General features: G+C 38.5%; 8 protein-coding genes across 15 annotated transcripts in view; 3 read left to right on the forward strand and 5 right to left on the reverse strand.

Annotated features, from left to right (window-relative positions):
- Positions 1-411: 411 nt before the first annotated feature.
- On the reverse strand, positions 412-7,076 carry rwdd1 (RWD domain containing 1). The gene is made up of 7 exons (XM_088326258.1): positions 6,888-7,076; positions 5,612-5,677; positions 5,309-5,439; positions 4,681-4,824; positions 3,641-3,773; positions 3,205-3,267; positions 412-892 (listed from the first exon to the last, which is right to left on the reverse strand). Exons 1-7 carry the CDS (start codon positions 6,958-6,960, stop codon positions 783-785), a joined length of 720 nt encoding a protein of 239 aa, XP_088182384.1. The 5' UTR covers positions 6,961-7,076; the 3' UTR covers positions 412-782.
- Positions 7,077-7,326: 250 nt separating this feature from the next.
- On the forward strand, positions 7,327-40,576 carry cnot10 (CCR4-NOT transcription complex, subunit 10). Of its 8 annotated transcripts, none has more exons than XM_088326259.1 (21): positions 7,727-7,765; positions 17,848-17,954; positions 21,994-22,044; positions 24,394-24,485; positions 24,780-24,941; positions 25,020-25,170; positions 27,295-27,434; positions 27,601-27,675; positions 27,741-27,824; positions 29,685-29,802; positions 29,928-30,077; positions 31,665-31,867; positions 31,948-32,069; positions 32,175-32,354; positions 34,508-34,588; positions 34,671-34,784; positions 34,856-34,986; positions 36,451-36,486; positions 36,593-36,720; positions 38,769-38,844; positions 40,212-40,576. In XM_088326259.1, the coding sequence occupies exons 3-21, from the start codon at positions 22,029-22,031 to the stop codon at positions 40,352-40,354; spliced, it is 2,202 nt and encodes a 733-aa protein (XP_088182385.1). In that variant the 5' UTR covers positions 7,727-7,765; positions 17,848-17,954; positions 21,994-22,028; the 3' UTR covers positions 40,355-40,576. The 8 variants fall into 8 exon arrangements, with proteins under 8 accessions (XP_088182386.1, XP_088182385.1, XP_088182392.1 ...); XM_088326266.1 differs by having other exon boundaries at positions 24,442-24,485; XM_088326260.1 differs by lacking the exons at positions 7,727-7,765; positions 17,848-17,954 and adding an exon at positions 7,327-7,344.
- LOC148371709 (calcium homeostasis modulator protein 5-like) lies at positions 10,316-16,700 on the reverse strand. Its single transcript, XM_088326269.1, has 2 exons — positions 14,705-16,700; positions 10,316-11,236 (listed from the first exon to the last, which is right to left on the reverse strand). The coding sequence occupies exons 1-2, from the start codon at positions 15,245-15,247 to the stop codon at positions 10,847-10,849; spliced, it is 933 nt and encodes a 310-aa protein (XP_088182395.1). The 5' UTR covers positions 15,248-16,700; the 3' UTR covers positions 10,316-10,846.
- calhm6 (calcium homeostasis modulator family member 6) lies at positions 16,778-20,287 on the reverse strand. Its single transcript, XM_088326268.1, has 2 exons — positions 19,677-20,287; positions 16,778-18,030 (listed from the first exon to the last, which is right to left on the reverse strand). The coding sequence occupies exons 1-2, from the start codon at positions 20,214-20,216 to the stop codon at positions 17,614-17,616; spliced, it is 957 nt and encodes a 318-aa protein (XP_088182394.1). The 5' UTR covers positions 20,217-20,287; the 3' UTR covers positions 16,778-17,613.
- A 1,663-nt stretch (positions 40,577-42,239) lies between the features above and the next one.
- Positions 42,240-60,049, reverse strand: tcaim (T cell activation inhibitor, mitochondrial). Its single transcript, XM_088327701.1, has 11 exons — positions 60,001-60,049; positions 57,473-57,668; positions 54,739-54,871; positions 53,403-53,553; positions 53,065-53,320; positions 51,983-52,105; positions 51,715-51,812; positions 50,713-50,804; positions 49,204-49,436; positions 48,991-49,122; positions 42,240-42,859 (listed from the first exon to the last, which is right to left on the reverse strand). The coding sequence occupies exons 1-11, from the start codon at positions 60,047-60,049 to the stop codon at positions 42,634-42,636; spliced, it is 1,689 nt and encodes a 562-aa protein (XP_088183827.1). The 3' UTR covers positions 42,240-42,633.
- gpd1l (glycerol-3-phosphate dehydrogenase 1 like) lies at positions 58,699-75,578 on the reverse strand. Its single transcript, XM_088326270.1, has 8 exons — positions 75,063-75,578; positions 74,602-74,779; positions 73,456-73,596; positions 72,564-72,702; positions 69,397-69,509; positions 66,606-66,842; positions 66,413-66,519; positions 58,699-61,057 (listed from the first exon to the last, which is right to left on the reverse strand). The coding sequence occupies exons 1-8, from the start codon at positions 75,104-75,106 to the stop codon at positions 60,961-60,963; spliced, it is 1,056 nt and encodes a 351-aa protein (XP_088182396.1). The 5' UTR covers positions 75,107-75,578; the 3' UTR covers positions 58,699-60,960.
- A 28-nt stretch (positions 75,579-75,606) lies between these two features.
- Positions 75,607-116,341, forward strand: osbpl10b (oxysterol binding protein-like 10b). Its single transcript, XM_088326271.1, has 12 exons — positions 75,607-76,371; positions 79,994-80,172; positions 80,882-80,961; positions 93,735-93,827; positions 93,954-94,269; positions 98,470-98,564; positions 107,049-107,210; positions 108,152-108,662; positions 113,570-113,756; positions 115,211-115,393; positions 115,633-115,786; positions 115,905-116,341. Exons 1-12 carry the CDS (start codon positions 76,214-76,216, stop codon positions 115,947-115,949), a joined length of 2,163 nt encoding a protein of 720 aa, XP_088182397.1. The 5' UTR covers positions 75,607-76,213; the 3' UTR covers positions 115,950-116,341.
- A 19,671-nt stretch (positions 116,342-136,012) lies between these two features.
- LOC148371714 (sodium- and chloride-dependent transporter XTRP3A-like) overlaps positions 136,013-144,179 on the forward strand; it is a 21,983-nt gene continuing 13,816 nt past the window's right edge. Inside the window, exons 1-4 of the mRNA XM_088326272.1 lie at positions 136,013-136,180; positions 142,369-142,509; positions 143,532-143,623; positions 143,715-143,942. Coding sequence (XP_088182398.1) covers positions 136,057-136,180; positions 142,369-142,509; positions 143,532-143,623; positions 143,715-143,942 — 585 coding nt within the window. The 5' untranslated portion in view covers positions 136,013-136,056. The remainder of the gene's footprint in view (positions 136,181-142,368; positions 142,510-143,531; positions 143,624-143,714; positions 143,943-144,179) is intronic.

Below are 144,179 nucleotides of genomic sequence, written 5' to 3' on the forward strand. Positions count from 1 at the left end.
GTCAAGTTCAGTTCAAACCCCAACCCAAACCCAGTGAAAATTAAAAAAAAAAAAAAAGTTTATTCTAGTGTGTCTTAGGAATGCTTGTACATGCACTTGCATCATAAACGAGCGGACTGATGACACAAGCCAGAAGATTGCGGTAGTGAGTTAAAAAGTCCTAAATTCCTTATAGCTCATTTACTGAACCTTGATGTTTTAGTAATACAAAACTTGCAAAAGTGTTTATGCCTTCACGGCCTAAGACTTGAGTTTAAAAAGTCGATTAGATGTTACAGCCAAAACTCCTGTAGGCCAAGAGGATCACAAAGCTTCACAATCAAGACAAATCTTTCCATCCACAAAGATTCCAGCTGAAGGACATAACTTATAAAAATGAAGGCAGAAAAAATGTATTCCTATACAACAACATGGTGTAAATATGTTTATTTAAAATATGCTCCTTGGATTTTTACAGCGATGCCTAAAAAACAAATACATCTGTAATAACATTGGTGACTATAAACTCAAAACCAGTCAATTAGTTTTGCAATAGTGATCTTTAACTTCCATTTGCAGGTAATGTTATAGTACACCCTTGTGGACAGCGCAAAAACTCAAGGTCTCTTCAACACTTATAGAAGACATAATTAACAAAAGATGCATGACCACCTTGAAAAAAAAAGAGATTCCCTTTGACTGCAATTTAGTATCTTGATGCTCCTACTCATGTACAGTATTCTATTCCAGACGATGAATGGTGCTTGTGTCAGTCACATGCAGTCTTTTTATGTACTGCAGTTTCAGTCCTCATCACTGCCCATCTCTAAAGGGTCAAAGTCAGGGTCGTCTTCCAAATCCAAGTCATCGATGTCCTGGAACAGTGATTCGTCCACCTCCACATTGTTTCCAGCTGAAACAAGAAAAATGGGCATGTTTTTATTAGACCTATTGGGTTATATCTTTAAGAGGCGGGGTGCGTACGTTGAGATGTCTTTAAAGAGTTTAAAATGAGATATTTCCTTTAAGTCTGCGCTAACAATTCCCAACTGAGTTCAAAGAGACTTGATGTTTTTTCCCCACCTTTCCTATTTGCTATTTACTTTTATCGTCTGTGTTTCGGCCACAAAGTGCATTACTTTGAGAATGAATCTGGCCCACGAAACAACGCTCAGAGAAGCGCAAGAGAAAAACGAGCTGCAGGTTGACATATGTCCATTCAATGTTGCCAAAGCCAGGTGCCTCTCACAAAGACACTACTTGTATTTCGTTCTCTCTCTTCCTCCCTTTTTCTCTCACCTGTCTCTTACTCTCTGTGTCTCTTTTTTCCTTTGTCTTTTTCTCTGAGTCCTTTTACCTTTTGCTCTCCTCCTTTTTTCCTTTTCCTTTTTCTCACTTGCTTTTCCCTACACTCTTTCTCTTCTACTCTTTTCTCTCCTCCCCCTCTTTGGATTTCTTTCTCTCTCCCCATCTCTCACTATTTCTCTTTATCGCTCTTCTCTCTTTCTGTCTTTCTTTGCCCCACCCTCTCTTTTTCTCTTCTTTCTCTCTCTTCAAGCTACTACTCCGGCCCCCGAGAATATTTGTTCTATCGTATGGCCCCAGAGTTAAAATGAGTTTGACACCCCTGCTCTAAAGGGAAGGAGTTGGGGGGCAGAGTAAAATCACGGGTATTGTTGTGGTTTTCTTTAGTTGTAGGATGGAAATTGTAAAAGTAAGAAAAAGGCCGTTTCAAACACAGTCCAAATACCAACTCAAACCCCCCAAGAAGATGAAAAAGAAGGGTTCATTTGAGGGCGTCTTAAGAATTTTATATACAGTGGAACCTCGGTTTTCGAACGCCTCTCAGTTCGAACAAATCGGTGTCCGACCAAAAATTTCGAGAAATTCTTGCTTCGCTGTTCGGTCAAAAAAAATCAGAGTTTGAACGCCGGTAATGCGTGAGTGCGTACGCTAGGGTGCGAAGCTGAGCGGCGTACGGGTGTTTTAGCCCCTTATTATGCCACCGAAGAAAGTCAGTGCAAGCAGCAAAGTTGCAACAGGTGAAAAAAGAAAAGTAGTGCGTACAACTATTGCATTTAAGAAAGAAATAATAGCCAAATATGAAGGAGGTGTGCGAGCGCCTTCTGCTGACCACCACAAAGGTAAGAAATCCTATTCATAAGATTACGATAAAGCGAACGTACGATTAGCCTGGGTTAGCTTTAAGTTTACGTTAAACATTTAGGGTGTTGGAACGGAGCCCAACATTGAGGGTGTTGGAACGGAGCCCCCTTTCCAATGAACCGCTCACCACTTGTTGTGGAGACCCGGGAGCTAAATGACTTGTAAATGGCCTGATTTTTTTATTTTTACGCGTTCATGTTAGCGTAATCACTCGTACGGAACATTACGATAACGCGAACGTACGATTAGCCTGGGTTAGCTTTATGTTTACGTTAAACATTCAAGGTAAACATTCAGGGTGTTGGAATGGATTAAAACGATTTACATTATTTTTAATGGGAAGAATTATTTCGGTGATCGAACAAATCGGTTTTCGAACAGGTTTCTGGAACGGATTATGGTCGAGAACCGAGGTTCCACTGTACTTGCTCGCACAACAAAAGGAACTGCAATGCTGATTTCAGCCAGAAGATGGCGTCAGCAAGTAGCATATTTTTGAAGTTACATACACCACCTTAAAGGTGTTTTTGCCAATAATACAAAAGAAAATTACTAAAACAGTCTGAAGTTACCATGATATACTAGGCTTAGTTAATTCCTACACTGTTGCACATACTATACATCTGGCATGAAATTATTTTTAACAATGCAATAACAACTAAAACAATAGAATTTCTAAAACAGGGGTCACAAACCTTTTAAGCTAGGAGCTACTTTTTATCGTTACTGATTAACACAAAAGGGTACCGGTTAGAAGTAGGGTTAAAATAGACTCAGTCAACCAATAAATCATCTGCCTTGTATAAGTTATTTACATGAAGTTTTATAAAGAATTGATGTAATCAAAGATGCTGATCATGCCAATGATTTCTCATGCCAGAAAGCCAACTAATTTCTAAGAAAATCTCAATGACCCATCACTGGTGAGCTTTTTTCAGAACCGGTCTGCGAGCTACTCAGGTGTACCTGGTCCTGGTGGACAACACGTTGGGGACCCCTGCTCTAAAACCAACAGTTACTTATTGAACAAATTATGAAAAAAGGTTCTCAACACATTACCATCTTCAAGAAACTGAATGTCCGATGTGTCCAAATTGCGGTCCCTCTCAAACAGCTGTTTCCCTGTGAAAAAATATTTACCAATCAATCAAGATACAACATGTGGCTGCAGAGTTTCTGAATACACAGAACCCCAGAAGTTAGGACAACCCAAGTCTTTGTTTTATCAATGGTTTATAGTTGACCTTGTTTACAGCAATACACAAATAATTCTAGATTCTTGGAACAGACCTTGACATCAAAGCAAAGCCCATGTTTACACATTTTAAGTACTTTTACTATTCTAAACATTCTAGTAAAAGTGAAAACAATTACAATTTTGATGGTTAAGTGGTATATGACGTCATAAAGCTCTAGTGCTCTTACGCATCGGACCTCTTTCAAGTGACATCATCAGATACTAAGGGATCTATGACTAGGATACAGGTAAGATTACCTGTGAGCTTCCCTTTCCCAGACTGCTCCTCTTCTTTCTGTTTCTTCTTCCGTATTTCAGCAACCTCAAGTTCGAAATTGGCTTTCCACACCAGAAAGTTTTCTATTGTTACTACTGTGCCCTGGAACGCCACCTGTCAAGCACACATAAGGGTTCCCTCATCAGTTTAGAATGAAGAGACCTACCATTGAGGTATTATCATGATTCCAAATACAGAGACGCCTCGCTACTTTGCGCTTTGGTTATGGCTGGTACACTCCTTAGCGGATTTTTGAATGAATATCATTGTATTGTGCATTGTATTCAGCGGGCGCAGATTAAAGAGGGCGCTCTCTGTTGGGTGGGTGTGCACGCTGTGATAAGCTGCTGTATACGGTCAACGTCTCTGAATCAAAACAAACTGCTAAGCACAGGAGCTAGTACTTTAGCAGCTTGTAAAAGGAATTCTTCAATTGAATCAGACTCTAATAAAAGCCAGAAGAACGCAAAGAAATGCTGGTCACCAGCATGCCTGGCGCATTATCATAGGGTTCTAGAAGCGACTCGGGCGACGTCTGGGAGAAGTCAAGAGCAGTGTTGCTGGTCCGGCCTACTGCTATCGGCTAGGCTAACTCTCCGAAGCCACCGCTGCAGACCCGTTATTTTGGCAATGCCAGGTCCATTAAACATGAAATGGATGACGTGAAGCCACAACTCGTGGGAAACCACAACATTCTTATTTTAATAATTGCAGAGATATGTCCCCATTCGAGGACATCCGATGCTAGCGCGCAGCTAGCAAGACGCTCTCTAAATTGCTGTCTTACACCGACAGGAGAAACCCTCCAATTTTGTTTTCATTTTGTATAATGACAATAAACCCATTTAAACTGCTTTTTCATGTTTTGTGTTATTTGAAGATCTAAAACTTTTTTTTTTTTTGCAGTTGTACACTCTCAGTTGGCAATGACGTAACCTCGAGGTAAATTTAACTCTTTGGGGAATTTAAAGAAGGTGCGACGCTACTCCACAGATAAGAGATCAGAATGCTCTACTAATACCTTTTCTGCTTCCTCTGTATCTCTTTCTTTTTGCAGTTTCTCTTCTTCTCTCCTGTTTTTCATCATATCCACTATTTCATTGAGTTTCTCCTGCACGGCTGTCACTAGGGTAAAAATCATCACCATTCCCAGATTTTCTTCTGCCTTCAGACAAAACAGGGGACAATTTATTAAAACAAATCTTCCAATAATGCAATACAGGTTAAGAGCACTTAAGTGTAGATCAAGTCATCTTTTAATATAAATACCCTGTAGTAAAACTACAATATCAAACAGAATGTCTTTGGAAAGCACTTTTCAGGAAATTAATTGCAATCCGCAATGCTGTATAATAACCTTAAGTGTACAATCAAAAACAAACCCCCCTGATTTTTCCCAACCCAACCGGAACGTCACGTACACAGACACAATGGTTGAAATAAAAAGAAAATAAATCATAATAATAATAAAATATACTGTAGCTTAAGACTCTCTGTTTGACAAAATCTGCACATACTTTCTTTAAGTTTGTTCTGCTTAAAAAACTGAAAACATCTTAGACAGGCTGCAATGACAGGACGGTATGAGCCAAAGCAGAAGTCAATCTGCATGGCTTAGTCAAACTTATATTGACACATTAGGATCAGACCTGTTGCTGCAATAGTGTAAGGATGTCGTCCACATCTTTGTTTTCCAGGTTTTCTTGTGAGTGCAACTCCCATTGCGGTGGTTCATCTGGGTATTTTTCAACATACGTAAACTTTAAAGTGACTTCCACAGCTACGAAGGAAGAAAAATAAGACATTGTCAGCATTTAAACCTAAATTCCTGAGAGTGACTTGAGGTTTTATCATTGCAAAACTTCCATTTGCATCAATGTAGCATCATCACAAAGAGTTTTAAGTTTGCATTTATTTAGAAAAGAAGGGTTTTATGTAACTCGCATACTTACTTTCACCATTTTCCCCCGCGTCTGATGTCACAGTGATCGTGAAGCTGATGGGATCTTCTGAAAGCACTGCAATGAATTTTTAAGGTCAATAACCCATGAATCTTTTAGCACGGCTGCAGACAGAATAACCATATCATTTAAAGTCATCAACACAGCCTAAGAAATCATTGGCTGTTTCACGTCCAGGACATTCCTGGCCTGTGGTACAGCAGCAGAGCCAACATTATAGATGACTCCTCTATCCCCAGCCACCACCCTATTGATCTGATGCGCTCTGGGAGGCGCTCAGGATTCCCCCAGGATTTTTCAATTCAAATTGAAGACTTTTTATGACCTTTACAAGACCACAACCGATGAAATTTAAAACCAATTTCGCATCTATTCTAGCACACAGACGCAGGAGGCGGACGCCGAGTCGTGACAGACCCTGGCATAAGACGCCACCCAGCTGTGACAGCAGAGACTTTAAATCCCCGCCCGGGGTCGCATCGAAAGAATTGTGTATCGGGCGGCTGAAACTTGGTTTACAACAGTAGCCGTACTGCACTGGCACCCAACCCGGCCAAGCCTGGACTAAGAGTGGGACTGAGGCAGCCGAGAGACATTTGAGGGATACATTTAAGACTTGTGTTTCCGTGAGCGCAGTGGTTAGTTAGCACATTCGCCTAACATGCAAAAAGTCCTCAGTTCGAGACTGGGTGGAAACATATGTTGGCCTAGAGAGGGATGAGTGCCACCAGGCTGTACTTGTCCACGACACACCCCAGGACATAGTCCCCCCACGACCCTAGTGGTGAAGGGATCCAACCAATCAACCAAACTTGATTTGAGACCTTTTCAAAGCCTATATTTGCAGTTATGAAATGTAAGACTTTTTCAAGTTATTAAGCACCTTGGGGAAACCCTGGCGCTACAGGTCCCTTAAACGAGAGGTTTAACAGATTCATAAAGAGTTTCTTCCCCATAGCCATAACCACCCTAAACAAGTGCGTAACACTGAGAAAAAATTGTGTCTGTGTATAGAAAAATTTCCCTTCTATTTCACTTGTTGAACCATTTTTAACACGTCAGATAAGGTATCACATGTCTCTTGACATACTAAGATAATATGAATAAAATTAATATGTGTTTTACTGCATATTAATTTTAATTTACAATCCCTCAAAAGAGGTCATCTGTTTATGATACCTACAGAAGTAGGCTTCTTTTTTTTTACTGCTAGCTAGCGAAGTGTTAGCAGTCTTTCGCTCCTATCTCATCATGAATGAATTCAGACCTGTATAAGAGTCGGGGTATATGGACTCGATTGCTTCTAGTTCATTTCTTTGTTCTTCGGCGTAGTCTGTCATTTTGTTGTCGGTGCAGGTTATCTACAAATTGGCAAAATCATCCCCGCGATGTTGCAGGCAGCTCTCGTCACATGCTGTGTGTTCCGGGAGTTCGATGACGATCGATTGCACCCATCCATTCATTGCCACACATAATACAAGAGTAAAATGACCCAAAGCTTTTTTTAAATCCTTTAGTTTGTGATTATGTATGTATAGTCTTGCCACGTATGTTCGTGATTGGTTCAATAGTATTCCACAGTTTCTGTTGTTTTCGTTTTAGAAACAGAACGGCTTCTCTGTTTTCCATTATTACTGTCTGTGAGGTTTCTTCTATAGCTTTGACGTTGGCAAGACATGGCAATGGCGCATCACTGTCACCTAACGGTACGGTGTATGAACCAGGTACAGTTGTCCTTCGATGTACTGTTTCATTGACGTGTTTCAACATTTAATGAAGTAGCTAGAGTTTGTATTCTACAAATTGTTCAACAAAAGCATAAAAATACGCCCCAATTCCGTATTCTAAAGGGTGCTGGTTCATAAAAGCCGATATCGCTATTGTACAGTGTTTGTTATTTGACCAAAATATGTCGTTGTAATGGGAAGTGCAAGTGATAACGAGTGCTAAACAAACAACGAAGAATATGAACTCCAGAGACTCAAAGTGACCAAAACCACATCATTATTCTTCTTATTTTTTTTCCCAGCCGTTTACAAGTTTTGGGGTTTTTGGGTACCCGTAGCAGCAAGATTGCATACAATTATGTGAGCTCCATCTAGGTGAGGCTCATGTTGGGCAAAACAAAGGCAATTTTCAAACTCTGTGAGTATTCAAAAAACATGTTTATATGATAGTTCGTCTTTTTTTGCTTGTTATTCAAATCACTATTGTTTTATTTAATCCATGCGTTTTTTTTATCCATAGAAGTTACTTAATGATACACACTGTACCTACAACCAATTTTGAATCTTGTCTTGATTCAAAACCTGCACTGGTAAATGGGAAGTTAAAGAAACTATGTTGTTGTGGAGGATATGTAGTTTTTTTTTGCTAGTAGATACAATCAAACATTTTAGATGAACCAAAAGTGAATAACAAAGTAGTCATGACAATTGTATAATATTTATTTTTGAAATGTGAGCGTTAAAGTGTGACATCCCATTGCTTTAACAATTCACTTAAAGTTGCAATGGGATGGCTAGATGAGAGCTTAAAACTGAAAAGCTTGTTTTTTATTTTGCCTGATTAATCTTTTAATTGATAAAAACCTACTTGCTTGCTACCCAGAATCAAATGACCGCACAGCGGAAAAATGCTATTTCTCAACAAGACCTACTTAGTCCTTCGTCGTTGGCACATGGAAAATGAACTCTATATTTGAATTTTCAAGTTCCAAATCAAGTAGCCTAGATGGTAGTGTGCCCGCTTTGAGACTGGGAGGTCGCTGGTTCGCGCCTCGGCCGAGACATACCTAATTGGTATAATGGCGGCGCCCTCTGTTGGCTGCGGCTGCATCGGCTCGCTACAACGGGTCAGGTGTATCGACATTTCGTTCTGTGTACATTGTTACAAAGAATGACAATACAAAGGAAATTATTATTATTATTAATTATAAGTCCTCTTATGTTTTTTAATACTCAGCTTGTGTTAAAGAGCTTCCAAACACTTTAGAACTTTGCTTTGTGTGTGGTATGGGGCACCCCATAAAATACTGTAGCTAAAGACTTTTCATGCCACAGTAAATCTGACTGAGCTTAGGCCCCACAACATGAACTCATGTCCAGAGTATAATTTACTCCGTAGCATAATCAATTTTTGAGCAAAATTGTAAGTGTTGCTTTAAAGTTTTCTTGTGCTGGGATACATTTAACTCCCATGTGGCCTAAAAAAGGATTACATCCGCCTCCATCTTGTCATCAAGATACATATGGCAAAAGCAAGACCCTGTTTGAAACATCTTCTGGCAGCAAATTTGATGTGATCGTTTATTCACCGAAAGGTAAAGCTGTTGTGAATGCTTTTGTGAGCCTGCGAAGGAAATACACATATTCCTGAAAGCCTTTCAGCAGGATGCAAACAATTGATTTCCATTCTTCTCCGGTCATTTAAGTGAAGAGCATAAATACTGTCATATCATGGGTTTCAATGGCGTAAAATTGAAAATTAGTCCAGAATGCAAAACACATATCTCGAGACACTGGAGTAACATCGGACCTGCTCCTGGTGACGTAAATGAATGCAAGAGGGCAGAATTTTTTAAAAAATGGATCTCAATGTTTTTATTTTAACTCATCAAGAAGGTTTATTCTGTTGAACTGTGTTAACGTTGATTTGATTCATTATGAGACCAGACTTGGCGTTGGTCAGGGTGGAGGTCCCATCAAGGGTAAAATTTACAGCATTACGTTGCTCACTGATAAAGAACATCTTACTTAGGTTTTAAGAAATTTATATATTCTTATTTTATTTCTTTAATCCCCGAATTTGCAAAATTTCGCTGCTAATGTAATTTTACTTTTTCATTGCATTATTTTCTCATTTGTTTACTACTTAAGCCAGTATACAACTATTACCTTGAAAATATTGCCTATCCTAATATTATTTTTATTTTTATCTTTTTTTATTACATGATTAAACTGCAGTACCACGTCTAATCTAATTTTATACATTGTTCACTACAACTCTATCAATGATTAAAAAGACCATTCTAATTCTAATACCTGTGGTGGAGTCACCTGGCCCTGTGCCACCTGCTCCTGGGCCAGTATTTGTGGACACCTTCAATGGCGAGCAGATGTAGAACCTTTTATAATTTAATATTATAGGCCTGACCATTTTTTCCGACCAATTTTTTGGGATTCAACTACCTGTATGTACATTATTGAAACTTTCTTTGGAATTAAATGTATAACTTTAAATATGTGTACTGATAAAATTAATATCATTATTATATCATTTGCACTCATAGCCTGTTAAATATATAAATATAGATATATAGCAGAAACAACACAGCATTTTTTCTAATAATTTAAACTCCTGCCTTGGGATGAATGTATTTGTTATTCTTTAATAAAATTGAAAAAATGTATTTTTTATTTGTCGATTCTCAAATTAGGTTATCACGGTTGTGTTTTTTTTATTACTTAACATTGAATGATGTACTGTATTTATTTGATATTAAATCATCTGATAAAAAATGCGTTTAAGGTTTTGGCATCTTACTAAAACAACCATACTGTATTTGGAATGTGGTCACTCACTTGCATTGGATAGGAACTCCAGCTTTCACAAAGTCGTTTAAAAAAAGAAAAAACGTTCTTAAAAAAGAAAATGTCTTTTAATTCAGAAAATCAAACAAAGTAACATACAAATGTTCACATTCTGTAAACAAGGCACACACACTTTATTTCCATGTTATAATTTTGTAACAGCTTTTAGAAATTAGCTTCCCACTGTTTGAAATAACTGTGAAAAGTTTACATTTACACTTCACAACTTTTAAGAATCCTAAGAACAAAAGTTCAGTTTCTTGAACTATTTGGTTCATGCAAATAAAAAGACATCAAAAAGAAAAATCATATACTTTAGGGGCCTTTCAAAGTATGTTTTTACAACAATGAGAATGTTCATAATTAAGTTGCACCATGAGGTCAGGTAATCATGTATCAACCGTATCAAATAATTTTATTCAAATTTGGTAAATAAAAAGCTCCAATCCAGAAAACAGTCAGTCAAATAGTGAGCATTATTTACTCCTTATTAGGTTTTTGAACACACTGTTTGTGTACAGTATGTTTAGATCTTGAAGTAAGTTATGATAAAATACATAAAAAATAGCAAGGCTGTCAAACAGAGTGCTTATGCTCTTCATTGCTGCTATACCTGTTCCCAAAGTTCCGTTCTTTATTTCATCTCAATTCCATGTTCCAAGTCCATGACCGGTCTCTTCTCTGGTGCAAGGTCCCTGTCTATTCTCTCTACATAACGTTGCAGAGTACTGTAATACTGCTCGCTCTTTGAGAAAGTGTAGAGTGCTGAGATCTCCTCCCATGCCTTGTGGTTAGGGAACGGGAATGGATCGGGATCTTTGTTCTCAAAGAAACTTTGTAGATTTCGTTCAGCTAGTTTGGACGCATACTCCAGCGTATAGGCATCGAATTGTTCCCTCTCTTTCTCCACATAACGTTTCCAGAACGTGAGTTGAAGGAAGCTGACTTTGGAACGGCAGTTAGTGTAGCAGGTACCGAGAAGTCCAAACGTGGCTGCGATGATGATGATGCACCAGCCCAGAATCTGCTTACACCAACAAAATAAAATCATAATCACAAAACATTTGCATCCCTTTTCAATACATGAGCCACGACAGGGTTCGGCAAACTTCATGAGACGTGAGTCACATTAGGTTCAAAAATTTGGCACAAGGGCCGGACTAGCAGAAAAAAAAAAAAAAAGATTGTTGTATTCATTATTTTTTGTTTGTTTGTGGGTGGGTGTTGTATGCTACTCTGTGTGCCTTTTAACTGCCCGTTGGGGGCAAATAAAGTGTTTTGATTGATTGATTGATTATACCTTGGCAATACATGGGGAAAAATACCTAACTAATTTTTCGTATGCATTTATGAACGTATTAAATTACAGACATCTACACATGCATTTAATATTTAAGTTTATACTTATTTGTAAATGAATTAATTTTATCTAATTGGTGTAGAAATTGTTTTTGAATATTCTAAAGCAGGGGTTAACCTACCTTTTTGAAGCTAGTATCAACATTTGGTTACTGATTGGCACAAAGGCTACCAGTTTGATCTGCATTTATATAAGGACATCTTATCATGCTATTACTAGGTTGTAAATAATACAAGTTGAATTAAAATAGACTCAGTCAACCACTAAAATATCATGCTAGTTAGAAATAAAATTTCCTGGAAAATCACAATGATGGGGAGCTATTTTTAGAACCTGTTTGCGGGTTATTCAGATATGCTAAGGGGCTAACGGGTGCCTGTAGGCACCGTGTTGGAGACCCCTGTTTGACCGATTTTATTTGTGAACTAGCTGGAATTGTGCCTTCCAAATAATTACGCTGACATATGTATTAATAATTCACCGACCAGTTTGAGGGGGAAGTCGACCCCAAAATGTTTTCTTTACAATGTTTTGTTTGATAAAACTCCACTTGTCTACAATTTGGGGAACATTAGTTGAGCAACTGAAGTATATGATAAAGACTTGATAGGAGCTAGTTCGTTTTAGTCTTTATTATAGACTTCACAGCAAATCCACCTGGTTTAACCAGAGCAAACGATTCCAAGTTGCAAGTTGAGGCTTGTTTCTGGAGAATGCCTCCTGCACCAAGTGCACTGTTTAAATCCAAACTTAAAACACACTTCTACTCTATAGCATATGAATAACCTATACTTTTCGTGGACAATATCTCTGTATTATTTGTGATTGCAACATCCTTTGCTGTCTGGTAATCCTTGGGGTTGTCCATCGATTCGATGATGACCATCTTCTTTTATTCGTGAGTCTGCTGATGTTTGAACAGTCCGATCCTGGATTGTGGTCGGAGCCTCAGGTAAAAGAGGATACCTGCGCAATGATGGTTTTTAAAGTGGCGTGAGGGGTGCGCTTTTCCAAACGCCACTATCTTGATTGTAAAGAAGATGGTTCCAGTGGCAAGGGAGACCCTAGACGACCTGCATCTTCCTACAACTGCGGGCGGCTGCCGGGATCCAGGTTTGTAGGAAACCGCCTCAAAGCGTACCGCCACCAGCTTTTGGGATCACTCTTAGTCTACAGCGCATCTTCAACCTGAGCCTTGAACAGGGGAGGGTCCCTCAGCTGTGGAAAACATCCTGCATCATCCCAGTCCCAAAGAAATCAAGACCTGAGGAACTCAACGACTTCAGGCCGGTCGCCCTGACATCACATGTGATGAAAACCATGGAGCAGTTGCTACTGCACCACCTGAGGCTACAGGTCCGTCACGCCATCGACCCTCTGCAATTTGCTTACCAGGAGAAGGTGGGAGTGGAGGATGCTATAGTATACATGTTACACCGATCCCTCTCTCACCTGGATAGGGCTAAGGGGGCTGTGAGGATTACATTTTTGGACTTCTCCAGTGCCTTCAATACCATACAGCCTCTGCTACTGAGTAGGAAACTGACAGAGATGGGAGTTAGCTCACACCTTGTAGAATGGATTACTGACTACCTGACAGGCAGACCCCAGTATGTGAAACAGGGGGGCTGTACATCGGACACTGTGGTTAGCAGAACAGGATGTCCGCAGGGGACCGTGCTCTCTCCGTTCCTATTCACTCTGTATACATCGGACTTTAAGTACAACTCTGAGTCCTGCCATGTGCAAAAGTTTGCCGACGACACTGTGATCGTGGGATGTATCGGAAATGGGCAGGAGGAGGAGTACAGGAAATTGATTCAGGACGCAAACCACCTGCACCTGAACACCACCAAGACCAGGGAGATGGTGGTGGACTTCAGGAGAACCAGAACTCACCCGATTCCTGTAACCATCAAAGGACAATGTGTAGAATTTGTCCAGACCTACAAATACCTGGGTGTGCAGCTGGACAACAAACTGGACTGGACTGCCAACACAGAAGCTCTATGTAGGAAAGGGCAAAGCCGACTTTACTTCCTCAGAAGGCTGGACTCCTTCAAAATCTGCAAAAAGCTCCTGAAAATATTCTATGAGACAGTTGTGGCAAGCGCCCTCTTCTATGCGACAGCGTGTTGGGGAGGCAGCGTCAAGAAGAAGGATGCCTCTCGTCTCAATAAACTGGCTAGGAAAGCGAGCTCTGTTGTAGGCAAAGAGCTGGACAGCCTAACAACAGTAGCTGAGAGAAGGGCACTGGAAAAGCTGCGGTCAATCATGGACAATCCATCGCATCCACTACACAGCATTATCTCCAGACAGAAGAGCAGTTTCAGCGATAGACTGCTGTCATTGTCTTGTACTACGGACAGACTGAAGAGATCTTTTCTTTCTCATGCCATGAGGCTCTTTAACTCTACCCGGCAGACTAAAAGCCCACATTAAACCACACCACCTACATTGCATATTACCGAATTTTATTGCAATATGTATTCTGTGTAGCACTATTTAGATATTCTATATAACACGCTACAGTGGGCATTTGCACGTCACACTGGGTATTTGTATATTGTATTCTTTTTGCTTTATTATTGTATTGTTCTCAGCTCAGGGATGCTGCTGGAAATGTGAATTTCCCTTCGGGTATGAATAAAGTATCTGTCTATCTATCTAGCTATCTATCTATCTATCTATCTAGTCTGGACTCTACCCTTCGACCTGTTCGGCTTGGGTAACCCTACCAGGAGTACAAGACTCCCGCCGACATAGCTCTAGGGGTCATGGAGACGCACAAAGTGCCCCACCACGATAAGGTGGTGATCCGTCGGGACACAGTCTGTCTGGTAATACTGGAAGGGGGATGCCACATGTGCGGTCCCTTCTCAAAGTTTCTTCATTTTCCTCATGTTGAGGTTTTTGAGTTTTTCCTTGCCCTCATGTTGGTTCCAGATGAGGGGATGATGTAATAATGGTCTGAAAAATAGTCTCTGTAATAACCTGTGCAGCCCTTTGAGACTCTTTGTGATTAAGGCCTATACAAATAAAAATGACTTGACTTGACACTATAATATGCCAACGCTACACATTTCTAACAATGCATGGATATTAGTCTAAAAAGTCATGAGATTTCCTTACCTGAGACTGGGCTCTGAACATCAGCAGAAGATCCATGCGCTCGTCATCAGATAACTTGGACCTGCCACAGGGAACTCTGGCTAGCTCCTCCCGACACTTCATGGTCTTGTTTTTACAGAAGAGGTCCACCACCACGTTCTCATCCAGACCACTGACGGCGCACTCATAAAAAGTGCCATTGAGAAGAGCCACAGAAAGCCACATTATAGGAGCCACGCAAGCCCCTGTAAAGATGCTCATCAACACTCGACAGCATCCCAAGCATCTTCCGCGGGGACAAAGCTTCATGGGATTGAGGCAGCACCCGGTGTAGAGCCTCCATAACCTTACACTGAAGAACAGACCCAAGACCAGGAGCACGGCCGCCGGTCCCAGGAGAAATGTCAGCCCGTAGGCGAAGTTCTGGTCGTGGTTGCAGGGACACTGAAAGGAAACCATGGAGAAGACCCGCTCGCCTCCTATTGTCAGGAGAGCCATAAAACTGTAGCCAATTGTCGCTTTCTGGTTCATGAAGAAGCGCAGGACGGTCTGGAATTTATCCATGGTACCAAAAATACGCTCCACAGATAATCAACCGGGAAACAAAAAAACACCAGAATCGAAACATGAGCTGTCAAGCAATCTGTATTTGCTACGTCTTGCCTTGTTACAGCTGAAGACAAAAAAGTGCCCCTCCCTTTGGTTTGTGGTCTACCCTTTAGACTCCTCCCTCTGTCCCTTGACTATTCCTATTCATTCATCCCGCCTCCTCTTTATCCAAATAGACATCACAAAAAGCTCACAGTAAAAAAGAAGCTCCAACATATTATAAACATGTTACACATTGTTATTGCCAAACAAAGTTATGTTTTTCAACGTCTCGTTCAGTCGCGACTGAGCAATGAAAATCCTGCATTTCCTGTTTTGCTGATTACAAGTCTCTTGGTAGTCATGCTGGCTTGTGAGCGGAGCTTCTCTTTTACTGTCAAATTTAAACAAAAACATCTGCTAAACAGTGTTACCTTCTCTTACTTATTATACTCCTTTTGAAAGCAAAACCGATTTTTTTTTTCAGACAAAGGCACATAGTGAATTGTTGTACGCTGAGATGACCCAGCCCCAGTTAGCGGTGCAATTTTAAAGTATCATGTCATAATGACGTCATATATTTTGGCAAAGCATGCAAGAAATTGAAACGTGCAAACGGCGATGCATGCAGAATGCCACCACTTTTGGCATTGAATGTTTTAATACAAAACATACCATTGTTATGCCAGCACACAAGTCACCCTCAGCAGTTCAGCAGAATGAAGACCAACTCACATCCTCTTAGTGGTTTGGCTGTTCCAGCCTCACATGAGTGGCTCCTCAGACTAAGTGCATTGTCAGAGGCTGCTGATGTAAATTATCATCAACAACTATGAAATTATTTGTGAAAACATTCAGTAGGCCTACGCCAATGGTTCAAAACTTGCTCAGAAAGGACCACAAATCGTACATTTGTTAACACTTTTCCTCTTTTTTATTCCAAATTAATTTGTTATTGTCATTTGCTAAATGTATAATGTGGCTATTGTGGCTTCACTATTCTAGAGTAGTGTCTCTGAAATTGAGTTATGTTTACCCTGGGATACGTAGAGAAACTCTAGGACAGAAGCCACAAACCAAATAAGGTTTTCCTTAAGAAAACTCAGATTCAAAACATTCTATTGTTCTCAAATAAATAAAACAAATCTACACACATCAAGATCTAAATATAAAAAAACATCTCATCTCATCTCTGAGAGATGAGATGAGATGAGATTACACAAATAACAAAATAATTCCCAATTTGCCTGTGCTGTCTTAAATTAAACTTTTAAAAATCAAACTATCATCCAAATTGCGGCCAGCGGGCCCAAGTTTAAGACCTCTACGGTATCAGTGTTTTTCAAATAAACCTAAAATGATGTGCATTGTTCATAACAAAATTATGTCAAAATAATTTTTAAATGATGTTATTATTTTGGTATAATATAAGGATATTGCAAAACGTTTTTTTTTTTTTTTTTTTTTTTTTTAGAAAAAAAAATTGAATTAAAATTGAAACTATTGTTACTTAAAAATAAACTCTTTTTAAAGTTATTTCCATCTGTGTAATTATTTTTACATGCATTTATAAATGATACAACACACTACAGTCCTATATAAATAAATGACTAAAAGAAAATGCCATTCACCATTGGAAGTGGGCATATCAATCCAAATATTTATAAGCAAGTACTTGAGTTGGATGGATACTTATTGTCCTGGGATTGATACTTTGCTCTTCAACCAATTTTGTGAAAGAGCCACTTTACCGCATGGATTGCCCCAAAGGCTGTGAATGAGAGATAATTTATGCTTTATTTGCATTACTGACTTTATTTTCAAAATATTGTACAATAAAATGTACTGTACTGGTAGTTGTCTTGTTGACATTTTTTTGGGTGGCTTTTGTACTGAAACTGTTGTAATAAAAATGTGTATATTCATTTATGGTTTCACTGTTAAAGTTTGGAATCTAGTTATTTGATTAATAAATGATACATTCTGGTGCCTAAAATCATTGAGCTGTTTATGGTATTTATTGACAAACTCAAGGAGGGAAGGGTTCAATTATCTAATGATAACGACATTTCCAAGAAAAATTATTGATTTTAGATTGGTATCAATCGACACTACCCTGTACTTTGAATGGATCGGTACAAAAAGTCCAGTTATCGCCCAACCCCATCCGCCATAAGCATGACCTGCAGATCTCTGAATCTGCTTGCCTGATCTTGGATTAAATCCAAATATGTGTTTGTGTTCTAAGTAACTTTTAAAAGCCTTTACAAGAATATCATGTATTTTGGCTAACGCGCAGCAACTCTAAAATACACAGCCCAGTTGATGGGCATGCTTGCAAACTACAAACCGATCCCTCCTTCATCTACGAAATTAAGAACTGCGGGATTATCTGCAGGCGACTCCACAGATTTACCGGAAACCATTTGAATCATACCCGTCTCCACATATTTGTGCAATGTACTGTAGTAATAATCTTTTGTGCTGAACTTGTACAGCGTAGAGATTTTCTCCCAATCTTTGTTGGATGGGCTAATGACATCCTGGGGTGTTGTCTTTTTGAAAAAACTTTTCAGGTTTCTCTCTGCGAGTTCTTTGGCATGTGTGGCAGTGTAGGAGTCCATGAGGTTGCTTTCCTCCTGAGAATAAACCCTCCAGAATTTGAGCTGCAGGTAGCTCACAGGTGAGGTGCACCGAGCCAAGCAGGTCAACAAAAGGTTGGACAACATGACGGACGCAATCAACAGCCAGCCGAGGATCTGTAACCATTAATAGACATTATATCAAACAAGATGAATTCTAAGTCATTTAAAACTTCGTATACGTTTTTAGTATTTAATTTCAAATATCTTTTCCCATTTCATCCATGGGTCCCAAAATCCAGTTATAGTCCTACATGTTTTAGTTTCCACTTCACAAGCGCATAGTTACGTTTATTCAGCAAGATTCTGTTTAAGGTTTTGCACCGCTTGCTGTTTAAACAGGCATGTATGTGTATCGTGGAGGGAAACCTGTAAAACATGGGTCGGGTACCTATGGCTCGCAAGCCAGATATGGCTCTTTTCATGAGAACATATGGCTTGGAGATAAAAGGTTGCCCGGGATAAGTTAATTTGACACGTCTAGATTCTGATAAACCCAATGCCAAGTTTGGTGCGTGCATACCCAGGGCGACGCTGACATGTCAATGGGTTCGAATCAGTATATAACGGGCACAGTTTCTACTGGTCAAGTCGGGGCAAGTCACGTTTATTTGTATAGCCCTTAATCGACAGTTTACGGTCAAGGTGTCACACCCACTGATCCCGTTTTGTCCGTAAATCTCTAAATAATCCTTTATATAGAAGCTCATTAAATAATGTATGCTCACTGTTGAGACACTTTATGATAAAAACCCACATAACAAACTTTAACATAACACACCCGAAAACGCCAGCCAACCACATAGAGCAATTTAATTGAGTGGGTGGTAGGGGTGGGCAGATCACTGCACACATAGCATGCTCCCCTCTCTCTCCCCGCGGCCACTACGCTGAATGTAAACACCTCTGGGAACTTTTTGTTTGCAGTTTTTTGTGACCATTTAACTTGTTTTAAAACCGTTATTTACGGAAAAAAGTAAGGTTTAAATGAGCCTCAACAACCGGGAGCCAGAGTCAAAGTGCTTGCCTTGCGTATGCGGAGGTTCGCTGACGGATTGACAAGGAGTGACTGGAGTACTGAGTTTAAATAGGAGGGGAATCAATCAGGCAACGAGCAGCAGCTACTGCCAAACAAAAGGGCACAAGTGAGGGCAATGAGTAATCATGACAAGAACATATGGCTTGGAAATAAAAGTTTGTTCATGCAGATTTCATCTGTGTTCTCCCAATTCCGGTTAACGCTTGACAGAGTTGAGCATGTGCAAAGCCAATGTAACGTTGGGAGTGAAATGGGTTCGGTCCAGTATATAAAGTTGTATATTATTGATATAGGACACAGGCTCTAGTATTATTATTATTTCATAGAATGATGAAATCATCAAATGTCACACAGTGAAATAAAATGCGGGTTTGGCGAAAAGGTTCCCGTCCCCTGTTATATGGTTATACAGACCAGCGATTTCTTGCTAACCACTCACTCATTCCAAGACTTGTAAAGTGTGGTCTGATATAGGAAGTAGTTCCCCACTAGATGGCACTGGACTTTATGCACATGACCTTAAATGTTTTATTACATTTGCATTTCAATCAAATAAAATTTTAAATATAGATTTTTAGTCTCAAAGATCAGTCATTGTCGAGCACTTTGGCCATGAACGGTATTCATCCAACACATATTTGAATCCTTAAAATACGCTGCATTCTAATGCAAACGTTCATATTTCAAAGTAACCTTTTGTGCCCAGCCAAGTTTTTGAACTAACCTGTGAGTGAGCCCTGAGGGTGAGTAAAACAGCGTTTCTGTCGCTGACACTGCTACCTTTTCCGCACGGGAACCTGTGGAGCTCTTTTCGGCAGTCAACCAGGGAATCAGCACCTCCACAGAGACGCTCACTGTAATAACCGACATTAACACCTGTCATGGCACACTCGAAGTAGCTCCCGTTCAGCAGAGCCACGGCGATCCAACTGGAAGGGGCCACCACCGCTGTGGTGCTAATCTGAAAGATGATCTTGACGCAGTGAGACGTCTTCTTCCAGCAGGACTGATTGCTCTCGCGTTGACAAAAGCCTGTCATCATCTTCCACATTTTTTTACTCAAAATGTAACCCAGGAGCAGCAGAGCCAGAGCAGGTACCAGCAGGAACACCATCCCGTACAAGAAGTTGACCTCATTGCAAGGACACTTGAAGAGCACCGAGGAGAAGATCTGCTCTCCTCCGGCCGTCAGCAGGGAGACTAAACCAAAACCCAAGTTTGTCTGTTTGTTGGCAATTTTCAGGAACGCGTTGAACTTGTCCATCTCTGAGTGCAGTGGGACTTTTCTTTCTTTGTATAAGAGTCACAACAACACTCAGACTCCTTCCTCCACCCCCATAACCACAAACACTGCAGGTGTCAGCTAGCTTGAAATGGTTTATTCATGGGTATATTGTTACAGCCATGTTATAATTCATGTTCAAATTTGTTTTCACTTCCCATGATTAATTTTGTGACAAAGATTGATGATCCCTTTAAAATAAAAACTTTCTTGAGCATGTTATTAGAGTTTTTCGTTTTTCATTTATGGCACCTAAGTGTGGAATTACATTTATTCACCGATAAAAGACAATTCTACTTATAGGCAGTGTTGGGCGTTTAACTGAAAAAAAAAAGTAATGTGTTACAGTTATTAATGACTTCATTTAAAAGTTCCTCTTTTCCGCTTGCAAACATGCAATATAAGGCACAAATAACAAATAGCAGCAAGAACAATTAGCAGCAAGTTGAACGTTCTTTTGTCTTTTTTCATCCAAAAAAAGAAAAAAAATGCACGGAGAGGGATGGGAGCCACCAGGATGTACTTGCTCCAGACACACCACAGGAAATTGTGCCTTTACAACCCTAGTGATTGAGGGATAACATAACCAAACCAACAGGCATATAAAAATAGAAAAAGTATGCATAGAAAATTAGAAAAAAAGTTTTAAACAATAAATTTGCAAAGTATAGCCGGAATCTCAATACAGTAGAACTGTTGGCGTTCATTTGGAAGAAGGCAGAGAGGTGGGAGAGAGGGTAGTGCAGGAAGAGAGTTCAGAATCCTGATGCAAAAAGATGTCCTTGAGCCTGCTGGTTTTGGCTCTGAGAGACTGCAATCTTTACTCTGACAGCAGCAGGTTGAAGAGGCTGGGAGACAGGCAGATGGGGTCACCTCCAATCCTAGTGGCTTGCATGTGAGGCAGAAGTTGTAGGATAAAGGTCATTATGACTATATACTTTAGGCCAGGGGTCTCCAACGTTGTGCCTGCGGGCACCAGGGTGCCCCTAAGGAAAGTTGAGGTTCTTGCGGACTTGTTCTGAAGATAGATAGCTTAAATAATTGACAGCTACTGGTGGGCCAATGATATCTCACCAGTGCAAGGTTATTTTGATTTTCTAGTAATATGTTTTTTTCTGTGGTTGACTGACTATTTGACGCTTCCAATTATTAACCTGGTGATAACATTGTAACAACATAGTAACATCATGCTGTTTTTTTAAGAAATGGATATCAAACTGGGTACCTTTTGCGTGAATTAGGAACTAAAAGTATCTCTCGTTTTGCACTTCTGTAGTAGACCTAAAATATTATAAAGTTATACACTGCAAAATTTAAATAATATTGATTGATCTAAGATTATTTTGCTCATTTTAGGTATTTTTGTATTATTTTAATATGGTTATTTTTTTCATCTTCTTATTTTTGACTAGACATTTAAAGTTGAATATTAGAACAGCATTTTACATTGTAAGAATTACAGTATAAAATTAACTTGTGCATAAACCGGTCAACTAATGTGCAAAAAATGTCGTAAACTTCGGTTGTATTTCAAAGAAATATTATTTTATACTCCGACCTATAGAAGGCGCTACCTAATTCTGGTGCTTTAGTTTCTAGTTGTCGTCAACCAACAACGAAGCATATGAATCGCGACAGATTTTTTTATGTGTGTAGCTGCAGTCTTCAACATTGAGCTCATAGAACGCTTCCAAGTCAATTATTTAAGCTTTATTTGGCGAATTATTAAAATCAGCACTTTACTTCGCTCTGTGTGCAGATTGAACATCACGATCCGGCGTCAGAAGTTAAAATATGGCAGAAAGCACAGGTAAGAGCGTTGTTAGCAAGTTAGCAAATCGGGGGAGTTTGACTACTGTTATGATTTCGAGGGAATCCTTGATATAAGTGAGCCCGTCTAATGATTAACATCGTGTATGTGTTAATTTGTATGCAAAATAGATAGTTTACAATGCTAACTTTCCTCTTTGCTGTTTAGACATGTTTTAAATGCAAAACATAATGTAATTACCGGAAACTTTAAATGTATTGCAGTTTTCTGCTTCTCTCACAGGGAAATGAAAACGCTGTTTAGTAATACCACTTTTGACATTTTGACACTAGGGAGAACCTCATTGCATTATAGTGTAAATCTGTTATTTCGTCATCTGTCAGTCTAGGGTTAGGGTCTTTCTTTGGCAATACTTTAGCAATTACAACATTATAGCTCCAATATCCACCTGCAGAAGCATGAACATTCTATGTACACTTCTACTGCGTCACGCCATCATGTTTTTTTTTAAATGAAGTCAATTAGTACAGCCCTAAATCACAACATCTAATTTAAAACCTATGCAAGGGCAAAGAAAATCTAAAAAGTAAAACACAGCATGAGGAAAATTAAGAAGCCTTGAATAGTGTTTGCACGTGAGGTATTTGCCCTTTCAAGATGACCAGGCTGCAATTGATGTTGCAAGGGCATCAACGGACATTAAAGAATCAACATTAAATATAATTAATAACTGAAATCATGCAAGTCCAGTTGGCAGCAATGACAGGCTTTTTGTCTCAAAGTACCAACCGACACAGCAGGTTTTAGATCAGGGGTCGGGAACCTTTTTGACTCAAAGAGCCATAAAAGCAAAAAATATTAATTTTATTTTGGGAAAGAGCCACACCATATATTATGAGACAAATTTACTAAATTGCTAAACCGGCGCCCCAGACAAAAGCTTAGTTTTCAGCACATTTATTTTTGATGATTTGATAAAAATTATGAAAAGAGAATAATGCCAGAGCCCCTGTCCCAAAATTAACAAACAGACCACTTTAAACTTGTCTCTTTCTTGCAATTACTCAAGATCGGATAAACTCCTTTTGACCCTTTTTTTCATACATATTGGTTTCAAAACCAGATGCAAGCAGTTATTTTGTAAAAACGTCACAACATTCTGAGAATAGGGAGCCTTATGTGCTTACCTTTGGCGAGAGATGGGAGGGAATGCTTGTACTTTTTGCATAGCTCCACCCATCCCTCCCATTCACCCAATCAAATGACTAAGTTCTCTTCCGGTGTTTTGGCGTATTTACAGTTCTGTGGATTCATCATAAAGTATCTGAACACTGAACACAGATTATATAGTGAACTTTTAAATAAAGGATTCTTTAGCGTTGTACAGCCAAAACGAGTTTTTTTCCCCCCTTTTTTTGTGTGACACCTTGACTGTAAATTGTAGTGAAAACGTGCCCTATATATACTGCGAATTGTTACTTTGAATTTAGCTTTGGTTTGGCTTTACGTGTACCTGAATAGGATAGATAATTCCGGTTTTGAACAAGATGGAGAAATTTTGCATGCAATTAAATTGGTCTCTGAGCCACAGATACTCATAGAAAGAGCCGACCCCTGTTTTAGATGATGGCATGCATCAGGTCCAGGCGCCGGTCCGATGGTTCAGAATGCATGCACTGTGCAACATCCAGGCTGATACTTCTTCCCTGTATCATTTTTAGCAATGACAATAGCTGTCAAAGTATTAATTCCATTATTCTAATTCTAATTCCATTAGTTTTTTTTCCTTCTGATCTCCACCAAGTAGGCATTAAGCTTCTTATTCACACAATATTATAGGCTGCAATTTATGAGGCATGAGTGATTTTTGCCAGTAAGTATTGCATGTGACCATTGCTTATTTCAATTTTAGTAAATTAATCTATTATTCAAATTTGGGAACAACACACTACATAAAAGTAAAACAACTGTCGTCTGCAACGCCAATGCAAGACTTTATATCATATGTGCCACTTCCCAGGCCAATGTTCCAGAAAAAAATGAAGGGTTGTGATACAGTGTAAGAGTAGTATAATTCTTAAACAGGATCCATTTTGCAAAAACTGATAAAGCCATGCCCATCTCTGTTTCGGTGTAAATTCCATTCGTAACTTGAGCTTCTGCCAGATTTTTGGTAAAGTTGTGATGACAAATTAATGAAGCAGTGTAGAAACAAATACTGTTTCTAGTTTATTTGGAAAGTATACGAAAATGAAAGCTAGGGAAACTATCTGCTAGGACGACAGAATTTCTTGTGTATCTTAAGTATTTATGGCTCAAGACGAGATAGTGATTTTTCCCGAATTTTACACTTTCTTTTTTTTTCCTTTTTTTTTTTTTTTAAATCAGACCAAAATGAGTCCAAACATGACAACTCTTCTTCCCCTGGTATGACAGATCAAGAGAAAGAAATGGCAGCCAGCGCATATGAATTGTTTGTGGTAAGTGTTCCTGTGTTTTAAACTACATAATTCCTTGAGAAAATTGTGAAACTTTTTTTTCCCTCCTAATGAGCAAGTTAGTAGTGAAATTACTTTACTTGTTCAACCTGGTTGTCACCACCATGATTATTAGTGATAATATTTCCCCTTCCAAAACCATTATTTCAGTAAACATTTTTTTTTCTCATTTTGTTTCAAATAAGGTTAAAGATTAATTTTTAATTGAAGGAAAATAGCAATAAATGAGTGGGCAAAATCACAATGCATACAATTATTACTGTACTTTATTTACAGGCTGGAAAATATGACGATTCTCTGCGACGCCTTGAATCCCTGCAGGAGCTGAATAAGGAGGACTACAAGATCGCTTTGAATAAAACTATTGTTGAGTTTTATAAAAGTGGTCAGACTACCACAGGGCACTTTAAGCAAAGCCTAATGGCCATGAAGACCCAGGTAAGTGGTTCAACGTGCCTTGTATCCTTTTCAGCTTGTTATCGTAAGATGTCTAAGAATAATGCAACCCTGTTGCAGGTTAACTCAGCCACTGAAGATGTCGATGGATTGGATGATGTTGAGAATAGTTTGTTGTACTACAATCAAGCCATTATCCACTATCATATGCGGCAATACTCGGAAGCAATTTCTATTGGGGAGAAGCTGTATCAATTTCTGGAACCGTTTGGTACGTTGCAGGGAAGTGTATGCAGGAAATCACATTCTTACCCCATTGGTATAAATTTTTTGTTTAAAATTGCTCTTTATTATTTTGTTTATTTTAAATTGTTATTACACTTAATACCTTACAGATGTTAATAATAACTTATTATATTTTGGACTTGTTTTTCAAACGAAATAATAATGATACTAATCAATAATCAAAATAAGAGGCCTTAAAGTTAATTTTAAGTATTGTTTTCTAATTTTGGAAGAACATGAATTTTAACCATCAACAACAGGGGTCACAGACTCATTACTCTGGGGCTGCTCAATCTTTGGTCTGGGTAACAGTGGGCCAAATTGGGTCTTTCACTAGAAAAGCTTTGATAAAAAAAAGTTCTACTGTTCTCAAATATTTAAAAAAATCTACACAGAATAAAATAAAAAAAACACATTACAAATTAATGTGTTATTTTATCTTATTGTATGTTATAGTACACTTTTGGATGGCACTTTTTATTCTGATTATATTACTCAAGTTTCAATGACAAATTTTTATTCTATTCCTATGAAAAGAAATCAATCCGTAATGAATCCATAATTTATGTGTGTTGCACTGCATTGAATTTACACTGCAAAAAACATTTTTAATCCTTAGGAAAAAAATGTTATGGCTTAATCCTCCAATGTTTAAATTTCTATTTATGTATTTATTTTCTCCCCTTTTCTCCATTGTTTTCCTTCTACTAATGTGTTAATATAGCAACAGGAATAAAGTGCTAGTTTTAAGTATATTTAAGTATAGATTTAAAACAATTAAAAACCTCACTGAGCAAACGAATGCACCATCTGCTAGATCGGCCAATTCTGCTTATTTAGAGGGCCCAGTGTGTAATATTTGACCATTAGATGGCACTGTATTGTCTAATGCTGTGTTTTCGGCCTATTTGTGAGCCTAAGTACATTTCTTTTATTGAAAAAAAATACCTCGGAAAACTACCAGCCAGTGCTGTTGCATCTCCTATAAAAGTAATTCTAAATGAAAGATAACTTTCGTTAGACTGCACAGGCACACAAATTGGATAATTACCCACGACACATCATGATGATTAATCATTGCTTGCAGTGGTTGAAAAATATGGTCTAATGCAAACGAAAACCATTGCCAAATGATCGCAGTGTAGCAGCAAGCAAATCAGCAAGCAAATCAGCAAGCAAACCAACAAGCGACAACACGGCAGACAAGCAGGGCGGCGACCTTTGGGTCAGGATTTCACTATGTCAAAAAAATACAAATTTCTTGACCTATGTTTTCATGAAAGTTAACACGAGCATGATGGTTCATGTATATTTGCCCAATATTTAACTGAATGTTTTTGTTATTTTTTTAACTGAAGGTCTTTTTCTAACCACGAGGAGGCACTAAATATTACACAGTGCCCCTTTTAAGTATAAATATTTAGAACAAAAAAACAATTTGAAATATGTTACAATTGAAAATTTACAGGTAAGCCAAGCATCATTTTCTTCAAACTGATAAGAACTTTTACTAGGGTATGTGATCTGTGTGATATGCAAAGGAAAAATGTTCGTACGTCTGGATTTGTAATGTAATTTCTCTAATAGATTTAGAAAATCCTCACTATACAAGCACAATAATCTGAACCAACGCATAGTAGATAACTTTCCAAATTTAAGAAATATTTACTACCAAGATTAGAAATAAAAAAAAAAACCCTTATGCAAGAAAACTGACTCACCGTCTGCTGGATTACACAATTGAGCTTTTTTTAAGTGTAAATGATCCTACTGAAAAACAAGTTGAAATATCTTGAACTAAAAAAATGTAAAATAATCAACATTTTCTGCCGATGGGGTAAGATGTGTTTTGTAGAGCATTTGATCTGTGTGATCTGAAAAATAAAGATGTTAGTACGTCTAGATTTGTAAGGAAATTTCTCTTATAAAAAAATTATTGGATTGAAAATCAAGTTGAAATAACTTAAAATGAAACAATTCCGGTAAAACAAGTAACATTTCTCTCCAGTGGGGTAAGATGTGTTATTCTAGTAGAGTATTTCATCTGCACAGTAATCATGATGGTGCTTCTGGATTTTTGGCCGTGGAGTCATTCTTTTATTTGTCCTAGAAGAGAAGTTTGCTCAGGCTGTGTGTTTCCTGCTGGTGGATTTGTACCTACTCACGTTCCAGCCAGAAAAGGCCCTCCACCTGTTGGCTGTCCTCGATAAGCTGTCAGTGCAGGGCAGCAGCAAGAACGGCAAGGGACAGGTACCCAGTATCAAATTGTATTTCTGTTTTTGCTCTTCACAACATAATTGGAATGTTCGTATCGGTATGTGAATTCTAGAATGCATTAGGCCCTGCTTTTTGATTGAACAATGCATGCAATATTTTTTTTGTAGTATTGGCTTTTAACAGTTTTTTTAAATTCAAGAACAACAAAGATGGTGCACACCAAAAGGCAGAGTTTTCAGCCATGATCGAGGCAGCTAAATCGAAAATGCACCAGGTATGCTTGATAACATGCCTAATTTTTTGCTATTGGATCCATAATGACTTTTTCTTCTATCGCAGTACAAAGTAAGAGCCTACATTCAGATGAAATCTTCCAAATTGTGCAAAAGGGAAATCAAGTCTGTGATGAACACAGCAGGAAATGTGAGCACTCTTCACTTTTTTATGATCACATTGGATAGAACAGTCCTTGCTTTGTGGTGGCTCAGTATGGTTATAATTGTTACATTGCTCCTGTGGATGATTTTGGGCATTTCCCAGGGGGGCTTGATATATCAAAATAATGTCTTGGAGTAGCATCAATGCAGAATTAACCAGAGTGGTTGCAAACAACTAATTGTTCCTGTGCCAAATCGTTGTTCCCAATTGTTACAGTAGCCTAGATGGTAAGGCGCCCGCTTTGAGACTGGGAGGTCGGTGGTTCGCGCCCCGGCCGAGTCATTCCTAAGACTTAAAAAGTGGTCGGCGGCGCCCTCTGTTGGCTGCGGCTGCATCGGCTCGCTACAACGGGTCAGGTGCAATCGACATTTCGTTCTGTGTACATTGTTACACAGAATGACAATACAAGGAAATTATTATTATTATTATTATATTAATATTTTAACTTTTGGTTGTGGAATTAAAAAGGATATGCTAAAAATATTTAAGAAGTATTTCTTTTCTTATTCCACTGTATTTCGAATGGGGTTTTTTTGTAGAAAAGGGAAAATGACGCTTTAAAAGAGTTTTTAAGGTGTTTTTCTTTTATTTCACTGTATTTTTTAACATGTTTCTAATAAGATGACGAATATTGCGTTTTTGCTACTACAATGTATGTAGAACTTTTATTTCATGTCAAATAAGAGAAAATCCTTAATATAAAATATATGATCAAAACAGTGGGAAGATAATATTGTCCCTTATATAAAAATATTATCTGCATTGTGCCATGCTAGATATTTTTATAACCTTCTTAAAACAGTTACTTGGCTGGAATTTTTCTTTTTACTGCGTCTACCTAGATGGAAAAAAAAGATCAAAAACCAATGCAAAAACACTCATTGTTAAGTCAATGTTTAAGTCTAGCCATTAATGCAATCAATGATTGTGGGAAAGAAACAGTTGGGATTTTTTTATAACAAAAAATTGGTGAAGCATGATGAGAATAAACGAAATCCTTTATTCCAGTTGATTACAGACGCTGCCCTACTTACAAACGAGACAATCGTTTGTAAGTTTGATTTGTTCGTAAGTTGCCTCAATGCAATATTTGGTATGTTTACATAAGTATGTTTAAGGCTTGTATAAGTAACCTGTATTGTTTTGTACTGAAAAATAAACCTTTCATAAAATAATATGCTCTATAAAGATAAAGTGAGGTTTTACTTACTTTTTTACTTGCGCTTCAAGCGGTCCTCCTCCGTGGGAAAAAGTGGCCGAAAAAACTCGCTCAGACCATTTTCTCAACCACATAAAGCTTTCTCATTCCACTTTTATTTTAAAAGAAAGGACTCGCCTCTGTTTTACACTTTACACCAACCACATTGAATGGATGCACAAGATATTAGACGATAAAAATGCCAAAGTTCTTAGCGCGCTGGAGATACAGTATAGTATGTTTACACTCTAACTAGGAAGATGAAGCAGATTTCTTCTTTGGTTTGCTGGGTGAGCTCTCGCAGCACCACTCGCTGGTAGTGGCGGAAAGAAGCACTACATAAATCTAACGTTCAGCAATGTCCGGTTATTTTTCGTCATCCCCCCAAAAAATGTTCGTACCTACCGTTTTTCGTAACTCGGATGTCCGTAAGAGCGTCTGTGTTATTAAGAAGGCTTAAAAAATGTATACGATAATCTGAAAAGGGGATTCTCATAATATTTCAAGGTTGAGGTGGCGTATGTTAAATGGTTTGTATGATGCTCGTATGATTTCTTCTTTCCGTTTTACCCCATAAAATAAAATCTTCAACAGTTTGTTTTCAAAGAATTCAATGATTTAAACCTATCTTTCCTTTTGCCTGTCAGTCTTCACCGTCACTATTCCTCAAAAGCAATTTTGAATATCTGAGAGGAAACTACCGGAAAGCAGTGAAGCTGCTCAACAGCTCCAATATAGCAGAACACCCCGGACCCATCAAGACAGGTGACTCTACTTTGTGTCCGTTTTGCTATCTTTGCTAAGCCGGGGGTTGTTTGGCACATGTTGTCGTTTTTATTTATTAGTGCTTTCATGCTAATTCCGTTTTGATTTTGTCTGGTCTCCTTTAGGTGAATGTGTCCGTTGTATGTTCTGGAACAACCTTGGCTGCATTCACTTTGCAATGGGGAAGCATAATCTTGGAATTTTCTACTTCAAGAAGGCATTGCAAGAAAATGATCACACTTGTGCACAGCTTGGAGATGGCGGCAACGGGCATGGTGAGTTCGAAGAGAGTCACTCTGAGGTTTCTCCAATGTGGTGCCTGTGGCGATTACAGGAGAAGCCCGTAGGTTTGTTCTAAGAATTCATATTCATTGATAAGCCAATCCGGCTTCTTAAGAAAAGGCTTTGTTTAAAAACGGTGCGATTCCCAATTTGATAGTTTTGACAGACGTCGGCAACATGCAGCTCTTTAGCGCTGCGGAGTGGCTCCCTGGCCCTTTTCCAAAAATGTTACAAATTTAAAAATATGGAGGTGGGAAATATATTCTTTTAATTTGCTTTCTGTAAGAGGACACATATGACACAACCAACGTTTTTTTCGATGCATAGTTTAAAAAAACGATACCTCAGTAACACATGAAGAAAAACAAAGGTACATAGATGAAGAGATTTGCACAACAACAACAAAAATGGAATTTTTGTTCTTTATTTATGTATTGTCGTTATATTTTCACAATTTTTGTTTGGCTGGCTGGATTAAAGAGCCTGTCTGGTCGCATGTGGCCATTGGGCAGTAGTTGGCTGCTCGGCCTGCTCTATGAGGTTTGATTGATGACTATACGGTACAACTTTTAGTATTGACTTAGAAGTTCATCTGTATGTTTTTTTCTTTTTTAATTCCATACTTATGATTGGCAATCCAAGTTTTTGTAAACTGTGACATAACAAATATGCAGCAGAATAATCTTTGGAATATGTAAGTATGGCATAATTCACCAATGTTTCAATTTATATATATATTTTTTTCTATTTACCAATGTACTATTATGGAAACAGGAATAAAAATTGGATAGACCACATTGAAGGAGTCATAATCATACTGTGTGCCCCTCATTACCCAATAGCCATCGTAAATTTTTTGCAACAGGTTGCAGTATTTTCGCAGTAGTTTTGTTTTCCATGAGAATTCCTTTTAACAACAAAAAAAGTAAGTTAGGGGGCTTGAATGGGTTATTTGCATTTTAATTAGTTTAAAGGTTAAGAATACATTCTAGGTATAAACAAACAGGCTCACCGAACCAAGGTTAGCTTTGTAACTTGTGGTTACACTATATACATCCGGATTGTTCCCAACAAATGGCCAATGGCCATTTGCTGTCCATCGACCATTTTCCTGCCAATAGCAATGTATACTAAAATGAATTTTTCCACCTAAAGGATGTTTTTTTTTGCATTTTTTTTTCAAATCCCAAATTACTGTTTTTATGTTTGAAAGGAACGCCAAAATCTAAAATTCCATACTAACCTTATATAAGGCTATTTAGATTTCTTTTTACAAACAAAAGTCAAAACTTTGGTTTTGTGATTTGTGGTAAAGTACAGTAAAATCAAAAGTCAAACTGGCCTTGCATCCTTTTTTTCTGTGGGTTGCCCTGAGAATAAACCGTTTATACACCTCAGGTTCTTTAGTGATTGTGTACTTAGTACCAAGGTCTAATGCCTATTTGTAGTTGATTCTATTCTAAAAGCGGTATTTGTAATCATTTGCAGGTTTTCCTTGAAAATGAATTTGTTGACCATCCCGTCAGTTAACAGTTTTCCAAAGGTATGCAACTCACCTTATACATTTTTCTACCTTGCAGCTAAGAAATTCACTGGCATCCCCATGTGTGCTTTACGGGCCAACAAACGCTACGAGCTTCTGTATAACTGCGGCATCCAGCTGCTGCATATCGGCAGGCCGCTGGCCGCGTTCGAGTGCCTGATTGAGGCGGTGCAGGTTTACCATTCCAACCCTCGACTGTGGCTGCGGCTCGCCGAGTGTTGCATCTCTGCTAACAAAGGGGTACATCAAGTCAAATCATTTCATTTTGGGGTAACTGATTATAAACCCATGTTTTATTGTCTATTGCTGTTTGCTTGCAGGGCTCAGAACAAGAAAGCAAAGGTTTACCTTGTAAAAAAGGCATTGTCCAGTCTATTGTTGGACAGGGTTACCATCGCAAGATTGTGTTGGCCTCCCAGTCTATGCAGAACACTATTTACAGGTGAGTTCCGGAGCCCTCATCCAAGAATAATAAAAACAGAAGAAATGGACATAACTTGCAATTGAAATATGAACACTATTTTATTGTGGGTTTTTTTTCCACCAGTGAGGGCCAATCGGCGGCAATCCCTGTCGCGAGTATGGAGTTTGCAGCCATTTGCCTAAGGAACTCGCTTTTGCTGCTTCCTGAACACCAACAGCAGGACGCCAAGATGGACAACAGCTCCAAGAGCTCCAGTCAGTCTGGGAGCACCGAAAGTGGCAGCGAGAACAGTGATGCCTGCAGGTCGGATAAATTAAGAGAATGAAAGAAATACTGTACTGTAACCACACTCGCTACATCGTCTTTTGAACCGGACTATAAGTCGTTTTTTTTTCATAGTTTGGCAGTTGGTGTGTCATAAATTATATGAATTATTGACTAACACATTATTACGAGGTATACAATTTCACACTAAACCGCAAGAGGGCGCTGTAGGCCTGTGTTGATCATTTCAACCGGGCCATGTTGTGTCGACAAATGCCCCGCCCCCACTATCGCGCAAACGTCACTAAAATGACTTAGTAACTCATTTTTTTCGGAAATGTAATAGACCAGTAAAGCGTAGAGAATTTGCACCTTTTATGAAAATCACTTTTGAGCAAACGGCAAATTATTACTTGGGCGAAATGACTCCACCTTTTCGGGACATGAACGGTCAGAAGATAAGGCGTCATTTTACCAAAGTTAATTTTTTTAACTTGTTTAAAAGACATTTCTAATTTATAAAAACAACTGAACAAAAATGGCACCGAAAATAAAATCATTCTGCAGATCACAAGCTAAAAATAATGAAAGGCAGAAAGGAGAGTTGGAGATGAGTCTGACGTAAGCGAAAATAGAATTGGAAGACAGAAGTGGTCGGAGTGTTGACACAGAGGATGAAAACTTGTTGGATTTAGTGATTTGGAGGGAAAATGATCGTTTGGTGAACATGTTATTTATGCTAGAGTTTTCTGAATAACGTCATTACTGATATTAACAGGCATGTCAATCATGGAACGTTCATATACGTAAAAACGTATTCAGCCCGTTGTTACCTTTTATTTTAAATTGCCTTTCAAAATGACATGTGGTTTTGGTGTTTGCAAATAAATCTCCCCAAGAAATACTACTTATATTCCGGTGCGACTTACAGTCCAGAAAATACGGTACTTTTCAGTCTCTCGCAGTTATTTTTTTCATTTGACAACATCAAAGCAATACCACATTGTGACGTGTGTTTTCAAAGCTCAGCTATAATTGTGTTTTATTTAATGCGCTATCATTATGTACTTATGTTTCCATTTACATGTTTAAGACTTTTTTTTTTCCCCACTGGTCGAAACATTCGTGCTCATGAACATTTATTTTTTTTAATTTATTTTATGAAAGGGGTGGGATGTATTGTTTGGCCAGCAGAGCTACTTGGCGGATTTCGCATACCGTGAGGGGTGTCCAGTCCCCATTTACAGCGAAATTCGGACGATTACAGTAAATGTGCAAACATGGCATAAAAACACAATTCGTTGAACCTATTATTTTGTAATCTATTGTCTGTGTGCAGTAAATGTGTCGTATACATATATATTACACTAAAGATACATTTCTGAATGACAGATTTAGGCACACATTTGGATTTTTTTGCACATTGGACTCATTAATTAAAAAAAGAAGGCACCAATAAAAATTTAAGTACTAAATGTATTCTTCACTGCTTTGTTATCAGTTTAAAACAGTGCGTAAAAATAATACAAAGGTGTATTTTGCCCATATTTAGACATCGGAGTTCCCTGTTGGACAGTAAAGATTATTTTCTAAGTAGAAAATAATTCTGTTAATTTAGAAAAACAACCTATATGTAAGTAAACTATTGTTTTGTTCTTGAATAGAAAAAAAGAAATCTGTAAACAATTTTTATTAAGTGATATTCAAGACTGCTTATTTTATCGGATTATAATTTTATTATCTTGAATTAAAGGCGACAAGTTTTAAAACCTGATTACAACTGCAGAAAACAAATAATTTAGAACTTGAGCTATCTTGCCACATTTAATGCAGCTTGTAAACACGACATTTTGATTAATTTATTCACTGCCGGCGTTGAATGAGTTAATGCCAATGACGTCTGTGGCCGTCATTGGAAGCGAATTTAACATGGCATTTGTGGAATACAAGAAGCGAAATCCAGACATTTTGACCCTGCTTGGGAGCAGCTTGACCAATCATTACTCAACTTCTCAAATGAATGCTGTGATGGTCACAAGCTTCTAAAATGGCTGTCCTTTAAAATTGATTCAAAATTTGGATTTAGGTTTAATTTGTTTTCTATGAGATGAAAGCAACATAAATGGAATTAAATTTATGGAGTTGCAGGGAAACGCTTCACTCTTTTCTCTGTTCTAATGAATCTCTTGCAGTGGGAAAGGTCAGGACGCTGACAGGTTACTGTCTGCGGCGCCTTCATCTCCACTCAAAAAACAGGAAGTGGAAAACCTGAGGTAATTGGACTTGGGTGACATATTCATACCTTCCAACAGAAGTGCAAGCAATTAAAGTTGCAACATCATGTTGACTGTGTAGATGCTCCATCTTGGCGTGCAGTGCTTATGTGGCCTTAGCACTAGGAGACAACTTGATGGCTTTGAATCATGCCGAGAAGTTGCTCCATCAATCCAAGGTGTCTGGATCACTCAAGTAAGTTCTGACAAGTTTCTTCCGTACCAAAAAACCTGAGCGGTGTTTACTGGGATCCCTTCCGCTTTTAGGTTTCTCGGTCACCTGTACGCTGCTGAGGCCCTCATCTCATTGGACAGGATCTCTGATGCCATCGCGCACCTCAACCCGGATAATGTCAATGATGTTTCAATTAGTGTGATGACCAGTGAACAAGACCAAGGTCTGATAGTTTTAATATTTGCAGGCTGAAACTAAGGATGGATGGATAAACTGATAAACAGATGGATAGATAGATGTATGGATGAATGGTCTTTACTGTCATTATACAAAAATACAACGAATTTGGAGGGCTTCTCTTTCCAGTGTAAGAAAGTGATTTTCAGAGCAGCTAGCTACCTGCACGCTAGCATCAGGTATCCTTGGATTGAGCCAGGTCTTGTTTTTTGTTAAAATACAACCGTCACAAATGTAGCCGTTTCCCATGAGTTGTAAGTCCAGGTTTTGTTCCATGAGTAATGGATCTGGCGCTGGTGAGGTTACAGTCTCGGCATGGTTGACTTGGAAGAGTTCTTACGTCGTCGCTAGAGAAGGCCAGACCCGTGGCCCTGCTTTTGCTTTATGTCCTGTCTCTGTCTCTTCCAAGACCTGATAAAAATCCACGGAGCCAATTTCCACAAGCTCCTGTCGGGTGTAGTGGTGTAACGCCGATGTATGTGTAAATTGGAGCCAAAGACCAACGTATTGTAGGTACAGACGCTGCCCTACTTACGAACAAGATAGGTTCCGGACTATCGTTTGTAAGTTGAATTTGTTCGTAAGTTGCCTCTGTGCTATATTTTGTATGTTCAAGGTTTGTATAAGGATGTTTAGGGCTTGTATAAGTAACCTGCATTATTTTGTACTAAAAAAAATAAACATTTCATAAAATAACATGCTCTCTAAAGATAAAAAAAAAGTTGAGTTTAACTTAATTTTGGCAAATGCGCTTCAAGAGGTCCTCCGTGGTAGAGAGTGGCCGGAAAAAAGCGTTCACACCATTTTCTCAACCCCATCAAACTTTCTTATTCCACTTTCAATCAAAAGAAACGGCTCGCCTCTTTTTTACACCAACCATATTAAATGGATGCACAAGATAGTAAATAATAAAAACGTCAATATTTTTAGCTGGCTAGAGATACAGTCCACATAGTATGTTTACACACGAACTACGAAGTAGAAGCTGGATTTCTTTAGGGTGGATGCTAGGTGACCTCTCACAGCGCCACGTGGCGGAAAGAAGCACTACAGTAATGTCCTGTACTCAGAACAAGGTGCACACAGTACAAAATCTAATTTACAGCTATGTCCGGATATTTTTCGACATCCCGAAAAATATGTTCGTATCTACCGTTTTTCGTGAGTCAAATGTTCGTTAGTAGGGGGCATCTGTACACGAAAAAAAAGCACTGAACAGGGGAGCCAAGAGCTGCTGCATATTTGTGTGCTGTCCTATTGGATTATAATTATGGCTAGATAGATACATTGATGGATGCATTTCAAATGGGATGGTTGGATTATAGATAAATGGACAAAGTGATGAATGGGTGGATTATAACTGGACAAAGTGATGGATGAATGAATGGATACATCGAGCAGCATTTGTAAGAATGTGGCAATTTTGAAGTTGGTCTTTTTTTTTTAACAGCAGGTTCTGAAAAAGGAGAAGAGCCTATTGAAATTTGTAAGTCAATTTTTTTTTTTTTTTTTTTTTTCGAAGTCCTCGAAAAGTAAAGCATAGTCATTATTTTATGGCTAAATTATATCACTTTGGTCCTTGCCATTTTCAGGCGGCAAGCAGACACCGATTTGCTATCCGAGCAGTGTGACTTCTGCCCGGGCCATGATGCTTTTCAACCTGGGCAGCGCTTACTGCTTAAGGAGCGAGTACGACAAAGCCCGCAAGTGCCTTCAACAGGTAAACGCACTTCATACGAGCTTATTCGCTCCAGGAACGTGCTTGTAGCTCAAAGTGCTCGTGTTACAAGTCAATTTTGCCATTATGTAATAATTAAAAAGTAATTGGTCCGTTCTTGTCCTCCCAAAATAATCCCAAGTGAACCCTAAAAAGCTATAAAACCCAACTTCCTTATCACAAAAGCACATTCAAATAGCAATTAAACAAAAACATACAGCAATAAGATTAATAAAATGATACTAACAATTTAAAATGCGAGTTTATTATGAGCACTCACCATGGTGGCAGTTGCCATAACAACGGCGTGCGCATAGGGCGGGAGGGACATTTGCAAGGAGTAACGCATATCTGTCAACTTATACGTTTCCCTGTATTTTATACGTTGTTTGGGGGATTATTTGAAATTGTGTGTGCTCGATAAAAATTATATGGTATTTTTTTTCTGCTCTTATCTGGATTGTATCTGTCACTGGTAGCAGACGCCAACATCATCAAGAAATGCTAATATTGTTGCTGTATTCTACATAGTCTGTCTTATTGCGTAAATAGTTGTCGCGTTGTGTTTGTAAGGGTTATTATATGGCTTCATCGGGGAATTGAAATCATTAATAAGGGGAGCAATTGGTGGAGGCTGATAGGTATGAGATCAAGAGACTCTTAATGATACGCAAGCATTTAATGTACGCTTAAATCAACGGAAACAAAAACAATGAACAGCACGTTTTTTTTTTGGCTTTGTAGTTTGCATTAAGAATCGACCAATGTGGGTTTTCAGGACCGATAGGAACATTAGTATTAAGAGGAGGCCAAAACCAATATTTGGAGCTGATGTTAATTTGCTGCAAAACCCCCCAAAAAGGTGTAAGAATGTTTTTAATGATGCAAAAAGAAACAAAGAATATTTATTATAAATTAAATTAACATTACAATCTCTTTAAAACAGTTTACACTATATAAATTGGATTTTCAACACAACTAATATGACTAACCTTTCACTTAAACCAAAAACTAACAGTGCAGGAAATACAATTCAGTTTAGCAGCAACTCCTATAAAAATGCATAAAAACGAAAATAGGGGACAATAAATAAATAAAAATGTCATCACAAGCAACGTGACATTGATTAAAACAAAACTGCATCAAAATGTCAACGGAGCTTGAAAATTGACTCGTGTGGGCACTACTATTTTAGAGATTGACGAGGTAATGTTATGGTAACAGCTAATCAGTCACCCTTCCACTTTAGCTTGCTTTTTATGCTTTCAATCACAAACGCACACGCTTAATTGATGAACTAATGTTATGATAAGACCTAATATGTCAGTCTCCACCTAAACTTGCCTCTCTAAAACAATTTAACTACACCTTTTACTCTATCTCTTAATCACACACACGATTTTCCTACCACGGATACAGGGATGTCAGGACGAGTTGGCATGGCTGCGTCTCTAAAGTTACTGTTCCTGTGCGGGGTGGGTAGCGGGGGGGAAAGAAAGAAAGAAAGAAAAAGAGAGATTAACCACGGAACATTTGAGGAAAAACCCAGCCTGACGTTATTTTACTTAAACTATAATTCACAAACAAGCTTTTTAAGGCAATTTGATTGGGTTCATGTGTAATTCGTGCAACACTTGCTACTAAACTTCGCTTTTTGGCCCGTCGAATGAATAAAAATGCTGATACCGATATCCGTCAAATTCCCAAATATCAGTGCTCATAATCGGCCTGCGCAAATGGGGACGAGCTGATGCTGGCAGTGAGCAGTCACAGGCGATGAGCTGTCTGTCGTGGTAGCCTCTGGGACTGCTCGTGAACTGGATTTTGCTTCATATGACGAGCAAGATTTTTGTTCCGAAAAACACTTGTTTATCGAAAATTCTCATGTTTAGAGGTGCTCTCATAAAGAGGTACCACTGTATTTCAAAAATACAAATATGAAGTTGCTTTCGTGATTTCTGATATATTTGATGCTTCAGTATCCGTTTTCTGTGGCTTACTTTGCTCCGAGAAAGCTTATTATGCCTCATGCGGTTTGTTGTTCCTCTCAGGCGGCATCCATGGTCAACACCAAGGAGATTCCGCCCGAAGCCATCTTGTTGGGGGTCTACTTGGAGCTGCAGAACGGTTAGTCCCCATTTCCAATGTTTCAACACGTTCTTCATTTACCACCCTTTTTGGAACTGGGAGCTAAATCCTGTTTAATTCTTAAAGTTAGTGGTCCGCAAACACCAGGCCACAGAACGGTACCAGACCGTTGGTGCTTTTGTACCGGGCTCAATATAGTCAAATTAATTGTTTTATGTTTTTGCTTATACCACATTGGTTCGTGTATACACGCCCCTTTTTCACCTCAAATTAAAAAAAAACAAACCTTAAAGTTTGGTTGTGGGTTGATCCGATAACAACGTGATTAAGCAACGAATGCTCATTCTACAAATATCGCTTGTCTAATTTGCTCACCATTGGATGCAAAGGGAATCGAACCCTGATCGCAGCGGTGCGCGCTCCTCATCCTGACCACCTGGTCTCTGGGATTGGAGATGATATCTTCAAGTCATCTCATCATTTCACTCATTTTTCTTCATGGTGCCGTGTTGTACATCATGGAGCATTATGGGAAAGAGTTGGGCCAAAACAATATTGTACAGCAGGGTACCGTGAGTAAAAAAAATAGTGTGATGTTGAGATAAAATCTAGTACCTTTACCAATGTCACCTGGATCCCTAGTGGTCTAGTGATTATACAGTGGATTTGGGCTTGCTATCATTGTTATTACTATATCACTAATGTTATTATCTGGGTGGGCCGCGAGAATATAGTCAGACATTTAGCCAGTCCATGGTTCAGAGGGAACACCAGCCATTCATACGGAAGATATTAATCATGTTACTGGTACCCATGTGAAAAAAATAACATTGGTATGGAGCGGTAGTAGCTCAGGAGGTAATAATGCGCTCATTTTGGGATTGAGAGGTCGCAGGTTCGATTCCCGGCTCCTCTGTGTTTATGTCAAAGTGTCCTTGGGCAAGACACTGAATCCCTAATGACCCCGATAAGCAGGTAGTTGCCTTGCATGGCTGACGCAGCTATTGGCGTGTGAGTGTGTGTATGTGAATGGGTAAGTATGAAGCACATTATAAAGCGCTTTGGGAGGTCTTCAGTGACTTGAAAAGCGCTATATAAATGCAACCCATGAACATTTACATGATAGTTCATGTATTTTTGCCTAATGTTCACAAGTTATTTTTTTACCACTAGGGGGCACTAAACATTACACAATGAAATGAAAGGAGCTGGTATTATATAGTAGTCTTTATTTTCTATCTTAGCAGAAGAGAAAACCTTCCAGAATGTGGACTTTGACATATGTGGTGGAGACACATTAATTAATTTTTAAATTAAACTAACCATGAAATTAACCTTAAAAGAAGAATAGGACCCACAACCCTTTATGATGCCTCATTTCTGATCTCCTTTGTCCCCATCTTCAGGTAACACTCAGCTAGCCCTGCAAATCATCAAGCGCAACCAGTTGCTTCCCACTACGGTCCAGAGGGTGTCGCCGGATTCCCGCAAGAAACCCGTACAACCCATCCAACCCCCGTCATCGTTCACTCAAGTCCAGCGTAAATGAGCCTCGGCGTTTTCCACGGACTCTGCCGGACCACACGAGCACTCCGAGGAGCTCTGCTATTTATTATGCTTTTTTCTCAGCACGAGGAGCTGTATGAAATGCATTTCTGACTGCTGACTGACTCAACAAGTGATCATGGAATGAGGCCTGCGGAGATCATGCTCCTTTTAAACTCATTTTCAATCTTGGCCCCAATCATAAAATACATTTTTATTTACGGAACCGTGTGGAAATGTTTTTTGTTTTTTTATTGTCGTGAGAGAGAGGGAGAGAGAGAGAGAGAGAGAGAGAGACACAACAGATTAGTTAAAGATGTGGGTGCTTCGTTTGAGATGTCCTTAAGAAGTTGAAAGTACAATACAGTATTTTCTATATTTTCTTAGTGTGTTAATGCCCAACTGAGTTTAAACATAATAATTTTATAATACAGTAATCCCTCGGTTATCGCGGTTAATGGGGACCAAAACCACCCGCGAAAAGTGAAAATCCGCGAAGTAGCGACGCCCCTTCAAAAATGCCTAAAATATTTATTCATTTTATTTATTTATTTTTTATTGTATTATTGTTATTTTTTAGACCTGCAAAGCTCTGAACCCGCGAACGTGGAACCACAAAGTAGCGACACCCCTTCAAAAATGCTTTAAAAAATATATATATATTTTATTATTATTTTTTAGACCTGCGAAGCTCTAAACCTGCAAACGTGGAACCACAAAGTAGCGACACCCCTTCAAAAATGCTTAAAAAAAATATATATTATTATTATTTTTTAGACCTGCGAAGCTCTGAACCCGCGAACGTGGAACCACGAAGTTGCGAGGTCCCACTGTATGTCATTCTTTTCCCACCGCACCGATCTACTTTTATCTTTTAGCAAAGCGTTTCAGAGCAGAACACATTCTGTGGGAGGAATGGGGGAGGTGCATGTGCGTGACAATATGCTTGTCAAAATGTTTTTCTTTTTTTCTTGAGGTAGCATGAAAATAGTGAAAGTAAGAAACGGCCTGTTTCAAGTAGTCCTAACGCCAACCCAAAATCAAAAATCCTCTCTCTAATTATTGATTGTAATTCTCCTGAATACAAACAACACTGCACCCATTTACTCACAGCGAGACTATGTAGAAAACAGAATATTAACAATGTACAATGACGTTTTTGTCTGCAACCAGGGACTGAGATGATCTAGGTTAAGAGCTGAAAAGGGCGAGAACTGGCTGACAAAAAGTTTCTAAAAAAATCTCATACAAGTTATGTTTATTTGTATAACACAAACAGAACCTTAAAATCACATCTTAAGTTAAGAGAACCAATGCAAGTTAGCTCAAATCAAGGTAATGGGATCAAACTTTGTCTTTGCTAAAAGCTTTGTTACTGCACTTTGTACCAGCTGCAGGCTCTTCATGCTAGACTTTGGGATACCGGACATTACAGTAATTGAGAAGGAAGGTAACAAACGCATGAATTAGAATCTCAGCATCAGACTGGATGGAATAGCGTAGGGTGAAGATGGAAAAAGATGTTCTAGTAATATTCTTAATGTTTAACTGAAAGGAAAGATTAGGGTCAAATGTGACACCTAAATTTCTAACTGAGTCACTCTGGGTGATCTTACATTTGTCAATGTTCAGAACAGTTATTGAGAACAAGTCACGGCATATAGATGGACCAATAACTTAACATTTCAGTCTCTTCGGGAAGTTAAGTGACATCCAACATTTCATCTCCTCTCCAAATTTCCACAATTTACTGGGTCAGATTTTAAATGACACAAAAAAAAAAAAAAATTCGGGGTAAATGTATGAGTTAACAAACATGGTTTATTCCAGCGTATCTAAAAAAGTGCATGTCGATGAGAGAAGCTGTAATGATGACACAAGCCAGAAGATGGCAGCAGCAACGTTTATTTTAATAACAGAATTTCACGTAAAGTGCAAAGTACAACCGCGGCTTTCCAAATAGCTCAATTGAAGGACTAAAACGTGAATAAAGACGAGTTAGGTTCAATCTAATATGACTGACAAACATTGATGGATTAGCGGCCAAGTCATATATTGAGATCAAACTTGATTTACAGCTAAAAAGGTTGTCGGTTGTTTTTGGCAAACAAAATGCTTCCCATTAAAATAAACTATTTCGAATTAACAGACCAATAAAACATTACTGCGACATTGTTGAATACCAACAGATGAAAATCAAACCAGAATATATGTATATTTTAAAACAATTTCTACCCTGCTACAAAGTGAACTGAAATAAGGTCCATTTAGAGTGTCCGAGGTTCAATCTTTCCAGTCCCAGGGGATGCAAAGATCGCCGTCCTGCATAACCGAGTAGAAGTGTGAAACGCGAATATGGAGGCCCAGCATGAGGGGCGAACGTTGCTCCAGCAACCTTTGACAGCAAAGAATCATTTGGCTGGAGGTGACACTGGGCTCCTTGGAAAGACCCCGAAGAGAAAGACTTTGGACGCACGTCTTCATCACAGCCTTCTCTTCTGTGAGCTGCCTGTCGACAAAGAGGGTAGCAATAAGGTCACTTACGTGCCAAGTTATGTTTATTTGTAAAGCCTTTAATCACAAGGAGTCTCAAAGGCCTGCACAGACTATTGCAGACAACAGGCTAATTATCACACCAACTGATCCAATACTCAGAGGGCAGAGCATTCAACAGCACCAGAGTCCAAATGGGGAACTCTCTCGAGCCTGAGGATCTTTTCTTGGCTCTTGGGATCAGTAATAGACTAGCATTTTCAGAGCGAAGGCTCCGGACAGGGACATACGAGGAAATTAAATCTGGAACTGAGCAAGACTTTCAAAACCAATATCCCAAATTCTCTAGTACCAATAAAGGTGAAAACAAATCCAGTTTGAATCACTATAGCTGCGATTTACATCAAAGATTTCTAATCTTGCGTGTGCACGGGGATCCTACAGATTAAGTCAAGTTACATTCAAGACTTTCAAAGACTTTTTGAAATAAAATTTAAGTCGACAAAAAAACAAACATTCCTTGCACATTACCTGGCACAGCTTTTAGCTATGGCAAAAACATTCATCAGACAGCCCTTTCTCATTAAATTTTGTTTTCCCATGGTCCAAACTAAACAAGTCAAGTCGTGTTTATTTGTATAGCTCCTAAGTTGCTAATTGTATTGTGGATAGACAAGCGTCCAACTGAAACCACATCACCGTTTTGATGGTCCTATATTGTGGCCATGTTGCCACAAAAGAAAATCTGTAAATTATTAAGAAAGACAATTGAGAAATGTAACTAAATCTTTTTAGTTCAAACAAATATACATTTAATCAATGTGTTTAAATTTGGAAGACTTTTGAAAACTGGATTCAAGACTTTTTTTTATAACTTTTTATTTCTCACACACACTTTGACAGAGGTTTGATTCATCCATCATACAGCAACACAAACAAAAAATATATACAATGGACATACCCATAAATTCAAAAGAAACCACAAAAAATGTTAATACAATAAATAAAATAAAAAGTGAGGTGTTTAGACATCAAGTAAAAATTGTGTGATAAGCATCCATCTTTTCTTGAATTGATCTAGTTTCAGTTGAAGTTTTGCAGTGATTTTTTTCCCATAACGTACATTTTCTTTCATTTGTCTCTCCATTGTTTATGTCAGGAAGTTGTGGTTTCAGCCAGGACACTGTGATCATTTTCTTTGCTACCAGAAGCATAACCTTTAGTACATATTTATGTTGACCAGTCAATGATTCTTCTGGCAAAATTCCCAATACGTAGGTCACTGGGTCCAATCGCAACTCCCAACCAATAATTAATTTTATTTCTGTCTGAATACATCTCCAGAAATTCAATATTACAGGGCAATTCCAGAAAATATGCGTAAAAGCTCCGACCCTCCCACAGTTACGCCAACATAGATTTGAGGTATTTTTATATTTTGAAGTGATAGAGGGTGCTCTTTACATATTTTTCCTCCATATTTCTGGAGGTAATGCCTTAGTTGCAAATATTTGTAAAAATCATTTCTTGTTGATTCAAGATTTTTTAATGCCAATTAATGCCTTATTCTTACATAATAAATGTAATGCTTTTTAAGACTTTTCAAGGATCTGCAGGAACCACGGTGGACGCTCAGCACGGTAATAGGTTACATATTATTTGCATTAAAATATCTAATGTAATGTGAAAATTCAGCGATTTTGGAAAAAAATCCTAATGTTTTGAAGGTAAATGAGAGATAACTTCAACACTGAATAAATAATCTTGTTTTACCTTTATATTTCTGTGATGACGAGAGAGGCACAGTATCCCCTGCCTGCAAAACACAGCCCCTCTTACTCAATTGCAGTATTGAAACACGTTTTTACAAAATAATTTGTTTTGAGTATTCATGGTTAATACTCATGTCCCTTTCTCTACTGCAAAGATGCTCAAACATTTTCCTCCTAAAGCTGTTTACAGATAAAATTGAAGGAACATTTTTAATTTATTGTTTTAATATATGGAACACAGAAAATGTGTCATCTTTTTGTTGATAATCTGTTTTTGCTTTTAAATGGGTGAGTGGGTGGTTAGTTAGGTAGGGGGCGATGACGCTTTATAAGACAATACTAACTAATGCCACTTTTCCTTAGTTACGAGGAAAGAAGAAATGCAATGGCAAAGCGAAGCTACCAGAGAGCAGAGTCAGTGTCATTTTTAAACCGATTTGTTAAAAAACATGGCTACAATCTAAAGCGTTTAAAAGCACCTCACCCAAAATGTTAGCACTTTTCAATCCTTGAAAACAAAACACTGAAATTCAAGTATTTTCATTGATTTCAAGCACCCGTCCAAACCCTGAGAATAGCAAACCGAGAAAAGGAAAAGAGGACAAATCGTGCTGAAAGTCTTCTCGTTGTTTTCATCTCTGGTGCAGGGGTTGGCAACAGGCCTCTTAGCCAATGAAATACACCAAAATATAAACGCAAGTGTGACGCACGGCTTCTAGCATGTCTAGGATATTTCAGAGCGTTTAGTGACTCAGATTCAAACATGTGAATTTCCCTACGGGGATGAATAAAGTATCTATCTATCTAGCTGTCTATGTTAACTAAGCTGAAGGTAAATACACCTGTTCCTTCTAGTCGTGTATGATGACGCACAATCGGTTTTAAAACAGTTCATAAATGAACAAAATCTTAGCCATCAATTGATTGGCAGAGCAACAAATCAATATACAAACATAGAAGTCAAGTCATGTTCATTTGTAATGCCCTTAATCACAAAGAGTCTCAAAGGGCTGCACAGACTATTGCAAACTACAGACTATACACCATCCCCTAATTTAAAACCTAAATGAGAAAAAAAGAAAGAAAAACCTAAATATGAGGAGAATGAAGAAACCCTGAGAAGGGACCGCACATGAGGTAATCCCCCTTTCCAGGATGACCAGGCTGCAATGGATGTTGCATTAACAAACAATACACATATATTGTCAACATGAAGTATAGGTCATTCATAAGCTATAGAATAGAAATGTGTTTTAACCCTAGATTTCAATGGTTCGATTGAGATTGCAGATGGAATCTCAGAGGGCAGGGCATTCCACAGCACCGGAGCCCCGAATGGAGAATGCTCTTCAACCTGCCGCTCCCTTCTTGGAACACAGAATCATCAACTGTCCCTGCTGTCATTATTATTCACAGACCTTGTTGGATTGCTCAGATTCATGGAACCACACAGAAAGCATTGCTTGGGAGTAAGGGTACTCGGTTTTCGAGCACTGGAACGCGTTACTTCGTATGACATGGATTCATATTGGAAAAGTTCTTTCGACATACAACATCCTAGGATTTCCAGGGACTTCTGTTGCACATAGCCTGGAAAAACGGCTGTCAATCAAAGAGATTGTGTGTTGGAATGAAGCTGTGCACTCTAAACGTTTAATTGTTTTCGCTTGACTTAAAAATGAAGTCTATGCCTCTGTCAAGCTGCTTGTATGGCGGGTGCATGTACGCGTCTATTTTCAATGTGCTCGAATTTTTTGGGAGGTTTGGACTGTATTTGAAACCATTTTCAGCCTCGTATAAATGAAAATAACAAGCACGTGCGTGAAATTACTCTACAGAGCCGCCCACCCCTCCACCTCCTTTCCTCCTGTCTAATGTGCTCCGTGGCCAGAACAGCTTTGTTTTAAGTGAGATAAAAGCACGTGGGCGCTGAAAAACAACAACAATATAAAGGCTCTTTGAACTCCATTGGGCATTGTTAACACATAATAGAGAAAATATTCAATTCTAAACTTTTTAAGGACACCCTAAACTACGCACGACACTTTTAATAAGTATGTATGTATATATATATATATATATATATATATATATATATATATATATATTATTTTTTTACAATCGCAGTTTCTTCTTGGTACGCATCCTCCGCGAAAAACGAGGGATTCCTTAAGTTGGTATTCTTCCTTGTGGTTATTAGCGGACGTCTCTGTTTGGTCCACACAGTGAACCCTAATGGTCGAATCAACAATGTCTCTTTAGGAGCAGCAGCAGCTCAGTAGGTAGAGTGCTCATCCTGGGACCAAGGTCACAGGTTACATACCCGGCTTCTTCAAGGGAGATGTCAAAGTGTCCTTGGGCAAGACACTGAACCCCTAATGCCCCCGACGAGCAGGCAGAGGGCGCCTTGCATGTTTGCGAGTAAAGTGTGAAGTACACTGTAAAGGTCTTAAGTGAGTGGTTTAGGCGCTCTATAAATGCAGTCCATTTACTGTTTAAGGCGGAAGTATGTTTCTGAGTGTATTGATGCTTTCCACTTGACGTCACGTTGCCTTCTCAGGCAGAATGAGAGCCATGACAGACAGCAAGGAGCACTTGAACGCACGGCAGTTGAGTTTCAAGAACCACGACACAAGAATATAACCTCCCCTTTTCACCATGGTAATTTATTCCTGTGTGTATAGTGTAAAAATCTGTGAAGCCCTTTGAGACTCTTCGTGATTTAGGGCTATATAAATAAAAATGACTTGACTTGCATTGATGAAGACAGAAAAGGGCAAGGGAGGCACAACACTGGCAGGGTGGCAGCCCTCAAGTATTCCAGAATTTGCAACAAACATTTTTGACAAAGTACGTTTGATGTATTTCCGAGCAATTTCATGTAAAGTAGGTACGCGTCACGTCAAAGACACTCAATATAATAAGTTAGCTAGTGCTCACTAGTGTAAGGTTTTAACATTTATTAGACTGAAATCTGACTCCGAAGACACTTCACGTGTCATGTCTAAACCCTTACAGTTGGAGCATATTCAGAAGTCGTAGAAATATAATCAGCTGAGCCACGAGGATAGTCCACATATTAATTTATTTCACCTAATCGAAGAGTTGAACAGATCGGATCTTTCTGCCGTGCCAAATTACAATCGTGTGTAGAAGACCCGGGGGTTCCAGGGTTTTCCCAGGTTATAACAGATGGCGTTGATATGTTCACGCCCCATGACCAAGCTGCTGCCGATTGGTCTACTCTACGCTGTTGCCAATGCAGAATTCCCAATTCTCCTCTGAAGAACGGGAGGAGGGGTGATAGGTCATCGCCCTCCGGACAGAATGGGGCAAAACACACACTCCTACCCCCCAGGTGTGCTGATAACTCATTGTTATCTGCACAGAATGGAACAAAAGGCGCATTCCAACACAAAGCGCGGTTTATGACACCCTTCTGCCAGAGTTCGCACTTGAAGGCTGAGACCAGTATATTTGACTTTAAGTAAGATAAAACAGTGTATGAAATAGTATATAACATCACAAGCTAAGTTGGACGCTTACCGTTGCCATTTCTCACTATGTAAATGAGAGGCTTTTATTGGGACCAGCCAGGGATTCAAAACAGTAATCTTCTGAATATCTCATGCATTGAAAAGTGTTTTGTGCTCTACCACAAAGCTTATTACGCCGAAATGAAGTGCCAAATTACCAAGGGATAAAATGAGAGACGAATATTCAGAAGAGAAAACGTCATTTTGCCAAAATAAACAACATGCTCAAAAGTGATCTCTATAAAAGGTGCAGATGCCTCGTGCTTAACTCTGTTACACTCCCCAAAAGATATGAAGTCGTTTTAGCAAGGTTTGGGCGAGGGGAACATTTCACGCCGTGCATTTGTCGGTAAAACAAAGCACAGTAACACATACCAGCTACAAACAACTGGTAAGCATCCAGAAGTTTTGAGTTGAGCATCGGTGTATGGGGATACTCCATTTGCAATACAGTGGTACAAATCGTGTGGACTGAGTGAGACTGGAACATTTGGTCAGATGTATAGATATGTCAGGAGGAAGACTGTATGGCGGGTTAGCTAGCATTGCTAATGCTATCCTCAGTTTCTCTAAATAGCGCCCTTTATGCTTTCCGACAAGGTGAGCCACCTCATCCGACAGCTGCACAATATTCGTTTGACTAGTCATTGCCTGTTGAATAGTATAGCTGTTTTTGTTGTTGTCTACTGTTTACTGGCCTTGTCCACTGTTTACTACTGGTGACTACCGTCTGTCAGGGTGTCGTCACGTGTGTGCAACGGGGCAACACTGCAGGCTGCTGAAATATAACTTGTGTGCTGCAAAGAGCCCAGTGTAGTGGTTTGGTCACGCCAACTTACTGTTTTTTCCGTTGAGTTTCTTGCCTGGCATCTGGCGCGTGGCTCTGAAGGAAAGCCCGAAGCTTGGGTGGGTCACATTCACTCGGTATGATGAAGTGTCCCTTTTCGTGAAGGCTGGGACTGGATCGGCCCCTGAAAGCGATACAAAAATACAATTAAAAAACACGCCTCTTTTATGGAGAATTTCCAAGTAAAGCCCACAAGATTGCATACCTGTCCAATATCATGTTGAGCCCTTCGAAGCTTCTCGGGTGCAGGCAGATTCTTTGCGACATAAGAAGGTTATGGAACGCGTTGAGAGTGCCGTAGACCTCCATCAGGGACTGCACCGGACCCAGTCTTTCCGCGTCCACCACCTGAATCCCACCCAAGAGGAGACTGATCCTATCCTTGAGCCATTCAGTCTTCTGCTGCAGAACGCGAAAGGCGGGAAGCTGGACCAATAGCTGGGGGGCAAGCAGACAAGCGGGTGAGAAGAAGGAGGACGATAGATGAAAGAGAGGGGGTTTCAAACTCCTTCGTTCAGGGGCCACATGCTCGTGCTGGTTGTTTTGATTTAATTGAGGATGAAAATGGTGAAAGTAAGAAAAGTACTAGGGCAGCATGATTAACCAAAATCTCATTGATGTGATTGTAAAATCGCACGCACAGAAACCCTAACAAAGCATCCCCAGAAGCAGGTGCTATTTTCTTAAGAGCATGTCAATATGATTAACTCTAGTGTTGTCTTCATTTTAAGGAACCTTTTTGTACTTTTTTATGCAGCTTACATGGAAATGTGAATAAAAACTAAATTTCATTTTTCTACTGTTGGGACCAATTTAGAAAATGAATGATTTTACTGGGTTATTAACAACACAGTGGCATGTAATTTTGATCCGCGGACAACAGGAGGGTTAAGTACTCCTCCCAAAAAATTGAGCACAGATTATTATAAAATCGGAAAGCGCATGGAAATACCAATACTGGTCCGAAAAATCGCAACTAGGTTTTGTTTTTAAAAATTGTGCAGGCCTAAAAAACACTGTTTCAAACACAGTCCAAATGCAAACCCAAACCCCACAAAAGATGAAAAAAAGAAGAGTTTTTACGAGCAAGTCCAAGATACACGTACGTTCACTTGGCATACAGGTAGCTTAATAGAGGCTGCAGTGATGATTTTAGTCAGAAGATGGCGTCAGCAAGTAGAGTATTTTTGAAGTTAAGGACCAAACTTTAACTCAGGAAAACTCACGCAAACTGAAGGAACAATAGCACAACTATTGACAGCAAATGTTTTGAATGATTAATTTACATCATTATTAAAAAAACTTTTCTTTTTTTCCTTAAAATTAAATTGTTTACCTGAATTTGGGAACTTTAATGTTCATATCTATTGTAGAAAGGAGCTAAAGCTTCTTTACACTAAAGACATCACAGGGACTATTTTTTAATTTGTCATATTCATATTTAGATAGATATTTATTTGTAATAATTTCTCTCTCTCTCTCTCTCTCTCTCTCTCCCTCTCCAGTAGGTAGTTTGCTTTGTGAATGGCACCTGACTTTAGCAACATCCTGTGGATACAGTTAAAACTGCATATCATTGTTTGATGTGATGCGGCTCGTTTTTCTCGTGCCTTCCTTAGCATTGTCTCAAGAAACGGAATAAATTTGTTGCCAGACGGGATCCAGCCCGGAGGCTATATGTTTGACACTCCTGAGATAGATGGAAGCGCGTTACTTTGGTCCACTGATGGTGAACGTCCGTCGTTCCCAACATGACTTGACCGGAGGCGTTCATTCCTGACTGGTCAGCAAACACAACAGCAAGACCTTGGAGGGCACAAGGACGTGATCTCGCATGAGTATGATCGTTACCATGTGGAATTTGTTTTAAGGAAATAGAAAAATGAAGAGCACACAGACCAATGATGTGCATCTCTCACGGTGGACATCAGTCTCTCGATTACTTTTATCTCAGTGCGTATCTCTCTTTAACTACATCTCTATTTCTCACAGACCAGTGACGTGAATCTCTCCATTACTTTACATCTCTCTTTAACATTCTCTTACAGAGCAGTGACATGAATCTCCACCTCTCCATTTAACGCTCTCTAATCCTTTAACTCTCTCTTTATCTCCATCTCTCAGAGACATCGAAGTAATTCTATCACTCTATCTCTGTTTATCTCACTCTTTTTAACTCTCTCTTTATCTCTATCTCTCAGTCAGAGACCAGTGGCATGAATCTCTCTTTCACTTTTTATCTGTCTCTTTAATGTGCTCTATCTCTCACATGTTGGTGATGTGGATCTCTATCACTTCATCTGTCTGTTTATTCCTCTCGTTTACTACCCCTCTCCCTTTCTCATAGACCAGGCTTGAATATATATCTCTCCGTCACTCTTAATTTATCTGGTTATCTCTCTCTGTAACCCTCTTTTAATATCTACTTCTCCCTCACTCACAGACCAGTGATGTGAATCCCTCAGTTTATCTCTCTTTACCTTGTTTTAAACCATCTATCTCTATACCTTCCTCTCTCCCTCCCTATGTCCCCCAAATAGGTTTTTCATGCAAACAAGACCCTGTAAGTCATTGTTGACGTTAGTAATTGTTCAATAATAATAATAAAGGACATTTTAAAAAAGAGGGCAGACCTAGTTATATCTGTGCAAGTCCCCCCTGTTTAGAAGCTATGCATAACTCATTTAATGATCCAAGCGCAAAAATATGATTTCACCTTGTAGATTGAGCATGGCGTCTGGATTCTGCACCGCCAGTCGATTCAGACTCTGAAGCTGAGAGCACCTGTGGGCCACTCCCCAACTGCGCTGCCACCTGCACATTAGAGCACATGTTACTTGGCACTGCATATAAAAAAAACTTGCAATCTTTTTCATAAGGACAAAAAAATTAAAAGGTGTTTCCTTTTTTTCATCGAGACAGTTGTAATTTCCAAAACAATCAGAAATATTGACTCATCAGACCACATTTTACCACTTATGTACCTAATGTCAGCCAGGTCAAATTTGTGGCACAGGTCCTTCTTCAACCGTTTGAGTTCGTTTCTCCGAGGAAGGCTCTCACTGTGCTTCTTTGAAGCCTTTGGCTCATTGTTCTCAAGCCACACGCTGCAAAAGGAAAACGTATTCCTTTACATTCTGTGTCGTTTGAGGTGTCCATAAAAAAGTTGAAATATAAATATTTTCTCAAGTGTGTGTTAACAATGGCTAACTGTGATCAAATAGCCTTTACGGTTTATTTTTTATTGCACCTATCTTCTTTCATCTTACTTTTATCAGAGCTGTTCAGGACGGAACATATTAGGTAGGAGGAATTGGGGTTGGGGGTGGTGCTGGAGAGACGTCATGCTCGTCCTTGAAGTTTATTTATTTTATTTTTTTAATTTGTCAGTGAAGCATAAAAATTGAGAAAGTAAGAAAAGGCCTGCTTCTAGTAAAGTTCAAATGCCAACCCAAACCTCAAAAAGATGAAAAAAGAAGAGAAGTTTATTTAAACGAACACATGTACATGCGCATCAGGAACAGGCTGCCTAAGGCTGCAATCATGACTTCCAGCCAGGAGATGGCGGCAGAGAGTAATGCAGTTTTCAAATCCTGCACCCCACCTTTAAGTAATGTGACCCATTAATGGTCATCCCTTTTACAGGAAAATTTTACTTTGATATATTGTATACAGCTGACATTACAGTGAAATTACGCTTTTGGTGTTACATTTACACTAGTTATTTTACTGTGTAAAAGGAGCTTGGGAAAAAAAATCACGTTTCTCAAACTTTTTGGGATGTTGCACTGAGCTCAGCTTACAACCAATCACAGTTCACCAATTTTCTGTAGAGTCACAATTGGTTAGCTGTACCTTGAGTAACTGTGATGTCATCATCTCTCAACATAGACTCAAAAAGGATTAAAAACAAGTGCATATTGCTAACTCCTAAAATAAAAACACAATATTCTCTGTTTGGACTAGTTGGGACCTACACAACATATTTTTAGAAAAATCCTTTCAGTTTAAGTAATCCTAAATTTGTTCCCCTCATCTGCATACAATTGAGTTGTAAGTCACTAACTTGAGAGTAGGCTCAACTCTAGTGGCCTGCTCTAGCTCCTCTTCTGGGTCTCTGAAGCCGGTGAAGGTATAGTAGCTCTTGTCCCACTTGATGGGTCTGTAGAAAGGAATGCCAGCTTCAGATGGACTTTTGGAAGATTTGCCGACTGCTTTAAGTTCCTCCATGTGCTCCACGGGCAGACTGCAGGACTTTAACACATTGGTCACGGTGCTCAGGATATCGCTGGTATGCAAGACAAAGCTCACTGAACGGAACCCTTAAACCAAATAAAAATGTTGAAAACTACCAGGGTGAAAGCTTCTGCAGTTGTGGTCGAGTTTATTGCATAAAATGCGTACCTGAGGTTAGGAGAGCTTGCTGTACATCATTGCTGTCTTTCGTGTCTCTCACATAAAAGGTGAGCTTGGTTGGCTGAACTGAACGTAAGCCAGGTTTTAGGAGGTTTTCCAAATAGCCATTTAATCTCTTTAGGGAATTTTCATTTACTTCCTGTGAATGACATCAACGACCCAAAACTTTGTACAAGTATGCATTTTGTAAAATAAAATGTAAAATATTCTGGAATTGATAATCATTTAAATACTTTCAAAAATGTACTTTATTTGCACACATATAAAACTGTAAATATTTTCTAACCTGTTGTTTTCATCGCTTTTTAGCCCACTTCAGGCCACATTTGGGTTAAAGTAGTCTCTTAAAATAATATAGGTCTGACAACCAGTTTACTGTAGGTGGCATGCTTATCATTACTAATGCTGCAAATGTGTGGATATTGTTTTGTTTTTTTAATGTATGAATGATAACCATAGAAAAGTTCTAAACACATTTCCGTAGGAATTTTATGTTATATACATTTCAATTGTGAAATAGGAATTGAAAGAGTGACCATAACATTGTTGTATGTATTGTATTTAAGTACTCACAGCCAATCGCAAGGCACCTACATTTAAAAAGTCTACATTAAAATTAAAATAATTCCCAGATTTTTGAACTTTAATCATTAAAAATCGCAAAAATTGAAGTTGGAGTTCACAGAAATAACATTTTCTACTTTATTATTGTACAAAAAAAGTATTTAAAAGTAATCATATACACAGTATATTATAAATGGTCTGCATTTATATCGCGCTTTTCAAGTCACTTTACAAAGTGCTTCACACTTAACCATTCACACACACTCACACACCGACAGCAGTGTCAGCCAAGCAAAGGAACTACCTGCTTACCGGGGGCATTAGGGATTCAGTGTCTTGCCCAGGGACACTTGGATAAATAACATAGAGGAGCTGGAAATCGAACCTGTGACCTCTTGATCACAAGATGAGCGCTTTAACTCTTGAGCTTCTGCCGTCCCGAACTACTGCCGCCTCATTTATCAGCCGAAATGTCCTCAATTCACGGAGATAGGTTTATTATATTAGAAATCAGCCAATCAGCAATCTATTGTAACCACACACTGTAATCTCATTGGTCTGAAAAGGTCACCCACTGTCTCCGTTTACTGCGATGATTAAAGGGGTTTTTCTTTTTGTGACAACTAGTTCATGTGCCAGATGAAACTATTATTTTACTGCAAAGCATGTAAAAATTACGTTTTACAATAAAAAAAAGATTGAATGAATACAGATTTGTTGCACAGAGCATTTGTTACGAGTACATACATGAATAACTTACCCGTTCCCTGGGATACTGACCAAAGAAGTCAGGATGGACGGCAAAATAAAATGGTCTCAGAGCATTGACGGCGTCTGCGCCGGACAGAGCTCTTTGCAGGAATAAGTGTGTAGCTACGTGTCTTCTTTCTAGCCTACAAAAAACATGCACAGAGTAGCTTTAGATAGCATCGCTTCATTATAGAGACTTACTTGTACAGCTTAGATAATGGAACTTGATAAGAATGAGTGATATGTTTTACTTAACCTAGGGATGTGTGCCATACATACAGTATTGGAGCGCTTGTATAATGTTTAGAAGTGACATATTTTTACATAATGAACACGCCCATAATCATATTTTTATGCATTTTCTGCAATATGTTTGTCAGTATTATCGGCCTCAAAACAATATCTTGTAAGTATAGTAATAATAGTTATTACTTTTAAACAGAGTAGGTATTGACTGATTGATTGCTAAGGTCAAGCTCTAGTCTCTCCAACACTAATTTTTGGAGACATGACTACTAGAATTGTACAATGTTATTGTAATAAAAACAAAGAAACAAATAAAAACAATTGGATTCGGCATGTGTGTTTTTTTCTAACTCACATGAAGTTAAAAAACGTTATCAGTTGTTTGTATCAGTTTCTAGAAGAAATATTTTATCGGTCAGCGGTATTGGTATTAATCATGAACATATACAAGGGGAAGGGTTTACCCATAGCAAATAAGTTTGGTTTTTTGGTTGCACGGCTGAGGAATCTATCACACTCGACAATCACCTGAAGGTACATCGCAGGAGGCAGTGGACAGACATAGTCAATACTCTGGGTTGGCAAGATTATTTGAATCTCATGATCATGCCATCCAAACATCAAAAGTCCTGCAATCAGAAATGACAAGTTGCTAGAAAAGGTCTGCACTGCCCAGTTCAAAATCTTGAGGAAATATATAAATAAAAGCAAAAAAAAAAAAACATGTGGCAGATAACATGGCCCCAAAATTACATCTTTCAAAATTGAATTCTGAAAAAAACCTAGAAAGATGTGCTCGCACATGTGCACAAGGTCTCAAATTTAACAAGACAGTCACCAAATTGGGTAGACTGCTCTGCTCAGACTAACCTAATCGTATTCTAAATCATGTTCAAGTCATCAAATGCCTGACCGTCTCCAATGTAAGTGTCTTTGATTATTTTACAAAGCAAATACTGGCCTACTTGTGATTCCAGGAGCCAAGAGGAAATCTGCATGCTTGAGATCCTACTCCATTTGTACAACTGTTCTGTGGATTGCTTCGCCCTCAAAGATTTGCAACCTCAGTGGAAGTGTTTAAATATAGACTAAAAACACACTTATATTCTATAGCTTCTAATTGATGTTGAACACATACTATTGACTTCTTGTTCTTTTCTGTTGCCTGACTGGTGGCTCAGTGAGGGAGAACGAAGCCTGGATGAGGCATCGGACCAGCACCTGGACCTGATGCATGCCATGCATCGATTGGCTGATTAAGATGGGAAGAATTGTCAATGCTGTCTTGGACCTTTTGCACAATTTCAGTCATTCCCTATGTTTATTGTTGATATTGACTATATTGTATCTATTCCTAAAACATCAATAACAGCCTGGTAATCCTGAAGCGGGGATTTCTTAACGTGCGACCCCTTTATTACGGTTTCTTATCATCTTCTATCTTTTTCTTTGCCCTACTGTAGGTTCCAGATAAGGGGAGGTTTGCCTCAGTGGAACTTATTAAATCGAGGCTTACACACTATAGCAACTAATGACCTATATTTCATGTTGAAAATATATGTGTATTATTTGTTATTGCAAGATCCATTGCAGCCTGGTCATCCTGGAAAGGGGGTTACCTCATGTGCTTGGCCTTCTCAAGGTTTCTTCATCTACGTCAAATTGAGGTTTTTGAGTTTTTCCTTGCCCTTGTGTAGGCTTTAGATCAGGGGATGGTGAAATAAAGGTCTGTGTTTTGCAATAATATGTGCAGCCCTTTGAGACTCCTTGCGATTAAGGGCTATACAAATAAACATGACTTGACTTGTTGGAATTAAGCCCAGTGCAGCCCTTTGAGACTGTTATTAAGGGCTATACAAATAAACGTGACTTAACTTGACTCAAGTTCATCTGCACTAGTCGTATTTTGCTGCCATTTCTAGTCTCAAAAACAGGGAAACTGAGAACAATCAAATAATGTGTAAAGAAGACAGTAAACGTCATGCCAGTCATAATCAAATGGATAAACGATGCCACTGCAAATCAAAATGAAAAAAACAATGTTACAAGACAAGAAAGTGGGATTCTTATAGTAAATATAAGTGACGACAAGCTCGTATTTTTGTTATAAAAGGATAGCGAGAACATTTTCGAAAAAAAAAGCTTATTATCAAATATTTAACAATGATTGTCAATTGTTTTCCTATTCAGGACAGAGGTACCAGCAGAACGTTTATCTTTCCCTGGTATGAAACACTCACAAAACATGCGCCATTTGTGTGCTGTTGCCTTTTGGACTTACCACAACCAAGTTCAAGAGATTTAATAGAGAAAAGAAAATACTTTTGTTAACGATGTTGTTTTCGTCCAGTCAAAACAAATAGATTACGTAACACGCTGTCATAATGTCTGCTGTATATAGTAAGTTCAATAACGTGACTAAAATTTCATTCCTGTTGTCTTGGTAAAACATGATAAATGCATTGAATTTAAAGTCTTTAATTGTGTAGCGATCTTACTCCAGCTGAGTTTCCTTTGCTTGGTGAACTTCAATGTTATCTGCCTGCTGGTCAGCTTCGTCAATAGTACCATTCTTCTTCGACGTAGAAATTGCTTTCGAGCGCCGCCAGCTGGAAAGGAGGAGCTCCGACTTGGTGCTGGTGGACAGGCGTCTCCGTCCCTTAAGGTTTGCAGTTAAAACAGAGGCGTTGCGCTCTGCCCACCCAAAGAAAACTGTTGTAGTGGTAAGGGTAGTCTAAAAAAATGGAAAGAGAAAAAAGAAGAATAAAATAATAAAAGAGGAAAAAGCTTGGGGGAAAAAACGATTTATCAAAATAGAAAAAAGGAAAAAGAAGAAAACAAATAGGAAAAAAATAAGAAAAGGAGTAAAAATCCTGAAAAAAAGAAAAAAGCAGGAAAAAGTAAAACATTAAAATAAAAAATGGAGACGAAGGAAAAATAGTAAGGCCAAAAAAAGATGAAAAAAAATGGGGAAAATGAAACAAAAGAATGAAAGAAAAAAAGTAGAGAAAAAGAAAACAGCAGGAAAAAAATCAAAAAGACGAATAAACAATCACCAAAGCTGTGAAAAAAAGAAACAAAAGAAAAAAAATAAAACAAAGGAAAAAATTGAGAGAAAGGAAGAAAAATAGTAAAGCAGGAAAAAAAGATGTCAAAAGCTGTGAAAAAAAGAAACGAAAGAACAAAAAGAAGGGGAAAAAAATAAGAAAAAGATGAAAAACAAGAACAAAAGCTAGGAACAATAAAACAAAAGAATAAAATGTAAACATAAAAGAAAAAAAGCAGCAAGAGAAAAGACAAAATAATCAAGCAAGAAAAAGGAGGTAAAAAGCTCGGAAAAACATAAACAAAAGAATTGTTATATTAAAAGGCGCGATCAAGTCATTGAAATGAAAATAAGTGTAGTCCTGGTAAGAATATTTGACACAATGGAACCAAAACAAGGATTATCGCACTTGCTCAGGCGCACTGAAAAGGTGTTTTCAACACCCTTAGTGCTGTTTTACAGTAAGTATTTTTACTTTTAATATTTAAACAAATCCCCAAATAAATAAATAATACAATTTTAAAGAAAATATGATTTCTTACCTTTACCTCTCTGAGTTTTTGTCACTCAGCTATAAAAAAGTAGGAATTGTTCTGATAAGAATTAACTGGATATGATTCAAATATAAATGAACTACATTAAAAACATAACACATGACCCAAAAACTACAAAAGAGCCTTCAATAAACAAAGTACACATTTTAATATTTTATTTCTTCAGCAGATACTTCCGTAATAAAGGCAAACGCATGAAATGGTTTCAATACTCTCTTTAAGATAAAAAAAAATAATAATAAAAAAAACTTTGGAAAACCAGCTCCTGATAACTCATTGGATGCAATCAGGACCACGTTGATACGTTTTAGACCCTTTTGTATCCACCATGAGCTACAGTGGCTTGCAAAACTATTTGGGCCCCCTTTAATTTGGTGACCTTCTGCCACATTTCAGATTTCAAACATAAAGATATAAAACTAATTTCTTGTGAAGCATCAACAAAGTGGGACACAATCATGAAGTGGAACACACTTGATTGGATATTTTAAACTTTTTTAACAAATAAAAAACGAAAAAGTGGGTGTGCAAAAAGATTCAGCCCCTTTACTTTGAGTGCAGCAACCTCTGTCCAGAAGTTCAGTGAGGATCTCTGAATGATTCAATGTTGATCTAAATGACTAACGATGATAAATGGAATCCACATGTGTGTAATTAAGTCTCTGTATAAATGCACCTGCACTGTGATAGTCTCAGATGTCTGTTTAAAGCGCAGAGAGCATCATGAAGAACGAGGAACACACCAGGCAGGTCTGAGATACTGGTGTGGAGAAGTTAAAAGCTGGATTTGGATACAAAAAGATTCACAAAGCTTTAAACATCCCAAGGAACACCGTGCAAGCATTATTATTTAAATGGAAGGAGTACCACACCACTGCAAATCTACCAAGTTCGGGCCGTCCCCATAAACATTCAGCTCATACAAGGAGAAAACTGATCAGAGATGCAACCAAGAGGCCCATGATCACTCTGGATGAACTGCAGAGGTCTACAGCTGAGGTGAGAGAATCTGTCCAAAGGACAACAATCAGTTGTATACTGCAAAAATCTGGCCTTTATGGAAGAGTTGCAAGAAGGAAGCCTTTTTTTGTTTTTGATTTGTTAAAAAAGTTTAAAATATCCAATAAGTCATGACAGTGTCCCCCTTATTGTTGATGCCTCACAATAAATTACGGTTTTATATCTTGATGCTTGAAGTCTGAAATGTGGCAAAAGGTCACCAAGTTCAAGGGGGCAAATAGTTTCGCAAGCCACTGTATATTGAAATGCTGACTTCCTGAGTAGCAAAAAAAAAAAGGCATTGAAAATAAAAATCCAAACAGTACAAATCATACATAAGAACACCATACAAATCAAGATGCCTTTTTTTATGTCTTTCAGTCAGGGATGAATATTACCAAAATAAATCTCAGAGACAACTATGCACCATCAGTTCGGCAGTGGAATAACAGCTGGTGTGTAGCGGTCTTGAGCATGGTGCTTTAGCAGCACTCACAAACATACTTTTGTTTAAAAAAACCTTAGGAGTGTATTTCATTGTGTAAGAACAGGGGTGGCGAACACGTGGCTCTAGAGCCGCATGCGGCTCTTGGCCAATAAGAATGCGGCTCTTTGCCTCATCATATTTTCTATATACTGTGGCTCTTTGCCTTGTTTCATGTTTAGTTTTCCTTGAAATCAACACAAGAACAATACTTGTTGTATTGTAAGGAGAGGAGTGTGTGATGGGAAATAATGTTTTTAATTGTGTGTGTCTGTCTGTCATGGCAGGTCAGTGCGTGGTGTGGCTCTTTGACTCTCACAGTAAAAATTTCGGCTCCATGTGTCAAACTTGTTCGCCACCCCTGTGTAAGAAGGCTTTCACACCTAAAGCTAACACAACATTCTTTTAACTGCTTCCCTTTTATTCGACAAATCAGTTTCACAAATTAGGAGCTGAGTATATGTGATAACTGAGAATATGTGTGAAAAGAAATCCTTAAGGTGTGCTGGTATTGTGCAAGTGATGCTCACCTATACCTTACTGCAGAAGACTATTGTCAGAGGTGTTTTGGTATTCCTGATAACCCTTGTTTATTAAAAAAAAAAAACGCAGATTTTTTTTTTGAAAAAAGTAGGTAGAAATTACTGTTCTAAACAAAGTCAAATATAGTTAATAATTAATAACCTGCCACTGCAGTTTAAATATTTTTACTCAATTCCTTCATGTGTAAGTATTGGATCCCTTGGAAGCACCTGGGAATATTTATTATTGGATTTAAATACAATATCCAACAAAATGCTAATTTGGACCATTCTGTTTTATGTCAGCCCCATTGCAAAAGTGTTCTTTTTCATGAAATGATGAGTATGAAAAAAAGCTGACTTCTCCCTTCTTATTCTTGAATTACATGTGCTCTGGGTGGCTCTGCAGACAAGAGATCATCTCCTGGACTGGTCGCCCCTCAAAACAAATCTGATAGACTGCTGAAAAAAGAGGAAACCTGGAGGGAGGACAAAAGAGGTATCAAAATGAAATGCAAAACAGCAAAAAAACGGGTGCGTCGTCTGGCCAAAAACTGAACAATCTGCCCAAAAATAGAGCTTATCTATTTATACACAGGCATAATGGCTCGCCGGTGCCGGGCTGTCTACTTCAGCGAAGTTGTTGGGGCAGTGGTTTGTTGCAAAAGCGCCAGGGAGCCACTAGGGAGCGCTAAAGAGCAGTATGACCGCATGCAGCTCCAGAGCCGCTTGTACACAAAAGCAAATGTTTATCGATTTTCTTAGTATTTATTGGAGGTTCCTTGATGTAAAACCTAGCTAAAGCCACTCCCACAGGCCGAAAGTACTGCTGTGTAATTTTACATGAATATCGGTTTTGCCGTTTTGTAGCCTATAAGGCACATACGAACACACACGCAAATCGGGATTTGCATTATAGTCTAGATTGGTGTTTTTTTATGTGATAAATAATCACAATGCTATTATTTGCTGAAAAACGCTAGTTCCGGTTTTGAAATGTTTGCTTTTATTTTGACTGTGCAATCCCGATTTAGCGTAGTTGACATGTAATGTAGCTTGATGTGGCAGGATGGTAAAAAGTTTTTTGCAAAGCTCTGCCAAAAAAACTTAACCTAAGAGGCAAAATGCATATTTTAAAGGGACAGTGTGTATTATTTAGCACCCCCTAGTGGTAAAAAATTAATATCTTAAAAAATACCATTGATTTACAAAACAAAGCGAAAACGCATTAATTATCGTATAAACTTGCACTTTGTGAACTACTAGTAGGTTGAGAAATTTGCATCTATTTTACATTACATGAGCCCCACCTAGAGGGAGCAAATATAATTGTCCGCCATCTTGAGTTTATGGATACGCAATGAAAGCAAAAACCTCATGAGAGGCTAAGCAGAAAAATGAGAAGAAAAATGGTAGGTTGGTCACTTTGAGTCTCCGTAGTTTGTATTCGTTCTTGTGATTTTTAGCATTCGTTCTTGGTTCCAAGACACAATACAGGGACAACTATTAATCAAGGAGTACACACTGCCCTTTATATGTAGAATATAACGGTAGTATGCTCAAATGCAGCTTTAAATGATTCCCTTGATTTTCGCGGTGAATCTTTTTCATGACCACCCAAATTGTATGAATGGCCTTTATTGTCATTATACAATAGTAGAACAAAATTGGAGGGCTTCTCCTTTCAGTGGAAGCAAAACAAATTGAAAAGATAAAAAAAGGATAAAAACATTAAAAAAGAATGCATAATGATAGATAACTAAATTATAAAAAATATAAATAAACAATGTGACTTTGTTTGAAGTAGCAATAATATACCCTATATACAAAGGTAACAATTTCATTGAATTTCTTTTTTTAATGTATTTTTAATGGAAAAAATGTATTGAATTATTTACATATACAGGACTGTCTCAGAAAATTAGAATATTGTGATAAAGTTCTTTATTTTCTGTAATGCAATTAAAAAAACAAAAATGTCATACATTCTGGATTCATTACACATCAACTGAACTATTTCAAGCCTTTTATTATTTGAATATTGCTGATTTTGGCTTACAGCTGAAAAAAACTCAAAAATCCTATCTCAAAATATTAGAATACTTCCTCAGACCAAGTAAAAAAAATAATTTTATAACAGCAAAACTAAATCAAACATTTGAAAATGTCCATTGATGCACTCAGTACTTGGTTGGGAATCCTTTTGCACGGATTACTGCATCAATCCAGCGTGGCATGGAGGCAATCAGCCTGTGGCATTGCTGAGGTGTTATTGATGTCCAGGATGCTTCGATAGCGGCCTTCAGCTCATTTGCATTTGTAGGTCTGGTGTCTTTCATCTTCTTCTTAACTATACCCCACAAATTCTCGATGGGGTTCAGGTCAGGGGAATTAGCAGGCCAATCAAGGACAGTGATGCCATGGTCAGTGCACCAGTTACTGGTGGTTTTGGCACTGTGGGCAGGTGCCAGATCATGCTGGAAAATGAAATCCTCATCTCCATAGAGCTTTTCAGCAGATGGAAGCATGTAGTGCTCTAAAATCTCTTGGTACACGGTTGCATTTACTCTGGACTTGATGAAACACAGTGGACCAACACCAGCAGCTGACATGGCTCCCCAAACCATTGCTGACTGTGGGAACTTCACACTGGATTTCAAGCAACTTGGATTTTGCTCCTCTCCAGCCTTTCTCCAGACTCTGGCGCCTTGACTTCCAAATGAAATGCAAAACTTGCTTTCGTCTGAAAAGAGGACTTTGGACCACTCTGCAACTGTCCAGTGCTTCTTCTCCATAGCCCAAGTCAGACGCTTCTTCTGTTGTCTTGAGTTCAGAAGTGGCTTGACCATGGGAATACGGCTATTGTAGCCCATTTCCCGGACACGTCTGTGAACTGTGGCTTTTGATACCTGGACTCCAGCTTCAGCCCACTGTCTTTGAAGCTCCCCCAAATTCTGGAAGCGGCTCTTCTTCACAATTTTGTTAAGGCTGCGGTCATCTCTCTTGGTTGTGCAGCGTTTCCGGCCACATTTTTCCCTTCCAACAGACTTTTTGTGGATATGCTTTGAAACTGCACTCTGTGAACAGCCTGCTCTTTGAGAAATTTCTTTTTGTGTCTTACCCTCCTGATGGAGGGTATCAATGATGGTCCTCTGGACAGCAGTCAGATCAGCAGTCTTCCCCATACTTGTGATTTAGTTTACTGAACCAAGCTGAGTGTTTTTAAGGCTCAGGAAACCCTCGCAAGGTGTTTCGAGTTAATTAGATGATTCAGGTGATTAGTTGAATAGCCTACTTGTATACTTTTTCATGATATTCTAATATTTTGAGATAGGATTTTTGAGTTTTCTTAAGCTGTAAGCCAAATTCAGCAGTATTAAAATAATAAAAGGCTTGAAATAGTTCAGTTGATGTGTAATGAATCCAGAATGTATGACATTTTTGTTTTTTTAATTGCGTTACAGAAAATAAAGAACTTTATCACAATATTCTAATTTTCTGAGACAGTCCTGTACATGCACCTCTCAAGGTTTCTTAATTTTCCTCATATTGAGGTTTTTGAGTTTTTCCTTGCCCACATGTAGGTTTTAAATCAGGGGATGGTGTAATAATAGTACGTAGTTTGCACGCCGATCTCGGCCAACGAGATCTCGTTGTGTAGTGAAAGGAAGTCAGTCTTTTTTTAGAGAACCGGCTTTTTTGGCTCAACTCATTAAAAAGAGCCGGCTCTCAAACGGCTCACTTGCTTTGATGATTGATATTACGAATTATGTTGTATAAAGAAGTTAAGAAAAAAAGGAAGTATAAAAGGAGGAAATTTAAAAAAAAAAGACAGGTTTGTGGTTATCCCTTTAATCGGTATATTACCAACAATAATTTGATGCAGAAAATTAATTAATAATTTGATGATTAAAACTGAATGAATATATAGATTCATATTATATATTTGTCGCCGATTTACGATTTCAACCTCGATAACACTAAATTTTGGGGACCCATAGATCTCTGTTGGGACCCATAGATTTTTGAGCATGCGAGTCCCCGGGACCCATCGCTTTTCTGAGGTAAAATGAACACTGGTATTAGTATTTTCACACTGCGTTGCCCGTCAATGCCAAGGTCCGGCTCATCTCCAAAGAGCAAGTGACGCTTTACAACAAATAAAACAACTGCGATCAGATGATGTTGTATCTCAGTCAGATTAGGATGCTTCTCCTTCTACTGGTAACCATGGAAATCATTGCTATCCCTTTCATGTGAGGGAGCAAACCACTACCCTAAAAAACGCCCTGGAGAGGGATGAGCCAGAATAAACAACATAACAACCTGTATGAGCTTTTGTTTTGGGGGTATGCTACGCACAAATTTGCAAATACAATCAACGACTTCAGGCCGGTCGCCCTGACATCACATGTGATGAAGACCATGGAGAGGCTGCTGCTGCACCACCTGAGGCTACAGGTCCGTCACGCCATCGACCCACTGCAATTTGCTTACCAGGAGAAGGTGGGAGTGGAGGATGCTATAGTATACATGTTACACCGATCCCTCTCTCACCTGGATAGGGCGAAGGGGGCTGTGAGGATTACATTTTTGGACTTCTCCAGTGCCTTCAATACCATACAGCCTCTGCTACTGAGTAGGAAACTGACAGAGATGGGAGTTAGCTCACACCTTGTAGAATGGATTACTGACTACCTGACAGGCAGACCCCAGTATGTGAAACAGGGGGGCTGTACATCGGACACTGTGGTTAGCAGCACAGGATCTCCGCAGGGGACCGTTCTCTCTCCGTTCCTATTCACTCTATATACATCGGACTTTAAATACAACTCTGAGGCCTGCCATGTGCAAAAGTTTGCCGACGACACTGCGATCGTGGGATGTATCAGAGACGGGCAGGAGGAGGAGTACAGGAAATTGATTCAGGACTTTGTCCGATGGAGCGACGCAAACCACCTGCACCTAAACACCACCAAGACCAGAGAGATGGTGGTGGACTTCAGGAGAACCAGAACTCACCCGGTTCCTGTAACCATCAAGGGAGAATGTGTAGAATTTGTCCAGACCTACAAATACCTGGGTGTGCAGCTGGACAACAAACTGGACTGGTCTGCCAACACAGAAGCTCTATGTAGGAAAGGGCAAAGCCGACTTTACTTCCTCAGAAGGCTGGCCTCCTTCAACATCTGCAAAAAGCTCCTGAAAATATTCTATGAGACAGTAGTGGCAAGCGCCCTCTTCTATGCGGCAGCGTGTTGGGGAGGCAGCGTCAAGAAGAAGGATGCCTCTCGTCTCAATAAACTGGCTAGGAAAGCGAGCTCTGTTGTGGGCAAAGAGCTGGACAGCCTAACAACAGTAGCTGAGAGACGAGCACTGAAAAAGCTGAGGTCAATCATGGACAATCCATCGCATCCACTACACAGCATTATCTCCAGACAGAAGAGCAGTTTCAGCGACAGACTGCTGTCACTGTCTTGTACTACGGACAGACTGAAGAGATCTTTTCTTCCTCATGCCATGAGGCTCTTTAACTCCACCCGGCAGAGTAAAGGCCCACATTAAACCACACCACCTACATTGGATATTACCGAATCTTTCTGCAATATGTATTCTGTGTAGCACTATTTAGTTACTCTATATAACACGCTACAGTGGGCATTTGCACGTCACACTGGGTATTTGTATATTGCATTCTTTTGGCTTTATTATTGTACTGTTCTCAGCTCAGGGATGCTGCTGGAAATGTGAATTTCCCTTCGGGGATGAATAAAGTATCTATCTATCTATCTATCTATCTAATATGATGGAGAAGTAAAAAGCAGGACACTAACTTGTTCACCAGGCCCTTCTGCTTGAGTATGTGGTAAACTTCAGCTGAGGTCGCAGGACCCTGCAGCTTCTGACCGTTAAGCATCTCCTTCTCCAGTTCTTCAATGGTCTTGGGAGGTATGGTCAGTTCAGGAGACAGAAATGATTTGGTGTTTATATTTCAAACATGCCCCTGGTCTCATCTTCTCCTTATACCTTCCCGGTGGTGGCGAAGGCCTCGGCCACCCGTCGATTTCGTCCTCCGTAGCAGGTAGTGATGAGGTCAGCCACGCCGCAGCTTTCAAGGAAGGTCGCCGTGGAAATGTTGTCGTTCTTGGAGAAGAGTTTGGCGAAAGCGATCATTTCCATTAGGCCCAGGCGGATCACGGCCGCTTTGGTGTTGTCACCGCTGCGCAGCCCATCGCAGAAACCTGCGCCCACTGCCACAATGTTCTGAAAGAGGCGAGAAGACAAAACCAATTTGTGCTCATTTTAGGGAGCGGCCATGTATGAATGAATGGACAAAAAATATTTGAATCCGTCTTTCTATCATTCCAAACGGATTGTTTCTGCTCTGTCTAACGCAGGTGTCAGGAGCCGCATGCGGCTCTTTAGCGCTGCCGGGTGGCTTCCTGTTTACAAATTGAAATGATCAGAGAGAATATACATTTTTCTTTTAATATGGTTTTAGGAGGACAAACATGACACAAACACTAAATATTTTCCGATGCTGTTAAAGAGTGTGGAATAAATACACATCGCTACTTCGCGCTTCGATTATCGCTGGTTCATTCCTTCAAGTGTTTTGAATTGAATCGTCTTTATTGTCATTGATATCAACGTAGCGCTCATTGTGGTCAGAGAGAGCACACAGCAAGTTTCTGCACAGGCCAGATTGTGTGTGCATGAATTAGGTGGGCGTAACGGTTTGTGTACGCAACTGATAGCCAGGGTGGGCATGTGCAGTCTGAAAAAAAAAAAAAAAACGGGAAGGATAGTGGCGGCTAGCTTTTAGCAGATCATTACATTGCAAAGAAATTCATTAACTAAATTGGACTCTAAAGAAAATCAGAAGAACGCAAAGAAATGCTGATCACCACCGGGTGCCCCATAGATTGTGCGTCATCGGGAGAGAAAGTAATAGCGAGGCTGAAGGTACGGCCTACTGCTACAGCTAAGCTAACAATCGTCACAAACTACCCCTGCAGAGCCTGTATTCCAGCAATGCCAGCTCCTTTAAACATGAAAAAACACTACATTTAGGACTCTTATTTTAATGATTGTGGAGACTTGGCTCAAATCGAGGACATCCGATGCTAGCGCGCAGCTAGACAGCCACTCTCTAAATTGCTTTCTTACTCTGAAAGGAGAAGCTCTCCAATTTCCTTTTACTTTTGTATAATGACAATAAAATCATCCATTCAAATGCAATTATGTATTGTGTGTTACTATTTGTAGATCTATATTTGTTATTTTGTTACAGTCATATACTCTGTCGGTAATAGCGTCATCTTGAAGTAAGTTGTTCCTGTTCTATTTTTGTACTACCTTAAGTCGTATGTTTAAACTTGCTCACGCTAAAAAATGTTAATACTTTGTCATCAATACTTAAAGGAGCTGTACGGAATTTTGAACTTTTTAGCTAGCAGCAGCTGTCTCCTGGCCTGTGTCATCATTGCAGCCTATTTCAGCTCGTTCATGATCCGTGTGCAAGTACGTGCAGTTCTTAGACACGCTCAAATAAACTCTTCCATTTTCATCTTTCTTGGGGTTTGGAGTTTAGATTGTAATTGAAGCCCTCTTCTTAGTTTCGGTATACAACACTAACAAAACATTAAAAAAAACAAAGTAAAACATTACGTTACTCTCCAGCAAACATCCCCTCATTCCTCCTACCTAATGTGATTTGCTAGGAATAACTTTGTAAAAAAAAAGAAAAGTGGTGGGAAAAAAGATGAGGGCTCTTAAACTCAGTTGGGCATTATGAACCAAAACTTAATAGAGAAAACAATGAGAAAATTCCACTTTCAACTTCTTAAAGTGAAACCTCTAACGAGATAGATATAGATAGATAGATACTTTATTCCTCCCCGTAGGGAAATTCACACTTCCAGCAGTATCCTTATGTTGAAAATAAACGCATCCCAACTTGACATAAAGCACAACCAAACTCAGTTTTGCTTCGGCTCTATTTCTAAATATGCACACTTTTACGGTTTTGTGTGTGTGTTTGTGCATGTGTGCTTATTGCACCCACTCTATTTTTGTAAATGCAGACTGTGTGTGTGTTGTTGTTGTAAGGCGGACATAGTAGAGGATACCATGAGAATGTTAAAGGGTGAAGTGTGTGTGTGCGAATTGTTGCAACTCGTCATTTCTGCTGCCGTTTTATCAGGTGTGCGTTAAAGACCGCAATGGCACACTTAACAGACTTCGCCTTTTAATACAGTCCGCCCTATGGTCATCAAAATAGTCATTTAATAAATAGATTATTGTGATTGAAAGTGATTGAAAAACTGTAAATACATTTGATGAACATTAATGAGCATTAAGATGTATTTTCTTTATCATTTTGTGACTTCAGTTTTTGAATCCTCTTGTGTTTGCTGTCTATGAATAGCATTTTTAGATAAGTAAAGAGTTTTATCCCACATGTTTGGTATCGGTCTGTTTGATTCTGGATAAGCTTGTATTTCAACCCTTTGACAAGTGTGACTGAATTACTTTTTTTTAAAGAAGGGGGTGATGCAATGTGTGCCTGGTGTCAGATTGGATTGGATCCAGTTTTAAGATTGTAGATGGACAGAGGGTTTAAAGTGCTATGCTACAGCTGCTGTCACATTTCTCAGCTTCCAAACAAACTAATATCCATTAGTCAGCAAGCGTGAATGCTGCAAAAGGAACACTTACTGACCTTTCAGAAATGAGCCTCCGCAGTCATGCTGCAGTTGGGCTAAGTCATTACTTTGAGTGAGAACATTTAAAAAATATATATTATTGTGTTTACCTTCAATGCTCCGCACAACTCCACAGTATCGGCATCATCCACCACTGTAATCCGGAAGTTGGGAGTTTGCAGGAGCTCTTTGAATAGGAGGCCGTTCTCCAGAATTTTACTGCCTATACACAAAAGCAAAAAGTATAATCAACTGGCTAGAAAGGCAAGGAGAACATACGGTTAAGCCCATTCTTCATGATTTCCACAACATTACGTTTAATTTACGGTAAGTGAAATAACTACGACAGAATAGAAGTACAGACTTTGAGGTACAATTATGAGGGGTTGAGATGGAATAACTGATTAAGCATGCAGAATTACTTTAGCTATTCTTATTTCAACTGCAGGTTATTTCAGTGCCACAAAACTAATTGGAAAATATGATTATTTTAAAAATATGTTCTATCCTTTGTGACTGACAGGTTGAACCCTGCAACCAGTCCACATCATCAAATGTTGCATTCCTTTTTTGGGGGGTTTAGAAGCCTTCGATAATGCTATCAACTTGTTGCTGGTTTGAGGATCTTTCGAAACAAAACTTGGTCTTGAGCAAGTGCAAATGTACAACTAGGGTATGGCGACTGTCTCTTACCCGTCACAGAATATTCTACTTTTTGTTAAATTTAGCTGCATTTTGGTCATAGCTCCTCATCTCATCGGTCAGGTTCATCTTACTCAGATGTGGGAAAAAAACTAATGTGTTATAAAAAAATAAAAATAAAAAAAAGCAGCAGCATTATTTTTTTCGTATTTTCTCAGTTTTCTTTACTTTATATGATGTTTACAATGTAAAGAGAATGTCGAAAGTCTGATTTTGTCCCCAAACCTTGATTTGGACATCCGTTTTGAACTTTCAACAAACTGCAATTAATGCAATGTAAATTTGTTGTAGCAACACACATAACAAGAGCGATTCTGATTCCGATGTAGGGTTTACAGAGTAGAAATTCAATGAAGGCAAAAAGTAAAACAAAAAAAACAAAAAAAAAAGACCAAAACAGAAATGCATTTTTTTTCGTTCACATGACAGTGACTGAAGGCAAAGCACAAACGAAGAGCCAACTCCTGACTTTTTACACAACATAACTGATGAAACGTTAAAAGGAAACCCCCCCAGCAGCTTTGGTATTTTTGGAGCCTTTTAAGTAAATTGTCCATATACAATTAATGTCTTTAAAAAATGTCATTTGTTAAAGGCTATAAGTTTAACCTCTTGCTTCAAATTTGATTGTAATGACTCTAAAAAGGTAGCAGATAGTGTGCACTAATACAGTTTTCATTCATGACTGCATTCTGAAATTGTATTTATCACAGTCATGTAAAAACACTTGGGTCACTCTCCTAATATTTTGGGTATGTACGTGATCTGAGATAAGAATTAAAAGGGAAAGTATGTATTATCTGACCCCTAGATGTCGCTCTACAAACGACTGCAACAAGAAACGACTGCTAAAAAAGTACAAGAATGAATACAAATGACGGAGACTCAAAATGGCAAAACCACACGATTGGTCTTCTCATTGTTTTTATCCCAAGCTTTCACAAGATTTTCTTAATACAGACGCTGCCCGACTTATGAACGACAAAAAATTCTGGACAAGCGTTCGTAAGTTGCTTTAGTACTATATTTTGTATGTTTAGGGTTTATATAAGTATGTTTAAGGCTTGTATAAGTAACCTGTATTGTTTTGTACTAAAAAAATAAACATTTCATGAAATAGTATGCTCTATAAAAGATGAATAAAGTGATGTTTAACTTACTTTTGGAAGATGGGCTTCAAGAGGTCCATCTCCGTGATAAAAAGTGGCCGAAAAAAAGCCTTCCGACCATTTTCTCAACCGTATCAAGCTTTCTTTATTCCACTTCAATTTCAAAAGAAACAGCTCACCTCTTCTTTACACTTTACACCAACCATATTTAATGGATGCACAAGATATTAAACAATAAAAATGTCTAAATTTGTAGCGCACTGGAGTATAGACCACAGGTGTCAAACTCACGGCCCACGGGCCACATCCGGCCCGGCGTACAATTATATCCGGCCCGCGAAATCTATAATGGCCCGGGTCCATGAAACCCTAATAACTTTCAAATTATACTCTGATACTAAAAACCACAATGGCCAAGGAAATTATGTTAACTGACATTGCCGGTAAACCCGTGTGTCTCATTTGTGGAGATTTTGTGGCCATAATTAAGGAATTTAATGTAAAACCGCACTACAAGACAAAACTTCAGAGAAAGCTGAAAAACCTTGAATCCATAGAAAAGATACAGAAAGTTGAAGAGTTAAAGAAGAATATGAAGATGTTTTTCACTAAAGCAAATTCCCAAAGTGAAAAGCACAAATTTTATTTTTATTTTCCGATTTTCATTTTTATAGTTTTGAGATATTTTTATGGAGAGCAACAATTTTTAATTCATTTAATGTTAAAAATGTGCTTATTCTGGAATAATATTCCCGACTGTTTTAAATTCATATTTATTTATTTATTTTTAAAAAGGAAAGTGTATTCGTAATATTTATCCTGTTTGGCCCGCAGCCAAAGGTATGGTTTGAGTTCTGGCCCTCTGTATAATTGAGTTTGACACCCCTGGTATAGACACAGTATAGACAGTATAGAATGTTTACACACTAACTAAGAAGAGAAAGCGAGGTGGATGCTGGGTGACCTCTCACAGCCCCACACACCGCTAGCGGCGGAAAGAAGCACTACCTGTCCTGGGAAAAAGGTGTACACAATACAAAATCTAACTTACACCAATGTCCGGATTTTTTCGACATCCTGTCCGTATCTACCGTTTTTCGTAAGTCGAATGGTCGTAAGTAGGGGAGCGTCTGTAGTTTTTTTCTGGAGTATCCGTAACAGCAAGATGGCAGAAAATTATGTGAGCTCCCTCTAAGTGAGGCTCAAGTTATGTAAAATGAATGAAAATTAATTGTCCAACAAGTATTTTTTAAACGCACGTTCACATGATAATCAATATCTTAATTTATGATTTAAATCAAAGTAGTTGTTGACATATTATTTACCACTTCACAGCTCACGGTGCACAGATCCCTTAAATAGGGAGATGTTAAACAACACACTGTCCCTTTAAGTAAGCTTAGGAAAAATGACTACATTGAGTTATCCTTAAAATGTAACGCTTGTTGATTGTTTGTTCCACTCACCAATGGTGGTTTCGCAGAACTTCTCAGCTGCCACCTCATTGGCAATGTTTGCACCCATTAGAACGCTGACATCAATGCCCATCTTCTCTCTGATTATGTCAGAAATCAGCTTCAGGCCCTCGGGTCCTTCGTCTATCCCCTGAGGAAAAAGATTAATGAGAATAAGAGTTCATGGTTGTTTTGGTTCTTGAAAATATTTGGTAGAAATTACTGTATAGCAATAGCTATGCGAGCCAAACTAACCTATAGCCATGCCCCAATTTGCTATTGCTGGTGTTGAGCAGTCGTGGAGCACCTTCTGTGAATACTCACACTATAAATCTGCCTTTACGAATAATGACTCTGTCCGTATTTTATAATCAGCCTTTTAACCTAAATAGCTTGAGGAATTTTCTCCCCAGCGCAAACGCACACACAAACCTCGTTTGGCTAAGTGTTGTTTTGGCTTTCATCTCAGTCATCAGTGCAACAGGGAAAATGGAGATACAAGTCTGATCAAAATGAAAGCAGCCTGTCACATCAGAGATTTTTTTGTGAAGCTCAAAGATTTATGAGCACATTGAATGCATTTCAGAATCCTGAATAGGTAAAAAAGAAGTCACTTCAGTGTGGCTTTTTCTTATTCTGTTCTGAATATTTGAGGGGCTTTTGATGTTGCCGTGTCCACATCTTGCATAACAGAATCCCTATTTGCATTGTCTGAAATGAACATTCACTGACTCACTTACTCACTGGAAAGTGCTGATCTCACACCTCTCGCAACACTCCAGGTGTGTGTCTGTGTTTGTTTTGGGTGTTGCAGATGAGGTGATGTTTGAGCAAAATAGCCAGAATCATTGTGTGGAGCTTAGCTCTTTGCAGTTTAGTATTCAGGAGGAATTATTGCTCTTACCTTAATGAGTGTGATTCCTCGAGCTTTGGTTGAAACACAGCCCACCATTTCATCACACAGTTTCCTGATGAACTGGTGGGGCACCACAAACACCAGAAGGTCTGCTCCCTCAGCTGCATCACGGAGTTCTGGAACAGCCATCTGTCAACGTAGAAAAGATAATATTAGGAAATGAAGAGATTTAGTTTGCCGGTTTGTAGCAGAAAAAAATCTTTAGACAAACTATCTGTTGCTGATATGGCCATGACGTTTTAATTGTTAGGTTGATCCAAGGCACACTGAGGACATAACACCAATGACCTTTTTGACGAAAAGAGCCATAAAAGAAAAATATTTGTCTTTTTTTTTGCGAGCCACACCACATATTTGTAGACAAAATTCAACAAAACCACCAAACCCGCACTACAGACAAAAGCGAACTCTTCAGCACATTTTATTTCAATGTGTGACGTTTGATGATTTGAAAAAAAATCTATGAAGTAATAATCGCGCCGATCAAAAAAAATATACCAATTAAAATTTGTCTCCCCTCTGCCAGTTACTTAGGATCGGTGAGGCTCATTTTGACCAACATTTTTGTCGTAAATAACGGGTTCAAATCAAGGTGCGCTCAGAGGTTTTTTTTCCACAAAAAACTGCAAACGAGAAGAAGGATATGAATGTATTTAGGGGAGGGCGCTATGTGTGCAGAGATCCACCCACCTTACCGCTCACCCAATCTAATTGCTCTGGTTGCTGGCGTTTTTTGGGTGTTCACAGATTGTTATGTGGGTTTTCATGATAAGGTGTTTCTCCAGTGAACATTGATTGTTCAATCAGCTTCTATAGGATTCCTTGGAAATTTAAAGCCAAAAAGGGGTCTGTTGGTGTAACACTGTGGGTGAAAACAGTAGTTCAAACTTTGCCCAGTATGTATTTGGACCTAAAAATAAATAAAAATGCGGTCACAGTGTTCCATCGACTTTGGTTATGTTAAAACTGGAAAGCCGCAGAGAAGATTATTTTGGCTCATATCTGGCTGGCAAGCCATACACTCCCAACTCCTGCATTACATTGTCAACATCAATTAAAGACATAGAAACCTAACACTAGCTGCTTGTGTAATACACATTGACTTAAAAGGAAACGTTATGGATGGATGCTTACCACATTATCAGGCAATTTGTAACCCGGCAAGTACTTGACATTCTCATGCTCGGTGTTGATTATGTCAGTGAGCTTGCGACCGTTGATATTTTCTTCAAACACCCACATCTTCACCGTGGTCGCAAAACACTGTAGTGACCTGGCATTATTTCCAATGATCCTAGCAATGGCTGACCCCCTAAGAAAGAATCAGACGGCGATTTTGACACTTGTTTAGTCCTGAATCATTTCGACAACGTAGAAATACAGATGTTTTCTTTATATAAATTGCAGTATAAGCCATCAGCTGAAACATACGGTAATGCAACTCATTCTACCGTAAAGTGACCGTTCACCAAGTACTCGTGAGAAATTGACCACGTATGGAATTATAACAATTGTCCACACTGATTGAAATCCTAACAGGCAGCAATAGTTTTGTCATTTTCGCTATCGGCAATTCTCGGATCATCAGAACTCACCAGTTTCCAGATCCGACTATGCAAACTTTGAGCGGAGACGCCATGGGTGGTATGTGTTGTATAAAATCAGCTTTTTGGCGTGTTTTTAAGAGTAACGTTCTTATTTTAGAAAACCCAGAGCAAGCTTCAAATAGGCGAGGACAGTTATCCAGCAGCGCCAGTTGGTTGGAGTTCAGTAGCAAGGGAGTGGTCACGTGACCACCAACCACATTTCAGTCGGGATTGCACGCTAGTAGATTGAACGCTAACTCCTACGTGAATCTTCGAGACGTCCACATTTAACTCTTTAACACGTAAAACTATTTTTTGGAGGAATTTTATAAAGTAAATTGATTCTCTGTGTTTATCTTTAGATGAGTGGGAAAACATGCAAATGTTATGTCTAGCTAATAAAGGGGATTTTCTTTTACCAAATGAAACCACTTAGTCGAGGGTTTTGCCGAACTATTTCAAGTACAAATGAGCAGACGTTATTTGTAAAAAAATCCTCGTGGTTTTATTATGTACAACGTTTGTAGAATCAGTTTGCACAATCGGCGACTAGAACTACTGTATATGTACAGTATATATGGCGTCCTGCGGCGACATTGGTGTCGCTTAATTATGACGTCAAATGCAGGCTACTCAGTGTTACATAACAATGCCAGGGAGAATAATTGACAATGTACTTTACAAAAATATTTTACATTTCAATGTGCTTATACACCCCAATCAAAATGATAATTTCCGCATTTATAGTTTCCTTGTGGAAGTTTTTTCCCCCCACCCTCCCTGGACATGAAGAAAAAGTGAGGCTGCGATGCCGTTATGTTGTGATGAATAATTCATCCATTGACTGTAGGGGGAGTACTCCGGGCTGGGGGGAGTGACCAACCCGGGATTTCCAAATTGAAAAAACACAACACGTCACCACAGAAGGAGGGACGAGGAGAACGTCTCCGCAGTAAATAAGTCAGCATCTCTTCAGTGTCAACACTGTAAGGAAGCAGAAAAGCTCCACTTGTAGGATTAGTCTCGTTATCTCATGATCACTGCATCAAGTGCAAAAAAATGCAGTGAATCGATGAAGAGCGATCTTGATTATTGAAGCTTCTTTGCAAAAACTTAAACACAATAACCAGTTGGAATTAAGCATCAAGAGAAACTGCAGCATGAATCGGTCCGTGCGATATTCTGAAAAGAAACCACCTGCTTCCGAGTCCGAGCATAGTGGTGCAGGGTCATCGTCGCATAAAACGACCCGCAACAAGCAGCATCTGGAGGGAGTCCTGAAGAAATACACGAATCTGCTGCAGGGCTGGCAGAATAGGTAAGTCAAGTAAAGTCATGTTTATTCATATAGCCCGTAATCACATGAAGTCTCTCATAGACTATTGTTACACAGATAATGTTCATTCCACAAACAACTTTTGTTGGATGGTGTTCCTTTAAACTGTATTGGGAGCGAGTTTAGGTTAAGAGCTTTAGGGGTGCTGAGCACCCAGAGTGTCCGACTTGTTATTTATTTTTTTCCATTTTACTTAAAGTGATTTAGGAAAATTCAAGATTGTTCAGGAGTGTCACTTCCCCTTTGGGAACATCACATTAGACTTTGTGCTTAGCAGAAACACTATTACTATACCATGCCCAGTTTTGAACGAAGACACCCCCTACACACACACACACACACACACACACACACACACACTCCCATACAGAATAAGCATGGGATTTATTGGACAATGATGCAATCTATTCACACTTTATAATTCCAACCTACTCTTTACAGATTAAGCTGTGTGACCTGACCTTGAGAGTTGCAAACCTGTTGATAAGTTTGAAACAGAGGAAAAGAGAGTTTAAAAAATGCTATAATTTTTGGGGCTGCTTTGGTTGAATTTGCGGGTGCTTGAGCACCGCCTGGTTACGTCCATGAACTTTGTGCATGTAACTTCTGCACTTCACAGCCCAGAAAATTGTGGACTCTTCTATCCCTTCACTCCAATTCTCCGTGTTAAGAGATCTCAAAAACGGGCATTACATGTTAGAACTTTGCCTTCAGGTAGATGATTCAAGACCATCAGTTCATTAACTATTCGATTGAAAAATAGCTCTTATCCTAAGGCCATAATCACCCTCAATGCTGTAAAAGAAAACACTGGTTATATAAATATTCCACATTTATATAGCGCTTTTCAAGTCACTGAAGACCTCCCTCAGCGCTTTTTAATGTGCTTCACACTTACCCATTCAAACACACACTCACACAACGCAAGCGGTGACATCCTTGCAAGGCACCTACATTGTATTGCCCTTTGTCATTTAACTTTAAGGAGCCAGGAATTGCAACCACCCCTCGGTCTCAAGACGAGCGCTCTCTATCCTGAGCTACTGCCGCCCCTTAAGGGACATAACATCAAATGTGCGCTTTCCAGTAGACATTGTGGCAATAGTGGCACATAATCATAGCTGTTAATTATAGGTGGGGTGCGTAGTTTGAGGTGTCCTTAAAAAGTTTACAATTAAGTGATTTCTTGATTACGTGTGTGTTAACAATGCACAAGCGAGTTCAAGGATCCTTTTTTTTTTTTCACAATTCTTATCTGCTTTTATTTTACTTTTATCAGCCGTGTTCGGGCTATAGAGCGCATTACGCTAAAAGGAAGGAGGCAGGGAGTTGGGGGAACAGTGATGTCACGTGCATGGTAGTGGTTTTCTTTATTTGTCGGATGAAATTGGTGAAAGTAAGAAAAGGCCTGCTTCTAGTAGAGTCTAAATGCCAATCCAAACGCCCAAAAATGTCAAAAAAGAAGTTTATTGGAATTTTGCAATGATGACAAGGGATGATTCCACTTTTTTTTTTTTTGACATTATTTATTTTCATACTACAGTATTACCCTAAACTTGTTTTACATCCTGGTATTTTTACTTGCACATCTTCTTGCACCACCAGGGAGGCAGTTTTTTGTGTATTTCACATTAGGGTGACAATAATTTCTCCTCTATTCTAACTAACAGTACTTAATCATAGGTAGAATCTCATTTACCAAGAGCTTTAACACTGCTTGGGAAATGTACATTGATTTGTCGATTAAAATTATTTTCTATTTAGTTTCTGTAAAAAAAAAGACTTTTAAAAGTTCTATTTTGACTCATTCAAATACAATAACACTCTTAACTACAACTAAGATAAACAATATAGAAACGATATGATGAAAATAATTTTATGCAATTACAGTCATAGTGGCTGTGTTAAGAATAAGACAGTATTTATTATTTTTCCATCACTTAACAGGGAGAGCAGGAGCTAACACCTGCTGATTTTGGACAATACATTTATTCTTCATTTTCAGGGATGTATGATACCTCGTTTTTTAGACCAATAACAATACTCATAGTAAAATGTTGAATAGTCATTGCTGATATCACATACCCATGCCATTATTACATAAAATTTCCCTGTCTCTGAAAATGGGATATCGACATTTTTAAATAAATAACTTAAAATACAGAAAATATATTTTCCTTACTATTGCTTTTATTTCATGGTAATTTAAAATTCCCTTTATTTCAGGTTCTCTAATGCTAAATAGCAACTAGTGGACAACCAACACTGGTATTATCTACCATCCCGAGTCCCAAGATCCTAAGAACTGCTGATACCAGCTCAGTAGCCTAGATGGTAGTGTGCCCGCTTTGAGACTGGGAGGTCGCTGGTTCGCGCCTCGGCCGAGTCATACCTAATTGGTAAAATGGCGGCGCCCTCTGTTGGCTGCGGCTGCATCGGCTCGCTACAACGGGTCAGGTGTATCGACATTTCGTTCTGTGTACATTGTTACAAAGAATGACAATACAAAGGAAATTATTATTATTATTATATCGGCACAGATACGGCACTTGTTATCGGTACTTGCCCACCTCTAGTCCTTTTTTTCTTTTTATAAACAGCTTATTATGACAGTAAGTGGTTTAAACCTCAAACTGTTTTCCAGCTTGAATGGACAATAGGAATCTTTAATTCATTTCATGATTGATTTTTTTGAATGTGGGAGGAAATAAGTTCCCAAGTAATATATTTCTCTGAAGTACAATGCGGTGTAATGATCAAAATCTGTTTTAGGAGAATTTAAAACAGGAAGAAAAAAAATCATCCTTAATCAAAAATTCAATCATCACATCACATTTGTAAAGGGCTGTTCAAAGATAATGTTGGACTGTACATACAGTTTGTTCCAAGCTACTTAATAAAAACATGATGAATGCACAACATTTATAAAAGTAAACCCCTATTTTCTACATGAAATTAACAAAATGTTTTGGATTTTCCTTGTAACAAACCATCTATTTAATTTGCCGGAGTTCATTTATTTGAGGCATCTCTGGTACCCCAGGTGTCCCAATACAACACAAAGCGTTTTATGGGAGACCTCCCCAACCAGATCCTATTTGAATGCATTTTAAATCACAATGTTGTTTGGGTCAGGTGTTTCTATTGGTGCGAATAACTGACATTGACTGTGTCCCATAAATCTCATCACAGCTAACTGTCCATCACCCCCACCACCTGATCATGCGTGTTTCTGTGCATTGACTTCTAACTCAGAACTGAAAGGAGTTGTGGAGGTGCGTGCCCCAAAAATAGTGAATGAGTCATGCAGGAAAGTTCTGCACCGGTTTCCACTTTTGCATATTCCATTCTTTGCATAGAATTTTCTGATGTTGTTCCAGGTATTGTCTGGTGCCATCCTTCAAGTTTGGCGGTCGCTGGCCCTCCTTTTTTTCTTCCTTCTTTGTCATTATGAGAATATTTAAGGAAGATCATTTGATGTACTGTCATGAGCAAAACAAAAAACAAAAACACTTCCCAAACACAAAAACACTAATAACAATTTTCAGACTTTTTGCTGTTTCTGAATTTTCTGTCCTTCTTTTTACTTGTTTACCTCTCACAGGTATTTTGTTCTGGATCCCAAGTTGAGCCGTCTTGACTACTATCGAAATGAGCACAGCAAAAGCCAGCGGCTGCCAAGAGGTTCACTCTCACTACTTGGAGCACTGGTGGCCTCCTGCAGTGACTTTCCTTACATGTTTTCAGTTCAATCCCTGACCGGCGAGTTCTATAAACTTAGAGGTAAGTTGACATGTCTGACTGGAGTTAGAATCTTTTAAACACATACAAGAAAATATTTTATTAGAGTAAGATTTCTTGTGATTAAGGGCTATACAAAAAAACATGACTTGACTTGAAGAATAATACATCACACTCGGGCGACAGCTAATGACCATTCATGGCTCTGGAGGATTTGTACTTCAGGGAAATTCACTCTATACGTGTCAAAGAACGGATTAACTGCAAAAAAGGAATATTGTAGTCAGCTCTGAAGTGTTAGCATATAAACATTGGCTAAAGTTCTGCTAGCGCCAAACAAAGACCAGACCTTTTGAGAAAATTTTGGTAAAAGCCTGGTAGAGCTCTCGTTTTGAAAGTATCCTCCATATTTTTTTCTTCGAGTGTACGAAAGGAACATACGCAGCCGTGTTGTGCAAAAACTCCCCCTTGAGTGAAAGACAGTTTTTACAGCTTTCCCCACCTTAGACGTGACGCCATCACAACATTAATATTTCAGAAGCCTTTTTTTCAGTTTTATTTTTTCCAAAACCGAAAATTAACTTTTTGTCTTTTTAGGAAGAAAATAGTTTTGAATAGATTAGGTCTTAAACCATTTAAAACTATTGCCTATTCTAGGTTTGAATTCCTCTCCTAACCCCCCCCCCAAAAATATTCAAGATTGTAATTTTTGAAATAGAAAAGCACTCACAGGGGTCTTGTTTTCTTTCAGCATCAAACGCAGGGGAACAAGAGTTATGGATGACTCAACTCCAGCTATGCTCTCGATGCTATTCTGACAGTGGAGCTAAGGTGGACACTCATACATGTACACACACATGCAGTCATTCAAACCATTGCTTGAATTCAATATTGATCGCAAAGCAACAGCGTGCAATTAATTCTTCTCCCTTCCCTGCCTTTAAATTGGATTAGCACAACTCAAAACACGCTCGGCCAGAGAGTTTAAATTTCGAGACAACATTGGAGCCCGATTGAATTTCTCCTTTGCACTTGTAAGATGCAGTTTACCGGATACAGCTTCTTAGAGCTTCACCTTCTCCTCCACTCAGGCATGTGAAGCAGATGTGTCTGCCGCCTAATGGTTCCAGCCCGACCCCCCTCGACCGAAAAAAAAAAAATGCCACTATCTCAGGTGTGATAAAAGCAATGCAGTCTCAGGACTGTAATGTAGAATGTGAACTGCAGTCAGTTAACAACCAAAATAATTCAAAAGCTTTGATGCACTTGCTTTGTTTACCACCTTCGCCAAATGACTTAATGTCCTTTTTGGTTTTGATCTTTTAAAAGCCTCACATTCGCTTTGTCCCCTTTACACACAGATGTAACAGCCGTTGATGTATTTAAGCACATCTTAGTGTGCTTCATTTGCTAATGTGCTGTGTGAGTGCCAGAGCACGCGTGTATGCTGTCTTTAACTTGCTAACCGTGTGACTGCTATTATCTCCTTATATTAGTGTTCACTGTGTCTTGTGACCAGGTAGAATTATTCACAAAGCAAACCAAAATAAACAGGTGCTTTCATTTGGTGGGTTTCACTGAGTAGAGCCTAAAATATATGTCACACTGAAGAAAGTTGTTTGCTAATACTGATTCAGTGGTTGGAATTGACTGACATGACTTTTTGGACCGGAGCCTAATTTGTGGCCTTTTGTGTTACTTACGACACCAGCCCATAAAGAAGTCATAAATATCACTCCCAGAGCATTTTCATAATTGGTTTACCTAAATTATTGCAATTGGGTGCTGGTTGGAGGGGTTCTGTTGACTAAACCCAGAATAGCCACAGCTTGCCAGTCCTTTTTTGAGCATGAGGTATTCCATTCTTGCCTCAAATGGGATGTCAACCTTTGAGTATTTCTTATCTATACAATAAAATATTGGATTCGTCTGCTCAGAGTGGTCGGTGGTCGGGTGCTGTAATACCCAACCTTAGAGACCACCGGAAAGCAGACTACACAAAAGCAGATGTTTATTTATTTTGTTGATGTTTATTGGGGGTGTCTTGACACGAAACCTAACTAAAGATACTTGTAAAGGCCTAAAGTACAACTGTAAAAGTTCACAAAAATCAATTTAGCCGCTTCACACACTCCCACGCACACACACACACACACACACACACATATATATATATATATATATATATATATATATATATATATATATATATATATATATATATATACATAAATATATACATAAATTGGGATTATCAAAGTACTGTGGATATGGATGGATGGATGGATGGAAATATAGATAAAAAACACCATTTTATTTAATATTTTATTCGCTGAATGTGATTTAGAAAGCAGTGGTATATACCGTATGTCACAGAAAAGATGGTACTTGTAGGAAGAAAAAAAACACACCCAAAAAACTTTAGAGACATAGTGTTTATTATTTGAACATTAGATGTTGCTGTGTGGTGTAATTCAGTGCTAAAAAATACAAGGAAAAATACAAATTATGTAGACTCAAAGTGAACAAAATGCACAGTTTTACTTCATTTTTTTTTGCCCAGCCTTTTTGAGGTTTTTGGGTACCCGAAGCAGCAAGATAGCGGACAATGATGTCAGCTCCCTTTTGTTAAGGCTCATTTTGTGTTAAATAAATGCTAATATCTCAACCTACAAGTATTTTAAACATGCAAGTGTCTCTGATAGTTCATGTATATTTGTTTATCATTTCAATGAATGCTTTTTTTTTAATGAATTCTGGGTTTTTTTTACCAATAGGAGGCGCTAAATAATATACACTGTTTAAAAATCAATACCTTGAGTTACAATATTCGTCAAAGCAAACGTCAGTCATGTCAAGATTTAGTTGCTTTAGTCATTGATAATGAAAAAATATTCTACTTTAAAATACTTGGACTGGCCAACAATCAATATAATTTGGTCTGTGCACTACACATCCCTCACAGGTAGTTTGTTTAATAGTGTAGCTGAATTTCAAACAGGAATGTTTTGACCACTGTGATGTTTATTACTTCATCAAAACTGTTATACAAACAAATATAATTCAGCATTTTCTTCCCAAAAATATTTAATATTTTTTACCTGCATCAAACTGACTCTGTGTTTTGAAGACCTGATTTTTTTGTGTCAAAAATTGTTAAAAGCATGATAAAGGAAAACACAGCAATGGCAGACATTTCACCTGTAAAGATGGTTACTGTCCAAGATTTCACAGAGATATACAGTTTAAGTGGTGCTTCCATAAGAGTGTTATTGATTTTACTTTTTTCCCCTTCTAATTTTATCTATCTATCTATTTCTTAATTGGCTTGTTATTTCCATTCAATTTTCCTAAAGTTCCATGCATTTCAGTCTCTGGAGGACAGCAGACTTGCGAAAGGCCCTGTGGCAAAAAGGAATTAGGTTACCAACTGCCTGTCATCCTAATTTTCCTGCACGTCAATGACCTCTTTTGGTTGCTTCCCCATCATCGAAAATGTCTTGGTCATTAGACAAGAAACTGTGGTGTGAAAAATAAAGTGAGAATCAAGTGAAAGGTGAAAATGGGAAAAGGATGTGTGAAAGCAGTTGAGAAAAATGAAAAAGGTGTTGAAAGGCAAAAAGCTGGAACACAATTTTTCCACATCTTTAAATAAAAACAATAGACTTACCTAATTCTATAATCAACAAACGCACTTCAACATTATATGTGTATTTTTACATTTTACCTTTGTTGATTACCCCATCATTTTATATCTTCAATAAACACGCATCAATAATGTATATTCTTTTAGCAAATACTACTGTTAATCCTTTTACTACAATTTAACTTATTTTTTAAGCAATGTAATAATACATAAAACAAACACAATGTGAAAAGAAAAAGTATTTATTATATTTTCTTAATAAATACGTTTTCTTAATAAATACTTTTTCTTAATAAATACTTAGATTGCGCAACCCACTGTAACATAGTCATATATTGTAATGAGTCCTTTTTAAGTTTATTTTTGTTTTTTTTATAGTAAAAAAGATATGATATTGTATATATTTTTGCCTAATTATGTATTATTTTTCACGTTTTTACCTTTTTTTGAATAGGTCCAGTCGCACAAATATATATTTTTCCTATTTAAAAAAATACTTCCTTATGCAAAATATTTTTTCTCTTTGTTTTAATATATATATATATATATATATATATATATATATATATATATATAATGTATGTATGTATGTATGTATGTACACATATATTTTTCTCTCAATATAAATGTTTTATTCTTTATATTAAGTTTTTATTATATTGAAATGAGAAAAATTACAAAATTAAAGGATATGAAAAAATTATTTTAATTTATTTTACTACATTTTTCCAACTGGACTCTTTTTTTCAGTATGATATTTTGGGGGTGTGAATCGCCCCAATAAAGGATATTTTCAATTGTGGGGTAGATATAAATCTCTGGTATTTCATTTTAACACAAAATTATCTGATTCAATTCGATAAGTTAAGTTTCAGTTAATTTCTTTTTGATGGTAGATACTTAGAAATGCATTATTTGAAAGTACCACGACACCCCCTCTCAAAGACACACACACAGACACACAAGGCATTTGAGTCACACGATGGGGTTTCTTTCGTTTTAACGTTCTGCCTACATTTTACAGACCTTATCATTTTTTAATGTAATGAATTAGACCTTATAGTGCTGTTTGAGTGAGACAAATCCAAATATAAATGCAGAAGCATCCTGACGTTAACTCAGAAAGTATCCGAACATTCCCCCCCCTTAGCTGTCAGAGGAGTGATGACTCACCCCCCTTGAGAATTAAACGTGTTGAGTGCAAGACTGTGTGTTCGTCTTTGAATTTGCCTCTTCGTCTCTAACCAGTTTCCTATGTGGGAAGAAATGAGTCCGTTCAATGTATCTATGGCTGAAATTTCTATGCTGGACTCTGGTCACAGTCTCACATGCAGTATCTCGTTTTTCCTGAAGATGATTGTGTTTGATATCCAGTGTTGGGCACGCTACTGAGAAACGGTAAACACCTCAGACAAAACCAGTACACAAGTGTATGTCAGGTTTAACCCAACAGATGTAAACAAAACCTATATACAAAAAAGACACAGAGAACGTGAGTTTAAACTTACTTGCAAGGAGTAATGGCCATAGTCTACATAATGCAGACTTCTGGACACAATTCTTATGCTCCTTGCCTTTTTATTGTGTTCGGAAGGCCCTAATTTACATAAGGTCTCTTCTGCTAAAGGAAGGGGGAGTGACAAAACAAACAGTTGAGACCTGTTTATACGATAACATGTTATCTATAGTAAACGAAACTAGGCGAGCCTGCGGTCAGAGAGGTCCCTTATCTCGCCGCAGATAAGGTGTCATCCTGTTTCCTCCTTCTTCAAACACAAGCAAGAAAGGCACACAGTATGCAAAGAAGATAATGCAACAGTAGAATAACATATTTACAGTTTAAATCCATCATTGTATTACTCATTAATTGCAATGTAATTGGAAGGCAATCATACGTTGAGAAGTTTATAGTTGAGTAGACACAACAAAATAAGGTGCTAAGACATTGATTGATATTGAGTTTCGAAGGCAAACAGCAGAGGACTTTCAAGATGTAAAAAATTCTACCTGTTCTAAAGGTCCTCCCCGGAGCCCTTTGTTTTTATTAAATCTTTTAGGTAACAAAAAGCAGATCAGCATTAAAGGGTATGGTAAAGAACAGTAACAGTAATGATTGATCAATAGTGACAATAATGTAAAGAGTGCAGAGTAGAGTAGAGTAGAGACGGCACGGCACGGCAGCTGAGTCGTTAGCGCTTCCGCCTTTCTGTGCAGAGTTTGCATGTTCTCCCTGTGCTTGCTTCCTCCCACATTCCAAAAACATGCATGTCAGGTTAATTGGCTGGTTCAAATTTTCCCTGGGTGTCAATGAGCGAGTGACTTGTCTGTCTCTGTGTGCCCTGGGACTGGATGGCAAGCAGTTGAGGGTTGTCCCCTGCCCACTGCCCAAAGATCACTGAGATGGGCTCCAGCACTCCGCGACCCTACTGAGGATAATAGATGGATGGATGGAGAATAGAAAAGGACAGGACAGAATAGTCCCTACTGTCATTGATAACAACACAATGAAAATTGTTTGAAACAAGATTAAACATGGCACTCCATAATAAACAAGATAAACACACAGTACAGACTTAAAATAAGAGACAGCAGTGCGCAATAATAGTTGAAATAACAAACAGCCCTGGCATCTTAAATCTTTTTTTTTTGCAGGTGTCCAAATGTAGGGACAGAAGCACACTCTTCATTGTAGGCAATCAGAATAAAAACAAATCCGTGATAACATTAAATGATTCCTCTCATCTTTAGAGTTGGGGGTGTTACTGAAAAACGGTAGTTAGGTACAGTTAGTAGTTATTTCATTTAAAGTGTAACTTAGTCAACCTCTAGGTTACTGACACACAAAAATAGAGCGTTACTCTGAAAGTAACTATCTAGTTTCAAATTCCATTATTTACTTGTATTGAAGCTGACCTCCTAAACCTTTATTACTTGCTTTAAAATTGCCACATAATAAAATAAATAGAAGAAAACATATAAAGTACACAACTTTGCCAAGGCACTCCATATCCATTTTGCCTCTGGCCTTTAACTCACTTGAATGATCTCATTCTCCATTTCTGGTTACTGTCCAAGATGTTTTCCTTTTCTCTCCAGTCATGGTGTATTTAAAAAATAATTTTACAAAGACCAAAATTCACCAAGGGTTTGCAGTCAATTCTGTGGCAAGGTTTTCCACATTGATTTTGTTGTTCCTGTATAAGCCATGACTCCTCTTTACATGTTGCCTACCAATCCCTACCAATTATGCGCAAATAAACTGACATCCTGATTTACTTTATTCTGTAGTTGTAACTCTGGCTTGGATGCAAATACATACGGTAAAAATTCAGCATTCTTGTACTCCGTGGTTAAGACGGCGCCACAATTACTGTCCTGAATTGTACTTTGTAAACGCGCTCAACCTTCAACAAATGTTGCTGACTTATTGAGGGTTGTATGTCACAACACAAGCGAAGGAGGAACAGTTAGCAATCAGAAGACGTTATTAATTCAGGATCAGCTTTAAAAAAAAAAATAGCGGAGTAATGCCCCATGCTGTGGCAACATTTGAGTTACAATTTTTTTTTTAATACGTTTTACAATACACATGAAAGTAATTGCATTTCAGGAACATTTTGTTTTATAGTGCGTTAGCCCCAACACTGGTGATATTTCAAAATTTAGCAGGAACGTTATCAAGATCTGTCAAGTTTGATTATGGTAAAAAAATTGAAAAATGAATATAAAAGCAATAACTAGGGCTGCACAATTAACCAAACTCTAATCGATATTTGATGTCAGGTAGTGCAACTGTGCAATTGCAAGACACTGTAGTTTGACACAGCAGCGGGTCCTTTTGAGGTTAGGTACTCACCAAAAAAAAAACTACCACAGAAAATGCATATTTCTTTGAAAATCGAAAATCGCATGGAAATTCCAATACTAGTCTGAAAAATCGCAATTAGGTTTTGTTCCCAAATCGTGCTGCCCTAGCAACAACCCTCAAAATGTGGATGGGGAAAAGAAGTGCTGCCACTGAAATGCTGTTTTAAAAATACAACCACAGACTGTGAGAGGAGTGTTTTAGTGAGTTGAAAGTGACGTCATGCTCAAGAGATCTCTAGACAGATGCATGAGCAAGTACAGAACTATAAATAAGTGCTGAATGGCAATCTGAGTTTGCAGAGAAGCAGACAGAAGAATGAGTATTCAATGCCTTTAAATGCCTTAAAGAGATGTGGAAATCGCATATATGTATTTTCACAACCATAAGGCACACATAAGTCTCAGATTTTCCTCAAATCCTGCTGTGGGCCCTATCTCTCATGACCAGCGGGGAATGGAGACCGGCTTGGTGGCCTCAGGGTTGGGCGCCTACCCCCAAGACTGGGAGGTCACAGGTTCCAGCCTTGACCAACTCAAGACTTAGAACATTTTTGGGTGAAATCCGATGTTTTTGTGATATTGTTCACATTTTCAACGAAATGCAACATCAAAGCGTCTCCTGTGACTTTAAGCATCTCTTGTTTGATTGCCATCATATCCTGCTTACACAAAAGAGGATGCTTGACATCAAGGGCCGTGGCATAAGCAGGTAGCGTTCGCAAGTGAAGGAAGCTGAAAAAAAAACTCCGACAAGTTTTTATCGGTGTGTCTTACTTTGTAATCAATACCTAAATAAACCTCAACCAAACTCAGTTTTGCTACCGTTGTAATTTTAAACACACACACTTGTATGCTTGTCTGTTGTGACCCAAAAAATTTAATAGCATAGTTTTTCTTTGACATTGCAGTGAGGAACATTTCAAAAGTAGAGTGACTGTTTTGAATGTATGCGCGATTAATATTCTGTATGTGTAATTAATATTCATCACATCTCATTTCACATATTCATTAAAGCCTCTGTCCCAGGAGTACTGCTTGGTAGGCAATGTCGCTCCTGATTACAGTCAAGGGTCAAAGGAAGCACTCATTATCTCTCATCTCACAATTACATTTGTCTGCCTGGGTTCATCAATGGGGAAAATCTACTCTTGCATTGCTTGCAAAATACTATGATAGCATTTGTGTGCTTTTGTTTAGAAAGATTTCTGGTTAGAAAGATTTTTACGGGGGTGTTTTTAAAGTTCAAATTATTATATTGGCTAAATTCTAACCTTGTTACATTATGTGGGCAAAGCCCAGCTAATAGAAATAGTGGGACCAAGTCACACATGTGCAAGTCTCAAGTAAGTCTCAAGTCTTCACCTTCAAGTCCCAAGTAAGTCCCAAGTATTTTTTTCTTGGGCAAGTCAAGTCACAAGTCAAGTCCCGAGTCTTAGATTGCCAAGTCCAAGTCAAGTCACAAGTCATAAAAACAGCGACTCGAGTCGACTCGAGTCCAAGTCACTAAGTCTCAAGTCCCCATGTCTGAGAAATACTGAACTAGAAATTCTCAACCATAGTTTGGCTTCTTCGTGCCAAAGAACAACGTTACAGTGGAGTTTGTCACCACCTTGTGGTGTTGATCAACAATTAGAGACATTTTTAGAAGTTTTCAGCATTTATTGTAAGACTAGTTAGTACTACCTCGGCCAAGTAGCAAAAAAAACAAAACGGATATTTAAGTTATTTTTTTTAAGTCAAGTCATGTTTATTTGTATAGAGTCTCAAAGTGCTGCACAGACCACAGATTATTGCAAACCACAGACTATTATGACACCATCCCCTGATCTAAAACCTACATAAGTGCAAATAAGGCACAGATATTGTCACTACTTATTCCAATTTATAATTACAGCATCTTTTATATGTAGAAACTAGGCCTTGGGATTTTAATCAACTTTCCACCAATTCAATAGTTTGACGCAACCTACACAGAAAAAATTAATCATTTTGAGAGGGAAAATGTGACCCAGATCGGGTTTTTTTCTGTCGAAGTAACCATGCTTGCTGTATTTCTTTACCGTGCCTATATCTACAGTTCAATAAATACGATAACTATTTTTGTATTCAATAATCTTCGCAAATGTTTGGTCATATGCAACCATAACATTCATACATTATATTGATTATAGAATATCAAATAATATGAATACATTAGCACTACTTCTACAAAGGTCGGTCTCAAAACAAACTCAAAATTGTGTTTTATTTGGTCACTCAAACAGGGATCCTAAATACAAACTGAGTACAAATACGAGTATTCATTCCGTCAAGAAGTAGGATTTCTATTTTAGAGTAAAGAGCATCAGCTTCTTCCCAAGAGCCGTCACCATTCTCAACTCCAGTTTGCACTAAAAAACTGAACCGGAAATAATCAGCATTTTGCATTGCCATATGACAGCATATTTGCACCTCTTCAGACACTTTATATCTAGCGGACAGTAGCTTAATACTGGTTTTATTGCATACATTTTCTTTCCTTATTTTACTCTATTTTTTTATTGTACATATTTTCTTTTCCTATTTATACATGCACTTGTGGTGGAGCTCAAATTGTGTTGTACTTGTATAATAACAATAAAGGCATTCAATTCAATCAGTGCAAAAAAAGAACTGGCATTGGGATTTTTTAACAATCTACAGATAAGACAATTAGCTCGATTTTTCAGGAAACTATACCACTTTGAACTTTACTCTTGGCATTTTACAGAAAACCACTACTATTGTATCAAGACCCACAAGTTGACACTTTTGGTGTGTTTCATTGTGTTGTCCTCATTTGACACAGTAGTTGAAACAAACAAATAAAAAAAGCATGAGAGCGAGGAGAAATGAGTATGTGTCAATCAAATGTAATTTAAAAAAAGCATGCTGTAAAAAGGCATGTGGTCCACCTATTATACCAAGCCCGTTTTGGCCAAGGTGCCTGAAGTAGTAGTAGGCCACAAAGGTGGGCTGGAAAGAATTAAGACTTTTAGAGGATAAACCCCATGAAATCAGATCAGAATGTTTCAAATAAAAGACTGTCAGCCTCCTTGTAAATCTTCATTTCTGTGCTTTGTTGCAGGACAAATGACTGTGTCATTGCTATGCAATATGGAAGAGATCAATCTGGCCCGAAGGTCGTGATTCTTTGATGTAACCAGCGCCTCATAAGCCATTAAATTAGCGAAATGAGTAAAGTTCCAATTAAATCTGCTGGCGGACTTTGATGCCAATTGTCAATGCAGGCTAAACTGTGTTATTGAGCTTCACAGACTTAGTGAGGGAGTAAAGATGGCAGCTGTCTGAGTTCCAAAGCTTTATCTGCAGGAAGCCAAAGGTTATGTGAAGTCGATCAGGATGTTTTTGCCCATATTTTCCCCTCATCCTGACAAAGAACCGCAAACGCAGACTATTTTGTGTTTTGAAAGATTATATTATTATATATTATTATATTACCCTCTTTAACTCACATGTGTTGGAGTGGATTCGGTCTCAAATAATGATGACCAAGGAGGTCAACCCCATCAGTTTTATTTATTAAAACTAAGAGTTAAAACTTGAATTTATTTTTCTTTAATGTTATTGATAACAACATAGTAAACATCATTTACAAATTGATTTTACATGGCACTCCAGGATAAGCACATGATAAAGAATTCAAATTAGAATTGTCTTTATTCTCATTTATTTCAAACTTGTGAAACATTGATTGCAATGAGACATGACACTCCAGGGTAAAACGGGTAATACAGAGACTTTGAAGAGAAAAAAGATAAAGACTATCAGGATGAATCGTCAGAAAATTACAACATAGTGCTTTTAAAAATTGGCCCAAGTCATAATAATAACAATGCAATGAGAATAGTGCATCCTAACAATAGTGCAATGAAAATAAGTGCAATAACACAATTTCACCAGATGTAATTATTAGTCAGTTGTAGTCATTGGAGTGGTGGTAAGATTTAGGCTTTGACTACTGAAAGACTATCGAAATGAGCCTCAATTGCTAATGTTAATTCTATCTTGGTTGACTGTTCCAACAGCACTCAACAATACTATTGCTCACCTTGAGCTGGTCACCAGTGTTTGGCAGGTTACTTCAAAAAAGTAATTAGTTATAATTACTACTTCTTCCATAAGGTAACTGAGTTAGTAACTGAATTACTGTACAGTATTGGTAACCAGTTACCAAGGACAGTAACCATTTCTGTTACTTTAAGAAGAAGTTGTATGTCAAAGAATGACATTTTCTGAGCAAATATGAAACACCGTGGTGACGTCTTTACTTGAAGAGTCTGGAATTCTGACTATTTCTAGAGAACCGCTTTTGTGTTCGGCTCAGCTTACTTAAAAAAGACGGCTCTTTCGGGACCCACGCGGCTCCCTAGGTATTTCTGCTTTAATTTCTACATTACCAAATTTTGTGTAACATTATGCACAGAATGACTTGAAAAGGGGGGAAATATATAGAAAAACAGTCAAAAATGAAGAAAAAAAGAAACAAAGGAAAAAAAAAGATAGAAGATTAAAAAATAATAAACTTTACATTTTTATATAAACACATTAGCACTGAGAAACACAGAAAATATAAATAAAATGTGTATTAATCTATTAAAAAAAGATAAAATACAAAACTATTTTAACCTTACTTATCATCAACAAATTGACGGTCAACAACACAGAATCTGGACGGATGGGATGAGGTCATGGGATCAAATCTTCCTGTGTGGAGTTTGCATGTTCTCCCCGTCCTTGCTTGGGTTTCCTCCGGGCACTACGGTTTCCTCACACTTTCCCAAAAACATGCATGTCAGGTTAAATGGCCAGTCCAAATTGTCCCTAGGTGTGAATGGGCGAGTGAATTTTCTGTCTCTTTTTGCCCTGCGATTGGTTGGCAACCAGTTCCGGGTGTCCCCTGCCCACTGCCCGAGGACAGCTGAGATGGACTCAAGCACCCAGTGACCTTACTGAGGATAAGCGGTGCAGATAATGGATGGAATGGAACACCTAAAAAGTGCATATTGACTAATCATAAGAGAAAAAAGGCGTTTCGGAGCGAACCAATTGTTGATTGGTGGGAAGGAAGCCGTCTCCCTTTGTACACTTCCACAAGCCAGCTCATAGAGACGTTTTGTTTGCGAAATGAGTTGGGGTGCTCACATTTTTCGTGAATCAGTCCTTATTCTCCTTTTCTTTCGGCTTATTAGTAAATACCATATTTGTAATCGGTATCTAACTTTATGATTATCATTTTTTTGAATGGTGACATGATCCAAAAACGCAACTCTGAAAACCGCGCCACTGAAAACTGTGTCAGGTGTTTGGGGACACGCCACTGTTGGCCTTCTGCAGCTTAAGTAAGGCACCACTTTTGACTGGCAGTCACAGTAACGACCTTGTAACAGGAAAAATAAAATAGTTAGATTTCCCCGTTACTGACAAAATCACGCCGTTACAGCGTTATGTATTACGGCGTTATTTCCAACACGGCTGGTCACACATGGTAAAGTTGAAAATGTATTACAAGAAAGCTACGGTCGCTTTTGTTAGACTGACAACTTGTGACTGCAAAAGCAAGAGGTAATTAGACTGCTGTTTGAAATAATAGCACTGCAATGCAACTAACCAGAATATCACTGGTTTATAGTTAATTTTTTATTGTTACACGCCAAACAAGTTACCAGTAGGTGCAGTCAATTGTCATGTGTTTATGGAAATTGGTGGTGTTGCCACAGTAGCAGACCATTTTTACCATACAAATTAAACCTGGCATTGACCTTTTCTGTACCTGAAAAGAAATCCGCAGCATGTTAGGCTTCCTTGTCTCTGTCATTTTTAGCTTCTGGTTAATGTGGGCGAAAAATTTGGCCCTCTTTTATGTCTGGCAGGATAGATGCAGCAGTATTAGTATTGATCCAATCCAAGTACTTGCTTATTATTATTATATCAATATTTGAATCGATCTGCCCACCTGTCTGAAGAGATGAATCTTTTTCCCGTTTGAGAAACGAAATACGAATCTATGAGTGGCCTTGCAAACCTTGCTGATCTTTGGTTCTGTGTGTAGGAGATGACTGATACAAAAGGGGAACAGAAGAGCCCGGTCAACTCTAATGAATCGCTGCCCCCAAGAACTGGACCATTATCATCTCTGAATGAGGTATAAAAAATATCAAACAACGATAGCAAAGTGCGAGGAATGTTGATTATGGTATTACCGTTAGATGTCCTCTGAAAGAAAGAAATATTAACAATTGCGTTGTATTAATATGATCCTTTTCTCTAGGACTTACTCCTTTTAAAAGCCACCTCTGCAGCTACTTTGAGCTGCTTGGGCGAGTGCTTCACTTTGCTACACCACAACGTTCGGGCCCACAACCAAAACCAGAACCATTCATTAAGTTCAAGTGAGACAGCCTCGGGAGAAAGAGTCAAGTCCTGGAATTGGCGCTGCAGCTCAAGCGTGCATCAGGAGGAACCCGGTAGCCTCAAGTCAAGCGGACCAAGCCCGATTAGCTCTTTTAGAGAGAACCAAAGTCCCAAACATTGCAGCTACAACAGAAGAGAAGAGAAGGACCATCATTATGTCCAAAGTCATGCAGGTGAGCTGAAATCCTTAATTGGACTTCAAATTCAAGTTTAGTAGACACTAAAATAAGGAGAGAAGGCATCAATAAAGAAAAACCGAAGAGGACTGTACAAAAAACCCTTTAGTTCTAAAGTTCCCCAGGCACTTTCTTTTTATTAAATCTCCAAGGTTACAACATGCAGATCAACCCTAAAGGTTGTGGAGATCAAAGAACAGCAACATGATTGGCCAAGAGTGACAACGATTTAAACAGTGCATAATAGTCAAAACAAAAAACAACCATGGTATCTTAAAGCCCCAATGTGTAATGTTTGACCACTAGATGGCACTGTGTCATCTGGTGCGAGCGAGGGCCAGTGCCACAGACCACAGCGTAGCAGCAGGATACCGGACAAACATGGCGGCGACATAAGTGGGGATTCCACTGTGGAAATGAAATACAATTTCTTGACCTATGAATTTTTTATGAAAAATAAAATTGGTATAATAGTTCATGTATTTTTTCCCAGTATCTAAATATACGTTGTTGTTTTTTTACTGGATTGATGCATTTTTGTACCACTAGGAAGCACTAAAAATTACACACTGTGCCTTTAAGCATTTTTCTCATAACCAAAACCTATTACAAGCAATGTTCCCTCTAAACTGTGCGCGTGCGCAATCGCGCACTGCCTGCTCATTCTCAGCGCACAAGAAAATCTAGCCAGCGCACAAAAATCAGGGCTCAAAATTGCTAATTAGGAAGCGAATTAAGTCAAAGTTACAGTGAATGAAGGTAAAAATACACGGGTTCCCTGACACTGTTTTCTAAATGCGGTATTTTGAAATCAATGTCGAACGAAGTTGAAAAGTAAAGTCAGTAAAGTTTTTCGAGAACCGGCTTCTTCGGCTCGGCTTACCAAAGAGAACCGACTCTTTCGGGTCCCAAACGGCTCTTCAGGTTGTTTTTGCTTCTTTAATCCCTACACGAGCAAATATTATGTAAAATTGTGCACAAAATGACTTAAAGGAAGGGGGGTAAATAGAACAAAAAAGAAAAAAAATACCAAAATGAAAAAGTAGTGAAAAGCTGAGAACAAAGAAACAAAAGGAAGAGAAAAAAAAGAAGGAAAAATTAAGAAAAAAAGCCAGAGGAAAAGAAAAGAAAGAAACAAAGGAAAAAAGTAAATAGAGAACAAAAATAAAAAAATAACAGCTAGGAAAAAAATAAACACAATAAGATTTTTTTTAAGGAATTTAAAAAAATAGGAAAAAAAAACTGGGAAAAAGAAGAAAAAGTTTGTGTTGCATTCAAATAATTTCCAATTATACCAAGTCAATCTTGTTGCCAACATTGTACTTCCACAAAATTTTTTTGATTAAATACAGTTCTGTATCTTGCAACCGACTAAATAAACCCCTAAAAATGTTAGTATTATGTGTCAAAAGAAAAAAAAAATTGAAAATCTTGTGAATGAATTGTTGTAAAAACAAATGATGTTTGTAGGCCGTAAAACCTTTGCAATAATATATTAGTCAATTCATTCAAAAGTGAATTTTTTTTTTTGCATTGCTGGAAACTCAGCAAAATGTAACTTGATGTCAAGTTTTGGACATGTTTGATAATGATTTAGTTGCCACACTTGGGATTGCCGTTGCTCACTGTTGTTTCAAGCGTTGCTCACCGACTTTGTGTGAACGCTCAGACCCGTGGAAAATTAGAGGGAACATTGATTACAAGCATTTTGTTCTTATTTGATATCCAAATACATACATAATATAGAAACATTAATAAAGCAATCTTCATTGCAAGTGTAAAACTAAATATAACTTAAAAATTTTAAAATATTATATGCTGAGACGTCGCTGAAACTGCTGCTCTTAAATGCTGGGGTCCAGATCAACTTTTAAGAGCCAGATGATGAAGGTGCTGTATCTGAGTCAAATCAGGAGATTTTCCCTGCCATGGAAACCTTTACTATCTGTTTCCTGTGGGGGAGAAAACCCAAATCCAAAAACCAGCCTGGAGAGGGATGGTGCCGTCGGCCTGTATTGCCCAAGACACACCATAGGAAGTGGTTAGTTACCCTACCATCCAGGCGATTACAGGAGCTGTATGTGCACATAGTCTGGGATGCTGGATCCACATTTCCTTTAAAATCAATCAAAAGACTAACTTTTAGAAAAGGTTTGAAAATTCTACTGACCCACAGAGGATTAATATAATGTTTGTTGTATTTGGATGTTTGTTGTTGTTCCTATAGTTTTGCTACAAGATGCTGACCCTTGAGTTGTCAATTTTCATTCCTTGGAGACTGTGAACTGCTAATAAGCCCAACACCCAAGATTCTATAAATAATAAACTGTAACACGGTATGTGTTAAAACTGCTATCGATTCATGTCACATCATGTCACGTGATGTCTAAAATTACTGATACATGCGGCTCCATCACCATCTTTACTTTGCTCTAATAGAATAAATAAACAATTTGTGTTTATTTTAAAAATGCAAAATGTTTAAAAATAAAATTAAAAATCAAAATGCATAAAATGATACAACTGTAAATAAAAATAGATAACAATACTAGGTGCAGATACAGCACCACTGAGGAATGTGTCATAACAATATTTACAGCAAATTTAAAAATATATATATTTTTTAAAGGAAGCCCTGGGAAAATGCATTAAAGGACTTGTAACTTTCTGTTCTTCTTCATTTTAATTCATTGATCATAAAATGGCCTCAACTGGTATAGACCAACTAGAACAAACTCGTGGCCAGGGTGCCAATCGTGGCCCGCTGGTTGATAGTTTGAGGCCCCAGCCTTATGTTGAAAGTCTAAAGGGGCAGTGTGTATTATTGGGAGCAATATAATTCGTTAAAAAACAAAAAACAAATGCTGATTTCATAGAATAAGCAAAAATGCATAAGCTATGAAAAAACGTCCATGTTTTAAAATACTCAGGTAGAGAAATTTGCATTTATTTTACAGAACTTTGTCACTTTGATTTAGCTGACAATATTGGCCATCTTGCTGCTCCAGGTACCGCCAAAAACAAACAAAAACACTTTTTTTTTCCTTTTTTGCCTTGGTTTTTCTTCTTTTTTTCCTCACTCTTTTACTTTTTTCTTTTATCCTTTCTTTGTCATTTATCTTATTTATTCCATCTTTTTCCTTTCTTTTTTTCTCCTTTTTCTTCCTTTTCCTTTTAGTCCATATTTTTTCTTTTTTGTCTTTTTTATTTCCTTTTTCCCTTTTCTTTTTTCCTTTTTTCTGTCTTTGTAAAAGGCTGGGCAAAAAAAGAAATATATTGTGGTTTGGCTCACTTTAAATATCTGTAATTGGTCTTTTTTTAGCACTCGTTTTCGGTTGCACGGCACAATAAATCGACATATAGTGGTCAAATAATACTCACTGTCCCTTTGATGAAAGTGTAGCCAATGCAAGTTATGCATTCATTTATTATGATTCATTTATTTTTAGATTCATTTGAGATATTTTTTCATTTTTTTATTTTATTGTGTGTAGCATTGTTTTAAAAGCCCATTAAGAACGGGATTTTTTTTTAAAATCAAAAGTTTTCTTGTGGAAAACCCAATTCGTTCCAACTTCGGCCAGACCCAAGATCCGGCAGCCCTCAAATGGATTGAGTTCGACACCCCTAACCCTAGAAAGCACAAAGACCTTGCAATACTAGAGACCAATGCACAATCCCTTTTTTATATTCTTTATTGTAATCATAATTATGATTGCTGTACAAGTACTGTAACTTGTATATTCCTCTCATTTTAAAGCATTTCAGATTAAATACGATACTCCAGTTTCTTAAGGGTGTGTAGTTGTGCACAAGTTTGATATATCTGCAGTTCTTTTTTTTTTAGGTCAGGGGTGGCAGAACAGAATGACGAGTCATACACGTCACCTTTACTTTACTAAAAATGAGGTAAAGCGTTTGTCTTGGGATCAAGAGGTCACGGGTTTGATTCCCGGCTCCTCCATGTTATTTGTCGAAGTGTCCTTGGGCAAGACACTGAATCCCTAATCCCCCCGATAGCAGGTAGTTGCCTTGCATGGCTGATGCTGCTATTGGTTAGTTAGTGTGTAAAAGGGAAAAGTGTGAAGTACATTGTAAAGTGCTTTGGGAGGTCTTCATTGACTTGAAAAGCGCTATATAAATGCAGACCATTTCCATTTACATTTAAAAGTTCATTCAAATCGTTATATTTTTCAGACAGTTTGACTGAACGGATGGTATCCCCTCAAAAGCAGACGACGAATGATGCATCGAAATCGGTCCCATTCAACAACCATTCCCACTGTTTTGAGGTATTGCACCTTTTCTTCAATTTTACATGGTCACAGCAAAAACCAACACTATTTGGGGAGATGATAATATTTAAGAATCAATGAATCAATTAACATTTATTTGTATAGCACTTTTCAGGCAAGAACTCAAAATTGTATAAAAACATTACAAGAAGAAGATAAAACCCTCTCCCCTTCTCCCCACCCAATAACCCAAAACACAAAATAAAACCCAAAATAAATAGAAAATAGATAAGATGTATGACAAAGCACAGACTACTAACCATGAGAATAAAACGAATCAAATTCGATTGTGGACTGCATGCCAAGATGGCTGCAAAGTAACCAACATACAAATAGGACTTTGACATCCACTTGTTTATGTTTTTGTTGTTGTTGTTGATTTACATTAAAAATGCCCTTGTGCACATTTATATGTTTTATTTTCAAACACAGTACAAGACATAAGTTTGACATTTCTTATCAATTCATGAATGTACCTCTTAGTGGAAGACATGAGAGTTCTAACCAGGACCCCTAAGACGATCTCATAACAGTGATTCTTTGTTTGCAGCATTTAGATTTCATGTTTTTTATTATGTCATTACAACATTAATATGTTTAACACTAAGCAATACTTCGTGGTCAAGTTTAGAGTGAGATACAATTATAACTAATGCTTGTTTTCTTAAACAGTGTCTCTGAATGTTTTCCACCCTGCCTTTTCCTAACAAACACTTCACCTACAAAAGTTAAACACATACATCTATACCGTATGAAGTTAGCAGTATTATTATCTCATCTCATCTCATTAGCTGTACCGCTTATCCTTATTAGGGTCGCGGGGGGGCTGGAGCCCATCCCAGCCATCTCCGGGCAGTGGGCAGGGGACACCCTGAACTGGTTGCCAGCCAATCGCAGGGCACACAGGGACAGACAACTCACTCGCTCAGTCACACTTAGGGACAATTTGGACCGGCCAATTCACCTAAAATGCATGTCTTTCGAATGTGGGAGGAAACCGGAGTGCCCGGAGGAAACCCACGCAAGCACGGGGAGAACATACAAACTCCGCAGAGTATGGCCAGTAGCTGGATTTGAACCCACGCAGGAGGTTCCCACGACCTCAGAACTGTGCCGCACACGCGCTAACTACTGCGCCGCCGTGCTGCCCAGTATTATTATTATTATATTAATAATATTGATTATTATTATTATTGTTATCATTATTATCTCACCAAGACCTCCCCCCATTTAGGTCCCACGTCCACCCTGTTAGGTTCCACCCTGTTAGGTCTATGAACCTAACAGGGTGGAATATTTTCAGCTTATCTAGCTGTAGCTCTTTAGCAGATCAACTTTTAGCTAGCTTACGTCTACGTTTTAAAAAATTGTACTCAATTAACACTTTCCATTTTATGCCATATGAGGGCAGAACTTTAAGAGTGTCTTATAGATAGATAGATAGATAGATAGATAGATAGATAGATACCGTATTTTCCGCACTATATGGCGCACCATGTTATAAGGCGCACCTTCAATGAATGATATATTTTAAAACTTATGCCATACATAAGACGCACCCCATTATAAGGCGCTATAAGGGCATGCTGGTTTAAGATCAGGTAATTGTGCAATTTTGTAATTGTAATCCTGTGCAGTCCTTCGAGACATTTTTGGGATTAAGGGCTATTTACGGTAAATAAATGTGACGACTTGACTACAGTAGAGAATGTAGTTACGTTATGCAACCTCTAGATGTTGCCACGCTCAAGGGAATGTCAACAAAACATTCAAAAAGGTCAAACTTTATTAACAAACAAGCTTTCCACAACTCCATTCACTCCCAAAATAAATAAACAGCCGTTTTATTATTTTCTCTGAGGTAAAGCATTTTCGTGACACATCTTTAACATCTTTGAACAACATCGACATATCATTTTATTTTTTGTCCATTTAGTCAACACGCAAAGAAAAAAACGTCTGATACTGTTATTTTAAATGAAACGTTAGTGCAATCGCAATAAAGTGACACTCGTAATGTGCAAAAACAACGAGTGCAAAACGATAACAATAAAGCAATAACATAATAACTGTAAAATGTAAAACGTAAACACACAAAAGAAAAACAAAGATCACTCTATAAGCTCCTCATCGACGAATCCCTCGAATTCTTCTTCTGCTGTGTTCGAATTGACCATATCTCAGTGAATGGGCCATCCAACACGTCCGGTGTTTTTGTGCCAGCGCTGTTGCCTTCATACGTATAGTTATCGTACTGACACTTCTGCTTGCCGCTCTTTGTTGAACAACCCACTGTTCAAGTGTCTCCTCTAACTCTGGCCATCTTGCTTTATTGCCACGGAAACTTTGTTGAGTTTTCCTTACTTGGCGGAGCTTATCTTCATCCTTTCTCCACTTCCGTACCATCGATTCATTTAAGTTTAACTCTCTCGCTGCCGCTCTATTGCCGTGTTGTGCTGCGTGACTGATCGCTTTGAGTTTAAACTCGGCGTTGTACGCGTGACGTGTCTCTTAACAGGAGCCATTTTCTTATACAAATGCACGTATGAAAGAGAATCTCTCTCTCTCTCTCTCTCTCTCTCTCTCGCTCTCTCTCTCTCTCAAACGTGACATTCTGAATAATTCTGCGTTTGTTTAAGGTAAATTGTGCTTTACATCTTCACCAGTCATAACCCTGGATTCAGACAAATACTGTATTTGTTGAATATGAATTAAGCAGTTTAATGGGGTAGCCATTTTGCCACTTAGTAAACAAATACAACACGAGCCCCGGCAACTACCAATCGTTTAATATTTCCCAGTATGCACAGCGCGAAAAATGGAGTCGGCGGCTGTTTCTCGTAGTTGCGAGACCTTGCGAATTTAATATTGAGCCATATATAAGGCGCACTGTGTTATAAGGCGCATGGTCAGCTTTTGAAAAAAAATAAGACTTTTAGGTGCGCCTTATAGTGCGGAAAATACGGTAGATAACTTTATTCATCCCCGCAGGGAAATTCACACTTCCAGCAGTAACCCTGCACTGAAGAACAAAACAATAATAAAGCAAAAAGAATACAATACATAAATACCCAATGTGACGTGTTAACCATAACACATTAAAAATAAAACAAAAATGAAGGCGAATAAAAGTTGAAGCTTAGCTCTTTTGATACAGTTAAACTCACCCTAAAATCAAATGATGTCACTTCCTATAAATGGCTTTTATGGAATTGTCTTCTTGGAGGGAAAATTGAGAACATTCTAACAGGGTGGAAAATTAGCAATCAGTATTATTGACCTGTATGCTGGTATTACAAGCAAATATTTAATCAAACGAAAAGATCCACTGGCCACCGATAGAACACATCTCTCCTGCTGGTGAAAATGTCAACAACTTCATGTGGAAGTGTTGCTTTGAACAATATGTCACCGGGTGAAGCGCTTTGTCCGTTCTGTAGCACAAAATGATGGACAGATCATTTCACACTCTCCAAACCTTCAGGACGGATTAACTGGATGTTCCTCGTGCGGGGAAGTAAAGAGCAAATTCTATGTGGGCAAAAGAAACAACAAGCCGTTTTAGTTGCAGCAACTTCGGAGATATCAGTTAGCTGTGTTTTTTTTTTTTTAAACTTTAAATTCTGACGAAATGCTCGCATACTAATATTAAGTGCGATTATAGGGTTTGAAGTGCAGATCGTTTGACACGGCTACAATAAAGGTAATGTTCTAAGTCAAAGAAAGAAAGGTCAAGGTTAAAACTTGAGATTGTATTAGAATGAAGAAAAGAACAAACTATGAATCGGAGATCTAGGTTTTTGGTAGCTCTTCCATTGGAGGCGCGTGCTTTCAAAATCGGATCAGGAAGGAATCACGCTCATCCTATGGCTAGAGACAAATTTATTGGAAAGCACAGGCATGGAACAATACATCTGATTGGCTTAAGCGAGGTCACATGAATACAAGGAAATAACCTGATTGGTTTAGACAGAAAACACTTCTTTAAATGAAGTGAATGATGCTGGTCGCTAGATGGTGTGTGAGCATAATAAATGAGCAGTAAGGAAAAGAAAAGAAAGGAATGTAGGGAGAAAAACTCTTGAGCAAGCTTCCCGGCACTTCCCAGCACCAAAGCAAAGGCCATCTTGATTAATAGTTGGTGGGCTCCAAGAGGATACAATTATATGCGCTTCCCTGGACTTCCCAGCACCAAAACAAAGGCCATCTTGATTTATAGTTAACAGGCCCCAAGAAGATACAATTGTTGCGAGAATACAAAAAGCATCTGGATATAATCTTCGGCTTTGTTAAGCCACTTTTGAGGATAAAATCATACAAACGCACATTCAAACTATATTTTCCCTTACAAGAACCATATCAATCTTTTATACTCAGGTGATCATAATCCACAAACACACAAACTTGCAAAGTGCTGCTTTACAAATGCTACAATGCAATTTTTTTAATCACCCACAACAACGAACACATCAAAAGCTTCAAAATACACCTGCTTTTATCGAACTTAAGGGGCATTTTGCCACTCACTGTCAACTGAAAATATTACAGCAGTTGTGAAGGGCTCAGGTATTGAACAATCAGAGTTTACAGTTGGTCACTACCTGATGCATGTACAGCTTTTTTAGTCTTTTTACCCGACATTGGGTCATATGCTACAATTGGGGCCAGGACCTCCCAAAAGACTGCTTAGAACTCTCTTCTGATAGAACATTCTGATATACCGGTAGATAGGTTTCATCTGATGCCCCAACAGCCCGGGGATTGGTTTGCCATCTTGTCAAGCAAAATCAAACAAAGCCTATTTGAACAAAGACGACTCTTGACGTCTTCTATTAAGGTTTATGCGTAGTTTGCTAATTTTGGGCACATAAAATTCAAACTAGGCAAGTGAAACTAAGCAGCTAATGAAGGAAACATGAAAGCTGCGGTTTGTCGAGAATACACTGAAATTAATATACCCCTGATCAAACAAAGCGATGCTACAAAGTTGGCCTTGATCGTTTTGTGACAGGTAGTATGATTTTGGTTTTGAACACACCACAGAAAATGGTGCCCCTACAACACTAGTGGTGAAGGGATCCAACCAAACAGCCAACCAACCAACCAACCAACCAACCAACCACCCATACTTGGCTACGTCATACATTGTTTCTGGGAGATGCATGAGCTATGTTTACATGCTAATACTTGCATTTCGTGTTACGTCCAGTTTGTTCGTCTATGCCACATATTTCCAAGTCAAAGAATTTCTACGGCCCTTTAGATGATCTTGATTCATTATTGTATCATACACCAAGAATGTGTGTATATTTTTCACCCTCTTTGAAGAAAGTGTTTTGTTTTTTTTGTAAATAGATGTTTGCACTTTTAAAAAAATATATTTTAGTTGATTGAATGTTAGAAAGATGCTATTATTATTATTTTCTTTGAAGAAACCTTGAGACGGAGCCACACAAGTGGCAATCCCTCTTTCAAGATGACCAGGCTGCAAAAGATGTTGCATTGGGTAACAATACACAAAACATAGTCAACATCAATAAAACACATAGGTAATATGTAAAATTCTCCAAAAAGTCCAAGACAGCATCGATGCAGCTTCCCATCTCAGCCAACTGGACGATGCAGATGATGACATGCTACAGGTCCAGGTGCTGGTCTGCTGACTCATCCTGATTCATTCCTTTCCCTCATTTAACCACAAACCAGTCAGCGGGAAAGGACAGGGAAAGAAAAGTGGGAGGTCGGAATCAATCAGAAGCTATAGAATAGAAGTCCTAAGTGTAAATTTAAAAACTTCCACTGAGGATGCAGAACTTATCTCAGGAAGCAGAGAATTTCGAAGCACCGGAGCCTGGATAGAGAACGCTCGTGAGCCTGCAAATTTCTTTTTGGCTCTTGGGGTCACAAGTAGACCAGCATTTTCCAAGCAGAGGCTCTGTGCAGGAACATTGGGGGAAATAAAACCAGAGTGATAAGAGGGGGCAAGTCCACGCAAATGTTTTTATGTTAGTAAGAGAACCTTAAAGTCACATTAGAAGCGGACTGGGAGCAGTGCAAGTTAGCTAATATTGGAGTTATATGGTCAACTTTCTTGTCTTAGTCCAAAGTCTCTATGCCACATTTTAGAACGTTTTTACAAAAGACGTCTTTTGATTCCAGACATCGGGAGACCAGAGTGCAAAACATTACAGTCATACAGCTGAGAAGTAATAAACAAATAAATTGAAATCTCAGCATCTCATTTCGACAGCATCAGGGAAATCTTCTAAGGTAGGAGAAAGCTATTCGAGTTATATTGAAAAGACGGATTACAATCAAGATAGCAACTAGATTCTCGACTGAGTCACTTTGGGTGATAATCTATTTGTCAAGGTTCAGAGCATTGTTTGAGAATAAGTCACGACAATAAGCTGGGCCAACAATCAACATCTACTTTTTTTCTTGATTAAGGCGCTAAAAAAGAACTGGCATCCATCTTTCTATCTTAGTAAGTCAAGCCTCCATATTTCCACAATTTGGGGTTTTTAAGGGTTATTTATCTATCTTCGTTATTCATTATTCATTATCCGTTATCGGTCAGTTCATAATACGCTACAAAGCCTAGGAGCCGGGACACTTACTCTCAGCCAAAAGGCCAATTTAGCGGAGCAATTGTGTATTAAATTGCTAAAATTGCAGCGGCACACTAGCATAATCCAATAATTTATTGTTTGCACGTATTGTTTACACAAATGGTTTTTATTCTACATAACCTGTCTTACTGTGAGTAAATACGTGTTGCGTTGTGTTTTTAAGGTTTATTTTTGCTCAAAAGGGGGATTTGCAATCATTAATAAGGGAAACAATTGGCTGAGGTTGACAGGTACCACCAACCATCATAATTAGTTCTCTTTGTCACCCATTTTACTCTTGTGTCCAAAAAGAGAACATAAATATCTTGGCATGTAAAGTTATCAGAAGGTGTTGGACTGATGGTCCTGCTCTGCTTCTGAAGACACAGTACGATGATATTTCCTTTCAAAGTGTTGAAAGCAAATGAGTGAAAGCAGTCCAGAATAGGCCAAACGCCCAAGGGAATTGAAAGAGTGAGAGTGTGTGGGGCTATTAAAGTAGGGCGAGTTGTGATGTACATGGGGAGTGCATACGTGGGCGGGGCTTATGTGTAAAGCTGGATTGGGTGGCAAAATAGAAGCAAACATTAACATCAATCTTCTTAATCTGCCTCTTAAATATACTCGAAGGAGGCAGACGTTCTCTCTTTCTTTCTCCATCTCTGTCTTTCTCTTTGTTTTTTTTATCAACTGGATTCACCCCTACCCCTCTTGTGGTCTCTGTCATTCTCACCTCTTACTCTGCCTCACTTTTTCCTGTGAGCTGGACATGAAATCTAACAGGACTCCTATGCCTGCCGTGGTTGAATGCAAGCTTAGAAAAGTGAGTGGCTCTGTGTGTGTCAGCATGTGTGATATATTTGTAGTGATGCATCACATATTGTTACGATAGTGCAGCAGTTAATGTTTAATTATTTACTTAATGTGGGTGGTTGTAAAACAGAGCTTGTGTTTAGTATTTTTGCCCAACCGTGTACTGTATTTTCTACACTATATGGTGCACCCAAAAAACAAAAAAAAAGCCAGAAATTTGCTTATGCGCCTTGTAATCCGTTGTGCCTTATATTCAGAAACATTTGGAAATGTGTTACCATAATTGTGCAATTATTGATCAGTCGATATATTCTATTGCGTATCATGGTTGCATAGCAATGGTGACAATGACGATCGAATCGGCTTGCAACGGTAAAGGCACCGAATCCTAACCACCGGGACGACAATGGTGGGTTGTTTACAATTGCATCACATTGTATTCAACGGGAATCGATCCTGGATCGGGACGGTAGAGCGCTGTATCCTATCCACTAGGCCACCAGGGATACAGACAATACCTGAAAAGGCTTTAAGTCTAATCTCATGTTCACACTATTCTTAGTCACTGTATCAGATATGTTAGAGTAGAGAGAATGTTGTTTCACTTTTTCTCAGCTCTAAACTAAGCATTGTAAGTGACAAACATTTTTAATACATGCGGTCGTGCGTTTATTTATATCTTTCAGGACAACTGAATTACTTCCCACGATGTGGTTCTCTTCATTCAGTTTCAAACGGTTGAATTACTTCCCACAATGCCTTTCTTTTTCTTCAGTTCAGAATCTTACGCATTTTGTACAGACCTGACGAGTTGGCTGTACCATGAACCTGTTTAATGTATGACAATATTCTTATAGGGCAGAAAATACAGTTAATACAATTCTTAATTCCTTGAAGGACTATAAATGGTGTTCAGAGAACACAAGCAAGAGTTCAAACAGTGTTATTGACCCTCCCCCCTGAATATATTTAATAGATTTCACGTGCCAAACCAGTCTGTATTGGTGCTTTCTTCCATACAATATAAATAAAAGCATTTCCTTGTCTTGTCCATCAGCGGGGAGAGCCAAGGAGCAGAAGCCTAGAGGACGTGGATCTTAGCGACGAGCTCACAGACACTGAAGATAACGATGAGGAGGACCTGGGGGTTCTTGATGAGCAGCGAAGTATTATCCACCATTTACTGTCACAGCTCAAACTTGGAATGGACCTCACTAAGGTTAGCTCGTTGTGGCCTCTCGTTTAAGATGCTAACTTCCCTATTGAGGACCCTGGGAATAGAGATAAAGCTTATTTTGTTTGGGAGGCATGCAGTCTAAATGTAAACCTTAATACTAACTAATAGTGTACACCCGGGGGACTTTTTTGACTCAAAGAGCCATAAAAACAAAATGATTTTTTTGGGGGGCGGGGAGAAAGAGCCACACCTGTTCTTCAGACAAAAGCTAATTTTTCAGCACAATTAATTTAACTGCGTGACAATTGATGATTTGATAAAATCTATGAAATGATAATAGTGCTAGAGCCTAGGTCCCATATAAATACACCCCTTAAAATGTGTCTCCCTCCTGTTACTGTTAGTGTTAAGACTCATTTTGACCGCCATTTTTGTCATAAATAATCATTTTAAGGTTCTTTTGTAAAAACGTTCTGAAATTCTGCAAAAAGAGGATCCCGACATATTTCCCTTCAGATGTAAAATCTTGACCAGAAACTGTGGTTAGAAATGTACCCTTTTGTACCATCATTGATCTCAAAGCCGTTCCGCTTTGCTTGCGCTACAATAGGCTTTGCACATGCAAATTTGGAATGACATGGAGAAAATTGGCATGGAATCAATTTTGTCTCTGTGCCATACGTACTCATGAAAAGAGCCATAGGTACACTATCAATCAATCAATAGTTGCAAGTATCTGGTACTACGGTAGTGCCTGGCTGTTTGTCTGTCTGTCTGTCCAACTGTCCTTTTGTCCATCCATCTTTATATTTACCATCCCCAAATTAAATTATTTGATCAGCTGGTTTACACAAACAAAGTGAATAATCATTTTGGATCACTGAACTGTCAAATCTACCCACATACGAACAGTATATGAACTATAAGATGGATGGAAAATCAGTCAAAATCAGTTTACTTTCTCGCAATTTCCTTTCACACAGGTAGTCCTCCCGACATTCATCCTAGAAAAGCGATCACTACTAGAGATGTATGCCAACTTCATGGCTCACCCTGACATGTTTCTCGCCATTACCACTGGCTTGACAGCAGAGGATCGCATCATCCGCTTTGTTGAGTATTATCTCACAGCCTTCCACGAGGGCCGAAAGGGCGCTGTGGCCAAAAAGCCCTACAACCCCATCCTGGGTGAAAACTTCCACTGTACCTGGCACGTACCTCGGGACTGCGTTCAATCCCTCCGCTCTACCAGTTGTCCGGCTCCCAAACCGGCAACCACCTTCACATCGGTGACTTCAAACTCCTCCGAGAGTTGCAGCGGTTTACAACATGACTATCACCAAGTTCGCTTTGTGGCGGAGCAGGTGTCTCATCACCCGCCTGTATCAGGCTTTTACTATGAGTGCAAGGAGAAGAGGATGTGCGTTAATACTCATGTGTGGACAAAGAGCAAGTTTTTGGGAATGTCAGTTGGAGTTTCAATGGTTGGAGAAGGTAAGATTACCAGACGATTGGGCTGTCCTTGCGATGCGTGATGTGACTATATGGTCCTACACAACCAGCGAGCATAATGGAAAACTACAAAGATATTATTGGCTTTCACACCTGAATATAATTTTTATAAATGTAGTCGTGAGATACAAAGGAAGGCCAAATACAGCACATAAGCAATTGGCGTGTACATTGAAGCTGTAGGTAGTATGTTCACATACACGCAGAATGCTCAAGCCACAGCGCACATCTGGCGCCAGCCGCGCATGATGCTATTGGCGATTGGCCTTTTGCTATTGGCGTCAGGTGTGCGGGGGGCACTTTTTACAGGCAAACGCTGCAACGCCAATGGCGTGAAGTATCAATTTTTTTTTTTATCATTTTGCCCCTCGGTAACTAAAGTCCTCAAGTGTGTGGGGCACTGAGAAAAACAGCAAACCACACTTTTTCACAACGCATGCAATCTGAATACAAAACACATTTATGAAACCCTTCTAGAGGAAACATTAGTCAATGTTTTTGCTAACATTATTTATATAATACATAACAGGAGCAAAGCTAGATGTTTAATAGTTCTTTATTCAATATTGACTATATGCTCAGGGTATTTCAACTTTTACACTCACAAATCTAGCCCTCTGAATTAAACAGCAGTTGAAGTTATCTATCAGAAAAGCAGCAGTTCTTTCTCTGTATCATGGAAGTCATTATCAATTCGTTGGAGTTTCTTTAAAGTTGTGTGACGAAAACCAGCAAATGCATTTTGGTTCTTTAGTGCGGCAACCACCAATGATAACAAAACAGAAATACGATATTTCCCATCTGTGTCGCAATCTGACACTATTCTCCACTGTATGGTTTCCTGGACGCAGTTGTCTAGAAATATAGGGCTTACATTTTACGCAACGCAGCCTACTTTGCGTTGCCTTTCGCCTCAGTATTAAATATGTGCTCATCTTCGTAAACCCTAGCTAACTGTGTGGTAGTCTTTAGTTTGATCCAAAAACGCACGATGTATGCAACTATGAGTTGAGCTGACAACAGCGCAGGTGAAAACTGCTTCAGCTGTTAGCGTTATGCAGCCAAATTCCTCACACTGCGCCAGGTTTGTGTCGGGCTTTAGCATTAGCTGTGCACCTTTTTGCTAATTAAAACAAAAAATAACAAAACCGCAACATAATGATTTAAATACCCACATCTCCTAAAGGACAACTATCCGAAACTAATTAAGCATACTAATAGGAGAAAAATTCAACCGTGTGAAGATGGTGTCCTCAGGTCAATAAGGTTGCATCAAAGCTGCACTATTAATGTTGACAGTGCTTGTTCACACTGAATAACATACCTGTCAAGCTCCAGGGCTCCATGCTCTTACAAACTGTCGTATTTTCCCTCACAAAATACAAAATAATTTTACACCATATTTTTTTTGAAACGTGTTTATTTATGCCGTTTAACATGTTACATTGTACATTTGTTTCGTTATATCATATATATTGTTAATTAACATTTTGTTGTGAGATCCTGAGTTGCTCGACATGAATGACGTTTATTATGAAAAAAGTTAAAAAATTAAGAAGTTTGGACGTTCACTGTAGAAGAAAGAAATACATGCAAATATAATTAAGTTGAATAATACATTTTCTTATTCAAATTATTAATTCATTTTCTGCATTAAATTATTGTTGGTAATATACTGATTAAAGGGATAACCACAAACCTGTCTTTTTTTCATTTCCTCCTTTTATACTTCCGATTTTTCTTAACTTCTTTATACAACATAATAATTCGTAATATAATGCATCAAAGCAAGTGAGCCGGCTCTCTTTAATGAGTTGAGCTGAAAAAGCTGGTTCTCTAAAAAGAGACGGACTTCCTTTCATTACATCAAACCGCTCGCTTTGTTTGCAACGAAAAAAACAATACCGAGATAGAGGCTACCGGGGCGAACTCGTTTGACTTGATTGATTTGCCGTTTCGTGATAGGCGGTGTATACCGAATTATACCTATCATTGACAAATTTGCGTTTTTCCGTACAGATTTTCTCGTACGTCGTTACACGCCTTAAAATGCATAATAAACTTACTTTGTACGGCAAAAACGTACAGGTTGACAGGTATGGAATAACAAAAACAATCCTGCAATAAACAGGATGACTCACTCTTGTACAAAGGGTTCTATTGCTAATGTAAACTAGTGAACTAAGTTACATGACACAAAATATTGTCCAATTATTGACTCAAAGAAATGTTTATAAACTTCCATCCATCCATTATCTGCACCACTTATCCTCAGTAGGGTAGCGGGGCTGCTGGAGCCCATACCAGCTATCTTCGGGCAGTGGGCAGGGGACACCCTGAACCGGTTGCCAGCCAGTCGCAGGGCACACAGAGACGGACAACTCGGTCGCTCATTCACACCTACGGACAATTTAGACCAGCCAATTAACTTGACATGCATGTTTTTGGAATGTGGGAGTAAACTGGAGTGCCGGGAGGAATCCCACGCAACATGCAAACTCCGCACAGGAAGGCTGATAGCGGGATTTAAACCCATGACCTTAGAACTGTGCCGCGGACGCGCTTACCTCTCGGTCGCCGTGCCGCCGTATAAAAACTTATTATCATGACATAAAGGTTAAGTTCCTTATTTAGGGGCGTTACCCATTTTGTCCATACATACATATGCCTGTCCATCCATCCATCTATCCATGCATAAAAAACAGGCATTGTGAAGAAAGTATCTCTGTTACTTGACTGTAGGTCTTTGTCTCTTAGTTGCACAACCGTGCTTGCCTGAATGCATCCAATCAAGCGATTGCACATGTGCACATAAGTGAATGCACATGTATGAAATAAATTATGCAAACAGAAGGACGTGTAAAATATTCTTACTAATTAATTGCTCAAAGTGTCTAACAATACATGCATGGACTCTGCTTTATGTGCTGAGTGTGTATGTATGTGTGTGTATGTGTTTATGTGTCTTGGGGAAACAGATGTGAACACAGTTGACCTGGACATAAGACAGCTGGCTGTTATATAACCGTCAGGGAAGAAAGAGGGAGCAAAGCATGATGGGAGCTGAGGAGGGACATGAAACAGACAAATAGACAATACAAAACAGACATCGACCCTTTTATATACTTGTCGTATTGACTTTTACAAATCGAGGCATGGCACACAAGCATTGCAGAACTGCATTAAACAGGTCAGACGGTCCCTATACAAACTCAAAATCTAAACTAGTCTTCTAATTGAAATCCACTGTTCTTATAGGATGCCTTAAATACAGACTACAACATATATTATGTCGAAAAGTGTTCCTTATTTTTATTGAAGGATTTGACTCCAATACCATATACAGCAATCCCCTGTTCTACGCAGGGTTTATGTGACAACAATAACCCTTGATAGGCAATATCTGTAAAGTACAAACCTGTTTTTTTTTTCTACAATTATTTTAAAATGATCTCAATCATTTGGTTAACAACGAAAAGTATAGTTCAAAAAATTTTTGTTGTTATATATTTTTTCTTTTATAAATAACTGTACTGTCAAATAATAATAAGTTGAGCGACTGTTTAGCCAATACGAATGCAGTACACAATGCATAATGCAAATCCATTAAGTAGCGATAACTGTGAAAAGTAAATTGTGTTATAGCGGGGTGGGCCGTGCATTTCACACTCAGGCCTTCAGTAGTGCTATGTCTGAATTTATTTAACTGTCAATAACTATTGTATGGTTATAAAAATAATTCTGCAGCTACATACAAAAAAGCATCGATATTAACCTCATGAAATTGTAATATTGCTTAGCAATATAGCCACATTTTACTCCCCCAGAATACATTATAGTTGTGGAAAATATACAGCCTTTCTTTCCTTGAGAAGATTTTATTTACCCTATTGTGGAGATTATCCACCTTTTCCTCTTTTTTATTTTCTTTGTTTTTTTATGTGTTTGTTTTGCTGTCAGTCACCTCTCTCCAGGGATATGACCAGGGTAGATAGATAGAGATTATATATATATATATATATAGAGAGAGAGAGAGAGAGAGAGAGAGAGAGAGAGAGAGAGAGAGAGAGAGAGAGAGAGAGAGAGAGAGAGAGAGAGAGAGAGAGAGAGAGAGAGAGAGAGAGAGAGAGAGAGAGAGAGAGAGAGAGAGAGAGAGAGAGAGAGAGAGAGAGAGAGAGAGAGAGAGAGAGAGCAAAAACCACAGGAGAGACAGAGAGAGAAGGGGGAAAGAAAGAGCAAGAGTGAGAAGCATGGGAGGTATAGGGTGAGAGAGAGAGAAAAGCAAGAGGGAAAGAGCTAGAAAAGCGAGAGAGAGAGATAGAGAGAGACAGAGAGAGACAGAGAGAGTGAGGGGGGAAATTATCCGTGCCTTTCAGTTCCATCAAGAAGTTATTTTCTGTCGCCATCAAAGCTAATGCTGAAAGTCGGGCCTGTGTTGTCATATTTCCTGCATATGTTTTTATTCGCTTTAGGGCTGTAAATGTCTGTTCAACAGAAGCAGTGGATACGGGGAAACAGTATTTTTCTTCCCCTTTTTTCTGCGATACTTCTGTTACCGCCCCCTAGCCAATCATAGTTCGTGAAACCGGTGACGTTTCCCTAGGCCCGCTAGAAGGCGCTTGCTCTTCAACTAGGAATCCGATTGGCTATCAGCTTTATCGTCACTAATTTTATGCCTCGTGGCCTGCAGAGCTAATTTTGAAATCCTCAGGGTAGATTTCTGATCCTGGCAACAAATTATGTCTGAGAACAGCCCACCACTGTGTTATAGTGAGTATTACTGTATGGTACTGTAGGTGTTCGAAATAAATATGAAGGACATTGTGCTTATTAATGTTGATAATTGTTCAAATGTCGTGACTTCTTTTTTTTCAATCCACATGTGGCAGGGGTCCTGCATCTATTAGAGCACGATGAAGAGTACATCTTCACACTTCCCTGTGCCTATGCCCGCTCCATTTTGGCAGTGCCTTGGGTGGAGCTGGGGGGGAAGGTCACAATTAATTGTGCCAAAACAGGCTACTCAGCGACAGTAACGTTCCATACCAAACCTTTCTATGGAGGGAAAGTTCACAGGTAAGTGGACACACAGTTGTTGTAACATTCATGTGTGTCACCACATTATATAGTCATAATTATATGACTTTCCAGTTATATTGTTTCCTTCTTTAATAGATCACATCTATACGATATTTTGATCATGTTAATCCGTTGGTGGTAATGAATACCCTTCATGATTATCCATATACATATTTGAATGTGGTTATTTGCCTATTTACTTCTTATTCGATTAATCTGATGTCTCAATGTATCCATTTATATAGACGTTATCTAGTCTCTACATTGTTCTAAGTAGTGTTCTGATTCACTGTTTGGTGGGTCAGCCTTGATTCTTTCCTTGAGTCTTATCAAAATACCTACAGCATTCAGTTTGGACAAAGGACTGGTGTGAACCTTGGGATTTGGGGAATTTTCCACTAACTATGTAATGTTTGTTTTTGTCGTAGCCCTGTCGAGATCCACCACTCTTGTATACAAATGATAGTCATCCATTTTGAAAAGGCACTTGTGAAACCATTACAGCCTCATTCTGTACTCACAAGCCTAGTTTAATTTTTATTTTTATTTTGATAATAACCTTAATGAAATTGCAACCCAGCGTTTGTTATACCCTTAGCAACCTGAATGTGAAAGAACCTGAAAGAACACGCAAAGACAGAAAATTTTGCCCGCCTACATATGATACTATTGTTGCCGTTCAATTACTAATAATACACTTTAAATAAGGTATCCATTCCATATTTTACTTATTTTGCATAACACTTTTTTTTTACTGTAACATATACTCAAGAGTGACTTTTGTTCTTTAGTTTCAATGTATTGTAGCAAATTTCATTATTTAGTCATCTTAAAAATAAAGGTTATTACTTTATGGATTATACCTTATCATGGGTTCCTTTTGGAGTCTAACCCCTGAAAAAATATTACGGGATAGATTCATATACAACCCCAAAAGGGTAATCACAGACTGATACTTCAAACGTCTTAACGATCCAAAATTCAAACAGTCCTGTATTTTTAAACTCTATACCGAATTGTACACCAGCTGGATGGCCTTGGGACGAGGGCGCCTGCCCCGAGACTGGGAGGTTGCTGGTCTATACCTAAGACTTATAACATTGGTACCCATTGCCTCTCTGAATTGGGGGGTTTGGGTCACTTAATGACTCCCAACGAGATGTGGCAACACATCAGTTGAGTTGAGCGAGGGGGCAGGGAACCCCCTCCTCTGTATCAATCTCCCAGAAAGAGTCAAAAAAGTGAGTGTGAAAGTGAAAAAATACATCTTATATTTTGTAATGTCGGAAACTAACATTTTCTTATTTGCATAAAACTAAAGGTTTTTTAAAAAAAAAAACATTGTACGTTTTTGGCCAAGAGGGAAAGAAGCAATTTAGGTCCAGGAAATATGGTATTTATAACAAGTAAATATAAGTGTCTCTTTACCTAACTCATTTGTTTTTTTACAGAGTCACAGCTGAAGTTAAGCACAGCCAGACAGGAAATATAGTTTGCAAAGTCCAAGGCGAGTGGAACGGTGTGCTGGAGTTTACTTACAAGAATGGAGAAAGCAAGGTCATCGATACCTCCAAACTGCCTGTCATCAAAAAGAAAATCAGGCCAATAGAGAAGCAGGAAGAGAATGAGTCCCGGTAAGACACTAATATGTGTTTGAATGGTCTGTTCCAATCTCCTAGACAGATGCTGATCTGGTTTGTGACTCTTGAGTTATTTTGTTATCATTTATTATTTGTTTTTTGACCAATCAGGGAACTAATTTGCAGCATATTGCGGGTTCCTCAAAACCGATCATGAAAAAATGTTCTATTGGAGTGTGAACTTGTCTGACTGAAGCCCACCCATCACACTTGTTTTTTTGTACCGTGGCCAGGCGCCTTTGGCAGCATGTCACTGCATCTCTGAGGGCAGGAAGAATGGATGACGCTGCAGAACACAAGCACCGCCTTGAGGAGAAGCAACGCCTTGAGGAGAAACACAGAGCTGTCACTAAAACTCTTTGGAAGCCCAAATATTTCATCAAAGAGGTGAGGAATCAGAAGTACAGGCGTTTTAGGGCAAAAACAGGTAGTGTTAAAAGACTCAAAATTAGTGTTGTTTATAAAAATTGAAAAAGATATTCCTGTTTTTTTTTTTTATCTGTAGGGAGACGGTTGGGTATACCACAACCCACTCTGGAAAATTAATTAAGCATTAGGTGAAGATATCCCAAGAAGCCAGAGTGACACCTGAAGTGGAGAGCACACCGTCAATCACAAAGAAAAAAGACAGTACCGGTTTTCAGAAGGCTTTGAATCATAAAACGGGTTGTTCATGCAGTTGGGATGACTGCATGTGTAAAATGAGACCTTTAGTTCTCATTGTCAAAACAACAGAGCTACATATATGGTCACAACATAATATAACAAAGGGCACTGCATATAGTATGTGAGCACTTTTAGTGGTTTTGTGTCTAAGTGATTCTAAATTCCAGGACCCCTTCTTTCAGTTCCACTCCACTCATCCTCTGACGGACTTAATTCAAACTTTCTTCTGTGGAAACAGTTTTGCACATTTTTATAAAGGTCGGTTTAACTAATAAAGAAAAAAAACACATTTTGTCAAAATGTAATGTTGTTTGTTTAGCCACTGTGTTTATTTGTATAGCCCTTAAACACAAAGAGTCTCAAAGGGCTGCACAGAACACAGACTATTATGACACCATCCCCTGATCTAAAACCTACATGAGGACAAGGAAAAACTCAAAAACCTCAACAGGAGGAAAATGAAAAAACCTTGAGAAGGGACCACACATGAGGTAATCCCCCTTTGTGGATGACCAGGCTGCAACGGATGTTGCAATAACCAATAATAGACAGATATTGTCAACGTGAAATATAGGTGTGTTTTAAGCCTAGATTTAATCAGTTCCACTGAGATTGCAGATCGAATGGAGAATGCTCTCAAATCTGCGGATCTCTTCTTGGCCCTTGGGATCACTAGTAGACCAGCATTTTCAGAGCGGAAGCTCCGGACCGGAACATAGGGGAAATTATATCTGAAAGATATCAGGAAGCAAGTCCTTGCACGATTTTGTATAATACTAACAGAACCTTAAAATCACATCTTAAGCTAACAGAGAGCAATGCAGGTTAGCTAAAATCGAGGTAATGTGATCAATTTTTTTTGTCTTAGTTTCTGGTAACTGGATTCGGCATGGAACACAGCCACACATTCTTGTACTTTGCATATGGGAACAACCTAGTGAAGGAGCGATTGTAGCTTATCAACCCATCTGCAGCATTGCATGATGTAACCAGACTGAAGGTAGGTTCTTCAAAACATGTCACACACTATCTTCCGATATGTACGTTCATTTGTCTTCCAGAACTATAAATTGGTGTTCGGTAACTACAAATGCCCTGCCAGAGAGCACTCGCATGGAGGTGTGGCAGTAGGTGAAGTAAGGGGTGTAGTATGAAAGGTGACCTATAATTTGCTTTCAGCATATTCATTTTTCCCAAGGAGCTGACTTTGCGTGTTCAAACGTGCATAAGAACTCATATATCCTGCAGAAAAGTTAAGTTAAGACAAAAGCCAAAATCTAAATCGTGACACCTACTAAAAGGAGTATGTAACTTCGAAAATAATTTACTTGCTGAAGCCATCTTCTGGCTGAAATCATCATTGCAGCTCCTTTTGTTGCACGTGCAAGGATGAGACAAGGCTTTTGGGTTGGCGTTTGGACTGTACTAGAAACAGGCCTTTTATTACTTTTACTATTTTCATCCTACAATTAAAGAAAAGCAGGACCATGCATGTAATATCACATACATTATACATATATATATATATATATATATATATATATATATATATATATATATATATATATATATATATATATATATATATATATTTATACAGTGATGAAAATAAAAACACCCTGCTATTTTGCTATTTCTCCCACTTAGAAATCATGCATGGCACAAAAGGTTCCCATGCTTAAACCAGCACATGTCAAGGCCCGTCTTAAGTTTGCATATGACCTTTAGGATGATACGGAGGAATCATTAGAGAAGGTTGTGTGGTCAGATGAGACCAAAATAGAACTTTACAGGGAGTGCAGAATTATTAGGCAAGTTGTATTTTTGAGGATTAATTTTATTATTGAACAACAACCATGTTCTTAATGAACCCAAAAGTCTCATTAATATCAAAGCTGAATATTTTGGAAGTTGGAGTGGGGCTTTTTTAGTTTTAGCTATTTTAGGAGGATATCTGTGTGTGCAGGTGACTATTACTGTGCATAATTATTAGGCAACTTAACAAAAAACAAATGTATACCCATTTCAATTATTTGTTTTCATCAGGGAAACCAATATAACAGCTCAACATTCACAAATATACATTTCTGACATTCAAAAACAAAACAAAAACAAATCAGTGACCAATATAGCCACCTTTCTTTGCAAAGACACTCAAAAGCCTGCCATCCATGGATTCTGTCAGTGCTTTGATCTGTTCACGATCAACATTGCGTGCAGCAGCAACCACAGCCTACCAGACACTGTTCAGAGAGGTGTACTGTTTTCCCTCCTTGTAAATCTCACATTTGATGAGGGACCACAGGTTCTCTATGGGGTTCAGATCAGGTGAACAAGGAGGCCATGTCATTAGTTTTTCTTCTTTTAGACCCTTTCTTGCCAGCCACGCTGTGGAGTACTTGGATGCGTGTGATGGAGCGTTGTCCTGCATGAAAATCATGTTTTTCTTGAAGGATGCGGACTTCTTCCTGTACCACTGCTTGAAGAAGGTCTCTTCCAGAAACTGGCAGTAGGACTGGGAGTTGAGATTGAGTCCATCCTCAACCCGAAAAGGCCCCACAAGCTCATCTTTGATGATACCAGCCCATACCAGTACCCCACCTCCACCTTGCTGGCGTCTGAGGCGGACTGGAGCTCTCTGCCCTTTACCGATCCAGCCACGGGCCCATCCATCTGGCCCATCAAGACTCACTCTCATTTCATCAGTCCATAAAACCTTAGAAAAATCCGTCTTGAGATTTTTCTTGGCCCAGTCTTGACGTTTCAGCTTGTGTGTCTTGTTCAGTGGTGGTCGTTTTTCAGCCTTTCTTACCTTGGCCATGTCTCTGAGTATTGCACACCTTGTGCTTTTGGGCACTCCAGTGATGTTGCAGCTCTGAAATATGGCAAAACTGGTGGCAAGTGGCATCTTGGCAGCTGTACGCTTGACTTTTCTCAGTTCACGGGCAGTTATTTTGCGCCTTGGTTTTTCTACACGCTTCTTGCGACCCTGTTGACTATTTTGAATGTAACGCTTGATTGTTCGATGATCACGCTACAGAAGCTTGGGAATTTTAAGAGTGCTGCATCCCTCTGCAAGATATCTCACTATTTTTGACTTTCCAGAGCCTGTCAAGTCCCTCTTCTGACCCATTTTGCCAAAGGAAAGGAAGTTGCCTAATAATTATGCACACCTGATATAGGGTGTTGATGTCATTAGACCACACCCCTTCTCATTACAGAGATGCACATCACCTGATATGCTTAATTGGTAGTAGGCTTTCGAGCCTATACAGCTTGGAGTAAGACAACATGCATAAAGAGGATGATGTGGTCAAAATACTCATTTGCCTAATAATTCTGCACTCCCTGTATGGTCATAATTCCACTAGGCGTGTTTGGAGGAAGAAGAATGAAGAGTACAATCCGAAGAACACCATTTCTACTGTGAAGCATGGGGGTGCTCTGGGGATGTTTTTCTGTACATGGGACAGGACAAGTGCACTGTATTAAAGAGAGGATGACTGGGGCTGTGTATTGTGAGATTTTGGGGAACAGCCTCCTTCCCTCAGAGCTTTGACGCTGGGTCTTGGCTGGGTCTTCCAACAGGACAACGACCCAAAGCACACAGCCAAGAAAACCAAAGAGTGGCGCCGCAAGAAGCATATCAAGGGTCTAGCATGGCCCAGCCAGTCTCCAGACCTGAAACCCATTCAAAAATCTTTGGGGGGAGCTCAAACTCCGTGTTTCTCAGCGACAGCCCAGAAACATGACTGATCTAGAGAAGATCTATGTGGAGGAGTGGGATAAGATCCATCCTGCAGTGTGTGCAAACCTGGCGAAAGATTACAGCAAACGTTTGACCTCTGTAATCGCAAACAAAGGCCCCTGTACCAAATATTACCTTTCATTTTCTCAGGTGTTCAAATACTTATTTGCAGCTATATCACACAAACATATCGTTAAAAAGATAATGAATTGTGATTTCTAGATTTTCAGTGGACATGCAACTATGAGGAAAATTTCAGACCCCTTCATGATTTCTAAGTAGGAGAAATAGCAAAATAGCAGGGTGTTCAAATACTTCTTCACTATATATATATATATATATATATATATATATATATATATATATATATATATATATGATTGATCACACAGTGAAATAAAATGTGCTGAAGCATTAGCTTTTGACTAGAGAGTGGGTTCAGCGGTTTTAGAGGATTTTGTCTTAAAACATATGGGGTGCCTCATTCAAGAAAATAATCAAAATATTTTTTTGCTTTTATGGCTCTTTGGGTCAAAAAGGTTCCTGACCCCTGAGTTGGACCCTTTGTCCACTAAACTTTAGTCTACAGTTAGCTACCAAATTGTCAGGGCGGCAATCGCCGTGCAAAAGAAGAAGCCCTCGGTCCACCGTAGCCTAACACGTCTTTTTTAGTTTCTGCTGACACTGATCGAAGTGTCATCAACTGACGCGGAGCCAAAGAGTCTTACAACTTGCCATGGAGAATGACAAAATGACAAAATAGCGACACTAGTCACCCTTGGATCTAGTAGCATTGGAGAGCACACTTGAGTCTATGTACCCAGCCAAAAAGGAATGAATGAAATCCTAGAAGACGAGCGGAACTGCTTTTTGTACTTTGTTTCTGATATGTAAAACAAAATAATAATAATAATAATAATGAAAATCATTTTTTAAGTAATTAAAGTTTCTTTTAACACGCTGTGTAATATTTGAGCACTATCTGTTGCTGCATTGTGTTGTGCAACTGGAAACGAGTGCTACAAAGCACAAGGAAGAAATACAAACTACGGACACTCAAAGTCATTAAAACACACCATTTTAATTTGGATTTTATACCCAGCCTTTTACAAGGCTTTTAATATTTGGAGTACCCATAGCAGCAAGATGGCAGATAAATGTAAATGTAAATGGTCTGCATTTATATAGCGCTTTTCAAGTCATTGAAGACCTCCCAAAGCACTTTACTATGTGCTTCACACTTTTCTCTTTTACACACTAACTAACCAATAGCAGCATCAGCCATGCAAGGACATATATTATTTTGTTTTAGGAATGTAGTTAATTATTATTTTTTTATTTTGTTTGAATTTTTTTTCAAAAATCATTCAGGGGATGGGTACATGAATAAATATAAGTTGAAAACTGCCATTGTGTAATTTCAACCACTAAATGTATTGTTTAGTGAACCGAAAACAAGTGCCACAAAGCACAAAGAAGAATACAAACTACCGAAACTGAAAACAACCATACCATTTTGAGTCTCATATTTCTGCCTTTCACTAAGTTTTGGGTTTTGGGGGGTACCTGTCGCATTGAGATGGTAGACAATCATGTGAACTTTCTTTGGGTGATCCTCATGTTTTGTAAGATACATAGAAAGATCTCAACCTACAAGTATTTTTTTTAAAATGCACATTTATATGTTAGGCCATTTATTTCTCCTTTTATTTTAAATCAATACTGCTTTTTAATTGAATTACAATTTTCTTAACACTAATAGGCGCAAAAAAGGTCAGACAACGGCATAGACACAGACTGCAGTGGGCAGGGCACACCCTGAACTGGTTACCAGCAAGTCGCAGGGCACACAGGGACGGACAATTTGCTCGCTCGTTCACATCTAGGGACAATTTGGACCGGCCAATTAACCTGACATGCATGTTTTTGGAATGTCGGAGGAAACCCGAGTGCCTGGATGAAACCCACGCAAGCACTGGGAGAACATGCAAACTCCACACAGAAGGGTTCGGATTTGAACCCCCGACCTCATAACTGTGCTGTGGATTTTTATTCAATTAATACAGTATGATCCTGTACAATATTCTACAAGACCAGAAATAAATATAGTACTGCAGGGGGTAGATCATGAACATTTGTTTTAAACACCTCTGAAGTACCAAAAGACACGTTTGCATGTGAGATGTATAAAAAGCCATCTTCTGGACACTTTCCAGATGCACTCAAAGTCATTTACACGATATGTACATATTTACATCCCAATAAAGTTAAAGAAAAAAAAAGCTGCATAGTGGGCACTCACTTTCCCATCACGCTCAAAAGGCTTGCAAAATAAAAGGTTAGATATGCTCTAAAGAGATGTTTATAATTGTTTTCTAATTGTTTTCAAACTGGCACGTGCTAAAAGAATCAAAGAAAGAAAAATTGAAAAGCGATTTCAGAAAAATTGGTCAGAAAAATGTGTTTTTTTCCACAGTAGAATGGATTAGAGAACTTTTGAAGACCTCCCCCTTGAGAGTTGAACCCTGTAAAATTCTTTATCCATTGACAAAACATGTCCAGGTGGCTCTTCCAATTGCTTTTATCCCTGCTGACTTTCATTTTCTGTCTTGTATACACAAACAGAACCAAGTCCAAATGCAAAACAAATGCAGCTGCACTCAGTCAACACATCATCCCAACAGTGCACAGATGGACATGCTAAAAAAAAAACCCTCTAAATTTTCCAAATTGGTGAAAGTTGTTGTGGCATATATAGGTCCTCGACAAATGATAACACATATATATATATGTTTTATGCTTCCCCGCCAGTCAAGATACTTCAATTTGATACTACTGCTTTTTGTGGACGTTAATGAAGCTGTTGCGGTGGGCTAAATACATTGAGTAGTAACCCAGCGCTAACAGATCCCATCACACGCAAAAATGTACTTTCCAAATATGCCCATGGGCATGAATGTATCTAACTTCATACAACTGTACTGGAAATACATTAAAATTTAAGTTAATTGGCTATATGGACAAAACAAGTTCCACAATTGGCTTTTTTTAAATTGAAGCCCTAATGTGAAATATTTGAAGACTAGATGGCACTGTTGTCTCGTGCGAACGAAAACCTGTCGGATGATAAAACATTTTGCCTATATTACCTGTGATTTACTACATGGGTGCGTTAATGAGATCTTCAAATACAAATAAACAATACTATATTTTATTATTTAAGACGATAAAGTCACTTACGTAGTAGCTTTGTATGTACCGTATTTTCCGCACTATAAGGCGCACCGTGTTATAAGGCGCACCTTCAATGAATGATTTATTTTAAAGTTTTTTCCATACATAAGGTGCACCGCATTATAAGGTGCTATAAGTGCATGCTGGTTTAAGATCAGGTTATTGTGCAATTTTGTAATTGTAATCCTGTGCAGTCCTTCGAGACATTTTTGTGATTAAGGGCTATATAAATAAATGTGACTTGACTTGGCTACAGTAGAGGATGTAGTTACGTTATGCAACCATTAGATGGTGCCGCGCTAAAGGGAATGTCAACAAAACAGTCAGATAGGTCAGTCAAACTTTATTATTAGATAACAAACAAGCTTTCCACAACTCCATTCACTCCCAAAATGAATAAACAGCTGTTTTATTATTTTCTCTGAGGTAAAGCATTTTCGTGACACATCTTTAACATCTTTGAACAACAGCAAGGCATAACATTTTACTTTTCCTCCATTTAGTCAACACGCAAAAAAACGTCTGATACTGTTATGGTAAATTAAACGTTAGTGCAATCGCAATATAGTGACACTCGTAATGTGCAAAAACAATAACAAGTGCAAAACAATAAAGCAATAACATAATAACTGTAAAATGAAAAACGTAAACACACACCAAGTAGGACCACCTCTGAATTCTTTAATGTTAAGTTCCCGTGCCAGCGCTGTTGCCTTCATTCGAATAGTTATTGTATTGACACTTCTACTTGCTGCTCTTTGTTCAGCAACCCACTGTTCAAGTGTGTCCTCTAAATGTGGCCATCTCACTTTATTGCCACAGAAACTTTGTTTAGTCTTCCTTACTTGGTGCAGCTTATCCTCATGCTTCCTCCACTTTCGCACCATCGTTCATTAATGTTGAACTCTCTCGCTGCTGCTCTATTTCCATGTTCTACTGCGTGACTGATCGCCTTGAGTTTAAACTCTGCGTTGTAAGCGTGTCTCTTAATAGGAGCCATTTCAGGGTCTTTATACAAACGCACAAATAAAAGAGAATCGTTGTTTAATATTTCCCAGTATGCACAGCGCACTTCTTCTACGCGAAAAATTGAGTCGGTGGCTGCTTCTCTTAGTTGCGAGACCTTGCGATTCATTATTGATCCATATATAAGGCGCACCGAATTATAAGGCGCATAGTCAGCTTTTAAAAAAAAAAAAAAAAAGATTTTATGTGCGCTTTGTAGTGCGGAAAATACGGTAATACATAATCGTGACATAAATTGTCAATCATTCTATTATTTGTAGATGGAGGTCTGTGTGGCAGGGGAGGCAGGTGAGGCTGTGCCTCACTTGTGATCATGGAAATATAACTTTAAAAATACATCAAATTGCTATATTGATTCAGAGTTAAAGTTATTTCTTGTTTGTGTGAGGTCCCAGCACCCAGCCAGGTGACGAATCTCCGATTAGGAACACCTGGTGGTCATTAAACTCCTGCATTTAAGGACAGCACGGATGGATCCCCGGTGTCGGATCGTGACGTCCAAACCTAACAATTTGGCTTCCCCATTTTTCTTTCAAAATGGCTGCTTTTTCACATCCTATTATAAATATTATTCAAAGGCATGATTCATTTGAAAAGTGTTTGTATTGTGAAAGGGACAGGACCAAGATAAGATCGGTTTTTTTTCCTGTCAGCCCTTCTTTTCCTTCTGTTTTGTCAAATATTTTACAAAGCTCTTGAGCAAATGTGCCTAACACGCAATAGATCCTTGGTTCAAGAAACATTTGTTGGCCTGGAGATTGATGGGCGCCAATAGACTGTACTTGCCCAACACACACCACAGGAAATGGTGCCCCTACAACCCTAATAATCAAGGGATCCAACCAACCAAGCAACCAACCAAGCAACCAACCAATTAGCATGTTAACAGCAAGTCAAGCCACCCAGTAAATTTTTTTCGTGTTTCGTGGATTTTTATGTAATAATGGACTAGTCAAGCACCAATCTATTGATTTTTTGTTTTTGTTTTAAAGAAGCTGTGCATTGACTTTATTTATAAGTTAAGATGAGACAATGAAACCTTTTTTTTTCCGATGCTACCATTTTAATATTATACTTTCTTGCTCGTCCAGTCAAATGATGAATAAGATGTAGTTTTAAATATTCGTAAATCTGACTGTTCTCACCAGACATGAACCTCATGACACACTGCTTGTACCCCTAATGAGGACAAGGGAGATAGAAAAAGGATGGACGGATTCCTCAGGAGATGTTACATTTATGGTTATGTTATCAGCCCTTGACTTCATACAGTGCACTTCAGGTGCTTTCCTGACCCACTTTGGATCTAGAGCGCCAAAATACATGGTGGAAAGTGTGTTTCTTCAATACAGTAACAATTGTATTATTTGCATACGTAATTCAGTGTGATACTGTTTTAAACCATAACAAATCAATACAATTTCTCTCATTGTGTGTATTTTTTCTTCAAAGAAGTCTTCTTGTAGTCAACTTAAAATAAGATAGTGGAATGGACTATGATTGAGTGTCAGGCAATAATGTGTAAAACAGTGATAACCGAGAAAAAAAAAATAGGTCGAAGGTTTCAACAATTGTAGCGCCAAGATGTTCCACCAATGTGAACTTTTCACCACAGCGGTATCTCCGGGTCGTTGTCATCCGACAAGTCAAATGTGTGCTCATTTGACTGTTGACCTATGGTCTTTGGGCCTAATACTCATTCATATGCATGAAAAAGTTTTGCATAGGGGAAAAATGTGTACTATTAGCAAATAATATATCTTCTTTTATTTTTAAAACTTTTTTTTCTTGATTTACTGCTTTTTTTTCATTTTTAAGCATGCATTTTTGAATGGAGTAATACATTTACAAAGAGTTTGTCGAAACAAAAGATAACATAGACCAAAAAGACATTTTTGCCTCACTCTTTTTTGCAGAATCAATCTTTCTATAGGCAAATTTCTCAAACTTTACACATAAGTGAAAGGATATTCCCATAACTAAACCCAAACATCAATTTTCATTGACATCCTTTTTAATAACTATGGTTTTAAACAAGTGTTTAAACTTAAACACTGTTATTTTCCATCACTTTACACCACTTATAGAAATGCTTTGACCTCTAATTTATGTTCGGGATAAATTTTTAATATATTTATGCATCGCTTACGTTCATTTTTCCATTATTTTTTATGTGATTTTTTTTTTTTATCTATAGAACCTGTACAAATTTCCTGTTAGACTAAGTACTTGTTTACAATAGATAGATGGATAGTATAGGAAAAAAATGTTTTTAATTGTTTTGTGTGTCCTGCCCCCAAAAAAAATCATTGCCCCCAGTAGTTTTTACATGCTAAAACTTTCAATCCCATTGTACGCTTTGTTGTCATGATTACTGATTTGGATCACCTGTGCCCGCTCGTTTGGCGCGAGCCGCTGCTGGCTCCCGGATTGGTTCCCTGTCTCTTTTTAAGTCCAGTCCTTTCACTCTATGGTGGTCAGTCCGTCAACAAACCTCTGTCCTGCAAGACGTGGGTTTTTTCTCTGGCTGGTTCCCTGCCTATGTTTCCTGTCAGGTATCGTTCCCGTCTATTTTTTCCCTGTTTATTATTCTCTCCAGTTTTCGTTCCCGTCTAGTTTGTCCTGTTGAATTTTGACATCCTGTTTCGATATCAATTCTGTCTGTCCCGTCCTGTCCAGTATCGACCCCATCTGTCTGATATCTGCTCGGGCAATTGGTATCGATCTCGTCGGTCTCTGGCTTCCTGTCATTCCACTCCAGACTGCTGCCTAACGTGTATGACTCCCCATTTCCCGTAAAATAAAAGGCTTGTGTGAGAAACTTCACGCATTTGGGTTCTCCTCCTGCTCCGGCTCATGACATTTGTTTGTCGGAGTGAATTTAATTAAAAGGAACTAAACCTGACAGAAAAGGGCGTATAAAATCCAGAAAAAGAAAACAATTGCCACAATCCGGGAAAAACGGAGAACTGAATCCGCTATGTGTAGACACAAAATTAGATCTTACAAAATTATTATTTTTTTACACTTGCATGAAAGAAATCACTCTTGAATAATAAATGGTCCCCGGTTTGTGACCGTGTGGAAACATTTGTTGGCCTGGAGAGGGATGGGCGCCACCAGGCTGTACTTGCCCATGACACAGGAATGGTGCCCCTACAACCCAAAGTGGTTAAGATTTAGAACCGCCCACGCACCACATAAACAGAACCACAAAGATCTTCTGAATTCAATGACATCAAAGCTACTCTACCAAAGGCTTTACTACATGTTGAAACACTAACTAATTCTAACTGAACAAAACATGAAAGAGTAGCAAACTGGGACATCCTGTGACATTAACTAGACCTAAAAAAAACACGAAAGTTAGAGGATGCAACCAACCACAGTTAGAATGTCTTCATAATGTTCCCAAACCAACCTAGCAGAACACAACAATTTAACAACTTATTTCTATTGCTGTGTCCTTTTTGTAGCAACTGTATTTTTCCAACGGAGGTAAACTAGATTTTCTCACAGTCTTGTGTGCTTGAAGGGATGGTAAATAGAATAATTCCATAACTTTCTAAAATCAACCAGCTGTAGTAGAACGCAAGAAAGAAGATGACACAAGAAACATTCCTGCGCATGACTGAGATGCAAAGATGACCAGACTGTGAAATATATAAAGTCAAGACAAGTTTTTTTGGATAGCCCTTAATCAGAAGGAGTCTCAAAGGGCTAAATAGACCACAGACTATTATTACACCACCCCCTGATCTAAAACCTACATGAGGGCAAGGAAAAACTCAAAAACCTCAACACAAGGAAAATGAAGAAACCTTGAGAAGCACATGAGGTAATCCCCCTTCCAGGATGACCGGGTTGCAATGGATGTTGCTATAATAAATAATACACAGATATCATCAACAGGAAACTTAAGTAATCAATAATCTATAGAATAGAAGTGTGTTTTAAGCCTAGATTTGAAGAGTTCCACTGAGGTTGCAGATTGAATCTCAGGGGGAAGAGCATTCCACAGTCTAAATGGAGAATGCTCTCGAACCTGCGGTTCTCTTCTTGGCTCTTGGGATCACTAGTAGACCAGCAATTTCAGAGCGAAGACTAACACTTGGTCTTTCAAATATTAGATCGCTTGCTTCTACAGCTTTACTTGTTAATGATCTTATTCATGGTCACAAACTTAACCTGATTGGTCTTTGGGAAACCTGGTTGAAATCGGATGAGTTCTCCCGGATTCTGTAAGCTCTGATGTAGCACCCTCTTTGAAGAAGGTTGGCGGTGTTGCGCTTGGTTCTGAAAATATACTCAAAATTACTCCTCGTGCCTTCTTTGTCTAAAGCACTTTGTTATTGAAAGTGATAACTGGAGGTCAGCTCTGAATACAATTTTCAAACTTCTGTTTTTCTACCAAATGCAAAATTAAAATGTATTTTTTAGTGGGGAATGATAACTAGCTCTAACTGAACAAAAACCTGAAAGAAACACAACTCTGATAATGGACAACGGGAGCACCGTGAGGGAGAGACCATGTCATACTAAATTTACTAAAAGAAAGCCTTGATTGCGATCAGGAGAGACATACTGACAGGGAAGATCAAGGTTCAAAGAAAAATAATAATCCACAAAGCTGTGTGGGCCCTTTAACAGTCTGAGAAGTCATTATGACATCATACCTTTGGTAAAAAAACTTTTGTCATCAAATTCTCAAGACGTCAAAGATCAAAATCCCAACGAAATCACCAAAACAAGGAACATGACAGTACAGAAAGTACAAAGCATAACAAACAGTATGTAAGATTTCACTTCACGCGTCTCTTTCTCGCTTTTGCACAACTCTTCTAAAGCTCAGTCAAGTGTTCATTCCGGCTACCTCATCATTTAGTATCAGTGCTGAATTATTTAATTACTTTTCATTAATTGTTTCTTCATTTTTCTCATGTTGAGGTTTTTGAGGTTTTTTTGCCCTCGGTAGGTTTTAGATCAGGGTATGGTGTAATAACAGTCTGTAGTTTGCAATAGTCTGTGCAGCCCTTTGAGACTTCTTGTGATTAAGGGATATACAAATAAACATGACTTGACTTGACTAGTAGCTCAGGAAAATAACTGTTACTTAAAAAAGAAGTTCAAAGAATCTGAATTTTTTTGAGCACATACGAAACATTGCGGTGACGCTTTGACTTGACTCATTAATACACAATTGGCAGCATGGCAGCTGAGCGAATAGCAAGTCAGCCTCACAGTGCAGAGGTCCAGGGTTCAAGACCAGCTACCGGCGTCCCCGTGCGGTGATTGCATGTTCTCCCTGTGCCTGCATGGGTTTCCTCCAGGCACTTACCTGACGTTTCCAAATTGTCCTTAGGTATGAATGAGTTTGTGAATTGTTGTATGTCTCTGTGTGCCCTGTGACTGGCCTGCAACTAGTTCAGGGTGCCCCCTGCCCACTGCCCAAAAATGCCTGGGTGTCAGGACAAGAACAGAGACAGGACCCACTTGCGTACGTTTAACTCAGTTTTATTCGGAAGAAGGGAAAGGATTGCACACACGATCCGGTGATTGCTGGTCGCGGGGAGCAGGTTGCTCTGAACGAGGAAGTTGCCGATGGCGGTGTAGGGAGCGGAAAAAACAGGTCAGTAGTTGGGACAGGAGAGGAAAAACGTGGTAGAGATCAGAAAATGGGTAGAAGCCGGGACAAACAGGAGTGAGTCAGGGTTGAAAAGCTTGCATAGCGTAAACCGAGGTTAGCAGACGGACTGACAACAGGTGACAGAAAGACAAGGGTTTAAATAGTGACAGGGAGCCAATCAGAGTCCGAGGCAGTTGGCGCCAAAGGAGCGGGCACAGGTGCCTCGCATCAGTAATCATGACACTTGGATGAGCTCCAGCACCCTCGCAACCCAACTTAGGATAAGCGGTTCAGAAAATGCATGGATGGATAATATACAATACTATCAATTTACATTCAAAAGCTGCGTGATGTAACCAACCATATTTGTAGTATTCCCTGCAAAGGTTCAGTTCCTCTGTTTTACATAACCCCTTAACCTCGATGTACAATAAAAACACGCAACAGCTCAGGTTGTAAATGTCTGTTACTGTATAGCCACAATCCAAATGTCACCGTTGAAGCCGATGTAGGTTACAAGAGGAAATGTAAAACCTGGTCTGCATGAGTTTACAATATTATTCTCTCTAGTTTATGAACTTTTACGTTTTTTATGAGTGTGTTGGTTAACCTACTGTCCTCCAGTGACTTCTTTTGAAAACAAAGCGAGTTGAAATCAATTCTTTACAGTTGCCGCACTGCTGAAGGAAAACTTATTCAGCAGCTCCTAGTGGTAAAAAAAAAAATCAACCTGAAATATATAGATTTTAATAATTTGCTAAAACAATATCAACTATCATACAAACGTGCATTTATTTGGATAGTCAAAGGTTGAGAATGTTGTATTGGGCGGCAGTAGCACAGGAGGTAGAGCGCTCGTCTTGGGATCAAGGGATTCCAGTTCGAATCCCGGCTCGTCCGTGTTACATGTCGAAGTGTCCTTGGGTAAGACACTGAACCCCTAATACCCCCAATAAGCAGGTTAGCGCCTTACATGGCTGCAAGGCCGCTATTGGGAAATGTGGAGCACATTGTAAAGCGCTTTGAGAAGTCATTGACTTGAAAAGCGCTATATAAAATGCAGATCAGATCATTTCATGTATTTATTTTACATAATGTGAACCTCACCTAGTGGCAGTCCTTTTGCCGCTACAAGTTACTAAAGAGCAAAAACCTTGCGAAAGTCACAATGTGGTTTGAATGTTGAAAAAAATTGCAGCACAACTTTTGATTTTTCCAGTGATAAATGAATACTGAAATACGGTATGCATTTTTCCAAATAAAAAAATGGAGCAATTGTCTGAGGCACGCAAGAAAAGGTCTTACGACACATTTGTGAGGCCCTGGCACACTAGATAAAAAAAACACTGATTTAGACATTAGTAACAGGGCAAAAAAACTAGATTTTTAGTAAACATACTTTAACTTGTTCAATTTCTGGACCATAGTGGTAGAATATTAAGTTATGAAAAAGTTAAATTTAAATAGCACTTCAGTCCATCCAAATCTGATTTAAACCAATTGTGGAATGTGATTCCAAAGCAATTTGTATCTATAATGGCGGCAAATAACAAATAAACCCCCACATACCTCCACCTCTTATTCAGGGGATACCAACACTTGATAGTAGTTTGAGGTATCTTTAAAAAGTTTAAAGTGAAATGATTTAACTTTCAAGGGCGAATTAACAATGCCCAACTGAGTTCAAAGAGCCTTCATATACTTGTTTTCAACGTGTTTATCTGCTTTAATCTTACCTTTATCATTGGTTTTTCGGCCACAAAGCGCATTACACTGAAGGAAAGGAGGCTGGGGTTTGGGGGAAGTAATATCATGAGCGCTGTTGTGTTTTTCTTCAATTTTAGGATGAAAATGGTGAAAGTAAGAAAAGGGATGTTTTAAATACAGTCCAAATGGCAACCAAAGCCCCCAAAAAGATTAAAGAGGAAGAGTTTATTTGGGTTTGGGTGCATTTAAGTATTTCACACACTGCGCATGCAACATAAGGAGCTGCAATATTGATTAAAGCCAGTAGATGATGTCAGCTAGTAGAATATTCATGCAATCAAATACACCACCTTAAACAAAAATCCAATATCTTGAGGTGTGAAACAAAAATGGAACTCATTATGAATTTGACGACACTGTGATAATTGCATTAAAAAAAAGTCTGTAAAACTACCAAGAGCACCCAAGATTAAAGAAACACTTTAAAATTATGGATGATTATAAAATAATTATCAAAATCAGGGGTTTTCTGCATCGATGCTATTGAAACCTCTGACCATATGTTCTACTCAAGTTCAATCATTTAAAAGTTCTGGCAAGATATATAGCTCTAGACAACTCCTGTCATCTCCACTTTTTCTATGACCTTTATCACGGACCAGGGCAGGAAACAGGAAAAAACCCAATAGCGTAACGTAGTCACAATTTATTGGGGAGAGGAGGAGGGCGCGTCGACTCGATCCGCGGATTGATGGTCGCAGAAGTGGATTGAAATCCAAACAAAAACGTGGTAAAAATCAAACAAATCAGGCCAAAAAACAAAACAGGATCAAACGCAGGCAAATTCACAGACTAGGCATTTCACAGAGTTTTAACAGGAGTCTTGCAGAAGTTTCCCAGAAGTATCACAAACGCTCAGACAACTAACAGCTCAAAGGAGCACGTTTATGTACTGCCAAGGAGCAATCAGTCAATGCGTCTCAGCCAGTGTCCATGGGCGGGCAACCGTGACAGGATCCGGCGCCACCCGGCTGAGACCAACTGGGCACCATGGCAACCGTGACAGAACCCCCCCTCAAGGGACGGCTCCTGAAGTCCCCAAAAAAACAAAATACATCACACCCCAGAATGGGCTGATGCTCCCGAGGAGGGTGGCCCCACTTCGGCCTCTGAAAAAGCAGGAACAGGGAGAGGCAGGGCCGGCGGGCGGACGAGCCGGGTTGGCGAGCAGACGAATTGGAGTGGCGAGCAGACGAGTCGGACTGGCGGGTAGAAGAATCAGACAGGCGGACGGGTGAATCAGGCAGGCAGACAGGTCGACAAACAGGCATGGCAGGCGGACAGACGGGCATGGCAGGCGTACAGACGGATGAGTCTGACAGGCGGACAGGCAAATCAGGCAAGCAGACAGGAACCGCGGACAGATCGGGCGTTGCGGGAGAGTCGAACGAGTCCGAAGAGTCAGCCAATTGGGCGCAGTGGCAACCGCGACAGGATCCGGCGCCACCCAGCTGGGACCAACTGGGCGCCATGGCACCGTGACAGACCTTATCGAGAGATTATATTATATTCGAAGTTTTTCTACAAAATGAGTTAGGAATGATCAATGAACATCATTTTATGTGACCAAATATTTTATCTACAAAATATAAATAAATACATGAAAAATGTAACCCCACTTTTCAATATATAATCAACAAATTTGTTTTTGTTATATCTTAAAATGTGACAAACAATCTTATAGTACAAATTATGCATGATATACTCATATGGACAGCAGTGTGTATTATTTAGCACATCCTTAGGCACAGATTATGTAGTGTTCGTCCTCATGCCAATATGTTGGAAAATAGTCCAAACACCAGGTTACTTGATAAATTTTGTCTTAAAGTTGACCCATCTGGTTTGTTTCTTGTGAGCTGTGACATCATTGAAAGAATTAATCACTTCCAACATGGCAAATCCCATTAACACAACATGTGATATATAAAGTGTAGAATAGATTACATAAATGTATTTAACAAAAATAAATGCAAGACAGTCAGAAGGCCAATAAAAAAAATAATATTGTAAACATTTGGGTATTTTCATGGGGTATTCTGTGTATGTTGATTTATGTTTCTTTGTCATTTGGACTGTTTGTACAGTTTGGTTATAATGTTTATGCAATATTGCAGTGGGATTTTTGGAAGTGTATAATGCGTTTTGTTCAGAAAAAGCGTGATTAAAGCCCTATTATATTTAACCACTAGAATAGAATAGAATAGAATAGAATTTACTTTTATTGTCATTCTTTGTAACCATGCACACAGAACGAAATGTCGATACACCTGACCCGTACAGTTAAACTGTAGCGAGCCGATGCAGCTGCAGCCAAACAGGGCGCCGCCATTCTAGACCCAACTGCTGTCTTGGGAGTCATTAGGTGACCAAACCCCCCAATTCCATCCCTTAATACCGAGCGCCAAGCAGGGAGGCAATGAGTACCAATGTTGTAAGTCTTAGGTATGACTCGGCCGAGGCTTGAACCAGCGACCTCCCAGTCTAGGCTACCGAGATGGCAATGTCAAGTCAAGTCATGTTAATTTTTATAGCCCTTAATCACAAGGAGTCTTAAACGGGCTACACAGAACACAGATTATTGCCAAGAACAGACTATTATTAAATGAAATGAAATGATCTGCATTTCTATAGCGCTTTTCAAGTCAATTACTTCCCAAAGCACTTTACATTGTGCTTCACATTTCCCAATAGCAGCCGTGATCTGCGCAGCCATGTAAGGCGCTAACCTGCTTATTGGGGGTATTGGGGGTTCAGTGTCTTACCCAAGGACACTTCGGCATGTAACACGGACAAGCCGGGATTCGAACTGGGATCCTAAAACGATCGCTCTACCTCCTGAGCTACTGCCGCCATCCCCCTGATCTAAAACCCACATGAGACCAAGAAAAAACTCCAAGACCTCAACATGAGGAAATGAAGAAACCTTGAGAAGGGACTGCACATGAGGTAATCCCCCCTCCAGGATGACCAGGCAGCAATGGATGCTGCGTTAACAAACAATATGCCTGGCAGGATGTGGCCCACTGGCCTTGAGTTTGACACCTATGATCTTCACTTAAAAATAACACTGTCTTAAACATGAGTAATAATTTTTACTTCTTGTTTGCTGAAAACGAATGTCGCCTTCTTTAGAGCAATACTTTTTTGAGCAGTGCAGGTGTAATTTGTAAAATATGGCAACAATTTCAAGCATTTACAAGCACTTCAAGCACTTGACTCAAAAGCACTTTTGAATCCTCGTAAACACAACATTAAAATTCAAGCAGTTTAAGGAATTCAAGTACCCTTACGGACGCTGTTGATACTAGGTTTCAATGCTGTCTAATGCAAACGAAAACCAGTGCCACAGCATGCACGCCAGTCAAACATGTTGGTGACTTAAGTAGGGATTCTACATGTGGAAATACAATACAAATTTCTCGACCTATGATTTTTTTTTTGAAGAAGAATGTAACATACCTGTCAAGCTCCAGGGCTCCATGCCCTTACAAACTGTCGTATTTTCCCTTACACAATACAAAATACACCATATTTTTTTTTCAAACATGTTTATTTATGTAGTTTAACATGTAATATTGTACATGTGTTTTGTTATATCATATATATTGTTAATTAACATTTTGTTGTGAGATCCTGAGTTGCTCGACATGAATAAGGTTTATTATATAAAAAAATCAAAAATAAAGTAGCTTGGACGTTCACTGTAGAAGGAAAAAATACATGCAAATATAATTAAGTAGAAGAATACATTTTCTTACTCAAATTATGAATTCATTTTTTTGCATTAAATTATTGTTGGTAATATACTGATTAAAGGGATAAACACATATCTGTCTTTTTTCATTTTCTCATTTTATACTTCCCTTTTTTCTTAACTTCTTTATACAACATGATAATTCGTAATATAATGCAATAATCAAAGCAAGTGAGCCGTTTGAGAGCTGGCTCTCTTTAATGAGTTGAGCCGAAAAAGCCGGTTATCTAAAAAGAGACGGACTTCCCTTCACTACATCAAACCGCTTGCTTCGTTTGCAACGGAAAAAAACAATACCGAGATAGAGGCTTCCACGGCGAACTCGTTTGACTTGATATATTTGCCGTTTCGTGATAGTCGGTGTATACCGGAGGGTACCCATAACTGACCAATTTGCATTTTTCCGTACAGATTTTCTCGTACGTCGTACACGTCTCAAAATGCATAATAAACGTACTTTGTACGGCAAAACCGTACAGGTTGACAGGTATGATATAAGATAGTTCATGTATATTTCCCAAGTGTTAAAAATCAATGTTGTTGTTTGTTTTTGTTTTTCTTAAACTAAATGAAAGTTGTTTTTTCTGTACAATACCACTAGCAAGCACTAAATATTACACACTGTGCCTTTAAAATTGAAAAAAAAAAACAGGGGGGAAGGGAAACAAAAGGTTAAACTTCGCCATTATGGCTGTGCATCCGGGCTACTGCGGAGACCGTGACGTCATGTCGAAGCGCTCTATAAGAGCGCATTTAAAGTGCTCCAGGTGCTCAAGAGGCTCAGGCAACCCGTTGAAGAGCCGAAAGAAAGGAAGTGCACTTGACTTGTGGAAATGGAGAAAGATGTTCGACCCAAATGGGACAGTCCCTTGCAATTTGTCTTGGCTTGTGTTTCTTATGCAGTCGGACTTGGGAACGTGTGGAGATTTCCTTACCTGTGCCAGATGCACGGCGGAGGTGAGAGATATGACCACATGTCCTTTTACCTTTGTTTTTGTTACAAGGACATGTAGCGGGTTGATGAAACAGCGGTTTTATTATATCTGAATTATTTAAGCTTTTAGTATAAGGGGAATGTTTTTTTTTATCATTATACAGTATTATTCAATTATCTGATCAGATTTTTGTTGTTAGTAGTCGTGTTTTTTTTAATTGTTGTTGTTGTCTTTTACAAATTTGTTTTGCTATTCAAATAATACTTGATTGTTTGCATCATAAAGTTTGAGTAAAATATTGCCGACTGCCTCATCTCTCATCTCATCTCATCTCTCATTGTTTTAAAAGCAGTGTTGGGCGCATTACAGTTACTAGTTACTTCATTTAAAAAGTACTTGCGTTACTGCCCAGAAAACATTGGCGACTGCCTCTCTGTTTTAAAAGCATGTCCTGGACAGGGTTGGGTAGGGTTACTTTAACTTGATTACTTTCAATTACTTTTGGATTACGCCAATACCAAATATGCTAATAAAAGATAAAATAAACTAAATATGAATAAAATTATGACTCACAACACGTGGTAAGCTTTCTCTCCTGGCTTTGATCGCTTTGATCTCCGGCAAAACTAACATAAAATGCGACAGAAACAAAATGCAAATAAATCTAAACAGCTTGCCAACATCATTTTTGCAGTTCCATGTGTTCCGTTACTCCCCAGCCTGCACAAAATTTAGTAATTTCATATTCCTATTTAGTTTATTTTGTTTTTTATAAGAATACTTGGTATTGGAGTAATTGAAAGTAATCAAGTTAAAGTAACCCTACCCAACCCTGGTCCTGGAGTGAAATAAGTCATACTCCCCTTATTATTGATTGAAACCCCACATTAAACGTTAATCTACCTTACAAACACCTAGCACCTTTTAACTCACAATAAAACAGACTACACAAAATAAAAACAAATGTCATGTTTATTTGTATAGCCCTTAATCACAAAAAGTCTCGAAGGGCTGTACAGACTACAGACTATTACATGCTATTCTTACACCATCCCTGATCTAAAAACTACATGAGGGAGGGGAAAAACTTCAAAACCTCAGCACAAGGAAAATGAAACGTTTTTATTATTCACCATCTATGAGTGTGTATGGTAGACACATACAAAACACCCAAAAAGATTTTTTTTTATTGATTTTACACCATTGGCTGAAGATTGTGCTCATTTTACGCAAGTATAAGTTGTTTTTTTTTTTTTAAATAATGTATCTTATTTTGCAAATAAACTAAGATTTCCCTCAAAACAAGTAAATGTATCTGGCATAGTAGCATAATTTTGCTCATTGAAAGAAATATTTTCCATTTGTAATCAAAGGTGGGGTGCGGCCTTTGAAAACTTAAGGCTGCAATCATGACTTTTAAACCGGGCGAGGGCACCGGAGAAACACATGATTTGCATGCATTTCTTGAGCGCGCTCGAATAAACTCTTCCTTTTTCATCTTTTTGGGGATTTGTTCCTCCTCGAACAGGCCTGATAAAAGCGCATGTGTCCTGGGACTAGTAACACATTAGAAAGCAGAAAAGACAGGGAGTCATTTCATGCTCATCAAGTGTTTGTTTGTTTTTGTTAGCGTAGCCTAAAAGTGGTAAAAGTAATTAAAGGTCTGTTTCAAATACAGTCCAAACGCCAACTCAAACCAAAAAAAAGATGAAGAGTTTATTAGTACGTGTGGAATGAGCTAACTGAGGCTGGGATCGTGACTTGAAGCCAGAAGATAGCAGCAAGGTATCAACATTTTAAATGGGATTTGTACAAACAAGTTTCTTTTTATTTACCAAATAAACAACACAAACAATTATGTAGTAAATGCAGTGTTGCTTATTATTGGTAGCAGTCCGGGATTTTGCAGACTCCAAATGATCTACAGATGGTTTTACTCTGTAACAAATTTGTCACAATTTAGTTTAATCTTCAACAAAAATGTCAGAATATCAGCTCTCATTATCTTTCTATACTTTGTATCTGTATGTACTTTCCTCAATTAGCTCAAAACTCTCCCACTGTTGGATTTGGAAGGGAATTGTCTCTATTGACATTTATATAAAAGTTGTGAAACATTGTATGCAACACGATTAGAAATGGCACTCAGGGACATATTTGATAAATACTTTAAAGAGAAAGCTAAGCGAAAACATATTTACAAAGCAGTGCTTTGCGAGATCGGCCTAACTTATAAAAGTAGTGCAATGAAAGAAGAGAGCATCAAAACAAGAGTGCAATGAAAAGTAGTCCAATAATATTTAGCAGTAACAAAAAGATTCCCTAAAAAAGTAGTACTTGTTTAGGGTGGTGATCGCCCTAGGGAAGAAACTGTCTCTGAGCCTATTAGTCGTTGTGTTAAGGGACCTGTAGCACCTACCAAAGAGTTAGTGGCTCGGGTAATAAGAGTCTTTTATAATGTGGAAGTCAGAGCAGAACTTTGTAAATCTCTTTAATTAATGGAAAGGGATCTTGCCGAAATGCACTTTTTATCCGAAATATATCTATACTGTGATGTTGTGGTCAGCTACAGTTCCCGTACAAAAAATGTTTAAAAGGCGTACACAATTTGAAATCCTATAAAATACAGCCAATTTGTATAAATTAACAGGTTTGTATTAATTTGATTTTTATTATTATTATGATATTATTCTACTATTTGCTTTGTTATTTCTGTCTATTTTTCTTTTAGGGACAAAATTGTTCCACCCCAGGTCAAATAATAAGTTCACTTGCCTGTTTGCATCATAAAGTTTGAGGAAAAACATTGCCGGCTGCCCCTCTGTTTTAAAACCAGTGTTGGGCCTGTTACTGAAAAAAGTAGTTGGTTACAGTTGCTAGTTACTTCATTCAAAAAGTACTTGCGTTACCTCCCAGATTACTGACACCCAAAAGTAGCGGTTTACTCTGAAAGTAACTAGTTACCATTTCAAAACATTCTCACTTTGAAGCCGATTCCCTAAAACTGCTTAAAAATAGCCAAAAATTAAAAGATAGAATAAAATGTGGTCACCAAACTGTGGAAATTATGAACCCTTCATATTTTTGGTGTTGTGCAATCTTGAGAGCTTGCGAACGAATACATCCGAGACACTTATCTTTTGTCTTCAAACCACTTGAAGTTTTTTTCTCCATTTCTGTGCAATGTCCAAGAGGTTTTCTTTTTTTTTTAATTGTACAAATAAAAATACCAAAATAAAGAACTCTTTTACAGTAAATGATGTGCTCACGTTTGCCCCAATGATTTTGTTGTTCACGTATAAGCCACACCTTCTACCCATGCGCTACCATTCGATTCTGGTTACACTTAACAAATATCTGCATGTTACCTGACTCCCTGACTTCAGTATTTTATTTTATTGTTGTAAATACGGCTTGGGTGTGAATATATACAGTAGGGAGACTATCAGAACAACATTGGGGAGAAATTATGCACCCTCAAACTTTGTGCTTGAAGGTGGCACCGTAACGCGATTCAGTTGTATTTTGCAGGTACACATATTAACATGCCCACCTATTGTAAATGTTGTACTCAGATGCTGGCAAATTGACGGTAGTATAATACAGAGGCTGCCCTACTTACGAACGTTTGTAAGTTGAATTTGTCCGTAAGTTGCTTCAGTGCTATATTTTGTATGTTTAATGTTTATAGGAGTAAGTTTAAACCTGTATTGTGCACTAAAGAATAAACATTTAATAAAATAATATGCTCTACAAAGATAAATAAAGTTAAGTTTAACTTACTATTGGAAGATGCGCTTCAAGAGGTCCTCCTCCGTGGTAAAAAGTGGCCAAAAAAAAACTTTCCGACCATTTTCTCAACCGCATCAAGCTTTCTTATTCCACTTTCATTTAAAAAAAAAATGCCTCTTCCTTACACTTTACACCAACCACATTGAATAGATGCACGAGATATTAAACAATAAAAACGTCAAAATTCTTCACGCGCTAGAGATACAGTACATATATTATGTAGGAGCCTGATTTATTCTTTGGGGTGGATGCTGGGTGACCTCCCAGCGCCACACGCCGGTAGTGGCGGAAAGAAATACTACGTACACATACAACTCACTAACTCGTTTACATCTAGGGACAATTTGGACCGGCCAATCAACCTGACATGCATGTTTTTGGAATGTGGGAGGAAACCGGAATGCCCGGGAGAAACCCACGAAAGCACGGGGAGAACATGAAAACTCCACACAGGAAGGTTCGATCTCATTACCTCAGAACTGTGCCGCACATGCGCTAACCACTGCGCTGCTGTGCTGCCATTAACTTACAGCAATGTCCGGATATTTTTTGACGTCCCGAAAAAATGTTCATATCTACCATTTTTCGTAAGTCGGATGTCCGTAAGTCGGGGAGCATCTGTACTTTAAGAGCGAGGGAGGAACCATTAGGGTAATATAGTATAATACATGATCTGCTTTTGAAAAGTAGCAGGGTAACCACAATCTTGTAACAGGTGAGTTACAAAGTTTCAATAATAACGTATTGCAGTCCTCGATACTGAGAAAAGTAATTGCCTGCAAGGAACACATTCCTTTGAAATGCTTTACCCCCAACGCTGTTTAAAACTGTCCTGGAGTGAAGCAAATTCAGTTAAGTGACAACCCACCGAAGAGTAAAAATCATCGATTTTTTTTTTTTTTTATTCGATCGAACGAAAAATGACAAACACGCTTCCAGTCATGTCAAGCCTTTGGGTTGTAAACTTTCCAAACAAATCAAGCGAGTTGCAAAATTGAAGTAGGCTGTAAACCTCAATAACATGCCATAAACTATAGGGCCCTAACAATGGAGCGATGTCGCAAATAAATGAGGTCTTTAAAACCTTCCGCCTGTCTAAGCAGTGTACGGTAGAAGGAGGCGATAAGACTGATATAACGGCTTGAGTGATACACAAACAAAACAAAAGCAGCGATGAAAATTAGCCAAGAAGAAAATACAGCGAATGATAGCCTTTTGCTATCAGTTCAAAATAATGGTTGTGTTTGTGTGTATATTGGGGCTTTGTGATACTGAAGTTAGAAAACGTTACACAAGGGCAGAAAAGAACATAAACAATACCATTTTCGATTAAGAATACCAAAATGTTAACACAGTAATCCCTTTTTCAATGCAGTTCACCTCTCACCATCTCACTGCTTCACAAATTTGCATTGAATGAATTTGTATTGTTTTTTATTTTCTGTAAAAAGTCATTTTTATTTGTGTTTATTATCTCTGAGTTCACAAGATAGAAGCTATGAAAGTTGTTTTTCTCAAGGGCTGCTTGTGATCCATATAGGGCTGCAACAATGAATTGATAAAATTGATTAAAATCGAGTATTGAAAGCGTTGGCAACTATTTATCTCAGCGTTTTGTCATGTTGCGGAATTTATAAGCCACTAAGCACGTGGAATCAATGCAAATAAGTGCCTTAAATCTTGTTGTGAAGTTGTAGTACTATTTTTGTCCGGCAGAAGGCACCTTGAGACTGCTTTTATAAAAGTATCTTACTTATCTATTTTTTTTTTATCGATTGGTGTTGAACATTGCGTCATTATGAAGCAAATTTGCATGTTATGGTCAAACATTACAAAGGTAGCAATTTTCAAGGGAACAGAAAGTGCTACAGGAATACAGAGGGGAAACAATTCTGGAGTTTTGAGATGCAATGAGTGAAATCAATCAATAAAAAAATTACTAAATCGTGTAATGGTAATGCCTTATGAGTAATCATTTATAAAATTCTGCCACATCATCACAAACAATGTCACTTTTTTTTGCTTAACTTTAATAGTTGTAACCGTGCATATATTGTAATCATTCATTCCTTATAACATAAAGAAATAATCTCTATATCCATTTCACTAGTGAATATTTAAATGAAGCCGCTCACTTTCTCATACTTAAGTCACATAAATCCATCAGTCGCTTCTATCTTAATTGTTCATCATATCAGAGTTCAAAACATAAAACTAGGATAGGTTTATTCAAGGGCTACTAGAAGTCTATAATACACTTTTACATTTTCCAAATACTAGCTTATCTGCAAAGATCTGAGCATGAGAACTTAAAAAAATGTCAGATTTTGATATTGGTTTGTTTTTTAACGATAACGGTACACTAAAATCCCCGGGAAGAACTATATTAAGCATGTATTTATTTCCTTCCGCCAACAGGGGGTTTCTTGATTCCATATCTGCTGATGCTATTTATCGAGGGTGTGCCCTTATTCTACATGGAGCTTGCTATTGGTCAAAAGATGCGCTTAGGGAGCGTCGGTGCCTGGTCTACCATCAACCCATATTTGGGAGGTGTAGGTAAGTACTTGGAAAAACATATTGTTATGATTCAATGCTAAACGTTGACTGCAGTACTGTAAAAACGCGGCAAAGGAGTTGTTTACCTTAGCACCAAACACAATTGAGATTGTCCTTTTGTAATGATGTTGATTTGAGCTAAAGAGAGTCAGTTTAAACTAGCATGTGTCCAGAGCCAAAGCCTATTGAAGATTTCTGATCCATTCTTACTGACTTACAGAGGGGGGAACGGAGTGAGAACGGGATCTACTGATAACCTGTTAACACTCCTTTGCAATCCAAGCTAAAAAAAAACATCTCACGAACCCACTTAGGGTGTGCAGAAACATAGATTAGGACAGCAAACTGTGGTCTTTTATTCGGGCAGGGTTCGGTATAGTAAAATTTGATAGCGAGGCAACAGTACCTAAAACACAAGAGGCAACTATTGTGATCCAATAGGCAGGCGATGGTTCAATGTTCCAGTAAATTCAAGAAGCAAAAGTGACACTCCAAGAGTTCATCCAGAAAAGCAGGCAGGAATTCAGTACACTAAAAGAACAAGAAGCTGAGACAATGGTACTTGGGACGTGACGAGGAAGACAACAAATTAGCAAGGAACCAAGGGGACAAGGTACTAATAAGGGGAAGAGGACATGTTGAAGGAAAAACACTTGGGAAATCAAGACTAGTGACCACATCTGTTGGGAGAAAATTTAACTCAGAAGTAAGTGGCCAAATGAGGTCGAGAAAGATAGGGGAGAGAAAGGGAGAGGGAACCTACAGGGAAAACGGAACCTCAGTGCAGGATCATGACAAAAAAGTTGCGCCGATAAATAATGATGACGACACAAGAAGCATTTTAAATTGCTCTTTTTTGTTGTCACGGGCTCGGAAATATCAGCTGTGCCTCTATTTTTCATTATTTCAAAGTTTAATTTCACCAGTGACTTTTCTGTACAGCCTACCTCTATCACTCAGACGTTTGTTTACAAAAAATATCCACACATTTATTAGAATTCGACTTTGATCTCTGATTTCAGGTCTTGCCAGTGTTGTAGCATCCCTCTATCTTACTCTCTACTACAACATCATCAATGCATGGAGCTTCTGGTACCTCTTTAATTCATTTCAAGTGAGCTCCTAAATAACTTAATGATAAACGCACCGGAATTCAGAGCTCATAAGTGCCTTTACAAAAGTACTGTACTGATTTGTGTCCACAGTCCGCCTTGCCCTGGTCAGATTGTCCTGTGAATTCCAACCTGACAGGAAAGGTGGAAGAGTGCCAAAAGTCTTCTTCAACAGAGTACTTTTTTTTTAGACAAACCTTGGATATTTCTTCCTCTATTGAAGAAAATGGCGGCATTCAAATGGGTCCGGCTTTGTGCCTCCTGTTGTCTTGGATCATTACCTACCTATTCATTATTCATGGAGTCAAGTCATCTGGGAAGGTAGGATAAGTTTTGAAATGTGCTTCAAGTGCTACAGTAACAAGTTAAAGAAACCGTGTCTAATAGTAATATATAATCTAATTCATTTTAAAAAAAAAACATTGATTGAAAAGGCCAAAATACATGAACTACGATACAAAAGTGTGTTTTTAAAAATGCTTGTTTGTCAAGAAATTTGCATTTATTTGACATAGCATCAGGCTCACCTAGAGGGGCCCAAACACATAAACCTCGCGA

The sequence above is a fragment of the Urocampus carinirostris genome, chromosome 2, assembly GCF_059441175.1.
Source record: "Urocampus carinirostris isolate Australia breed hairy pipefish chromosome 2, RoL_Ucar_1.0, whole genome shotgun sequence".
Lineage (NCBI taxonomy): Eukaryota > Metazoa > Chordata > Actinopteri > Syngnathiformes > Syngnathidae > Urocampus > Urocampus carinirostris.

Bases quoted from the DNA above. Each gene is read 5' to 3' on its own strand.
- rwdd1 (XM_088326258.1), bottom strand. From the start codon at position 6,960: ATGACAGACTACGCCGAAGAACAAAGAAATGAACTAGAAGCAATCGAG. The intron at 5,678-6,887 runs GTCTGAATTCAT...AATTCATTGCAG, and splicing joins ATACCCCGACTCTTATACAG to TGCTTTCAGAAGATCCCATC. The intron at 3,774-4,680 runs GTATTAGTAGAG...TGTGCTTGACAG, and splicing joins ATACAGAGGAAGCAGAAAAG to GTGGCGTTCCAGGGCACAGT.
- LOC148371709 (XM_088326269.1), bottom strand. From the start codon at position 15,247: ATGGATAAATTCCAGACCGTCCTGCGCTTCTTCATGAACCAGAAAGCG. The intron at 11,237-14,704 runs GTAAGGAAATCT...TGGTGTAAGCAG, and splicing joins TGTTCAGAGCCCAGTCTCAG to ATTCTGGGCTGGTGCATCAT.
- calhm6 (XM_088326268.1), bottom strand. From the start codon at position 20,216: ATGGACAAGTTCAACGCGTTCCTGAAAATTGCCAACAAACAGACAAAC. The intron at 18,031-19,676 runs GTTAGTTCAAAA...TAATGGTTACAG, and splicing joins CCCTCAGGGCTCACTCACAG to ATCCTCGGCTGGCTGTTGAT.
- cnot10 (XM_088326260.1), top strand. The intron at 27,676-27,740 runs GTATGCTTGATA...CTTCTATCGCAG, and splicing joins CTAAATCGAAAATGCACCAG to TACAAAGTAAGAGCCTACAT. The intron at 36,487-36,592 runs GTAAGTCAATTT...TGCCATTTTCAG, and splicing joins AGAAGAGCCTATTGAAATTT to GCGGCAAGCAGACACCGATT.
- tcaim (XM_088327701.1), bottom strand. From the start codon at position 60,049: ATGCTCAAGACCGCTACACACCAGCTGTTATTCCACTGCCGAACTGAT. The intron at 54,872-57,472 runs GTAAGATCGCTA...TGTTTTTTGTAG, and splicing joins GCAAAGGAAACTCAGCTGGA to GCTAGAAAGAAGACACGTAG. The intron at 49,123-49,203 runs GTATGCAATCTT...TATCGCTTTCAG, and splicing joins CTCAACATGATATTGGACAG to GGGCCGATCCAGTCCCAGCC.
- gpd1l (XM_088326270.1), bottom strand. From the start codon at position 75,106: ATGGCGTCTCCGCTCAAAGTTTGCATAGTCGGATCTGGAAACTG. The intron at 74,780-75,062 runs GTGAGTTCTGAT...ATTCTTTCTTAG, and splicing joins ATAGTCGGATCTGGAAACTG to GGGGTCAGCCATTGCTAGGA. The intron at 73,597-74,601 runs GTAAGCATCCAT...CTACGTTGACAG, and splicing joins ACAAATTGCCTGATAATGTG to ATGGCTGTTCCAGAACTCCG.
- osbpl10b (XM_088326271.1), top strand. From the start codon at position 76,214: ATGAATCGGTCCGTGCGATATTCTGAAAAGAAACCACCTGCTTCCGAG. The intron at 115,394-115,632 runs GTAAGACACTAA...TACCGTGGCCAG, and splicing joins CAGGAAGAGAATGAGTCCCG to GCGCCTTTGGCAGCATGTCA. The intron at 115,787-115,904 runs GTGAGGAATCAG...TTTTATCTGTAG, and splicing joins CCAAATATTTCATCAAAGAG to GGAGACGGTTGGGTATACCA.